The sequence below is a fragment of the Heptranchias perlo genome, chromosome 24 (assembly GCF_035084215.1).
Source record: "Heptranchias perlo isolate sHepPer1 chromosome 24, sHepPer1.hap1, whole genome shotgun sequence".
In the NCBI taxonomy this organism is placed as follows: domain Eukaryota; kingdom Metazoa; phylum Chordata; class Chondrichthyes; order Hexanchiformes; family Hexanchidae; genus Heptranchias; species Heptranchias perlo.
The window spans coordinates 5500839-5618581 of NC_090348.1; the positions used below are offsets into that span (position 1 = coordinate 5500839).

At 43.9% G+C, this 117743-nt stretch overlaps 2 protein-coding genes and 2 long non-coding RNA genes across 4 annotated transcripts; 2 read left to right on the forward strand and 2 right to left on the reverse strand.

Annotated features, from left to right (window-relative positions):
* Positions 1-34365: 34365 nt before the first annotated feature.
* LOC137341527 (uncharacterized) lies at positions 34366-48094 on the reverse strand. The gene is made up of 3 exons (XR_010967047.1): positions 47878-48094; positions 35747-35799; positions 34366-34799 (listed from the first exon to the last, which is right to left on the reverse strand). It is a non-coding gene; the product is annotated as an uncharacterized lncRNA (long non-coding RNA).
* Positions 38740-53541, forward strand: mrpl42 (mitochondrial ribosomal protein L42). Its single transcript, XM_068004662.1, has 5 exons — positions 38740-38868; positions 50646-50709; positions 50795-50879; positions 52164-52327; positions 53228-53541. Exons 1-5 carry the CDS (start codon positions 38754-38756, stop codon positions 53271-53273), a joined length of 474 nt encoding a protein of 157 aa, XP_067860763.1. The 5' UTR covers positions 38740-38753; the 3' UTR covers positions 53274-53541.
* On the reverse strand, positions 51389-91688 carry LOC137341528 (uncharacterized). Its single transcript, XR_010967048.1, has 4 exons — positions 91365-91688; positions 72197-72320; positions 60458-60570; positions 51389-54892 (listed from the first exon to the last, which is right to left on the reverse strand). It is a non-coding gene; the product is annotated as an uncharacterized lncRNA (long non-coding RNA).
* LOC137341526 (ubiquitin-conjugating enzyme E2 N) lies at positions 91162-108048 on the forward strand. The gene is made up of 4 exons (XM_068004663.1): positions 91162-91312; positions 104685-104931; positions 105056-105196; positions 107054-108048. The coding sequence occupies exons 1-4, from the start codon at positions 91280-91282 to the stop codon at positions 107101-107103; spliced, it is 471 nt and encodes a 156-aa protein (XP_067860764.1). The 5' UTR covers positions 91162-91279; the 3' UTR covers positions 107104-108048.
* The last annotated feature ends 9695 nt before the right edge of the window (positions 108049-117743 follow it).

Consider the following 117743-nt stretch of genomic DNA (forward strand, 5'->3'; position numbering starts at 1 on the left):
CCAAATCACATTTATAATCAGGGCAATGCGGATTGTGTGGGATAGGTGGGAAGTGTTTGATCTCAGACTGATGAGAATCTGGGCACTTGATAGGAACAAACGCGAAATAAATATTGAAATAATGGATTTAGAAAATACAGATCGCTTATTACATTTGAAGGAGAACGTTCTTTCATCACAAACTGTTCAACTGCTTTAAGAGTTCAATTATTATTTTCAGTGTCATTTTCCCCAGAGTAAGTTCGTTCTTTTTTAAAAAACTTAAAATCATTTTCCCCCTTTGCTATTTATAAATCGGTCTGAGGAATGGCTCTAAATTCGGGCACTTTTGCCATAGACATTCAGCCTTTGCAATGCTCTGTAAAAAGTCAGGGACATTTTGAGGCGTCGTTTTGTACGAGCTGTGTCTGTTAATTGTTTCGAAATGCTTAGTTTCGTTTGGGTAAAGTGAGTGATTTCAAGAAACGGGACTTTATGAGCTTTGATTATACAACAGTAACGGTTTTTTGTACATTCGTGTAGTTCCTTGTGTTATACTAAAGTGTTTGAACACGTCTGAATCACATTTATATAACGTTGGTATAAAGAGGGAGAGGAAATGGCTGTACTCGATTAGGAAGGATATGCAGGGATGTGAATACATCTATTCCTATTGCACATTCGGTCAATCTGAATATTCACGAGCCCATTCAGCATTTTATTAGATTTAATGTTGCTGGATTAAGAGCTTTTGTTAAACATTATACCGGGGGTTTGGACGTTACTGACTTTTTACAAAGTCACTTCCGTGGCAAAGTGTTACTGTGGTGATCCTGATTTAGATCAGCTATGTTATATCGCTGATTAGCATTTTACAGTGCTATTCGAATACTCATTTCTCAGAGGCCCCTAGAAGTAATTATGAAGATTACAGATTGTAGCTAGATTAAGTCAATAGTAATAATTAAATTAAATGAAATGCGTTCAAAAGTTCAGAATTATAAAGGAGAACTGATTAGAGCTGCACTTTCTTAAAATATAATGTAAGCTGGAAACTTAATGGTTTTACATATTTCTTTTTACACATATATATGTGTACATACACACACACATAACATATATGTTTAAAGATCAGTGGCAAAAAATGAAATGGTATATTTTATACTAAAATAAACCCTTTCTTGTCACTGGCAGCCTGGTAGTTTAAGTGGTGGAAAATTGAACTCTAAGCAGAGAGTTGTAATTTTGTGTCCAAGCTTCAGTTGACTTTGGGCACCAGATATTAGCAGCTTTTGATCAAACTACTGGATGGTACCTTGTTCTACAGGGGGACAAGGACTGGCCAAAGGTGACTGGCCTAGGGAAGAAGCAATGGGCAACTTAAGAAGGGAGAAACATTAACAAGTTTGTATATACCCTTCAGATAAGATAGTAAACCATAGAATCATAGAAGGGTTACAGCATGGAAGGAGGCCATTTGGCCCATCGAGTCCATGCCAGCTCTATGCAAGGGCAATCCAGCTAGTCCCACTCTCCTGCCCTATCCCCGTAGCCCTGCAAATTTTTTCCTTTCAAGTACTTATCCAGTTCCCTTTTGAAAGCCATGATTGAATCTGCCTCCACCACCCCCTCGGGCAGTGCATTCCAGATCATAACCACTCGCTGTGTAAAAAGTTATTCATCATGTCACCTTTGGTTCTTTTGCCAATCACCGTAAATCTATGTCCTCTGGTCTTTGACCCTTCCGCCAATGGGAACAGTTTCTCTCTATCTACTCTGTCTAGACCCTTCATGATTTTGAATACTTCTATCAAATCTCCTCGCAACCTTCTCTATTCCAAGGAGAACAACCCCAGCTTCTCCAGTCTATCCACGTAACTAAAGTCCCTCATCCCTGGAATCATTCTAATAAATCTCTTCTGCACCCTCACGAAGACCTTCACATCTTTCCTAAAGTGCGGTGCCCAGAACTGGACACAATACTCCAGTTGTGGCCAAATCAGTGTTTTATAAAGGTTCATCATGACTTCCATACTTTTGTATTCTATGCCTCTATTTATAAAGCCCAGGATCCTGTATGCTTTTTTAACCGCTTTCTCAACCTGCTTTGCCACCTTCAACGATTTGAGCACATATACCCACCGATCTCTCTGTTCCTGTACCCCTTTTAGAGTTGTGCCTCTAGTTTATATTGCCTCTCCTCGTTCTTTCTACCAAAATGTATCACTTCGCATTTTTCTGTGTTAAATTTCATCTGCCACATGTCCCCCCATGCCACCAGCCTGTCTATATCCTCTTGAAGTCTATCACTATCCTCCTCACTGTTCATTACCCTTCCAAGTTTTGTGTCATCTGCAAATTTTGAAATTGTGTCCAGTACACCCAAGTCCAAGTCATTAATATATATCAAGAAAAGCAGTGGTCCCAGCACCGACCCCTGGGGAACAACACTGTACACCTCCATCCAGTCTGAAAAATAACTGTTCACCACTACTCTCTGTTTCCTGTCACTTAGCCAATTCTGTATCCATGTTGCTACTGCCCCTTTATTCCATGGGCTGCAATCTTCATGATAAGCCTACCGTGCGGCACTTTATCAAACGCCTTTTGAAAGTCCACATACACCACATCAACTGAAGTGCCCTCATCTACCCTCTCTGTTACCGCATCAAAAAAATCTATCAGGTTAGTTAAACACGATTTGCCTTTAACAAATCCATGCTGGCTTTCCCCAATCAATTTATACTCATCCAAGTGACTGTTAATTCTGTCCCGGATTATCGTTTCTAAAAGTTTCCCCACCACTGAGGTTAAACAGACTGGTCTATAGTTGCTGGGTTTATCCTTACACCTTTTTTTGAACAAGGGTATAACATTTGCCATTCTCCAGTCCTCTGGCACCATCCCCATATCTACGGATGTTTGGAAGATTATGACCAGTACCTCCGCAATTTCCACCCTTACTTCCCTCAGCAACCTCGGATGCATCCCATCCGGACTGGGTGACTTATCTACTTTAAGTACAGCCAGCCTTTCTAGTGCCTCTTCTTTATCAATTTTTAGCCCATCCAGTATCTCAACTACATCTTCCTTTACTGAGACTCTGGCAATATCTGCTTCCTTGGTAAAGACAGATGTAAAGTATTCATTTAGTATCTCGGCCATCCCCTCTGCCTCCATGAGTAGGTTTCCTTTATGGTCCCTAATTGGCCCCACCCCTCCTCTTACTACCCGTTCACTGTTTACATGCCTGTAGAAGACTTTTGGATTCCCTTTTATGTTGGCCGCCAGTCTATTCTCATACTCTCTCTGTGTCCCTCTTATTTCCTTTCTCACTTCCCCTCTGAACTTTCTATATTCAACCTGATTCTCACTTGTGTTATCAACCTGACATCTGTCATACGCCCCATTTTTCCATTTCATCTTACTCACTATCTGTTTGTCATCCAGGGAGCTCTGGCTTTAGTTACCCTACCTTTCTGCCTCGTGGGAATGTGCCTCGACTGTACCTGAACCATCTCCTCTTTAAAGGCCGCCCGTTGTTCAATTACAGTTTTGCCTGCCAATCTTTGATTCCAATTTACCAAGTCACTTCCATGGCAAAGTGTTACTGTGGTGATCCTGATTTAGATCAGCTATGTTATATCGCTGTTTAGCATTGTACAGTGCTATTCGAATACTCATTTCTCAGAGGCCCCTGGGAATTATGAAGATTACAGATTGTAGCTAGATTAAGTCAATAGTAATAATTAAATTAAATGAAAAGGGTTCAAAAGTTCAGAATTATAAAGGAGAACTGATTAGAGCTGCACTTTCTTAAAATATAATCTTAGCACATCACCAAAAGCCAATATTCATAAGAATTAAAAAATATATGGAATGAGAAAAAGACATACAGTGACCAGACCTGTTCACATGCAGGAAACTAGTGCTGTAACTAATCATCATTGCTATCCTCTCATTTCTCAGATCTGTTCTCATCCCATTGAAATTGGTCCTCCTCCAATTGAGTATTTTTACTTTAGAGTGGTCCGTGTCCTTTTCCATAGCTATTCTAAACCTTATGATACTATGATTGCTGCTCTCTAAATGCTCCCCCACTGACACCTGCTCTGCTTGGCCCGCCTCATTCCCTAGAACCAAGTCCAGCAATGCCTCCTTCCTCGTTGGGCCAGAAACAGACAGGTTCAGAAAGTTATCCTGAACACATTTTAAAAATTCTTCCCCCACTTTTCCCCTTATATTATTGAAGTCCCCAGTTATCACTGCTCTATAGGTTTGTCTGCCTGTTCTAGTGGTATAGGTGGATGAAAAGACTATTGGAAGAAATGGCCAAATGCTTCCCTCAACCAACACTACCAAAAATAGATGAACCGTTTGTTCATCTCATTGTTGCATTTATATAGCATCTTTCACAACCTAAGGACATCCCAAAGTACTTTACAGCCAATCACAGAATCAAAGAATCATAGAAAGTTACAGCACATTGGGAGGTTATGTTAGAACTGAATAAAACATTGGTTAGGCCACAGCTTGAGTACTGTGTACAATTCAGGTCACCACATTACAGGAAAGATGTGATTGCACTAGAGAGGGTACAGAGGAGATTTACGAGGATGTTGCCAGGGCTGGAGAATTTTAGCCATGAGAAAAGATTGGATAGGCTGGGGTTATTTTCTTTGGAACAAAGGAGGCTGAGGGGAGATTTAATTGAGGTGTATAAAATTATGACGGGACTAGATAGAGTGGATAGGGAGGACCTATTTTCCTTAGCAGAGGGGTCAGTGACCAGGGGGCATAGATTTAAAGTAATTGGTAGAAGGATTAGACGGATGCTGAGGAAAAATGTTTTCACCCAGAGGATGGTGGGGGTCTGGAACTTACTGCCTGAAAGGGTGATAGAGGCAGAAACCCTCAACTCATTTAAAAAGTACTTGGATGTGCACTTGAGGTGCAATAACCTACAGGGCCACGGACCAAGTGCTGGAAAGTGGGATTAAGCTGGATAGCTCTTTTTCGGCCGATGGGCTGAATGGCCTCCTTCAGTGCCAATTAAGTACTTTTGAAGTGTAGTCACTGTTGTAATGTAGGAAACGCGGCAGCCAATTTGCACACAACAAGGTCCCACAAACAGCAATGAGATAATGACCAAATAATCTGTTTTTAGTGGTGTCGGTTGAGGGATAAATATTGGCCAGAACACCGGGGAGAATTCCCCTGCTCTTCTTCCAATAGTGCTATGAGATATTTTATGTCTACCTGAGCAGGCAGACAGGACTTTAGTTTAATGTCTCATCCGAAAGATGGCACCTCCAACAATGCAGCACTCCCTCAGTACTGCACTGAAGTATCAGTCTAGATTATGTGCTCAAGTCTCTGGAGTGGGGCTTGAACCCACGATCTTCTGGTTCAGAAGTGAGACTGTTGCCACTGAGCCAAGGAGGATACTGTAAGAATGCACGTGTGCAATATATTTAACACAAAAACCTGCTGTGGTGTCCCTTTACTCATTATGAACTAGTACAGCATGTTCTTTCTCATATACTATTGGTTACTGAAGGCCTAATGGAAGGAGTAGGCGTGGAGGACTCCTAATGGGACTCCAGAGGCCCTAATTATGATTCCACTGGTTGCCTTTCTCTCTGTGTTGCAGACCCAGAAGGCAATGCCTGTGTGCTAAGAATAACCTGTCCCTTTCTGGCTATGGGAGCCTTCAAGCTTTGGGGTGCTTGTCCTGTCACTTCCCCAGAGGTCCATGCTGGCAAGGGACTCAAGCAGGCTTCAGAAACATTTGCCATGTTCCAGCGCATCTGCAAAACATGCCACTACTGGAGGTTAAGTCTGTTTGTGTTCACGGATCACTCTGTGGACTGCTCCGAGGTCCCTGAATCCCTCCTTCGTGATCATGCTTCCAAAATCAGCCTTCATCCTGTCTTGGACAATGGTCAACCATGCCTCATCGTCAGTGGCAGGAACATTCCTGAGACGTGCTCTAACTGTGCTTGTCACCTGTCTGCCCACTGATGCTGCATGCTATGCGACGACAGTCCGCAGAGTAGACAGCTCTGACTGCCCAACATGGCCCAACTGGATGGTGAGATCTGCAAATCTACCCAGACCGTCGTTCATAATCTCATGCAAACTAGGTGGCCGGCTCACTTGTTGGTGCCCATGGTGGCAATGGGGGGGGTCGGAATCACAAAGTGGCTCAGTAGGTCGCCATGTAGCAGCAGCCAATCCTTCTGTGCTCACCATGTTTGCCTATCACCCACCTGTGATCAGTGGGTTGTTGCCTCATCAAACTCACCAATACCCTCTTAGGTATGTGCCTGCTCCAAATGATGCGGACAACACATTTTGCTGAGTCCTGCAGTTCTTCCTTCAGAATTTACAGTCTTTCTATAAAAAGAAAAGATGCATGGGATTGTCATCCATATTGTTATTGCAACAACAGTGCAGTACATGGTGCTTCACAAACACTGCTTTGAGTCTGATGATAATCAGTAGCACAGTGAATGCATGGAATTATGATTGCATAAACTAGGAGCATTGCATTCATAAACTTTACTATTGCACCAATATCATTGTATTGCCGTAATTATCACATCACAAAAATGTTGATCCTGACTACATAATTATTCACAAACAGAGTTCACATTTTAACAGAATTTTGACTCATCACAAAAATCCACAAGTAATCAATGAATTACATAGAATTTACAGCACAGAAACAGGCCATTCAGCCCAACTGGTCCATGCTGGTGTTTATGCTCCACACGAGCCTCCTCCCTCCCTCTTCATCTCACCCTATCAGCATATCCATCTTTTCCTTTCTCCCTCATGTGTTTATCTAGAAAGTGTGAATTGCATTGAATCCTCATTCAACGCTGATTTCCAATGCAGATCGCAGGTAAGTCCTCAGGCCTGACGAAATTCTTGTCCTACCTGCACAGGGGCCATTGGGCGCGGGATAATAGCGGATCACGCTACCTCCGCCCAATAACAGGCCCTATACAATTTTTCCCCCATCCTATTTGGAAAATAAGAGTCTAAATGGGGTAGAGCAGCAGAGGGATCTGGGGATGCAGATACACAAATCACTAAAGTAGCTTCCCCTTAGATGCATCTATGTTATTCGCCTCAACTACTCCTTGTGGTAGCGAGTTCCACATTCTAACCACTCTTTGGATAAAGTAATTTCTCCTGAATTCCCTATTTAATTTATTGGTGACTATATTATGTTTATGGCCCCTAGTTTTGGTCTCCCCTACAAGTGGAAATATTTTCTCTACGTCTACCCTATCAAACCCCTTCATAATTTTAAAGACCTCTATCAGGTCATGCCTCAGCCTTCTCTTTTCTAGAGGTAAAAGCTTCAGCCTGGTTCAGCCTTTCCTGATAAGTATAACCTGGTATCATCCTTGTAAATCTTTTTGCACCTTCTCCAGTGCCTCTATAACCATTTTATAATATGGAGACCAGAACTGTGCATAATACTTTCAGTGTGGTCTAACCAAGGTTCAATGCAAGTTTAACATAACTTCTCTACTTTTCAATTCGATCGCTCTAGAAATGAACCCCAGTGCTTGGTTTGCTTTTTTTTATGTCCTTATTAACCTGCCTCGCTACTTTAGTGATTTGTGTATCTGCATCCCCAGATCCCTCTGCTGCTCTACCCCATTTAGACTCTTATTTTCCATATAGGATGGGGGAAAAATTGTATAGGGCCTGTTATTGGGCGGAGGTAGCGTGATCCGCTATTATCCCGCGCCCAATGGCTCCTGCGCAGGTAGGACAAGAATTTCGTCAGGCCTGAGGACTTACCTGCAATCTGCGTTGGAAATCAGCGTTGAATGAGGATTCAATGCAATTCACACTTTCCACCAGCAGGGGGAGCCCCAATCTCCTACAGGCAGGCTGTCTCTTAAAAATCTCTTAAAGGTAGCTGGTACCTGTTGCTGAAAATAACAGTCTGCTCTCTGCATGGAGTCTGAACGGAGATCAGACATCGCACACGTAAAACACAGATGCAGTTCCTGTCCCTATGTTTACAAACTGATGAGTTATGTTAAAACATTGAATAAAGGTTGCGAACTACTAAATCCCACATCCTCCAATCTGCATGCCAGACCTCACCAATATGCCGATCTGAGTTGGTACCAGGCCTGCGAGAGTACATGCACCAAGGTTCTCTGCTGATGTACCCAAAAGGCATTGGGAGGCAGCGGGGGACAAAGTCAATGCCAGGCGCAAAGCACCAGGAAGATGGATGCAGTGCAGGAAGAAGTTCAGTGCTTTGACGTAAGTGGTCAAGGTGAGTGAGGTCAAATGTCAAGTGGCGTCTCCTACCAACTGCACCACTAGCCGCATCCACTGCTCCATGCACTACACCCCCCATCACCTTCATACCAACAAACTCTTTCCATCAGTACTCAATTCTTCCAATCGGATGTTTCCTCTCACCCTCCCACATTACCACTGTTGCAATCCGCCCACCCACAGCTCACAGGCCACACACACTGGCAGCTATTCAACCTTGAAAGGCACATCACCCAGACACACATTCCGCTTTCTTGCAGGGGAAGGTGGTGCATATCAGGAGACAGCAAGTGGCAGTGGCATTTAGCCCCTCGAGCCTGTTCCGCCATTCAATGAGATCATGGTGGACCTGTGACCTAACTTCATATACCCGTCTTAGCCCCATATCCCTTAATGCCCTTGGTTCACAGAAATCTATCAAACTCAGACTTAGAATTCACAATTGAGCTAGCATCAACTGCCATTTGCAGAAGAGTGTTCCAATTTTCTCCCACCCTTTGTGTATAGAAGCATTTCCTAACTTCACTCCTGCACGTCCTGGTTCTAAATGTTAGGCTATGTCCCCGCATCAAAGTATTCAAGTATAGAAGACCTCCAAAAACAGTTACAAATGTCTCGGCAGCCAGAAGCAATAATCCAGCCACTGACCTGTAAATCATGCATGGTCCCTTTAAATAGCGCTGGTGAGGGTCCTCCAGACACTCTAACACATGTTCAGATGGTTGGGGTTAAGACTGTTATTGAGTTGAACATTAAGTCCCAAAATGGTGTCTATCACTTTAAATCGGTGTTGCACACTGATTGTATCCATTTTCTCCTTACTTGACATGCTTCTGGCATTTGTTATCTGCGCCTGCTCTAACTCCTACATCAAGATGGCGTCCAGCGCACATCACACTGGAAACATGCGTGCACAGCCAGGACACCATCTTAGCACTTCGGGAGGCCGCATTGTGCCGAAACAACGGGTGCTACATGGCCCAATTTAGTACTCTATGTGCCTCCTTATTCCGCCTACCAAAATGTAACACCTCACACTTATCTATATTCAGATTCATTTGGCTTGACTGGCTGGTAGGAACATAGGAATTGTTAAATTATGAAAGACCAAGGTCCATCTAGTTCGCCTTGTACCATCCTGGTAGTCACATAATACAATGATAATGGAGTTGGTGACTAATCATAGCAATCAATCTTTATCAATGAGTCTACAACAGACCCAGACATGAGGTGAGAAAAACCCCAGTGGTGGAGAGCTTTGGGAACCATAGGCCCAAAGCCACCTGTTCCTCCCGAGCATGTTACACTTACCACACATCATGTCTCAAATTATTCATTTACTGTATCCGAAAATATTATTTTCTGAAAGAATACTACCTAATTTGCATATGAATGAATCAACACTATCTGCTTCCACCGTCTCCCCAGGGAGCCTGTTCCGTGGATTGACCACTCACTCACTGAAATACTGTTTCAGCAGATTAATTTAGAAATCTTGGAGCACAGGTCAGTGTGTGAAAACTTTCCTCTTGCTGGGCGTAGTGAAATCATAAACCCGTTCTTTATAAATACATTTACGATTTTATAAGCCCAAGGGTAAATTTTACCAGCCAAGGCTCCCTGCGAGGACCCTTGCTCACAAGCATCGCAGATCTGAGAATGGCGCTCCCAATTTTCCGGACTTTCTCACCATCAGCTCCATAAATCAAAAAATCTATTCTAATTTAAACTCACTAATTTAAAACTCTTTATCAAGGGTGGCATGTTGGTGCAATGATTTGTGCATTAATGAACAAATAAAATTCAGGTAAAGGGAATGTTTTTCTTTGCGCATAGTGGAAAATTTAAAAGCTCTTTTCACTTTTTGTGGGGTCAATTTTGACTGCCTTCCCTTGGGGTTAACAGTGGTGGGGGGGTAACCCCCCTATTAACACCAGCGATGGGGGCTGGCTCCATTTTGAAAGGGGCCAACCGCCAGGTGTCCATAGCGAGCTTGTTTCAGGCAATGGGCCCCTTTTAATATGGAAATAGGGGTCTAATGACATAAATAGGACCCTGATCGCTATTTTAGGGTGGAACTGGTCGGAGCCTGCGTGTACTCACACCGACCAGTTCCACGGGCAATGGAACCGCAGAGGCCGCTAAAGGTAAGTGTCAAATTATATTTGTGGGCCCCAAGGGGAACAGGAGTGAATCTCCAGGGCCCACAAAAATAATCTGGGCCGCTGCCGTCCAGGGACCCCACCCTCCATGATCATGACCCTGTTGGCCAGGGGCTGCAGAAGTAACCTGAGATTCCGAGCTGCTGACACACAGCTTGAAGAGATAAGATTCGGAATAAAAATGAAGAATCTGGGGCGTGGAGCCAGAGCGAAGACTCTGGAGACCAACCATCGCGGAAGTGGAAGAACCTACGTCAGGAACGTAGAGACGACGTCGAGAGAGAGAGAGAGAACGGAACGCCTGGCCAGCGTCAGCTCTCCTTTTTGGGTATTATCCTTTATATTCTGTGACCACTCAGGGACTGTCAGAGAAACCTAGTGGGTGCGCGTTTAGATCCTAATTTGGGGTATAAAACTGTATAACCTGGTGCAAACTGCATGTCTACATCTAACCAGACGTATAAGCTATATGTATATGATCTAACGGCGTGAAAAAGCGAATTGAGAGTTAAGAGAGAATTGACTCTTCTCCTCTTTGTACTAAGCCAATAACCGTAACCGGTGACCTCCGGTCAACAACCCCCTCCCCCCACCACCCTCAGCAACTTATCTTGCTGGCGGCCATTCCGGCCCGATTTCAAGGCCACAATCCGGTGAGCTGTATCAGGACGCCTGTCAAATTTAAATGAGGCCGGGGCCTCAAAATCGCAGGAGGCCCCTTCACTGGTGGAATGGGCAGCCAACCAGCCCACTCCGTTGTTCGGTCTCCCCAAAATCAAAATGGGCCCCAGTGAGTCAACGAGCTGAATAATTTTAAGTTAGCTCCACGACCTACTGCTAACAGTGTCAGCATTTGAACTCCAAATGGTTTGGGGATTTTAATAGTCAGAACACCATTGAGACAATGGCACTTTCATGAATTTTTTTCATGTTCCTGGAAAATTATAATACATCACATTCTAATTACAGGAACGATTTTTCTTTGAAAATGTATTTGGAGACAGCGTTCAAAGTACAAATATACTGAACCCACATCACACGACACCGGACTGATTCACACTCATGCTGCATCCTGCTGCTGGAAGGGCCAAGCCACAAAGGAATATAGCAAGCATATTAAAGAGAAGTGAGCATCACATAATTCACGAAATGTTGTACTCAACAGTGTATGTCCATGCAGCGGAGTGTCTCACTCATGCAGTATATTTGTGTTGTCAAATCGTTAGTTAAAGGCTGCCTAGAAGCAGACCTCCATGTATAATAAATATACAAAGTTTTGCATCTACCATGCATCTGAATCTGGATGTCACACTTCAATGTGTTACATTTTGTCACAGATGCTCAATAAAAAAGATTTTTTAAAAAGGAAGAAAGAAAACTAGTACTTTCAAGATGGGTTCTTCTGACCTGGAGCCAGAAATTTACAAGCAGCTACAATTACCTTGATTTGCCAATTTTGGGTCACTCTCCTACAGTGAATGGCTGAGAGAGGACTTAAGGGACAGGTCAGCTAAACACAACAACTGTCCTCAAGTCCCGAGGTTACCCATGTGCAACGCAACGGGACATCTGCTAGTTTTTGTGCAGAATTACAGCACAGGGCATCAAGACTGGGGACTACTGCCCCAGTCGTTCACTAGAATGGAACTCCACGGCATAGATCAGAGATACCAAGAATAGAAGTCCATGACAGCACAATACAATGGGAAGTAAATATTAGGCTGGGGAGAAACAAAGGACCTGATATTCGTGTATGAATGCAAAGGAGGGCCACAAGATTAATTCCCAGTCTGAAGCATCTTAGTTACCAAGATTGGCTCAAAGAGTCTGCATTTTAGAGAAGCATAGACTTAGGGATGATTTGATCGAGGTTTATAAGATGATGAAAGGAATAGGTTGTGTTTGAGTAGACAGTTTGTTTCAACTAAATAGGTTAGGGAGGAACAGGGATCACAATCTCAAGTTATGTGAGGCCAGATCGAGGTTAGATGTCAGGAGGTGGTTCTTTTCCCAGGGAATAGTGGGCCTGTAGAACACGCTGCAGGCTCGTATGGTGGACGCCGATTCGCTGAATTCCTTCAAGCGAGAGCTGGACCTGTTTCTGGCTGGGGCAGAGATCACCTCGTACAAAAGGGTAGGTAATGTATAACATTGATCAGGGCCAAAGTGATCTCCTGGACTAGCTTCGATCACCTAAAGAGATTAGGGAGGAATTTTCCAGGATTTTTTTTTCCCTCATTGGCCTGGGTTTTTATCTGTTTTTTGCCTCTCCCAGGCAATCACATGGCTTCCGGGTGGAGTGGGGTGCATATATATTGTGATGCACAAGGCATCGCAGTTGTGTGGGACAGGCTGGATGGACCAGTGGGTCTTATCCTGTCCGTCATTGTTTGTATATTCGTAACGGGAGGTCATTTTCACCTTCACTGCTTGACGAAGCGGGTGGCCCACCCATTATGGAGCCTGCCAATGTTGATTCCTATTGCAATCAATGGGATGTAAATCGGATGGGTGCTACACCGGGTGAGCAATCCACTCCGCCAGCTTACCCAACAGGCAGCAACGGTGAAAATTACCCCCAATCTGCTCGTCTAAACATCCTTCCTCCGTTATTTCAGTGGGGCATTCATTTAAGAGAAACGGGTTAATGGCTCATTAAAATTCCACAGGAAGGAATTTCAGACGAATGGATTAAGCCGTGCTATAATCCACAGCGTAATTTCAGGGACAAAGACTAATTCAAACTGGCTGAAATGTACATGATACTTACCTCTGGAAATAGCTGGAGAAGCTCATTTGACCTCTGAAATAGGTATTCATTAGCCAATTGGGAACTAAGGGGAAAAAATTGTTTTGGTGAAAAATGGGAGAATACTTGGTTTCCCTGTAATGAAATTGGGGAGTGGGCCACTTTGTAACTTGATTTTTGAGAAAGCAATTTTGTTGGCACTGTGTTAATTACGAAGAAAAACAGAAAATCGCCCTTTCCATTAAAGGAGAAATTTCTCCAAGGGAATTTCATCAGTTTGGCGAGGACTGCAATCAGATAAAGACAGAGGTGGGGGGGGGGGGGGGGGGGGGATAAATTAATCTTGGGCCATAGGCGATAACCAATCAGCTGCCCATTTTGCACTCTGCCCCGATTTCTTTTTCTGTCAATTTAGATGAAAATCGGGTGGAGTGTAAAGCGAGCTGCTGATTGGCTATCACCCGTTTTGCGCTACGATGATTTCTACTCCATGGGGTTTTACGATTCAGTGCTTGACACTTCCTGCCCAATATTCTACCCATTATAATGACTGGGAAGAGAATCATGGGCTGGCAAGCACAGATGTAGAAAACCCCATCCATAGTTGTGCAGTTCACATTGAAGCTAAGGAGCGATCAAAAGCTGCTGTGGATGACTGGAGAATTTCTGGAAATTCTGGAAAAGCAGTGGGGAGAGGGGTGGAATGACCAAGAGCAAAGGAAGGCATGTTATCAACCATATTGCTATAATTTAATTGACAGTTTACACCACAACCTGAGGTATGAATCCCGATGCAGCCCTAGCTCATTTTCTTATCTTCTCCAGTCCTGAGCTGGAGACAAATGTAGTCAGCAGATGTAATGATGTGATATTGTGCATTTGGCAAAATGTCTGATCTGAAAAACCACTGAACAAGAAACATATAGCCTGATTAATCTAAGTGGCCAAAAATGTTATCGTTTATGAAACTTAGTATCTTTCTGATTTCAGTTTGATTTTAAGAAAGAAAGAACTTGCATTTATGCAGCACCATTCATCACCCAAAGTGCTTCACAGCCAATTAAGTACTTTTGCAATGTAGTCACTGTTGTAGTTTCAAAGATGTAGGAAACACAGCAGCCAATTCAAGCACAGCAAGGTCCCACAGACAGCAATCAAATAAATGGCCACATCATCTGTTTTTAGGTGTTGGTTACATCGACTTAGATCGAAACTACAGAACAGAAACAGGCCATTCGGCCCAATTGGTCCATGCCGGCGTTTATGCTCCACAGAACCTCCTCCCTCCCTACTTCATCTAACCCTATAAGCATGTCCTTCTATTCTTTCTCACTCATTTGTTCACCTAGCTTCCCTTTAAATGCATTTATGCTATTCGCCTCAACTACTTCTTGTAGTAGCACATTTCACATTTTTACCACTCTTTGGGTAAAGAAGTTTCTCCTGAATTCCCTATTGGATTTATTAGCGACTATCTTATATTGATGACCACTAGTTTTGGACTCCCCCACAAGTGGAAACATTTTCTCTACATCTACCATATCAAACTCTTTCATTATCTTAAAGACCTCTTTCAGGTCAGCCTTCTCTTTTCTAGAGTAAAGAGCCCCAGCCTCTTTACTCTTTCCTGATAAGTATATCAACAACAACAACTTGCATTTATATAGTGCCTTTAACGTAATAAAACATCCCAAGGCACTTCACAGGAGCGTTATCAAACTATATTTGACACTGAGCCACATAGGGAGATGTTAGGACAGCTGACCAAAAGCTTAATCAAAGAGCTAGGTTTTAAGGAGCGTCTTAAAGGAGGAGAGTTAGCGAGGCCAAGTTTGGGGGGGAAATCCAGAGCTTAGGACCCAGGCACCTGAAGGCATGCCCACCAATGGTAGAGCGATTAAAATCGGGGATGCGCAAGAGGCAAGATTGGGAGGAGCACAGAGACCTCGGAGAGTTGTAGGGCTGGGCGAAGTAACAGAGATAGGGAGGGGTGAGGCCATGGAGGGATTTGAAAACAAGGATGAGAATTTTAAAATCCAGGCGTTCCCGGACTGGGAGCCAATGTAGGTCAGTGGGCACAGGGGTGATGGGAGAATGGGGCTTGGTGCGAGTTAGGAATTCGGCAGCAGAGATTTGGATGAGCTCAAGTTTATGGAGGGTGGAAAATAGGAAGCCAGCCAGGAGAGCATTGGAATAGTCGAGTCTAGAGGTAACCCTCTTAGTTCTGATATCATCCTTGTGAATCTTTTTTGGACCTTCTCCAATGCCTCTATATCTTTTTTATAAAATGGAGATCAGAACCGTGCACAGTATTCCAAGTGTGGTCTAACCAAGGTTCTATACAAGTTTAACATAACTTCTCTGCTTTTCAATTCTATCCCTCTAGAAATGAACCCCAGTTTGCCTTTTTTATGGCTGTATTAACCTGCATCGCTACTTTTAGTGATTTGTGTTTCTGTACCCCGAGATCCCTTTGTTCCTCTACCCCATTTAGACTCTTATTATCCAAGCAATATGTGGCCTTGTTATTCTTCCTACCAAAATGCACCGCCTCATACTTATCTATATTGAAATTCATTTGCCAATTACACGCCCATTCTACAAGTTTATTAAAGTCTTCTTGCATTTTGACGCATTCTTCCTTTGTATTAACTACACAACCCAATTTTGTGTTGTCTGCAATTTTTGAAATTGTACTTCTGATTCCTGAGTCCAAATAGTTAATGTAAATTGTGAACAGTGGTCCCAGCACCGATCCCTGTGGAACACCACTTCCTACTTTTGCCAGTCTGAGTAGCTACCCTTTACCCCTACTCTCTGTTTTCTGTTTTGTAGCCAGCTTGCTATCCATTCTGCTACCTGTCCCCTGACTCCACATGCTCTGACCTTAGTCATCAGTCTACTATGCGGTACCTTATTGAAGGCTTTATGAAAATCCAAATATATTACATTTACTGCACTGCCCTTGTCTACTCTTTCTGTTACTTCTTCAAAGAATTCAATAAGGTTGGGGAAGCATGACTTTCCCTTCCGAAATCCGTGCTGATTATTCTTTATTATATTTTCATTTTCTAGATGTTTTTCAATTACATCTTTGAGTAAAGATTCTATTATCTTTCTTATAACCGACATTAAGCTAACTGGTCTATAGTTCCCTGGACTGGTTCTATCTCCCTTTTTAAATATAGGAATGACAATAGCTGCCTGCCAGTCCTCTGGCACTATTCCCTTTTATAATGAATTTTTATATGCATGTAATAATGCCTCTGCTATCTCTTCCCTAACTTCTTTTAATATGCGTGGATGCAATCCAGGGGTTTTATCCTCTCTAAGTTTGATTAGTTTATGAATCATCTCCCCCCTTTCTATCTTAAATGCCTTTATATCTTTTTTGATCTCTTCTTCTAATGTCATTCCCACCTTGATAGTCTCCCTGATAAATACTGAGGCAAAGTAACTATTCAATATTTCTGCCATTTCGCTATCATTACCTGTGAGTTTATCTCATGCATCCTTTAGTGGCCCTATCCCTATCCTGATTTTTCTTTTGATATTTATATGTCTGCAGTATACTTTACTATTTCTTTTCATATTCCTTGATAACTTAATTTTGTAGTTCGTCTTTGCCTTCCTAATTGTTTTTTTGACATCCTTCCTAACCTCTTCGTATTCCCCTTTGTCAACCTCACCTTTATTGTCTATGTACTTAGTGTATGCTTTTTTCTTTAGCTTCAATTTTACCCTTATCTCTTTATTCATCCATGGTGTTTCATTATTGGCTAGTTCTTGTTTTTTAGTGGAAAATATTTCTCCAGAACTCTATTGATCACTGTTTTAAATATTTCCCACTGCTGTTCTATCTCTTTGACTGTCACATTTTTTTTTCCAGTTTACCTTTCCGAGTTCCACTCTCAACTCCTCAAAATCAGCTTTTTTCCAATCTATTACTTTGGTCTTTGTCTTACTTAAGTCTTTCTCAATCATTATTTAACACCGTATTATGTTATGATCACTATTGCCTAGATGTTCCCCTACTCATACTTAGCTTATCTGCTCTGGTTCATTTCCCATCATTAGATCCAGCAGTGATTCCTCTCTTGTTGGGCTTCACATACTGGGTAAGAAAGGAGCCATGTTCACACTGTAAAGCTCCATTCCCCTTTCCCTACCTCTTTTTGCCATTTTATTTGGAGGTAGTTGAAATCACTCATGATTATTATTAAATTTTTTAAACTTATTTTGTAGATTTGTCTACGTATTTCTCACTCCACTTCCCTTCCACAATTCGGTGGTCTGTAGAACATTAATGTGATCGATCCCTTCCTATCCTTCGTCTCAATCCATATGATTCTGTTTCTATCTTAATATTACTTATGTCCCTTTTTTCTATGCCATTATGTTGTCTCTAATTAGTACAGCTACTCCACCCCCCTTCTTCCTTCCCTATCATTTCTAAATACGTTATATCCTGCAATATTTAACTGCCAGTCCTGTTTTTTATGTAGCCATGTTTCAGTTATTCCTACTACATCTGGCTCCTCGCTACGAATTATTGTCTCCGGTTCCCCCGTTTTGTTTCAGGTGTTGTGCACATTGCTGCACAGGCAATTTAATTTGTTTTTAGTGACAGAGGGAAGAAAAGGAAGGCGGTCGTGCTGAGGAATATCAGAAGTTAGGAACAAAATTAAAAAACAGGACCTCATGGGTGGTAATCTCAGGATTACTACCCAAGCAACGTGCTAATGTCATTGTTCCCCTCACTTTATTTTTAACAGTCATTTTGTACTAATGGTCTATAACTGTATTTGTTCCCTGCCTGTTTATGTTCCCCTTATTCCTAACCTTGGTCTGATCTTTACTCTCATTTCCTATTTCTTTTATCTTCAGACTTATGTTATTTTCCCCAGATCCCTCCACCCGTCTTACTAGTTTAAAGTCCTAGCCACAGCCCTATTTATCCTTTCCGCTAGGACTCTGGTCCCATTCCGGTTCAGGTGGAGCTCGTCCCAGTGGTACAGCTCCTTCGTGTCCCAGTACTGGTGCCAGTGTCCCATGAAATGGAACCCCTCCTTCCCACACCAGTCTTTCAGCCATGCATTCACCTTCCTGATCTGTTTATCCCTATGCCAATTAGCACATGGCTCAGGTAGTAATCCCGAGATTACCACCCGTGAGGTCCTGTTTTTTAATTTCGTTCATAACTTCTGATATTCTCTTAGCAGGACCTCCTCCCTTTTCTTCCCTATGTCATTGGTCCCAACATGGACCACGACAACTGGATCTTCCCCCTCCCTTTTCAAGTTCCTCTCCAGTTGTTCTGAGATATCCTTTACCTTTGCACCAGGTAGGCAACACACCATTCTGGACTCTCAGTCGCAACTGCAGAGGATGCTATCTATCCCCCTAATTATCGAATCCCCTATGACTACAACCTTTCTATTCTGCTCTTCCTTCCCCCTTGGACTGCCTCCTGCTCCACGGTGTCCTGCCTGGTTAGCATTCTGGCTGTCCACCCTACAGCCTACATTCTTATCCTCACAGGTAGCAAGTACATTGTACATGTTGGACAGGACCAGTGTCTGCGGGACCTCCTTCTCTACCCCCCCGCCCCCAACCCTCTCCTTGGTTCCTCTTACCCTGCTGACTAACAGTCACACACTCCCCTTTCTGTACCTGTGCTTTCCTCTGAGGTGTGACTGTACTCTGGAGAAAACTATCCAAAAATTCCTCCCCCTCCCTTAAATGTCGGAGTGACTTTAACTCACTCCAGCTCAAGGACTGTGTTGCCCTTAAACACAATCACCCTGCCTATTTGATACCCTGCATGTTTTGAATTTTGTCTGCTTATCCCTAATGCTACTCTTTACATTTCCACTTAACCACATTGACCTCTGATGTGCTTTGAATTGGCTTTAATGAATTTTGATTCTACACTCACCAACATTTCCTTGAATACTTCCCACTTTTCTATTGTACATCTGCCAACCATTATTGGATTTCAATTAACCTTTCAACTCATTTTGCATTCCCTTAAAGTCTCCTCTCTATGACTATGTTTTCCTCCATTTATTAATATTAGTGAGAAAATAGATGTGAGAACAGAACTTTAAACTTGTCTATTTTTTCATTTATATTGGTGAGCAGAGGAAAACATACTCTTAAATCCAATTCTTTTGTGACTCTGTCCTTTTTTCATACCTTATGAGCACTTAAGTTCTAATGATATTATGGTCACTTGATCCTGGATGATCTCCACTTCAGTTTTCTGCACCATACCAGGATCATTACCAAAGATTAGAGGTCCAACATTCTTGGTCAGACCCCATCTGGAGTACTGAGTTCAGCTTCGGGCACCGCACCTCAGGAAGAATATGTTGGCCTTGGAAGGGGTGCTGCGCAGAACGATACCGGGGCTTAAAGGGTTAAATTATGAGGACAGGTTGCATAAACTTGGCTTGTAATCCCTTGATTATAGAAGGGTGAGGGCCGATCTAATCGAGGTGTTTAAGATGATGAAAGGATTCGATAGGGTAGATACAGAGAAGCTATTTCCTCTGGTGGGCGAATCCAGAACAAGAGGGCTTAAACTTAAAATTAGAGCCAGGCCATTCAGGAGTGAAATCAGGAAGCACTTTTCCACACAAAGGGTAGTGGAAATCTAGAACTCTCTCCCCTACAAGGTTGTGTATGCTGGGTCAATTGAAACTTTCAAGACTGAGACCAATAGATTTTTGTTAGGTAAGGATATCAAGGGAAATGGAGTTGAGATACAGATCAGCCATGACCTAATTGAATGGTGGAACAGGTTTGAGGGACTGAATCCTATGTTTCCTATGAAATGATTTTGGGAGATCTACCTGCCCAACAGTTCTTTTTATTACTTATTCTCAGGAAGTGGGCAACACAGGCAAGGCCATATTTATTGCCTGATCCCTAATTGCTCTGAGAAGGTGATGATTGGCCTTCACGTTCAACCACTGCAGACCCTGTGGAGCTCCTTATTACTAAATTTCACAACTGAGTGGCTTCTAGGCCATTCCAGAGGGCATTAAGAGTCAACCATGTAGTGTGGGACTGGAGTCACATGTAGGCCAGACTGGGTAGGGGTAGTAAGCTCCCTTCTCTGAAGGGCATTAGTGGTTTCCAGATTTATTAAATTCAATTTCAAAATTTGGGATTTAAACTCATGGGGCTCAATTTTAGGGGGCAATTGTGGGGCGAGGGGGGGCACCGAAAATCCCAGAAATCCCATTTGGGTTTGGAAGCCGGCTCCAACCCGCCAACTTCCGAGTTTCCCAGGGACCCACCTGTGTGTGCTCGGGCGACCCGAAACCAGAAGTCCCGCCAGCAATTTAAGCCGGCAGGATGACAGTTAAAGAGCCAAATGTACCTCATTGAGGTACTTAAGGCACTTCACCTGTGACAGAGTAAGTGATTGTAACGATTTTTAACTTACCTGGGCGGCTTGCCCACCACTTCTGATTCACACCTGGTGAAACCAGGTGTGAAGGGCTGGATCAGGGAAAAAGAAACTAAATAAATTAAATAAAAAACCATGGAAAGAAGTTAAAACACAAAATGAACCTACCTTTGCACCCTGCTCCAACGTCCAATGTCTCCCTGTCCGATGTTCCCCTCTTCACCCCTCTGATGTCCTCCCGATATCCCCCTCTTCACCCCCGATCTTCCACTCCCCCCGATCTTCTCCTCTCCCCCCCGATCTTCTCTTCTCCCCCCGCAATCAACTCCTCTCCCCCTCTGATCTCCTCCTCCTCCCCTGATCGCCCCCTCTCCCTCCCCCCGATCTCCCCTTCTCCCTCCCCCCGATCTTCCCCTCTCCCCCCCCCTGATCTACCCTTCTCTCCCCCCCTGATCTTCCACTCCCCCCCCGCCCCGATCTTCCATTCCAGCGCCGGATGATGTCTCGCTCTCTCTCTTTCTCTCCCCCACACCGCCCCCCCCCCACCCTCGTTGCAGCTCCTGATGGCAGCCAGCCTGTCAAACCCGGAGAGGACGTTAATCATCAGCAATCACCATGCGCTCGCATCGGAAACAGTAAGTTTTGTTTATGCGTGTTTGCCACGCGCACCTTCACTCCCCCCCCACCCCCGCTGCCAACCTGCCACCATTTCAAAAGCAACCTCTGGGTTGTTAGTCCAGCAACATAATCACTAGGATACCCTACCCCAATGTTTGGAAAAGTATGACCTTTTTAATTCATTCTTGGGATGTGGGTGTCACTTGCAAGGCCGGCATTTATTGCTGCCCTGAGAAAACAGTGGTGTGCCTTTTTCTTGAACCGTTGCAGTCCCTGTGTTATTCTTTGTAACAGTTTCATAGAACTGAGTGGCTTGCTAGACTACTTCAGAGGGCAGTTAAGAGTCAACCACGTTGGTGTGGGACTGAAGTTACATGTAGGCCCAGACCGGGTAAGGACGGCAGGTCTCCTTCCCTAAAGAGACATTAGTGAACCAGTTGGGTTTTTACGACAATCTGACAGCTTCATGGTCACTTTTATTGATACCAGCTTTTTATTTCTAGATTTTTTTTTCAATGGAATTCAAATTCTCAAACTGCCGTGGTGAGATTTGAACTCACTTTCCCTGGATTATTAGTCCAGGCCTCTAGATTACTAGTCCTTCTAAGGACAGCTGGCATATATGCAAGATAAAAGTGTAATACATTATCTGGGTCAGCCCATGAAGCAGACAGTATAAGTGGCTTCAAAAGGTAGTTGAGGTGCACCTATACTGTAGGGGGACAGATGCTAAATTTACAGTGTTAATCCAGAGTCTGGGTCATACCTGCTCCAGGGTGATGCACAGTAAGAGTCCCTGGAGAAGGGTGCGTGGGTTTGACACTGCATGGAGTGTACATCAGGAGTGGGGTCTGAGCTGCTCCAGAATGAAACGGAGTGAGAATTTCATGCTGCTTGGGTATAACACTGCCTGGAATGCAAATCCAGTGACGTGTCAAACCGGCTTTAGAATTTTTAAACGCACTGTCGTACAAGATGGAGGGAGGGATCTGGTAGCAATAACAAAAGCTTAAAGATAAAAGAAACAGGAGATAACTGTAAAGATCAGATCAGAGTAAGGAATAAAGATAACATAAACGGTCAAGGAACAAATACAGTTATAAAACAGAAGTATCAAAGGACTGTTAAAAATAAAGTAAAAGGAACAACTATTAAAGATGAATAAAAATTTCTGTACAGCAATGTACACAACATCCGAAATAAAACAAAGGAACTGGAGGCAAAAATCCATTGTGAGGAACCAGATGTAGTAGGAATAACTGAAACGTGGCTACATAAAGAACAGGACTGGCAACTAAATATTGCAGGCTATAACATAATCAGAAAGGATAGGGAAGATGGCGGGGGGTGGGGGGGTAGAGTAGCTGTACGAATTAGAGGTAACTTAATGGCAGTAGAAAAAAGGGACATAACTAACAGAAGGATAGAAACAGAATCCATATTGATTGAAATAAAAAATAAGAAGGGATCGATCACGTTAATAGGGATATACTACAGACCACCTAATAGTGGAAAGGAGGTGGAGGAAGAAATATATAAGCAAATATGTGAAATGAGTAAAGAACATAGAATAATAATCATCGGAGATTTTAACTATCCCCAAATAAACTGGCAAGAAGAGGCAGGTAAAGGGGTACAGGGAATAGTTTTTACAATGTGTGCAGGACTCCTTTCTTACCAAGTATGTAAAAAGCCCAACAAGAGAGGAAGCACTGCTGGATCTAGTAATGGGAAATGAACCAGAACTGATAAGAGAAGTAAGGAGAGGGAACATCTAGGCAATAGTGATCACAACATAATGTTTAAGATAAAGATTGAGAAGGAAATAAGTGAGAAAAAGACTAAAGTAATAAATTGGAAAGAAGCTGATTTTCAGGGGATGAGAGTGAAAAATTAAGTGATAAACAAAGATATAGAACAGCAGTGAGAAACATTTAAAATGGTGATCAATAGAGTCCAGGAGAAATATATCCCACTAAAAAGCAAGAACAAACTAGCCAGTAATGACACACCATGGATGAACAAAGAAATAAAGGAAAATTGAAACTAAAGAAAAAGGCATTCACTAAGTACACAGACAACAAAGGAGAGGATGACAAAAGGGAATACGACAAGGTTAGGAAAGAAGTTTAAAAAAAACAATTAGGAAGGCAAAGAGAAACTATGAAATTAAATTATCAAGGAATATAAAAAGAAATAGTAAAGTATTCTACAGACACATAAATAACAAAAGAAAAATCAGGATAGGGATAGGGTCACTCAGGGATACACACGATAAACTCACAGGTAATGACAGCGAAATGGCAGAAACATTAAATCATTACTTTGCCTCAGTATTTTCCGGGGAGACTAACTTGGTGGGCATGGCATTAGAAGAAGAGATCAAAAGTTAGGGAGGAGATAGCAGAGGCAGAGGCACTATTACATATTTATAAAATTTCACTACAAAAGGGAATAGTGCCAGAGGACTGGCACACAGCTAATATGATTCCTATATTTAAAAAGGGAGATAGAACCAGTCCAGGGAACTGTAGACCAATTAACTTAATTCCGTTGATAATGGAATCTTTACTCAAAGATGTAATAGAAAAACATCTAGAAAATGAAAATATAATAAAGAGTAGTCAGCACAGATTTCAAAAGGGATGGATATGCTTGATCAGCCTTACGAATTCTTTGAAGAAGAAACAGAAAGAGTATACATGGGTAATACTCTAGATGTAATATATTTGGATTTTCAAAAAGCCTTCGATAAGGTACCATATAGTAGACTCAAGACGAAGGTCAGAGCACTAGGAGTCAGGGGACAAGTAGCAGAATGGATAGCAAGCTGGCTACAAAAAAGAAAACAGAGGTGTTAAAGGTAGTTACTCAGACTGGCAAAAGGTGGGACGTGGTGTTCCACAGGGATCGGTGCTGGAACCACCGTTGTTCACCATTTACATGAATAATTTGGACTCGGGAATCGGAAGCACAATTTCAAAATTTGGGGATGACACCAAATTGGGGGGTGTAGTTAATACCAAGGAGGACCGCGACAAAATACAGGAAGACATTAATAAACTTGCAGAATGGGCGTGTAATTGGCAAATGAATTTCAATGTAGATAAGCGTGAGGCATTACATTTTGAGAGGAAGACTAAGGGGGCCACATTCTGCTTGGATAATAAGAGTCTAAATGGGGAAGAGGGGTAGAGGAGCAGAGGGATCTGGGGGTATAGATGCACAAATCACCAAAAGTAGCAACGCAGGTTAACATAAAAAAAAGCAAACCAAGCACTGGAGTTCATTTCTAGAAGGATAGAATTGAAAAGCAAAGAAGTTATGTTAAACTTGTATAGGTCCTTGATTGGACCACACTTGGAGTACTGTGAACAGTTTTGGTCTCCATATTATAAAAAGGATATAGAGGCACTGGAGAAGGTACAAAAAAGATTTACGAGGATGATTCCCGAACTGAGATGTTATACCTATCAGGAGCAAGCTGGGGCTCTTTTCTCTAGAAAAGAGAAGTATGAGGGGTGACCTGATAGAGGTCCTTAAGATTATGAAAGGATTCAATAGGGTAGACATAGAGAAGATGTTTCCACTTGCGGGGGAGACCAGAACTAGGAGCATAAGATATTCACTAATAAATCCAATAGGGAATTCAGGAGAAACTTCTTTACCCAGAGAGTGGTTAGAATGTGGAATTCGTTACCACAAGTAGTTGAGGCGACTAGCATAGATGCATTAAAGGGGAAACTAGATGAACACATGAGGGAAAAAAGAATAGAAGGATATGCTGATAGGGTTAGATGAAGTAGGGAGGGAGGAGGCTCGTGTGGAGCACAAACACCATCATGGATTTGTTTGGCTGAATGGCCTGTTTCTGTGCCGTATATTCTATGTAATGACCTTGATTTAAATGTTAAGAAGGCACAGTCATGCCTTCCACAATCTCTAACTGAAAAAAGAAAGAACTTGGAACATAAGAACACAAGAAAAAGGAGCAGGAGTAGGCCATACGGCCCCTCAAGTCTGCTCCACCAATCAATAAGATCATGGCTGATCTTTGGCCTCAACTCTACTTTCCTGCCCAATTCCCATATCCCTTGATTCCACTAGAGTTCAAAAATCTATCTATCTCAGCCTAGAATATACTCAACAGCTCAGCATCCACAGCCCTCTGGGGTAGAGAATTCCAAAGATTCATAACCCTCTGAGTGAAGAAATTCCTCCTCATCTCTGTCTTAAATGGCCGACCCCTCCTAATATCGGGCCCTATGTGTCCTCCTCACAGCTTACTTTCCCGCCTACCTTTGTATTGTCAGCAAACTTGGATACATTACACTCGGTCCCTTCATCTAAGTCATTAATATAGATTGTAAATAACTGAGGCCTAAGTATTGATCCTTGCGGCACCCCACTAGTTACAGCCTGCCAACCTGAAAATGACCTGTTTATCCCTACTCTCTGTTTTCTGTGTGTTAACCAATTAATATAATATATTACCTCCAACCCCACGAGCCCTTATCTTGCATAGCAACCTTTTTTGTGGCACCTTATCGAATGCCTTTTGGAAATCTACATATACTACATCCATTGGTTCCCCTTTATCTACCCTGCTAGTTACATTCTCAAGAAACTCTAATAAATTTGTTAAACACGATTTCCCTTTCATAAAACCATGTTTACTCTGCCTAACCATATTATGATTTTCTAAGTGCTCTGTTACTACTTCCTTAATAATGGATTCCAGCATTTTCCCGACGACTGATGTCAGGCTAACTGGCCTGTAGTTCCCTGTTTTCTCTCTGCCTCCTTTCTTGAATAGCGGGGTTACATTTGCTACCTTCCAATCCACTGGGACCTTTCTAGAAGCTTGCATTTATATAACGCCTTTCATACCCTCAGGATGTTCCAAAGCACTTTACGGCCAAATAATTTCTTAGGAACTGTAGTCATTGTTTTGTAGGCAAATGCAGAAACCAATATGTACAGAGCAAAGTCCCACCATCAGCAATTGAGGTAACTGACCAGATCATCTGTTTTTGGTGATGTCAGATGAGGAATAAATATTAGCCAGGATACTGGGGAGAACTCCCCTGCTCTACTTCGAACAGTGCCATGGAATCTTTCACATCCATCTGAACAGGCAAAAGGGGCCTCTGTTTAACGTCTCATTCAAAAACTGCACCTCCGACAATGCAGCACTCCCTCAGTACTGCACTGGAGTGTCAGCCTAGATTATGGGCTCAAGTCCTGGATTGTTTACATTTAACTGTTGAGAAATAAAGCTGGGTCTCCTAGGTAGGAGGATTAGAGCTCCAGCTAGACAGGAACTGAGCAACACAAACATGGTTCTGCCTGGTTACAACCTGAAACTAATCTCAAACTAGTAACTGTAGTGTAAATGCATACTTTGGTGCAATTCTGGAGGGGGAAGGGATTGAAGGATATGGTGAGGGGGCAGCAGAGTAAGGTGAAGTTCAACTATGGAAAAAAGCTTTTGAGCCTAATGGCCTTTTGTGTGCCTAAAAATTCTTATTTTTAAAAAAGTCATTTTCCTCCCCTTTTGCACAACGAGAGTGGGCATGTGGGTAACTCTTAAACCCATTCTGTGTCTGGACAATAAAAAAAGGGTTCAATGTGACTTCTTTTTTTTTAAACCAAGGCGACAGGCCTTAGCAAATCCATCAAGTTTACTTTGGAGTTGCTGCCAGCTCAGTGATGCCCACACATACCAAGTTGGTAGATCTAAAATGGCACAAAACCCAAGTAAAACCCACGTTAAACCTATATAAGACCCACGTTAAACCCACATAAAACCCATGTAAAACCAGCTCTTTAACACCACAGAAGAAGTACTTGGCCACTGCCCAAAACCTTGTCCAAAGATGCTAACACCTACCTATTTTTTCACCCAGAGGGTGGTGGGGCTCTGGAACTCACAGCCTGAAAGGGTGGTAGAGGCAGAAATCATCAACTCATTTACAAAGTACTTGGACGTGCACTTGAAGTGCCGTAACCTACAGGGCTACGGACCAAGTGCTGGAAAGTGGGATTAAGCTGGATAGCTCTTTCTCGTCTGGCACAGACACGATGGGCCGAATGGCCTCCTTCTGTGCCATAACTTTCTATGATTCTATAACAATGAGGGTGGAGGACAGAATACAGAGGTGTTCACAAAGCCCCTTTTGTTTTTACATCTGGTTATACAGTGAGTAAACAAGGGCCACAGGTTACTACATATTGTACCTTCCAAGCATCTCACGTAAGCATTTGATTCCTTCAGCTTGCTTGTGAAGAATTCTCACTTCCCCTTTTATCTACACTGTTAATTAGTTTTGCAGTGTCTGTTGTTATTGAAGTTGTATTTCCTGTAGGAATGTTAACTCCACGTTGCACCTTTGATGTTTCCACATGGCATGAGATAGCCGAGCCCTAAATAAAATCATGGCTATATCACTCAGTGAGGGAGAGGGAGAGAAACAGAAGCCTAAAACACAGAAAATCTTTAATCAAGAAAAAAAGTTTTTAGCTAAAAACATTTTCATACGTCGTTGATTTTCTGATGCATAGCTTAGTTTAACAGTGAAACACTCACAGGCTCTTAACGGAATCAATTACTGTGCAACCTATGAGGAATAAAGAATGGTGAATTATGATGTACCAGAAGATAAACCATTCTGTAATGCCAGCCAGCCAAATTCACACTGTCAAAGAATTAAAGGGAAATTCAGTCTAGATGTTATTCTGAGTTTTCTAAGATACACCACTGATTTTCTTTTTGTTATTTGTTCATGCCATGTGGGTGACATTGGTAAGGCCACATTTATTGCTGCGAAAAGGTGGGAATGAGATTTCTTTTTGACCCACTGCAGTTCTTGTGGTGATGGTGTTCTCACAATGGTGTTAGGCAGGGAATTCCAGGATATTGACCCAGCAATAAGAAAGAAATGGTGATATGTGTCCAAGTCAGAATGGTGTGAAAGGGAAATCGTGTTTGACAAATCTGTTTTTTGAGAGTGTAATTAGCAGGGTTGATAAAGGGGAACCAGTGGATATAGTATAGTTGGATTTTCAAAAGGCATTCGATAAGGTGCCACACAAGAGCTTGTTACACAAGATTAGGGCCCATGGGATTGGGGGCAATATATTAAGATGGATTGAGGATTGGTTAACGGACAGAAAACAGAGAGTAGGAATAAATGGTTCATTTTCGGGTTGGCAGGTTGTAACTGGTGGGGTGCCACAAGGATCAGTGCTTGAGCAGCAGCTGTTTACAATCTACATCAATGTCTTAGGTGGGGGGACCGAGTGTAACGTATCCAAGTTTGCTGACGATACAAAGCTAGGTGGGAAAGTAAGCTGTGAGGAGGACACAAAGCATCTGCAAAGGGATATAGACAGATTAAGTGAGTGGGCAAGAAGGTGGCAGATGGAGTATAATGTGGGGAAATGTGAAATTATCCACTTTGGTAGGAAGAATAGAAAAGCAGAATATTTTTTAAAAGGTGAGAAACTAAGAAATGTTGGTAGTCAAAGAGATTTGGGTGTCCATTGTACGCAAATCACAGAAAGTTAATATGCAGGTACAGCAAGCGATTAGGAAGTCAAATGCTATGTTAGCCTTTATGGCAAAGGGTTGGAGTATAAGAGTAAGGAGGCCTTGCTGCAATTATATATGGCTCTGGTGAGACCACACCTGGAGTACTGTGTACAGTTTTGGTCTCCTTACCTAAGGAAGGATATATTTGCTTTAGATGGGGTTCACTAGATTGATTCGTGGGATGAGAGGGTTGTCCTATGAAGAGAGATTGAATAGAATGGGCCTATACTCTCTGGAGTTTAGAAGAATGGGAAGTGATCTCATTGAAACATATAAAATGCTTAGAGGATTTGACAGGGTAGATGCTGAGAGGTGGTTTCCCCTGGCTGGAGAGTCTAGAACTAGAGGTCATAGTCTCAAGATAAGGGGTCACCCATTTAGGACCCAGATGAGGAAAAATTTCTTCACTCTGAAGGCTGTGAATCTTTGGAATTCTCTACCCCAGAGGGCTGTGGATGCTCAGTCGTTGAGTATATTCAAGACTGAGATCGATAGATTTATGGACACTAAGGGAATGGGGATAGGGAAAGTGGAGTTGAGGTCGAAGATCAGCCATGATCTTATTGAATGTCGGAGCAGGCTCAAGGAACCGTATGGTCTACTCCTGCTCCTATTTCTTATGTTCTTATGTGTGAGACTTGGAGGAAAACTTGGAGGTGATGGTGTTCCCACGACATTGTTGCTCTTGTCCTTCTCAGTGGTAGAGGTCACTGGTGAGGGAGGTGCTGTTGAAGTAACCTTGGTGTGTTGCTGCAGTGCATCCCATAGATCGGACACACTGCAGCCACGACGGTGGTGAGGGGAGAGGATACTGAGTCCAGTGGCAGGGCGTCAATCAACCAAACTGCACTGTCCTGGATGAATGTCGAGCTTCTTAAATGTTGCTGTAGCTGCACCCATTCAGGCTAGTTATGAGCATTCCATCACACTCCTGACTTGAGCCTTGTAGATGGCGGAGACACTTAAGGCATAATTTTAACATGGCGGCGGGAACTCAGCGGGACGGTGAATAGTCGCGTGGGAAATCCAGAAAAATTTTGCGTGCGTTGGCTCAAGCGATTGCAACTAAATTGAAGGCCCTTAATGTAACTTCCGGGTTTTGCGTCTCCAAGCTGCGCAGTGAGCATACTACACACCCGAATGATGTGCTGTGAACTGGAGTGTTTAAAGGGCCATTGCAACCATGGGTTTTAAGGGAGAAAGGAGGACTGTGCAGAGTTGCAGCATCAAAGGAGTAAGGCAGCACCCTGATTTAACGATTCTTCTCTTGAGTTGCTACTGGCTGGTGTGAGGAGCAGGAGATGCTGTCCCCAGCTGATCGGAGGAAGCGCTCTGCCTCTGCCACTAAGGAGACCTGGCTGGAGCAGGCTCGAGGGGCCGTATGGCCTATTCCTGCTCCTATTTCTTATGTTCTTCACACACAGCATGAATTGATGTAATCAATGATTGACCTGTTGCACACCTCAGTATGCTCATTGCAGACTAACCTCTGTGATGATTGTTAATACTGCTTTATGTTCCCTTCCGGGGCCTTCGAGGATTGATGAGGTGGCACGGGCCATGGAAGAGGAGTTCAGAGGAGTTCAATTCCGTCACATCATATCCAGCCATGCACCAGCGCAGATACTTGCACTTTGGTGGGTCCTGTTAGTTGGGTTGTCACCTGGTGATTCACCGCTCACAAGTGAACACGAGCAGACACTGGTGGCAGGTACAGCTACGGAGAGTCTGTGTCGGGGGGTGCACTCTTTTCCAGGCTCTACTCACAGATGCTGAACCCTGGGGACCATCGTTGAGAATGAGAATGATTAAGGTACAGCTGCACCTTTGTGAGGTACTGGAAAATATGCCACGCAAATTCTCCACAATAGCGGAGAGGATGGAGGAGTCCACCTTCAGCATTAGTGGAATGGTGGCACAGATAAGTGAGGGAATGTCTGCCTCCATTGAGCTTCAAGCACGGCTCACAAATGAGTCCAGTCAGGCCATAACGACGACCGTGCGGACTCTGGATACCAACATGTCTGCTGCCTTAAACAGGCCGTGGCCTTAGAACAAGTCACAGATCTGCTCCAAGCTACTGTCCAGCAGAGTGGTGGGACTGATGTGGCCTTGGCCCAGGAGAGGGATGATGCCGAAAGGGGACATGGAAGTGGGGACACCACTCAATGTGCTCCCACATCTCACCTCTTTCCCCCCCTCTCAACCACTACCCGCAATGCTGCCTCCTCTCTAGGTGGCTGAGTCTGCCCCTGCACAGGTGCAGGTGGAGCAGTTTTTGGGGGTCCCTCACGGGCTCCAAAGCCCTGAGGGAATGGCCAAGAGAATCTCAGCAGTCAGGACAGGGACCTGAGCAACCTGCCACTACCTCTACTGAAGCCATAGGGGATGCACCACATAGAAGTACTAGGAAGAGGAAGGCTAAGGATTTATGATCACCAAGGGTATGCACAAGGGTGTCTGACGGAATGTCATGTTTTTCATTTATATTTATTTTTTGTTAAATGCACATTAAATGTTGTAATTCTCACCACCACTGCCATGTCTTGTCCATTCTTGAGTTCCTTTTGTGAAAATGCTCTTTCATGTGCTTCATCATGAATGCCAAGACTTGATATCATCCATTGGGCGTATTTACAATGGGTGTATGCATGGTTGAAGGACTGTTTTGTGCAAGCGGAGGGAGGGGGCTGGTGTTGGTGGTGGTGGTTGTTTCAGGCGGTCTGAGTAGTTCGCTATCTTCAGTTGGCATCACGAGCAGCTGTACGTCGTTGCTCTGGTGATGGGTTGCCCATCTTCCTCCTCCTTCTCCTCGTCTTCAATGATGCCGGCAGATGAAGAAGCTTCATGATCGCATTTGAACTCCTCCACCTGCAATCCTCTCTACTGAGCAGAGTTGTGCAGGATTCAACACACGACTATTATTCTACACACCCTCAGCGGTGAGTATTGAAGGGCTCCCTCAGATCAATCCAGGTACCTGAAGCACACCGTGGGCTCCCTCAGATCAATCCAGGTACCTGAAGCACACCTTCAGGATTCCTATGACTTGTTCAATGACAAACCTGGTGGTGATGTGACTGTTGTTGTACCGCTGCTGTGCCTCGTTGGTGGGGTTTCTCACAGGTGGCACGACCCACATCTGCAGGGGTTTTCCCTTGTCTCCAAGGAGCCAGCCCTTAAGTCTGTCTTGTGCATTGAAGAAGGCTGGGATGTTGGACTCGCGCAAAATGAAGGAATCATGGCAGCTGCCAGGGAATTTGGCACACACCTGCAGAAACCTCTTCCGGTGGTCGCAAACCAGCTGCGCATTGATGGAGTGATATCCCTTTCTGTTGATGAACAATCCTGGCTCATGTGGAGGTGCTAGGATTACTACGTGTGCAATCAATTGCGCCCTGTACCCGTGGGAAACCAGCCAGAGAGTGGAAACCCACTGACCTCTCACTCTGGCTGATGTCGTTACAGGGGAAGTTGACATAGTCAGATGCCCTGGCAAACAAGCCAACCGTGACCTGTCGTATACACTTATGTAAGGAGCATGATTAAGAAGTTTGCTGATGATACAAAAATTGGCCATGTGGTTGATAGTGAGGAGGAAAGCTGCAGACTGCAGGAAGATATCAATGGACTGGTCAGATGGGCAGAAAAGTTGCAAATGGAATTCAATCAGGAGAAGTGTGAGGTAATGCATTTGGGGAGGGCAAACAAGGCAAGGGAGTACACAATAAATGGGAGGATACTGAGAGGTGCAGAGAACCAGAGGGACATTGGGATGCATGTCCACAGATCCCTGAAGGTAGCAGGACAGATAGATAAGGTGGTTAAAAAGGCATACGGGATCATTTCCTTTATTAGCCGAGGCACATAATATAAGAGCAGGGAGGTTATGCTAAAACTGTATAAAACACTAGTAAGGCCACAGCTTGAGTACTGCGTACAGTTCTGGTCACCAAATCACAGGAAAATATGCAATTGCACTAGAGAGGGTACAGAGGAGATTTACAAGGATGTTGCCAGGACTGGAGAATTTTAGCTATGAGAAAAGATTGGATAGGCTTGGATTGTTTTCTTTGGAACAGAGGGGAGATTTAATTGAGGTGTATAAAATTATGAAGGGATTAGATAGAGTGGATAGGGAGGACCTATTTCCCTTAGCAGAGGGGTCAGTGACCAGGGGGCATAGATTTAAAGTAATTGGTAGACGGATTAGAGGGGAGTCGAGAAGAATTATTTTCACCCAGAGGATGGTGGGGGTCTAGAACTCACTGCCTGAAAGGGTGGTAGAGGCAGAAACCCACAGCTCATTTAAACCTACAGGACTACGGACCAAGTGCTGGAAAGTGGGATTAAGCTGGATAGCTCTTGTTCGGCTGGCATGGACATGATGGGCTGAATGGCCTTCTTCTGTGCCGTAACTTTCTACGATTCAATGATTCTATGTGCAGATGACTGAGAGACCCCCGGCGATGTCACTGGTGGCACCCTGGAAGGAGGCGAATAAATTGAGGGCAGTGGCTACTTTGAGAGCCACCAGGTCCAGCCGGGAGCAGCTCCTCATGAAGGAGCGCGCAGCTGTCTGTGACCACCTGGCGACACAATCTGAGCCTGCATTGGCACTGCTCTTCAGAGAGGTCCAGGAAGCTCAGCCTCTTCCTGTACACCCTGTCATGAGGGTACTGCATCCTATGACCACGGCCTCTCCGTTGGTCCCTTCTTTTCTCTTCTGCAGGTCCTTGTGGCCCACCTCTGTCTTGTGCACCTGCAACTCCCAGAACTGCATGCTGTGCCTGTCGCGGATGGTGATGTGTCTCCTCCTCAGATGTACTGTTGAATAAATCCATTGCGCCCCTCATCCTGATGTTGTCGGTTTGAGGGGCTCCAAAATGTAGGTAAATATGTCTGAACACAAGTATTCTAAGTGCGAACAAAGAAATCTCAGTCTAAACACAAAGAACTCCCAGCTAAAGTTTGTCTGAGAGAACTGATTGCTGCAAAAACTCACCTTTTCTCCACATGTGTCAATCACTGGTTTAAAGGATAAAATGAGGGTCAGCTGCAAATCGCCTCCATTTCCATGCTGTGTTTCAGAGGCCATAGGAGACACGTTCAGGAGAAGTTAAAATGGTTTGTGTAACTCAATACACAAAAAGTTAATCCCTTAAGTGGTTTAAATGCCTAAATTGACCCTTTAAATATCGGCCTGCCAGCTTTAAGTGCCGGTGGGACCTCAGGGTGTCAGAAGCATGCACGCATTGAAAAGCGTCTGGGTCAAACCCGGAAACGGGCGCGTTGGTGCTGGGATGCGGTTCCGCTCCAAAATCTTAGTATTTTCACTGCCCACCCGCCGCAACCCACTCGATCTTGGGGGTTAAAATTATCCCTTTGAGTGGTCAGAAGGTGAGCTACTCATTATAGAGTACCCAGCCCTGAAAAATTAATGCTTCTGCAATTCATCTTGAGTTAAGGCAAAATATTATTGCATTCATTTATTAAAGCTAAATATTTTAGTACATGCGGGAGAGATTGTGCTAACTTTATTCTAAATCAACTTGTAGTTCACCTGTAAATAGTCTGAAACTGCCTTTCTAAAAATAGTTTTTTGTAAAAGGATCCTGCTCTTCTGAAGCACCTTGGGACATTTTACTCCATTAAAGGTGCTATATAAATGCAAGTTGTTGTTGCTGTTGATGATGATGATGATTTATGCTGCTATCATTGATAGGAATTCACATCTTCGACCAAAGACACCTCCCTTCAATGGTGAAAGCTGAATCAGAAGGTAGTCCATTAGTTATTAGCTTACAACAAGAATTTGGAGGACAAATTAAAATATGAATAGCTATAGAGAGAATCCGTGGGAAGAACCTCTTATTCTCTCTTTCATACTGGATTCCTGGTAGAAGAAATCATGGTTTCTTCGAGAGATCAGTTGTGAAGGAGTCAACATTTTAAAATCTATAAAAGAATTAATAAAATAATGGATAAGATATAGGGAATTAAGAAAAAATAAATACTCTTAGATGAGGTCAAAACATCCTCTGTCATGGAGTATTCCTTTAATCACTGATGAATCTAAATGAAGTGCTTTGTGCAAACTATCTAGATAATTAATGTCTTCTGTGAAGTGATTGTTACATTTCTAAAGTGTCTGTAGCACAAAAGATGTCACACTTTTTCATTTGGCTGAAATAAACACGTGATTCACTGCAATGGTCACAGGTACGAAAAGCTGCACTGGTCAAGTTTCTTCCTTGCCCACCTTAGCACATACCTCTACAAATAACATAACAGATTACACATACAAAGCTTATAATAAATATAAAACTTACCAATGTATCCATTACATCTCACCAACTTTTGCCTCTACAGGCCTTCTCTTTCTCTGCAGCCTTCTGTTCCATTCCTGGGACCCGTGTTCTTTCCCCCCCCCCCTTCATTGGTGCTTACACTCTGCTCCTCAATGTTGCTCTTATGACCTCCAAGCATGCAAAATTCCACCCCCCCCCACCCATGTGACCGTTGACTCCTCTGCACGTGTGTGACCTCAGTGTGGCTGACCTGTGTCACCGATGTTGAGAGTGCCTCACCGTCGTCATCTCCAGGAGCAATACCACCTGGTCAGCTGTTTGTCTGATAAGTGTTCAGTGTGTAAACATTCACTGGCCTTACACTGATCCGACGATATTAAGTGGGCTGAGCACTCTAAGTGTGGGTAAGACAGATTATTGTACTAGGTGACTCAATGCTCACATGCAGATAGTAAGTTTTACTGGGATTATAACATGTTAGATATATATGCAAAGGCATATTATTATATTGTGTTCAATATGTCTTGTCTTACTTTGAGACTGATATGGAATGAAAAAAAAACTGAACATGTAGTTTCAGCTTTACAAACTCACTGTGTTTCTGGAGACTCTCTTTGAAAGTTTCTTTTTCCAGTCAGCTGCCTCCCCTAAAGGGGAACAAAAGATAAACTGAAACAAGAATTGAAAATGCTGAAAGGACACAGCAGGACAATCAGCATCTCTATAGAAGTTTCTTTCTGTTTTGTTCCATCTAAATATATCTAAATGATTGCATTAGTTCTGCCTCCTGAATGTATAGGGTGACTTGCCAAATTGTTTTTATTCTGTTGATGACACTACAGCAACCCAGTGTCACTGTTATTAGTCAAACAAAAATAGGCATCTCTAGAGGGATTGAGATAGGTCAACAATTCAGACCATGAGCAGTCTCCTCTACACCGGGGGATAACAAGCATTGATTGCATGTTTGCTGTGACTCAGTGGTAGCACTCTCGCCAGTCAGAAGGTCATGGATTCAAGACCCATTCCAGAAACTTTAGCACATAATCCAGGCTGACACTCCCAGTGCAGTATTGAAGGAGTGCTGCACTGTCAGAGGTGCCCTCTTTCGGATGAGGCGTTAAACCGAGGCTCCGTCTGCCCTCTCAGATGGATGTAAAAGATCCCATGGCACTGTTTCAAAGAAAAGCAGGGGAGTTCTCCCTGATGTCTTGGCCAATATTTATCCCTTAACCAACATCACTAAAACTGATTATCTGGTCATTATCACATTGCTGTTTGTGGGACCTTGCTGTGCGCAGATTGTCTGCCGCGTTTCCTACATTACAACAGTGACTACACTTCAAAGAAGTATTTAATTGGCTGTAAAGCACTTTGGGACGTCCTGAGGCCATGAAAAGCGCGATATAAATACTAGCTTGTTCTTATTAGGAGACCACTTTTGCTGAACACGTCCATTCCATCTGCCAGTGTGACCCTGAGCTCCATTTGGCTCGTCATTTTAACTCTCCCTCCCGTTCCCACTCTGATCTCCCTTCCTTGTCTTTGGCCTCTTACCTGGCTCCAACCAAACTCAATACAAGCTTTAAGAACAATATCTAATCTTCTTCCTGTGTACTCAGAAACCCTCTGGTCTGTGCACTGATTTTAGTAACGTTAGCCTGCAGATAGTAGTTAGTCTGATTCCCAGCATTTCTGTTTTAATCCCAGACTTATGTTTGCTGACTTGCTGTGTTTTCTTCAATTTTCCAACATTTTCTCACCTTCTGCATTGGGTGAGTCTCTCCCTGTTTCAAGCTATTTCCACATTATATTATTTCTTTAACATCTGTCTCTAGCCTGCCTGAGATGATCTTTTATATCATCCAACAATCGCCAGCTTTTTTTCAAGCAGGTTGCAGGCCGCTCGTCCATTAACTCTCGCTCTGTGTTCAAACCCAGGGGAGTGACATCGGGTTTCCTAATGCCACAAAACAACCAATTCCCAACAGGAGAAGCCCACTAAAAAAGCTGGTGCAAACAAACTAAAGACACGTACGATAAGTTAAAATGTGATGTCATTCTCGTTTTTCGATAAAACATGATATATCCTGCACTGCCCTCCGTTCATGACTCCTTTCCCTTTCTTCCTTTCCCATCCCCCCTCCTCAACCGCTTCTCCTATTTCTTCCCTTTTTCCAACCCTCCCTCTCCCTGTCCAACCCCCTCCCACTCCCCTCTATCCCCCCCATTCTCCCCTCTCCTTCATTTTCCCTGTCTTCTACCCTCCCAAGCCTCTTCTAACCCCTTTCCCCTCTCCCCTCCACCCCATCCCCCTAACCTCCCTTTTTAATAATTCTATTAAAATGTTTTTTTAATCTTGCAATCTTCATTTCTGAAACGATTCCTGAGCTGAGTTTCCGACCCCATAACCTCTCCAGGACCAAGACCGCCTACTTCGACCTCCATCCATGCCTTTGTTACCTCTAGACTTGTCTACTCCAAATCTCTCCTGACCGGCCTCCCATTTTGCATCCTCCGTAAACTTGAGTTCATCCAAAACTCTGCTGCCCGTATCCTAACTTGAACCAAGTCCCGTTCTGCCATGGCCACTGTGCTCGCTGTCCTACATTGGCTCTCGGTCTGGCAAGGCTTAGATTTTTAAATTCTCATCCTTGTTTTCAAATTCCTCCATGGCCTCGCCCCTCCCTATCTCTAACCTCCTCCAGCCCTACAACCCTCCAACATCTCTGTGCTCCTCCAAATTCTGGCCTCTTGCGCATCCACGATTTTCATCGCTCCATCATTGGTGGCCGCGCCTTCAGCTACCTAGGTTCTAAGATCTGGAATTCCCTCCCTAAACCTCTACGTCTTTCTCTCCTCCTTTAAGACGCTGCTTAAAACCTACCTACCTCTTTGACCAAGCTTTTGATCACCCGTTCTAATATCTCCTTCTGTGGCTTGGTGTCAAATTTTGTTTGATAACACTCCTGTGAAGCATCTTGGAACGTTTTACCACGTTAAAGGCGCTATATAAATGCAAACATTAACCAACTATTTTCCTTCTACAGGTGCTGACCTGTTGGGTGTTTTTTGCATTTTCTGTTCTCTGGTAAAAGGGGAAATGGTTTGTTTGACAAAATGACAGCAACCTCTTACCAAAGTTCTCAACATTGGGGGGTGGGGGTGGGATTGATGATTTTTAAAAGAGTGAGATTGATTCTATGTTTATTTTTAAGTGAGATTTGTAAATATTTTTAAGCCAAAGTAAGTGAGGCTCTCTCTAAACGCTGCGTCTGACGCTCAAGTTACAACCTTCAGCCACTCCCAATCCAATTTCGCCCACACCAGTTTTCTTTAATCCAGTTTGTGTTTTTATTGAATAAGAACACTTTGACTTTTGGGTCAGTCATTGTGATTTTGTGCCGTGCTAAAATGTGACAATATTTAATATAGAAGCACCACTTTGGCATGAAGCTTCCTAGCCCGCTCCTTTTCGTTACCAGCACCGTGAACTCTTGAGGGGGACACAAAGCAGCGCCGGTGCCTCCGGTTGTCGCTGCACTCAGGCTGGGTGTGGAACCTGTGCTACGGATGAGGTTGCCACTCGGACCGCTTTGCGATGGGACTTGGCCGACTTCCGGCAGGTGGCAGCATGGCGCTTGCTGGGGGACGAGTGCTGGTGAATTCCACTCTCGGCCGGTTGGTTACTCGGGGCGGAGCGGCGGCTGTGAGAGGTACCGAGCGCTGCGGGGAATGCCGGGATCTGGGCGGTAGTTCACCAAGTGGCGGGAAGAGGAGCCCCCCCCCCCCCCCCCCCCCTGGGACAACCTGAAACTCGGGAGTCGGACACCGACCGGACCCGGGGTCAAACAGCATCTGTACACGGGGAGTAAACACCGACCAGTACACGGGGGGGGTTGGTAAACACCGACCAGTACACGGGGGGGGGGTTGGTAAACACCGACCAGTACACGGGGGGGGGGGGTTGGTAAACACCGACCAGTACACGGGGGGGGGGTTGGTAAACACCGACCAGTACACGGGGGGGGGGGGTTGGTAAACACCGACCAGTACACGGGGGGGGGGGGTTGGTAAACACCGACCAGTACACGGGGGGGGGGGTTGGTAAACACCGACCAGTACACGGGGGGGGGGGGGGGGTTGGTAAACACCGACCAGTACACGGGGGGGGGGGGGGGTTGGTAAACACCGACCAGTACACGGGGGGGGGGGGGGTTGGTAAACACCGACCAGTACACGGGGGGGGGGGGTTGGTAAACACCGACCAGTACACGGGGGGGGGGTTGGTAAACACCGACCAGTACACGGGGGGGGGGGGGGGGGTTGGTAAACACCGACCAGTACACGGGGGGGGGGGGGGGGGGGGTTGGTAAACACCGACCAGTACACGGGGGGGGGGGGGGGGGTTGGTAAACACCGACCAGTACACGGGGGGGGGGGGGGGGGGTTGGTAAACACCGACCAGTACACGGGGGGGGGGGGGGGTTGGTAAACACCGACCAGTACACGGGGGGGGGGGTTGGTAAACACCGACCAGTACACGGGGGGGGTTGGTAAACACCGACCAGTACACGGGGGGTGGGGGTTGGTAAACACCGACCAGTACACGGGGGGGGTTGGTAAACACCGACCAGTACACGGGGGGGGGGGGGGGGGGTTGGTAAACACCGACCAGTACACGGGGGGTGGGGGTTGGTAAACACCGACCAGTACACGGGGGGGGGGGGGTTGGTAAACACCGACCAGTACACGGGGGGTGGGGGTTGGTGAACACCGACCAGTACACGGGGGGGGGGGGTTGGTAAACACCGACCAGTACACGGGGGGGGGGGGGGGTTGGTAAACACCGACCAGTACACGGGGGGTGGGGGTTGGTAAACACCGACCAGTACACGGGGGGGGTGGGGGTTGGTAAACACCGACCAGTACACGGGGGGTGGGGGTTGGTAAACACCGACCAGTACACGGGGGGTGGGGGTTGGTAAACACCGACCAGTACACGGGGGGTGGGGGTTGGTAAACACCGACCAGTACACGGGGGGTGGGGGTTGGTTGGTAAACACCGACCTGTACGGGGGGGGGGGGGTTGGTAAACACCGACCTGGGCGGGGGCGGGGGGGGGGTGGGGTTGGTAAACACCGACCTGTGGGGGGGGGGGGGTTGGTTGGTTGGTAAAAGCCGACCTGTACGGGGGGGGTTGGTTGGTAAACACCGACCTGTACGGGGGGGGTTGGTTGGTAAACACCGACCTGTACGGGGGGGGGTTGGTTGGTTGGTAAACACCGACCTGTACGGGGCGGGGTGGGGGGGGGGTTGGTAAACACCGACCTGTACGGGGGGGTGGGGGGTGGTTGGTAAACATCGACCTGTACGGGGGGGGTTGGTTGGTTGGTAAACACCGACCTGTACGGGGGGGGGTTGGTTGGTTGGTAAACACCGACCTGTACGGGGGAGTGGGGGGTGGTTGGTAAACACCGACCTGTGGGGGGGGGGGGGGGGGGGGTGGTTGGTAAACACCGACCTGTACGGGGGGGTGGGGGGTGGTTGGTAAACACCGACCTGTACGGGGGAGTGGGGGGTGGTTGGTAAACACCGACCTGTACGGGGGGGGTTGGTTGGTTGGTAAACACCGACCTGTACGGGGCGGGGGGTGGTTGGTAAACACCGACCTGTACGGGGCGGGGGGTGGTTGGTAAACACCGACCTGTACGGGGGAGTGGGGGGTGGTTGGTAAACACCGACCTGTACGGGGGGGGTTGGTTGGTTGGTAAACACCGACCTGTACGGGGCGGGGGGGTGTTGGTTGGTCAACACCGACCTGTACGGGGGAGTGGGGGTTGGTTGGTCAACACCGACCTGTGGGGGGTGGTTGGTAAACACCGACCTGTACGGGGGAGTGGGGGTTGGTTGGTCAACACCGACCTGTGGGGGGTGGTTGGTCAACACCGACCTGTGGGGGGTGGTTGGTCAACACCGACCTGTGGGGGGTGGTTGGTAAACACCGACCTGTGGGGGGTGGTTGGTAAACACCGACCTGTGGGGGGTGGTTGGTCAACACCGACCTGTACGGGGGGGTGGTTGGTCAACACCGACCTGTGGGGGGTGGTTGGTCAACACCGACCTGTGGGGGGTGGTTGGTAAACACCGACCTGTACGGGGGGGTGGTTGGTCAACACCGACCTGTGGGGGTTGGTTGGTCAACACCGACCTGTGGGGGGTGGTTGGTCAACACCGACCTGTGGGGGGTGGTTGGTAAACACCGACCTGTGGGGGGTGGTTGGTAAACACCGACCTGTGGGGGGTGGTTGGTCAACACCGACCTGTACGGGGGGGTGGTTGGTCAACACCGACCTGTGGGGGTTGGTTGGTCAACACCGACCTGTGGGGGGTGGTTGGTCAACACCGACCTGTGGGGGGTGGTTGGTAAACACCGACCTGTGGGGGGTGGTTGGTCAACACCGACCTGTACGGGGGGGTGGGGGGTGGTTGGTAAACACCGACCTGTACGGGGGGGGTGGGGGGTGGTTGGTAAACACCGACCTGTACGGGGGGGTGGGGGGTGGTTGGTAAACACCGACCTGTACGGGGGGGTGGGGTAAACACTGACCTGTACGGGGGGGTGGGGGGTGGTTGGTAAACACCGACCTGTACGGGGGGGGTGGGGGGTGGTTGGTAAACACCGACCTGTACGGGGGGGTGGGGTAAACACTGACCTGTACGGGGGGGGTGGGGGGTGGTTGGTAAACACCGACCTGTACGGGGGGGGTGGGGGGTGGTTGGTAAACACCGACCTGTACGGGGGGGTGGGGGGTGGTTGGTAAACACCGACCTGTACGGGGGGGGGGGGGGTAAACACTGACCTGTACCTGTATGGAGGGGGTTCCCTGCTGCCCTGACATTTCACTTATACTCACGAGGTGTCAGTAAAATTCCCCATTTGTGGGAAAAAATGTCTCTCTTTTAGTAATAGAGACATAGATTTTAAGAGTAAATAATTAGTTAGAAATTTATATAAAACATCAGTTAAGCCACAGTTAAATATTGCGTGCAGTTTTGGCCGCCCCATTATTGGAAGGACATTAAAGCTGTAGAGAGCGTACAGGATAGATTCATCAGGATGAGGCCAAGAGTTGAGAATCTGGGACTATTTTCACTGGGGACAGGAGGTTGAGAGATTTAATAGATTTTTTTACAATTATGAAAGGTTTTGATAGCATGACTAGGGAAATATTGTTTCCTCTAGTTGGGGAATCAGTGACGATAGGTCGTCAATTTGACAACTAAGGAATGGGAAGTGAAGATAGAAATTTCTCTACACATCAAATTGTTGAAGCATGGGACTAGTCGAGGCAGAGATCACTGCATCTTTTAAGGGAGAATTAGAAAAATATTTGAAGCAGAGAAAGGTACAGGGTGATGAGAGTATGGCAGTAAATTTGTTTTGGATTGTTCCAGCAAAGAGCGGCACAGACAATGGTAATCTTCGATTCGTTGGGTATCTTTCCCGCACCCCCCCCCCTGGCTATTTTGAATCAACAATTTTTCAACAAAAGGTCTGATCCTGTTCATCGTGGAAAAGAAAATTGTCACTCCTTAATTACCCTCAGCAGCAGGTTTGCATTAGCTTGGTTTGAATCAAGTTTGTTAACTTCAATTGATTTTGAAATAGAACTTTTCTTCTGAAGATAACTTTGAAATGTTTCATTCAGTCCTAAATCAATTTTATCACCGTGGATGTGCTGCATCCCACCATGGGGAAGTTCCTTCTGTGACTAAGTCATAAACCTAATCTTTATTACTGGGCTTACAATCTCGTTACACATAGTGGGGGGAGTGAATCTTCTCCAATGTTCGAGTTGACGTTCAAATGCCCCAATAACAGTAAAATTCTGAGCAAAACCATCCTTCCCTTAAAACTAAACTAAATGCGATTCACTTGAGTTCAAATCCCGCCGCAGCAAGTTGTGAAATCGAGTTTAATAAATCTGGTCATTTGTGGGCTAGCAACAAAAAGAATGACCAGGAAAGCTGCTGGATTGTTGTTAAAAATTGGGTTAGAGGTGCTCAGTCTTTTGAGTGTGCCACAAAGGATCAATTCGGTTTCAATCTCTCATCGCGAGGTATCACTTCTACTCCTAATAAGTCATTAGGCAACAGATAAGTGCAGGTTTGAGCCCTCACTGGTGGGACAGCAGGTACCAGGGGCTCCTCACAGCATGACTCGCCATAACATGTTTGAGTGAATGCCCCCATCCTCCTGCCCACAGCATAAGCACACATCATACCACCATTGGAAATGTGAGACAAAAATGTTCGAAGCAGGTCAGTCAGCATCAGTGGAGAGAACATTTCAGGTGTGATGCTTTATTAGAATGTGGGGGGAAAAAATGAGATCAACAGCATTTAAAAAGCAGAGCAAAGGGAAGAGGCAGGAGGAGATAAATATATATACACACACAAGGGAGGAAAGTGCTTAAAAGGGAAATAAGACATGGTTAAATAGCTAAAGTGATATTAACATGATATGATGGGAAAAACCATAATAAAAGAAACAAAAGGCATTTATGAGACACAGAATGTGTGAATAGCTGAGGACAGAGGGGGATGAGGCAGGTCTGAAATAGAAACCGGAAGGGCTGGCAGATCAGATCAGATCAGAGTCCAGCAGCCTGAGAAGGGGGAACAACTAAGGGGGTTGGCCTGCCTTTTTTCTTCTCCGGCTGCTTTACCAGCCCTCCTTTGCTTTACAGTTATCTTAATAGTGTGCTGCTTAGTAAATGAGCCGGCTCTAGCTTCGTAAGAAATAGGAGCAGGAGTAGGCCATACGGCCCCTCGAGCCTGCTCTACCATTCAATCAGATCATGGCTGAACTTCCACCTCAACTCCAATTTCCTGCCCTATCCCCACATCCCTTGATTTTCTCAGAGTCCAAAAATCTATCGATCTCAGCCTTGAATATACTCAACGACTGAGTATCCACAGCCCTTTGTAGTAGAGAATTCCAAAGATTCACAACCCTCTGAGCGAAGAAATTTCTCCTCATCTTAGTCCTAAATGGCCAACCCTTTATCCTGAGACCATGCCCCCTAGTTCTAGACTATCCATCCAGGGGAAACAGCCTCTCAGCATCTGCCCTCTCAGAATCTTGTGTTTCATTGAGATCACCTCTCATTCTTCTAAACTCTATAGAGTATAGGCTCAGTCTCTCCTCATAGAACAACCCTCTCATCCAAGGAATCAATCTAGTTAACCTTCGTTGCACCGCCACTAAGGCAGATATCGCCTTCCTTAGGTAAGGAGACTAAAACTGTACACAGTACACCAGGTGTGGTCTCACCAAAGCCCTGTACAATTGCAGCAAAACTTCAACCCCCTTGCAGTAAGATACCATTTGCCTTACTAATTGCTTGCTGTACCTGCATGTTAACTTTGTGTTTTGTGTACAAGGACACCCAAATCCCTCTGAGCACCAACATTTAATACTTTCTCATCATTTAAAAATATTGTTTTTCTATGTTCTTTCTACCAAAGTGAATAACCTCACATTTCCCCACATTATACCCCATCTGCCACCTTCTTGCCCACTCACTTAACCTGTCTATATCCCTTTGCAGACCCTGTATCCTCCTCACAGCTTACTTTCCCACCTAGCTTTGTATCGTCAGCAAACTTTACATTACATTCAGTCCCTTCATCTAAGTCATTAATATCGATTGTAAATAGCTGAGGCCCAAGCACCGATCCTTGCGGCACCCCACTAGTTACAGCCTGCCAACCTGAGAATGACCCGTTTATTCCTACTCTTTGTTTTCTCTATCCCTGCTAATATATTACCCCCAACCCCATGAGCCCTTATCTTGGGGAACAACCTTTTGTGTGGCAGTTTATCGAATGCCTTTTGAAAATACAAATATACTACATCTGCTGGTTTCCCTTTATCAACCCTGCTTGTTACGTCCTCAAAAAACTCTAATAAATTTGTCAATCATAATTTCCCTCTCATAAAACCATGCTGACTCTGCCTAATCATATTATGATTTTCTAAGTGCCCTGTTACCACTTCCTTAATAATAGACTCCAACATTTCCCGACTACTGACGTCAGGCTAACTGGCCTGTAGTTCTCTGTTTTCTCTCTCCCTCCTTTCTTGAATAGCAGTGTTACATTTGCTAACTTCCAATCCACGGGGACTGTTCTAGAATCTAGGGAATCTTGGAAGATCACAACCAATGCATCTACTATCTCTGCAGCCGCCTCTTTTAGAACCTTAGGCCGTAGGCCATCAGGTCCAGGGGATTTGTTGGCTTTTAGTCCCATTAATTTCTCCAGTACCTTTTCTTTACTAATATTAATTACTTTAAGTTGCCCACTCTCATTAGACCCTTGGTTCCCCATTATTTCCGGTATGTTTTTTGTGTCTTCTGCTGTGAAGACGGATACAAAATATTTGTTTAACGTCTTAGCCCATTTCCTTATTCTACATTATAATTTCACCTGTCTCAGCTTCTAAGAGACCCACGTTTACTTTTGCTACTCTTCCTTTTTACATACTTATAGAAGCTCTTACAATCTGTTTTTATATTTCTTGCTAGTTTACTTCCATATTCTATTTTCTCCCTTTTTATCAATTTTTTGGTCATCCTTTGCTGGTTTCTAAAACTCTCCCAATTCTCAGGCTTACTACTCTTGGCAACATTATAGGCCTCTTCTTTTAATCTAATACTATCCTTAACTTCTTTAGTTCGCCATGGATGGATCACTTTTCCTGTGGAGTTTTTATTCCTCAATGGAATATATATCCGTTGAGAATGATGAAATATTTCTTTAAATGTTTGCTAATGCTTATCTACCGTCATATCTTTTAATCTAATTTCCCAATCAACCTTAGCCAACTCGCCCCTCACACCTATGTAATTGGCTTTGTTTAAGACTCTAGCTTCAGATTTAAGTACATCGCTCTCGAACTCAATATGAAATTCGATCATTATGATCACACTACCCCAGAGGATCCCTTACTATGAGATTACTAATTAACCCTGTCTCATTACACAGTACATCTAAAATAGCCTGTTCCCTGGTTGGTTCCACGATGTATTGTTCTAGGAAACTGTCTCGAATGCGTTCCATGAACTCGTCCTCCAAACTACTTTTGCCAATTTGATTTGCCCGGTCTATATGAAGATTAAAGTCCCCCACGATTATTGCATTACCCTTGTTACAAGCTCCTCTTATTTCTTGATTAATACTCTGTCCAATAGTATAACTACTGTTAGGGATGATGTGGAGATGCCGGTGATGGACTGGGGTTGACAATTGTAAACAATTTTACAACACCAAGTTATAGTCCAAGAAATTTATTTTAAATTCCACAAGCTTTCGGAGGCTTCCTCCTTCCTCAGGTTCCACACCGTTCACCTGAGGAAGGAGGAAGCCTCCGAAAGCTTGTGGAATTTAAAATAAATTTGTTGGACTATAACTTGGTGTTGTAAAATTGTTTACTACTGTTAGGGAAGTAGTTTATAGGCTACTCCCACCAGTGTTTTCTGCCCCTTGTTATTTCTTGTCTCCACCCATACTGATTCTACTTCCTGATCATCCCAGCCAAGATCCTTTCTCACTCCTGTCTTTATCTCATCCTTTATCAGGGCTTCCTCCCCCCGTCCCACCCCCTTTTCCATTTTGTCTGTTTTTTCAAAAAGTCAAGTACCCTGGAATATTTAGTTTCCAACCTTGGTCACCTTGTAACCATATCTCAGTAATGGCTACTAGATCAAACCCATTTATCTCTATTTGTGCCATTAATTCATCTACCTTGTTACGAATGCTTCGTGCATTTAGTTAAAGCACCTCTAATTTTAACTTTTTTTACTATTTTTCCCTGATTTGACCTTATTCACTGATGCACTATTATCATTAAACTCTGTGCCTTCCTGACACACTCTGCTTATCTTTACCCAAATCGCTACACTGCTCTATGGCGTTGACTTTTCTGTTTAGATTTATAAATTTACCCTTACCTGAGTCCTCTTTTCCCCCCCCCCCCCTTTTAGTTTAAAGCCCTATTTACCGCCCTAATTATTCGATTCACCAGGACACTGGTCCCAGCCCGGTTTAGGTGGAGCCCGTCCCAATGGAACAGCTCCCTCTTTTCCCAGTACTGGTGCCAGTGCGCCATGAATTGAGACCTGTCTCCCAAACCACTCTTTGAGCCACGCATTTAACTCTCTGATCTGTTTGACCCTATGCCAGTTTGCACGAGGCTTAGGTAGCAATCCACAGATTATTACCTTTTGAGGTTCTGCTTATTAATTTGGACCCTAGCTCCTCAAATTTGCTCAGCAGAACCTCATTCCTAGTTCTATCTTTGTCATTGGTTCCTATGTGGACCACGACAACTGGATCCTCCCCCTCGTGCTTCAAGTTCTTCTCCAGCCACAAGGAGATATCCTTAACCCTGACACTGGGCAGGCAACACAGCCTTCGGGACTCCAGCTGCAGAGAACAGTATCTATCCCCCTGACTATACTATCCCCTACCATTACCACAATCGTTTTTACTCCCCCCCCCCACTTGAATGGCCTCCCGTACCACAGTGCCATGGTCAAATTGCCCATCCTCCCTGCAGTCTTTGTTCTCATCCACATAGGTAGCAAGTACGTTGTACCTGTTGGACAGGGTCAAAAGTTGAGGCTCCTTCATCACTGCATCCTGGATGCCCATACCTGCCTGACTCGCAGTCACATCCTCCTGTAGCCCTAACTTCCACTGCAGCTAGGTGCTGGTCACTGATCAGAGCTGTGCTCATTTTGTATCTTGCTCCATGGCGCTTCAACGACTTGGGTGATGGGTCATTGGCACATGTTTCCTGTAAGGCGAGGAGAAACAAAAAGTCCAATCTCAGATTTACCAGCCAAGGAGTTGGTCTTCTCAATGCAGAGGAGACTGAATCATAAGCATTGAATGCACTGTAATTAGATTGGAGGCATGTGGGGCCCTGGATGATTGGGGGGGGGAAGGGGGTGGGAAATAAATATGCAGGTATTGTAGTTGCTATGATTACCCGAATAAGTGCCAGGGATAAGGCAGCCAGCAGTGATGGAAGAGAGAATGAGGGTATTGTGGAGGGAACGACCACTCTGGGAAGCAGAGGAAGAGTCGTTTGGTGGTCACATCAAATTATAGGCGGTGGAAGATGATCTGGCAGGAGTTAGTGGGATAGAAGCTGAGGACAAAACGGACACGATTGTGAGAAGAGGAATGGAGGTAAAGGAAGAGTTTGAGATGGACCATGAAACGTATGGAGCAGGTGGGATGGGTAGTCAGTGAAATTCTCCAACTGAAGAAGAGCAGGAAGCAGCACCAAAACAATATAATAGGAGAAGAGATCAGGGAGCGGGACTGAGTAAGATTGGAAGTAGAAGAGGTTGGCGATGGGTGGGAGTTGGTCGGGGTGCTGCTCAAGTCCGCGGATCATCCTGGTGAGTGATCGAGGTGTGGAAGGACTGGTCATTCTTGACGAAGTGGAGACAATTGGGGCTCGATAGTCAAAGCAATAACTTGACATTGTCTAATCGGTGCCCTGCCACTGGGGTGAAGTGACTTCTAAATAGATGATTGTTCAGTCACGTGCATGTGAAAATCAATGTTCTGTCCTTGGTCCCCATGAGAATTTAAAATTCTCATCCTTGTGTTTAAATCCTTCATGGCCCAGTCTGATTTCCCACTCCCCTTCCTCTCCTTGGTCCCTGCCACTTATAGTCCCCCTCCCTGATCCATGTCCAGAACAATTAATTTCCTTTGCTCCTCCCTGTTGTACTTCTGTTCTGCTGCCATTCCAGGCTTTTCTCTTCTCTTAGGCTTACAGCTGCCCTATGCTACAGCCTGGACATCTTCAACAATGTCTAGTGCAGTACATGGCACTAGCTGTCTCTGAGCAGTCAAATATATGAGCAAGGGACGCTTAGAGCACAGCCCTCATTTCTTTCAGCACCCTCAGGTGAATGTCATCAGGGCCAGCAGCCTGATCTGTTTTAAGATCCCTTGTTTTAGCCAGGACTATATCCGCATCTACTCTGACAATTTCGATTACAGCATCAGCCCTATGATGTATTCTTGGTACTCAGAGTGAAGACCGATGCAAAGTAGCCAATTAAAACGTCTGCCATCTCCTGGGAGTCCGCCCAAATCTGCCTTTCAACAGCCTCATACAGTCCTTTAATGGCCCTGACTCCTAACATAGGTTAAAAAGACCATGCTATTATTTACACAGCTAGCTCAAGTCCTCTTCTCCAACACCATTTTGGCTGCTCTGATGAGCTTTTTCTCTTCCATGTCACGGAAGCCCTGCCTCGTAACGTTCCCAGTCAACCTTGTTCAAATCAATCTTTTATCTTTGCAAAAAAAAAATGTATTATTCATTCTCGGGACGTGGCAGGGCCGGTATTTATTGCCCATCTGTAGTTGTCCTGAGATAATGGTGGGCCTTCTTGAACCACTGGTAACTGTTTGATACAACTGAGTAAGCCACTTAGAGTCAACCACGTTGTCACATGTAGGCCAAACTGGGTAAGGACAGCAGGTTTCAGGACATTAGTGAACCAGTTGGATTTTTACGACAAACCGACAGCTTCATGGTCACTTTTACATCAGTATCAACCAGCTTTATTAAAACTGAATTCAAATTCTCAAATTGCCATGGTGGGGCTTGAACTTGCGTTCTCTGGATTACTAGTCGAGGAACATAACCACTACACCACCGTATCCCATTTAGCCCTCTTAAATCTGGTATTGGTATTGATGGTGGGGGAGGGGGACTACTTGAACCACTGCAATCTTTGTGATAATGGTACTAGGTAGTGAATCCAATAATTATTATCAAGGTGCCTCGTAGCGATTTTTTTTTTACAACTGACTACTTAAGAGGGCGGTAAGAGTTAACCACGTAGTGTGAGATTGGAGTCATGTGTAGGTCAAACCGGGTAAGGGTTTCAAAATCTCTTCCTTGAAGGACACTAGTGAAGCAGTTGGTCATTTTCCTCCTGGTGCTAGCCCATAAATTACCAGGTTTATTAAGTTCAATTTTACAATTGTAGTTGTAGTGGGATTTGAACTCTCAACCTCTGGGTTGCTATTTGCAGTATCATAATCGGTACACTACAGTACTTTCATTACCCTCGTACGTATGATCAGTTTAGTATATGAGCTACATTCATTTTAAATTACAGCTTTAGCTTTTTTAAAAAATTCTAGGAAATGAATGTTTTTTTGGACTGCAAAGTATAGCGGGATAGAAATGTTGTCGTTATATTACCCTGATACTTTGTTGTGTTCACATCCAAATATTAATAAGTAACTGGAATAGATGCATATAAAGCTTTTTTTTAAAATCTGGCATCTAAAAATCTTTGCGGTCGTGCCTTTTTCCAATGGTAAGATGACCGAATGAAGATGTTTCCGTTGATAATGGTATGAGCTGTGTTATCTTATGCAGGTGGCGATAGGGGGTACATTTGTCACAAGTCTACATACGCTGCTCTTCCCGACAACTACAACTGGTGAGTAACTGCATTCCTGATTGTTCACATCTATGTACACCAGCCTTTGGATTCTAATACTGAAACAGCTTTCATCTCTTGACAGCAAAGTTGACCTTGCTATGACATCAGATGGGCGGACAATAGTTTGTTACCACCCGTCAGTGGACATCCCGTACGAACACACCAAGGTAGAACTGAGCGTTCTGTGGATGCTACTTTGAGGGGCTTTGTGGAAGTCTGGTTTGCAGTATTCATGTTCCAATTATGTACATTTTTAATGCACTTTGTAGGCTTGGTATTACTTGGCGCTCGCTGCTGACTCCTGACGAGATGAGTTTGAATTGTGATGACATACTGTTCACGTTTACCACAACGAATCAAACCCATAATAATCCTCCAATTGTTTTTCTCCCATTGTTGTAATCACAGTCCCTGTAACGTTTGCAGGAGATAGCTCCCACCCTTTTTCACTTCTGGTGGACTGGAGTACTAACACCTTGTACTAGACACTGGGAGAATGCAAGTTATGCACTTGTGCTCGATTCCTGACCTCGGCTGCAGGGAGCTATGGGTGAGCATGTCATTGGTGGCATGCTTTCGGGGGACCAGCCAAAGAGGCTGTAGTGGATGTCTGAACACAGTCAGTCTGCCTGGTGCCTTTTATGGGGCACAAACATGAGATACAAACAACACTGGGGAGAAAACAGGTTATTGGCCATCGTTAGGGGGTATAAACACTGAATAAACAGCATTACAAACTTTTTGGTTAGCAGAGTGACGGTTCAGATTCATTTATCTGGAGAAAAATAAATGACAATTTATCATATTTCTAACTTTCCCTGCATTGAAGTGTGCAATAGTTTGTTTCTTTCGGTGTTTAGTTTCTGAATTGCTTAATAAGGGCGGAGCTTCAAAATTCAAAGACCACCCCTATCTCAGTACCATAATTCCCCACATGGTGAATTCTGTTGTCAGCTGTTCTGCTGGGAAAAGGCAGAATAGGGACGCTTACTGTCATCGGGACAGAGGGAAAAAATAGGCAACCAGCCTAAGCTGTTGTTGTGCAAGTGCTGATAACTTTACAGAGCAACAATAACAACTTGCATTTATATCGCACCTTTAGTGTAGAAAAATATCCTACAGCCCTTTACAGAAGCATAATCAGACAAGAATGGATGCTGAGCCAAAGGGTTGACCAGAAGCTTAGTCAAAGAGGTAAGTTTAAAGGAGGAGAGGGAGAGGCAAGGTGGAGGAGTTTAGGGAGGGAATTCCAGAGTGGGGCTAGGCAGCTGAAGGTACAGCATCAACAGAGGCCCGAGTGTAGTTTGTGTGGTGATATTCGCTATTTTCTTTTGTGTTCGCTTTATATAAAAAAGGTTCTTGAAAACAATTTGTAAGTTACCATTATCGGTCGAATGGTGAAACTAAATCGATGGCCCTGTCCCAGATTTGATTTGTACTATGTTTCACAGCCCATTCCACGACCCTCCCCTGTGGAGAACAGAGAGGAGACTCACGACCAGGTACTAAAGGCCAGGTTAGAAAAAGAAGTGCTGCGTGATAAACAGGCCCCGACAATTGAAGAACTCAGCAAAATGTTCTACACAACAAAGCACCGCTGGTATCCATTTGGGCAGTAAGTACTATTTGTGCAGTTCAGTGAAATATTCACGTAACACAACTGTATTGGTTGTCAGTATTTACAAGAGATGTTCAATGAAGCCATGTTTACTGCATCTTAAAAACTGTATTCACTTATAGAAAATCAATCCTCAAACCCAATCCTTGCAGGCAGTATCGTGGTAGAATATTTTGCAGCACCAATATGAGTGTGGCAGGATTAAGTTCACGTATTTGTGATGCCTTCCTCTTCTCGCTCCTAATGTTGGTTGTGTTGTATGGGGAAACTCTGATTAGCTTTCCATTGTTGTCAGTTTATCAGCTCCACGCATTTGAACTACATTGTGCTACTCTTCTTTTGATCTTTTAGTGACCATTGATCTATGTTAAATAATCCATGTATTGTTTTCTGTTAATGGAAGTTATTTAGTATTTGTTTATTATAAGAATCATTAATAGAATCATACAGCCCAGAAGGAGGCCATTCGGCCCATTGAGCCTGTACTGGCATTTGAAAGAGCTATTGAAGTAAAGGGAATTAGGGGTTATGGGGAGCGGGCAGGAAATTGGACATGAAGCTGAGTTCGGATCGGTCAATGCCCTGTGGGTGGCGGAGAGGGCCCAGGGGCTATGTGGCCGGGTCCTGCTCCGACTTCTTGTGTTCTTTAGATTTGTGGTTGGGATCAGATCAGCCATGATCTTATTGAATGGCGGAGCAGGCTCGAGGGGCCGATTGGCCTACTCCTGCTCCAATTTCTTATGTTCTTATGAACTCGTCCCACTCCCCTGCATTTTCCTTATAACCCTGCAAATGTTGAGAAGCTTTAACTATGGTAGCACTAGAACATGGTATGTGTACATACATTTTTATTGTCGATCCATGGTGGAGGAATGAAAATGTCTCCTTTTATTTAAGGTACCACAGGCGGAGGATTAACCCCAATCCCTCGAAAGACAGATGATGCACTTTAATCTCTGGAATTGGCCTCTGCTACTGGTATCTTGGTGCATCCTACTGATCAGGAAAGAACTTCGGCACTTACTCCAGGAGTTTATGGTTTCCATTTTATGTGGTACTTTCATGTTTGAACTCTGTTTAGAAAGCAATCTTGCATCCAAAAGTGAAGTCCTTCATAAGCCGTGGACTGTTATGAGCCTGTTTGGCAGATGATGGTTAATTGTCTTCAGTTCGCTATGTATTGGATAACAAAATAAAATGTTAAAATTGGATTTTCTTATTTCCATTATTGTCAACTTTCAGGCAGACTTTTAAACAATTTGAACCAAACTGTTGCTGTCTCATTCTGCCAGTTTAAGGTACGTGTCCTTCTGATTGACATAAGACCTTAAGTAGACTGTCTCACTCCTGGGGCTTCATTCTGTGTGTGTTTTTTTTGGGTTACAGAACAATAGAGTGCAGCTGGAGACGACTGTATCAAGGGCAGATGTTTCTCAAAATTGACCCTGATGATTATTTGGAATATAAACAAATTGACAAGGACCCATTTCCAGTGTCTAGTATAATATCACATTGTGACTGAGATATTACAGCCATTACTCATTTGTGCTGGTTGCCATGTTTTGATATAATTGGCAGTAGGCAAGTTGCTTCATAGGTCCTGTGGTTTGACTTGAGGTCCTTCAATGGTTTGACTTGCGGTCCTTCAATGGTTTATAGATCACCTGTGATCTAATTGAATGGTGGAACAGGCTTGAGGGGCTGAATGGCTTACTCCTGTTCCTATGCTCTTGTGGATTCCCAAGATGGTTCCTTCTTTCCAGTTGGAAAAGACAACAAAGGGCTGACTGGCAGTTATGTAAAAAAATTGTAGTAACAGGTCCTCAGTTCCTTTTTGGTTTATTTTAACTCCACCTTTCTGCCTTCTCACCATTCACACGTATAAGACGTGTCCATGCAGCACTTTGTGGTTTTGAACTTATGGGCGTGTAATGAAAGGTTCCTTAACCCTGTGAGCAAGATTTAAGATCAAGCTTTGGATTTCTGGCAAAAAAAAATGCAGGGTGAAAGAACTCACTCAGCACCCTGGAGGGGCTCGCCACGACCATGTGTCTCAAAGCCGCTCTACGAGGGCTTGGTTTTAGCAGCCGGTAATGAGTAAGCCTGGTACGTGAACTTGGACGTCTATAACATCTGGGTGACTGCCGCATTGTAAACTGTCTTGTGTAGGACTTTACAGCATGTGGAAGGCAGATGTACATTGTATAACTCGTGAGGAAAGTCTGAGGCTGGGAATGGCAGCTGCTGCCTTTACCGTGATTGGATTGCAGGCTGATGAGCAGTTCCTGCTGAAGTTCTATATCTCCAACTGGTGAACAGAAACGTAGCCACACATACTTATCTTATGCAAATCTGTACACTTCCCATCCCCTGGGCAGCAATCAGCAGGTTCATGCTCCATCTGTTGACCTGCTGCCCCGAGGAATCTGCTCCTTTATGATCTTCTCACTGGTGGTCCCAGTACCGGTTGTACTGGATATCAATTCTGCACTTCAGCTGCAAATAGCAATTCCAGGACCTGGGATAAATCTCGAATTCCCGCCTGCAGCACAGAGTCCTCTCCTGGAGAAAAGCAGTAACGATAAGTAGGAATTCCAGCCAGCATCAGCAGTGAAAAATGAGACTGCCTATGAATTGAAGGCGGTGTGGGGGGGGTAAGGTGCATCTGAACTGGAGGTGGCGGAGGAGTAAAATGCCTCTGAACTGGGGGGCGGAGCAATATTCACTAGGATATAGGCTGTGCCTATGCTGAGCCTATGCTGATGGTGGTAATGTGCTCACAAATTTTATGTTAAGCTGTGCTGCTTTTAAAAAAAAATAAAATCAATCTCGGGATGTGGGTGGTGCTGGCAAGGCCGGCATTTATTGCCTGTGCCTACTTGCCCTCAGAAGCTTGTGGTGGGCCACCTTCTTGAACCACTTGACTACCATCATCATGTATAAGCTATGCCCCTAGTTCTTGAACCATTTTATCATTGTCAACATTGTCAATCCTAACTGTAATTTTGAAACTCCTATTCAGTCACCTCAGTCTTTCAGTGAGATTAAGCCCAACTCCTGAACCTTTTCATAATTTAGATTCCTGAATCTGGCATTGGTTTTGTCGCTCTACACTGCACCCTCGCAAGGCCACATTACCCTTTCTATGGAATGCTGACCAGCCTTACATACAGAACTCTAGTTGGTAACAATGCTATGCCTTTTGATCTGTGTTTTATTGCTCTGCTTATGTCACTTGATTCTCTTTCTACTGCAGCCATTCACAGGTCAGTATCATAGGAGCTACAGTTACAGGAGGCGGCCATTCGGCCCATCGTGCGGTGCCAGCTCTTTGAAAGAGCTATAAAAATTAGTCCCATTCCCTTGCTCTTTCCCCATAGCCCTGTAAATTTTTTCCCTTCAAGTATTTATCCAATTCACTTTTGAAAGTTACTATTGAATCTGCTTCCATCACCCTTTCAGGCAGTGTGTTCCAGATCATTACAACTCACTGCATAAAGAAATGTTTCCTCATGTTGCCTCTGATTCTTTGCCAATCATCGTAAATCTGTAGCCTCTGGTTACCGACCCTTCTACCACTGGAAACAGTTTGCCTAATATTATCACTGTTCCCCAAATGCTCCCCTACTGAAACATGCTCCTCTTGCCCCATTTCATTCCCCAGAACTAGATCCAGCACTTTCCTTCCTCGTTTGGCTGGAAACACACTGTTCCAGAAAGTTCTCTGGATAATGAGACTGAGATAGATAGATAGATTTTTGGACTCTAAGGGAATCAAGGGATATGGGGATCGGGCGGGAAAGTGGAGTCGAGGTCAAAGATTAGCCATGATCTTATTGAATGGCGGAGCATACGAGGGGTATGACCTACTCCTGCTCGTTTTATGGGGTAGAATTTCCTCAAAGGTTCCCCAATCTCCCGCCATAAGTTTGGCGGAAAATCAGCAGAAGCTGCCATTTCTCCAGGATTTCCGTTGAAGCTATGGTGGGTCACCGGGTACCCCCACGGAAATTCTACCCCTATATTTCTTTGAACATATAACAGTATTGTGCGTATCTTTTTACTACAAACTATTGGAAAATGCTAGCCATAATCACTTTTGTATTTTGATTTAAAACCTAAATACTGGACTTAAGATAAATTTTGTACATTTTATAATCTCTGCTAGACCACGTTTAAAGTTGGTGATGTTTCTTCAGCGTGGTGCTGTGATTCTCTCTTGGAAACCATCTACTGGCTGGGAGTTTGGTGAATATTAAGGTACAAGTTCAAGTGAGCTGAATCTGGGTCTGCAAAGGAGGTGATATTGGAACTATTGGGCTCAATAATTTTCATCCTGGTTTGGGACTTCATGATGCACTTAATGTGCCACAAACAGCAATCAAAAAACAAATGTTCCTTCTGTAAATAGGGCCTGTATAATAATTGTACTCCATGAATGGGAAAGCTAAGTGTGAAGTTGAGAGATCTCGGGGTGTTAGTGGATTTGGCGCTTAACATGGAGCAGCACTGTGGAGCAGCAATTAACCAAACAAATACAACACTGCATTAGATCACAAAATCAGTAGAATACAAGTGCTGTGATGAGATCACATCTTGGACACCAGAAACACTCAGCAAGTCAGGCAGCATCTGTGAAGAGAGAAATAGAGTTAATGTTTCAGGTCGATGACCTTTCATCAGAACTGGAAGAAGTTAGAGATTTAATAGTTTATAAGCAAGTATAGATCCAGGGAAAAGGGAACAACGAAAGGGAAGGTCTGTGATAGGGTGGAGGGCAGGAGTGATTAAATGACAAAGGGGATGATGGTGCAAGGCAAAAGGAGAATGGAAATGGGACAATAAAGAAACAAAAGATGGGTCCAGAGGAGATATAAATACCAATAGCAGAACCATTACCAGCATCTGCTGTCTGAGAAAATGGGACCGGTGGTTATGATCTGAAGTTGTTGAAATCAGTGTTGAAGATGGAAGGTTATAAAGTGCCTAATTGAAAGATGAGATGCTGTTACTTGAGCTTCATTGGAACAGTGTAGGAGGGGGAGTGGGACAGAGAATTAAAATGGCAAGCGACCGGAAGCTCAGACACACTTGCGGACTGAACGGAGGTGTTCAGCAAAGTGATCACCCAATCTGTGTTTGGCCTCTCCAATGTAGAGGAGACCACATCGTGAACAGTGAATACAGTATATTAAATTGAAAGAAGTACAAGTAAATCGCTGTTTCACCTGGAAGGAGTGTTTGGGGCCCTGGACGGTGGGACAGGAGGAGGTGAAAAGGCAGGTGTTGCATCTCCTGTATTTGCATGGAAAGGGAAGTGGGGGTTGGGAGTGATGGAAGAGTGAACCCTGGTCTCTTCGGAATGCTGAGGGGAAGATGTGTTTGGTGGTGGTATTGCGCTGGAAATGGCTCCGTTGAATGTGGAGGCTGGTGGTGTGGAAGGTGAAGACCAGGGGGACTCTATAGTAGATTTGGGAGGGAGGGGAAGGCGTGAAGGCAGAAGTGTGGGAAATGGGACGGACAGGGTTGAGGCCCTGTCAACTACAGTAGCGGGGAATCCGCGGCTGAGGAATTAAACCATTACATTAGACTAGAGCACTAGTTCAATCTGGTACAAGACAAATATAGAGTTGTACCAGGAAATTCTTCAGAGTGATTGACTCATGGAATGACCTTCTAGTAGGATAGCGGAAGCAAAAACCTTGGATTCATTTAAGAGTGGGTGCTGTGTTGGGGGGACTAGGTTTTTCTGGATGGATGAGCTTGAATAAGTAAATAGATACAGACAGTTTCTGGTGATTGAGGGGTTAGAACAAGATTAGCTATAAGATTAAATGCAAGAGATTTGGGAAATCATAGAGGTGATGTGAGAGTGACTGCCCTTGACATCAAGGCAGCATTTGACCGAGTGTGGCACTAAGGAGCCCTGGTAAAAGTGAAGTCAATGGGAATCAAGAGAAAAGCTCTCCAGTGACTGGAGTCATACCTAGCACAAAGGAAGATGATAGTGGCTGTTGGAGGCCAATCATCTCAGCCCCAGGACATTGCTGCAGGAGTTCCTCAGGGCAGTGTCTTAGGCCCAACCATCTTCAGCTGCTTCATCAGTGACCTTCCCTCCATCATAAGGTCAGAAATGGGGATGTTCGCTGACTATTGCACAGTGTTCAGTTCCATTTGCAATCCCTCAGATAATGAAGCAGTACGTGCCCGCGTGCAGCAAGACCTTGACAACATCCAGGCTTGGACTGATAAGTGGCAAGTAACATTCGTGCCAGGCAAGGACCATCTCCAACAAGAGAGAGAGTCTAACCACCTCCCCTTGACGTTCAATAGCATTACCATCGCCAAATCCCCACCATCAACAGCCTGGGGGTCACTATTGACCAGAAACTTAACGACCAGCCACATAAAATACTGTTGCTACAAGAGCAGGTATTCTGCGGCGAGTGGCTCATCTCCTGCCTCCCCAAAGCCTTTCCACCATCTACAAGGCACAAGTCAGGAGTGTGATGGAATACTCTCCACTTGTCTGGATAAATGCAACTCCAACAACACTCAAGAAGCTTGACAGCATCCAGGACAAAGAAACCCGTTTGATTGGCACCCCATCCACCACCCTAAACATTCACTCCCTTCACTGGCCACTGTGGCTGCAGTGTGTACCATCTACAGAATGCACTGCAGCACTTCCCAAACCTGCCACCTCTACCACCTAGAAGCCAAGGGCAGCAGGCACATGAGAACACCATCACCTGCACGTTCCCCTCCAAGTCACACACCATCCCGACCTGGAAATATATTGCTGTTCCTTCATCGTCGCTGGGTCAAAATCCTGGAACTCCCTACCTAACAGCACTCTAGGAGAACCTTCACCACACGGACTGCAGCGGTTCAAGAAGGCAGCTCACCACCACCTTCTCAAGGGCAATAAGGGACGGGCAATAAATGCTGGCCTTGCCAGCGACGCCCACATCCCATGAATGAATTTTTAAAAATCTTATAGCACAGAAGTAAGCCATTTGGCCTATCGTGCCTGTGCCGGCTCTTTGAAAGAGCAATCCAATTAGTCCCACTCTCCTGCTCTTTCCCCATAGCCTGACACTTTTCTCCCCTTCAAGTATTTATCCACTTCCCTTTTGAAAGTTACTATTGAATCTGCTTCCACCATCCTTTCAGGCAGTGCATTCCAGATCATAATAACTCACTGCATAAAAAAAATTCTAATCTTACCTCTGCCTCTTTTGCCAATAACGTTAAATCTGTGTTCTCTGGGTACCGACCCTTCTGCCAGTGCAAACAATTTCTTCTTATTTACTCTCAAAATTCTTGACACCTCTTTTAAATCTCCCCTTATCCTTCTCTGCTCCAAGAACAACAATCCCAGCTTCTCTATTCTCTCCACATAACTGAAGTTCCTCATTCCTGCTACCATTCTGGTAAATCTCCTCGGCACCCTCTCCAAGGCCTTGACATCCTTCCGAAAGTGTGGTGCCCAGAATTGGACACACTACTCCTGCTGAGGCCTAATCAGTGATTTATAAAGATTTAACATAACTTCCTTGCTTTTGTACTCTATGCCTGTTTGTAAAGCGAAGGATCCCATATGCTTTTTTTTAAAAAAAACTGCCATATCAACTTGTCCTGCCACCTTCAAAGATCTCTGTACGCAAACCCCCAGGTCTCTCTATTCCAGGAGAAACTTTTCTTTCCACAATGCTTGTGAGGCTGTGGAATGCACGACCAAAGTTAGTGATTGAAGCAGCGTCCAGGTCAACATTTAAGAATAGGTTAGGTAGGCGGTTGAAGGAAAGGAAGATAAAGGGTGGGCACATGGGATTTGGATATTGCTCAGGTGGAGGATAAACACCAACACGGACTGGTTAGGCCGAATGGCCTGTTTCCATGTTGTAATATGTGTATCTTGTGGGGTTTAACCGCCACTGAAGACTCAAATTTCCCATTTTAATTAGGAAATTTTTCTGTGGCATAGGAAGAGTTAAGCAGTTTATGCATTGTATCACTGTTCTAAAGAGACTATTGTCCAGAATAATGTGTTTCAAGCCATTAATTGTATCTGAATGCTCAGATGGGGTCTGTGTTTAAAATTTAATAAGATGGGCAGCTTACCAAAAGTTGCCTATTAAAGCGTGTCTCGGGAAATTCTTTTCAAACATTTTCAGCAGAGTTCAAAGTTCACAATCATGTTCTGTTTTACTAATGTTGTTGACATCTTGTAGCTCCTGTAAGTCATACAGTTGGGAACTGGAGTCAGATGAGTTTGCTCCATCAGTGAACACAATGCATAGTTATGGAGCTTGATCTCTACTTTATACATTTATGAAATGCAATGTTTTTTGCCTTTATGTGCAAAAAATATATTTAAGAATCAAAATTGGCAAAACTAGTTGTGGGACACTGGAACTAATCTCCAATTTTACCACCTGATTGGTGACCTAGCAGAGCGGATTGCAAACTGTTGAACCCGTCGGATTTTTGTTCCATTGAAATCGAAGGAACGAAAATTGGGCGGGTTCAGCATGGGCGGGCAATCCGCTCCGCCAGAGCACCAACTGGGGGTGAAGTTGGAAACTACCCCACTGCCATTTAAAATAGTTACTACAATCTAGAAAAAAGGTACGTGTGCATCCATTTTGTCCATCATGCTTACATACCACATTTTGTATAAAGTTTGCACCTCAGCATTTCCTATTCATAAAACAGTGACAAATCACAATTAACCAGGTAAGCAAAGTACCAATCAACAAGTTGCAGGCAGCAATTAAAGTCACCAACTGCAAAGTTCAAAGAACTCAATCAAAAAATGAGCGAAAAGAAAATTAACCAAATCACACAAACTATTTTTTGACCACCTTCTTGGTTGCCATCTTGGACTCTCATTAACTGGAAGTTACAAGAGGAAATAAGGTTTTTAACATAATAAATTTACAAGAAAATTAAAATTACCTATACAATAACATTTTCTGAATTTAAAATGTGTATGATAATGACCTTCATTGGAGGCTTCTAAGAAGCCATGGGATTGAGTTCACAATCCCAGAGCCAGCACTGGCAGCTGAAGGAGCTTAACCTCAACAACTCATCTGTCCCAACAATTCCCAACATGCCACCGTCTGTGCACTGGGAGAAAACATTCCAGCATGCATCAGTATTCTGCACTATAAGCGAAGCTTCAGATGGCAAGTAGTCAATGAGTTTGTTTTTCCTAAAACTTTTAAAGCAACGTAAAGCATCTTTTCACATCTTTAGGGCATCTCAAAGTGCTCCACAACCAGTAAATTACAAATTGAAGTGCAGTCGCTGTTATGTAGGCAAATGCATCAGCTAACTGCATAGAAAGATCCCACAGTCAGCAAATGAGACAAATGGCCAGTGATTTTTTTTAAAAGCAGTACATTTTAACAACATAAAACCAAAAAATTATTTACTTCATTAAAAATTTGACTACAGAATTGTCTTTTATGTCTTTTAACATCTTCACTCATGTTTTTGTTTGGAGTCTAGTTCATATCTGAGAAGCCTGAGGGCACTGTTTGAGCCTGTGTTTTTTTTTTGCAGATCATTATTGTGAGTTTTCCAGCCCATTTTTCCCTCCCTTCATTTCTAGCGTGGACTTTGATCAATTCATTATGCATGAAGAGTGATTTTTGTTTGTCTTCCTAGTGCACCTGATCAGGCAAACACACCAATGTCCCCACATACTGTGCGTTCACCCATGACCCCTGTGCTCGCTGACCAACATTGACTCCCAGTCCGGCAACACATCAATTTTAAAATTCTCATCCTTGTTTTCAAATCCCTCCATGGCCTCGCCCTCCCTATCTCTGTAACCTCCTCCAGCCCTACAACCCTCCAAGATCTCTGCACTCCTCCAATTCTGGCCTCTTGCGCATCCCCGATTTGCATCGTTTCCACCATTGACGGCCACGCCTTCAGCTACATAGGCCCTGAGCTCTGGAATTCCCTCCGTAAACCTCTCCGCCTCTATCCTCTAAGACGCTCATTAAAACCTACCTCTTTGACCAAGTTTTTGGTCACCTGACCTAATATCTCCTTATGTGGCTCAGTTTCAAATTTGTTTGATAACGCAAGTGTGAAGCACCTTGGGATATTTTACTACGTTAAAGACGCTATATAAATGCAAGCTGTTGTTGTGTGCGATCAAGATACAGTATAAGGTGGAGCCCATTTTTATTTTGGTTTTGTATCTATAATTTATTTAATTGCATCATACGTGTGTGAAGACTGATTTATTTTTGCAGCACGTAATTGCACGCGATGGCCATTTATTTTGTTTCCAGATAGTTTTTTGGTGTTACTTTGTGTTATTTTAAGGTTTGTGGCAGTTCTTCAGTTTTTATTTGACTCAGTTTTGATTTTTTTTTGCATCATTTTTTTAAAAATTAACTGAGTCACAAGTCAGGTGTGGCCCTCTCCAGGGATCTATATATTGCAGCCCAGGGGAGACATTTCCTTTTATTTCTGATTTTATAGCACAATACATCATGATTCACCTGGAATAATCGTACTGCTCTCCAACTCTACATGAACAATACAATACAATAGTTTGTGCATGTATATATATTTTCTACACATTTATATATAGAAAGTATGAAATTATAGCTTTAAAACAACTGGGAGACCCAGTAAATAGAGACACAGCAGTGGTTGTAAGTTTCATGTTACATTAAAAAAAATAAAAACAAATTTAAAATTTCCAGAAGACTTGCACCATTGTAATGGCGTATCTACATTGTAGGACCAGGTTTATGGCGCAAAAGAAACAGGAAAATAGACACCATAATTTCCTGGGTCTTTCACACCACTCTGCCATTCCCCTTGCTGAAACAGTAGCTAAAAGTTAATGACCATAGCTCCGCTCCCCTTAAAATCAATAGCAAATGCAAATTCCCTGGATTAACACCAGTTTTCACGTCGCTGCCACTTAGTCTGAAAAATACTGGCGCTGGTGACCTGGCAGGAGTGGGATTTATTGCCCCAAGATCAGTTTCCTTTCAACATTGTTTTCCAGTTTGCCTGAGCTTGTTTGCTTAGCTTCCAGTAATTTACAAAGAGTCTGATTTACTTCAAAGCATTCATTTGATATTAACTACGACAAATTGTTTTGTGTCATCATCCACTTATTAAATCAAACGAGAGATTTATTTATCAATCCGAATGTAATGATCCCGATTGGATTAGCATCTTTATGGCAACAATATAGCTCGAACAGAGGCAGGTGGGGAGGAATCCGGCGTGGATGTGAAACAGGATTGAATACGACTGTGACCTAAGACGGGTTTATTTCCACGGGTTAACGTGAGGAGCCTGGAGTTCCTTTCATTATTCCTGAACTGCAGTTACAATATCTGCAGCAAGATAATGGGACGGGCGATCTGTCAGAGTTGCCCCGATGCCACTATCATCTTCATGATGTGGAGATGCCGGTGATGGACTGGGGTTGACAATTGTAAACAATTTTACAACACCAAGTTATAGTCCAACAATTTTATTTTAAATTCACAAGCTTTCGGAGGCTTCCTCCTTCCTCAGGTAAATGAGGAAGGAGGAAGCCTCCGAAAGCTTGTGAATTTAAAATAAAATTGCTGGACTATAACTTGGTGTTGTAAAATTGTTTACAACTATCATCTTCAGAGAAGGAGCTCAGATGGGAATTAACTTGCGTCAATTTCAGTTCCAATACAGCCGGTGGAACTGCTCTGCAGTAGGGTAAAAGAAAGAACTTGAATTTATATAGCGCCTTTCGCCACCTCAGGACGTCCCAAAGCACTTCACAGCCAATGAAGCTCCCGCAAACAGCAATGTGATAATGACCAGATAATTTTTTTTTTAGTGATATTGGTTGGAGAATAAATATTGGCCAGGGCACCGGGAGAACTGCCCTGCTCTTCTTCAAAATAATGCCATGGGATTTTTATGCCCACCTGAGAGGGCAGACGAGGTCTTGGTTTAACATCTCATCCGAAAGACGGCAGCTCCGACAGTGCTGTACTCCCTCAGTACTGCACTGAAGTGTTAGCGTAGAATTTCTGTTCAAGTCTCTGGAGTGGGACTTGAACCCACAACCTTTTGACTCAGAGAGGAGAGTCACAATGCTAAATACATAATCACCGCATAGCAGAAAACTTTGTGCCAAATATACAGCTGACATAAAGCTATAGTATAGGACTCTATTCCCCTCTCCCAGTTTCTCCATCTCCGTTGCATCTGTTCTGACGATGCCACCTTCCGTACCAGCGCTTCTGATATGTCTTCCTTTTTCCTCAACCAAGGATTCCCCTCCACTGTGGTTGAAAGAGCCCTCGCCCGTGTCCGTCCTATTTTCCGCATTTCTTCCCTCACCCCTTCCCCTCCCTCCCAGAACCATGATAGGGTCCCCCTTGTCCTCACCTTCCACCCCACCAGCCTCCATTCAACGTATCATCCGCCACCATTTCCACCATCTCCAGCGCGATCCCACCACCAAACACATCTTCCCCTCCCCTCCCAGCATTCCGAAGGGACCGCTCCCTCCACGACACCCTGGTCCACTTTTCCATCACCTGCTCTCCTCCCCACTGCACCTTCCCGTGCGAGCGCAGGAGATGCAACACCTGCCCTTTCATCTCCTCCCTTCCCACCGTCCAGGGCCTTAAACACTCCTTCCAGGTGAAACAGCAATTTGTACTTTTTTCAATTTAGTATACTGTATTCACTGCTCACAATGCAGTCTCCTCTACATTGGGGAGACCAAACGTAGATTGGGTGATCTTTTTGCTGAACACCTCCGCTCAGTCCACAAGCGTGAACCTGACCTTCCGGATGCTTGCCATTTTAATTCTCTGTTCTATTCCTGCTCTGACCTCTCTGTCCAATGAAGCTCAAGGAACAGCACCTCATTTTTCGCTTAGGCACTTTACAACTTCTGGACTCAACACTGATTTCAATAACTTCAGATCATAACCACTCCTCCCATTTTGTCAGACAGTAAGTGCTGGTAATGGTTCTGATGTTGCCATTTACAGCTCTTCCAGATCATCTTTTGTTTCTTAACCTGTCCCATTACCACCCCCCTTGCCTTGCATCATCATCCCTTTTGTCATTTAATCACTCCTGTCCTCCACCCTATCAGAGACCTTTTTTGTTCTTTCCTCCCCTCCCCTTCCTCTCCCCTTTGCCTGGCTTTGTAATTGCTTAAAAACTGGTTAATCTTCAACTTCTTCCAGTTCTAATGAAGGGTCACCGACCTGAAACGTTAACTCTGTTTCTTTCTCCACAGATGCTGCCTCACTTGCTGAGTATTTCCAGCATTTTCTGTTATATTTCAGATTTCCAGCATCCGCAGTATTTTGCTTTTGAGTTCCCTTCTCCCAGTTTCTCCGTCTCCGTCGCATCTGTTCTGACGATGTGACCTTACACACCAGCGCTTCCGCTATGTCTTCCTTTTTCCTCAACCGAGGAGTCCCCTCCACTGTAGTTGACAGGACCAACGTCCTATTTCCCGCATTTCTGCCCTCACCTCTTGTTTGGTCAATTTCTGGTTAATTTCACATTTCAGTGAAGCCAGGTCCATGATCAGGTCCTGATTCTTGTCCCCGCTGGTTTACCACATGCTCGACCACTTGGCTTTAGGCGAGAATGGTTTAAATAGAGTAAATAAGTAGAAATTGTTTCCAGTGACAGAATGGGCAGTAACCAGAGGGACATAAGGTAATTGGCAAAAGAACAAGAGGCAAGATGATGAGAAAATTTTTTACGCAGCGAGTTGTTATGATCTGGAATGCACTGCCTGAAATGGTAGTCAAAGCAGATTTAATAACTTTCAAAGGGGAATTGGATAAATACTTGAAGGGGAAAAATTTGCAGGGCTATAAGGAAAGGGCAGGGGAATGGGACTAATTGGATAGCACTTTCAAAGAGCCAGCACAGGCACAATGGGCCAAATGGCCCCCTGTGCTGTATCATTCCGTGAGAGTTCCAAGGTTTTGAAAGTTTCGGCCGTTAAGCAGAAGGGGTTCCTGGAGTTAAGGTGGCATTGCAGGAACTTCTGGAGATCTTTATTAATAGGCAGATTTGAGTTTGCTGGGGGCCGGCTTGTACTCTCTGATTATTACTGCTTCTCTTCTGAGAGGAAGATATTTGTGAGAACACGGAGCTAGACTGTTGGTGTTGGTTTCAGCGAATCCTGTGATGATTCCCACTGTGGTGTTCAGCTGCACGTCACAAGCTTTGTATGTGCACTTCCTGCCCGTGTCTGTGTGCAATCTTCAGCTACTGTGAAAATAAGGGCCAAGGTCACTGTCTGCAGGGTATGTGAGCATCTGCTCCCCAGCTGGTCCCAGCTAATTTGAGGATTAAGTTGATCTTAGTCTTTATCTTGGCTGCAGTTTTCATCAGATGTTGAATGACTCCACGGTAGTTTGGGAAATCCTCATGCCCGAGTTCAGTTCCACAGAAGGGAGCACTCAGGTGCTTCTTTGCATGCCGATTGCTCAAATGAAATGCAGAGAGAAACGTTTTGTAAGGATTGGACTAAGCCGCCACAACTTATAATAGCCCTCAAGTGTTTTTACATACATACCCCTAAAGAGCAAAAGTTCCATTTGCGCAGTCAAGCAACCATGGTCAACAAATCAGATAAGACACAGTATTAAGCTAAAGGAAATACCTTATACAAATGCTGAGAAAAGTGGAAATCCAGTAAACTGGGAGAAGTCTAGAGAGCAACAAAGGGACACAAAGAAAATACTAAGATCTGCAAAAACAGGAATATGAAAAAAAAACTTGCAAGTAATATAAAGGCTAATAGTAAAAGTTTTTATAAATATATTAAGAGTAAAAGAGTGGCTAAGGAAGATGTGGGCCCATTAAAGCCACACGCAGGTGATACTGAAATAGACAACAAGGTAATGGCAGATTTATTATTGTCTTTGTTTTCACAATAGAGGAAGAGGATAGAAGGGAAAGTAATAATAAATCATGGGGAGGAACTTATTGGTTTCAATACAAGTAAAAAAGAATGGTAATGGAGAAAATAATAGGACTTAGAATAGATAAAGCTCCAGAACATGACGGTTTCCACCTCAGGGTATTAAAAGAAATAGGTGAGGAAATTGCAAAAGCATTAGTCATAATTTTTCAAAGCTCTCTGGATTCGGGAATTGTGCTGTTAGATTGGAAATTTGCTAATTTCACTCCATTATTTAAGAAAGGTGGGAGAGAGACCAGGTAGCTGCAGGTCTGTCAGTTTAACAGCAGTTGTGAGGAAGCTACTGGAATCTGTCACTAGGGATAGAGTGACTGAGCACTGGAATAAATATAAACTCATCAGAGACAGCCAGCATAGCTTTGTTAAAGGTAAGTCAAGTCTGACTCATAGAATCATACAGACAGAAGGAGGCAACTTGGCCCATCGTGCCTATGCCGGCTCTTTGAAAGAACTATCCAATTAGTCCCATTCCCCTGCTCTTTCCCCATAGCCCTGCATTTTTTCCCCTTCAAATATTTATCCAATTCCTTTTTGAAAGTTACTCTGGAATCTGCTTCCACCACCCTTTCAGGCACTACATTCCAGATCCTAGAAACTCGCTATGTAAAAAAAATTCCCCTCATCATGGTTCTTTTGCCAATTACCTTAAATCTGTGTTCTCTGGTTATCGTCCCTCCTGCCAGTGGAAACAGTTTCCCCCTATTTACTCTATGAAAACCCCATATAAATTTTGAACACCTCTATTAAATCTCCCCTTAACTTTCTCTGCTCGAAGAAGAACAATCCTAGCTTCTCTAGTCTCTCCACATGACTGAAGCCCCTCATCCCTGGTACCATTCTAGTAAATCATAAAATTAGAAAAATAACGCAGAAAATGCTGGAAATACGCAGCAGGCCAGTCAACATGTGAAGGGAAAGGCCAGTTTATGAAGTTTTGGGTGCATATCCATCTAGTTGAAATTTTTGAGGTCACTAGTAAGGTAGTGTCTATGGATGTTATCTATATGGACTTCCAGAAGGCATTCTATAAGGTTCCACATAAGAGATTATTAGCAAAAATAAGAGCACATGAAATTGGAGGTAGCTTGTTGACTGTGGTTGGTAGTTGGGAGATAGAGTGGGGATAAAGGACATGCACTCTCTCACACAAAAGGTAGTGGAAATCTGGAACTGTCTCCCCAAAAGGCTGTGGATGCTGGGGGTCAATTGGAGTTCTTAAGACTGAATTAGATAGATTTTTGTTAGGTAAGGATATCAAGGCAGGTAAACGGAGTTGAGGTACAGATAAACTATGATCTAATTGAATGGTGGAGCAGGCGCGTAGAGCTGCAAGGCCGACTCCTGTTCCTATTTTCAAATTTTCTGCAAGCCTGCGTTCTGTCTGGGCAGGCGTTGCCATAACCATCCAGGTGAGAAGGTCATCTGCATATCCAAAATTGTAGACCGGGGCGGCAGGATATCACTGATGTAAATATTGAAAAGTGATGGTGCCAGGACTGTGCCCTGCGGAAGCCTGTTATTCAGTGGTTGAGGTCTGTTAATCTACTCCATGAGATGTACACGCAGCTTGCAGTTAGTGAGTATGGCTCTTATTAGGAGCAATATTGGTTTGCAGCGTCCATTCTAGACACTTTCAGCAGTTGACCATCTCTCCATTTGCTGCAGACAAGTCCACAAAGGCCACTGCTGTTTTGAGCCCACGCTGATAACCAGCTTCGATGTGGGCTGTGAATCACCTGGTCACAGGTGTTCAGACCAGGTCTAAACCCATATTGCTCCTTAGAGATGTAATCCTCAAAGAGTGGCATGAGCCTTTGGAGTAGCATCCTTTGCAGGAGTTTGTACATAACACACAGCAATGATATTGGCTGATGGTTTTTTTGGATCATTGGCTGCACTCCCTGGTTTTATGAATGGCGATGACCTTTGCATGTTGCCATAACTTGGGCATCTGGCCAGAGGCGGCACATGGTCAAGAGGCACACCAGCCATTTGCAGGCACACCGACCTAGATTCTGTAGCCTGAGCCTGTGGTTTTGCCAGATTTGATGAGTGCCAGAGCTTGTCCACTTCTTCTCTGGTGAATGGCCTTGACAAATGTGATGTTGATGGGCAGTTGGAAAGGGAGTGAAGCAGCTCTTTCTTTTAAAAATTTCTTTTTTGATGGCAATCTGCATGGATCTTGGAATGGAGGAGTATTTGGGTGGCGATGACGTCAGCTGGGATGGGATGGAGGGGCACTAAGTTGGGACAATTTGGCAAGATTACTAAAGGAATCACACTTCAAAAGTAATTCATTGGTTGTGAAGCGCTTTGGGGTGTCTTGAAGACGTGAAAGGAGCTAAATAAAATGAGAGTTCTTTCTTTACATTGAAATGTGGGATATTTATCTTTTGGTTTATATAACTTTGTACAGCAGCAAATTAAATCATAGAATCGTAAAATCATACATCACTGAAGGAGGCCATTTGGCTCATCGTGCCTGTGCCAGCTCTTTGAAAGAGCTATCCAATTAGTCCCACTACCCTGCTCTTTCCCCTTGGCCTACAATTTTTTCCCCTTCAAGTATTTATCCAATTCCCTTTTGAAAGTTACTATTGAATCTGCTTCCACCACCCTTTCAGGCAGTACATTCCAGATCATTACAACTCATTGCGTAAAAAAAATTCTCCTCATCTCCCCTCTGGTTCTTTTGCTAATTACCGTAAATCTGTGTCCTCTGGTTACCGACCCTCCAGCCAGTGGAAACAGTTTCTCCTTATTTACTTTTATCAAAACCCATCGTAATTTTGAACACCTCTATTAAATCTCCCCTGCTCTAAGAAGAATAATCGTAGCTTCTCTAATCTTTCCACATAACTGAAGTGCCGCATTCCTGGTACCATTCTAGTAAATCATAAAATTAAAAAAACACAAAGTGCTGGAAAGGACAGTTTATGAAGTTTCAGGTGCCTATCCTTTATCAGAACCCGGATGAAGGGGACATACCTGAAACGTTGACAGACTTGCTGTGTTTTTCTAGCATTTTTATATTTCAAATCATGCTGCATGAAGTAATACTCCAAAAAATGATCCTACCACACTTGGAGTACTGTGCAAAGTTCTGGTCTTCATATTATAAAAAGGATATTGAGGCATCGGAAAAGGTGCAAAAAAGATTCACAAGGATGATATCAGAACTGAGAGGATATCCTTATCATGAAAGGCTGAACAGGCTGGGGCTCTTTTCTCTAGAAAAGAGAAGGCTGAGGGGTGATCTGATAGAGGTCTTTAGGATAATAAAAGGGTTTGATAGGATAGATGTAGAGAAGATGTTTCCACTTGTCCCCATGAGTGGTCCAAAACTAGAGGTCATCAATATAAAATAGTCACTAATAAATCCAATAGGGAACTCGGGAGAAACTTCTTTACCCAAAGAGTGGAGAGAATGTGGAACGCGCTACCACAAGGAGTAGCTGCGGAAAATAGAATAGATGCATTTAAGGGGATGCTAGGTAAGCACACAAGGGAGAAAGGAATAGGAGGGTATGCCGATAGGGTTAGATGAAGTAGGAAGGGAGGAAGCGCGTGTGGAGCATAAACGCCGGCTTTGACCAGTTAGGCCGAGTGGCCTGTTTCTATGCTGTAGACTTGATGTAACTCGAGGTAATATCTGAATTTCAGTGTTTTGTAACGTTGGTGGAAACCTTGAGAAGAGTTTGAAGGAAGGAATTGACTATCTGTAATTGCTCCATTGCCTTGGTGTTAAAGGACATTTTCAGTCACTATTTCTATCTCCTCGTCTGTTGAAACATGGCAATGGAACTCTAACAGTGAATAGTAAGGCAAGCTACCTTACAATGTGGAACACCACCGTTTAACGTAAACCACTAAATTTACTGAAAAACCACAAAGAAAAATCACTATTAAAGATTTGGTGTTTATGTTACACTTTGAAAAGTTTATATTAAAATGTACAAACATCAAATAATGGACCACTTTGACAGCACTGGAACCTTAAAAAGAATCCTGCATAGTCTATTACATTTCAGGGAAGATGACCTAGTTGCATCATGTCGAATATATGCTGAACACCAATCAATCACTAACACTACATTGTTCTTTCTCCAGATTAACTGATTAAATTAGATTATTTGAGGGAATTATCTTTTGGGTAATCGGCTAGGAAAATAAAGGTGCTTGTTGCTTGAATACAGCGTGTAGAAGTGCCATTACAGCTAAATGTTTTTTGGTAATTTTTCATTGGTGAAATGAAAAACTGTTGCCAACTCTGGCTGGACATATTCCTGGAGGTTTCATCACACGACCTCCCGCCTCCAACTGCCTCGCCCAATCAAATGGCCTTTTTCCCCATCTCCAATATTTTCATAACTAACAAATGAAAGTGTTCAAGGCAAAACAAACACAATTTTTTTTTTAATACCCCAATGATTTTTTTCCCCAGGTTGCTCACAGCTATGCCCAGAAGATTAATCTCAAATTCCTGGAGACTCCAGGACAATCCTGGAGGGTTGGCAACTTTAAGCCAGACCAAAGACAAACTTTAAGCACCTCATACCAATATAATACTTTAAATAAATGGTCTCTTCACCTTGCTATTTGCATGCTTACAACCTGTTTTGTTACTTCTGAACCTGTATGGAAATGGAAATTAACTTTTGGTTCCATAATGCATTACTTTGCAAAGTTGCTTTTGTTATCAAGCCAATTTATTTAGGCCTAACACTGTAAAGTAAAAATTAAACATTTAAACTCAAGTGCCATCAGCCATTGATGCAAACCATATTTTTCAAGCAAGAGAAAAATACTAGAGTTAACATTTAAACTGTGCCTGTTGAAAGACAGCAGCAGCTACTCACATCATGTGATTAATCCCACCAGCTTTCAATAAATCCCTTTGGCTGCGAGCACTGCCAGTAATTCTGAGTTCCTTGCTTCACATATGTTGCGGCATTCTTCTCCATCAAACCTCAGCTGCACCAGCTGTAAGTTCAGATGAATTGCAGATTTATACATATTCCTGTCTAAAGCACACCAGCTAAACGTGCATTAACTCGCTTCAGTGTCTGTGCAAAAACACAACAGCTAACTTTTCACACAGCCATAAATTTGAGATTCAGCTCCCCATCTACCCCCACCCATGGCACAGACTGCCACAGATGTCCGATGTGTAAATTGATATCCAACAACTAGCTTGGTTGAAGGCCAGGGTGTAAATAATAACCCAACTGAGACTAACAGTGCAAATTAAGTCTGATCAATAATGGATGAGGAGGCTTTAAAAGAAACTACAGATTTTTTTTTAAAAAGGAAGGATGCATATCTAATGACTGATGTGGAGATGCCGGTGATGGACTGGGGTGGACAAATGTAAGGAATCTTACAACACCAGGTTATAGTCCAACAGTTTTATTTGAAAATCACAAGCTTTCGGAGATTATCTCCTTTGTCAGGTGAATGAGTCACTCACCTGACGAAGGAGATAATCTCCGAAAGCTTGTGATTTTCAAATAAAACTGTTGGACTATAACCTGGTGTTGTAAGATTCCTTACATTTATCTAATGACTGGTATTAGTTTTTAAAGCAACAGGTCTCCTAGATATTAAAGTCACTACATATTTGGAATTAAATTTTAAGGGTAATTTATTGTTTGTTCACTAAGTCAGCTGCTTCATTACTTTAAAAAAAATGCCTCTTTCAGTGCTATGATCCGTGATGATTACTGGAAGTTAGATTTGTTGTAAATTCAGACTGTTTTTACATTATACAGAACTGCTTCCAAAAGTCATGTTGCAACGCCACCTGCAGCTCCAGCTGGAAAAGCTGCCGGACTTAAATATTGTGGTCGTTTCTATCTTACTGTTTGGAGAGATGATGTATTTGCATGTCCTTAGGAGGACAGAGTTTTATTTTAAAATTTGTTCTCAAGGTGTGGTTGCTGCTGGCAAGGCCACATTTATTGCCCATCTCTAGTTGCCCTGAGAAGGTGAGGTTGATGGGCCTTTCTTCTTGATGAGGGAGTGGGTTATTTACATCATCATCCATATAATGTAACCCTGATATCCCACCTGCAGACCTAGAAGGAGGTTTCAAGTCCTGCAACGATAAGGGTATCAATGGGCTCTCATATTGATTAATAGAGCAATTACATCCTTTGGTGTCCTTGAACTCCATCTGAACAATACCTAACTGTACTTGCAAATGAATCAATCCCTAGGCCAGAATCACATGTCCACTTTCATAGAATCATAGAAAGGTTACATTACGGAAGGAGGCCATTCGACCCATTGAGTCCGCGCCGGCGCTATGCAAGAGCAATCCAGCTAGTCCCCCCCCCCCCCCAACCTATCCCCGTAGCCCTGCAAATTTTTCCCTTTCAAGTACTTATCCAGTTCCCTTTTGAAGGTCATGATTGAATCTGCCTCCACCACCGCCTCGGGCAGTGTATTCCAGATCCTAACCACTTGCTGTGTAAAAAAGTTTTTCCTTATGTCACCTTTGGTTCTTTTGCCAATATGTCCTCTGGTTCTTGACCCTTCCGCCAATAGGAACAGTTTCTCTCTATCTATTTTGTTTAGATGTGGAGATGCCGGTGATGGACTGGGGTAGACAAATGTAAGGAGTTGCACAACACCAGGTTATAGTCCAACAGCTTTATTTGAAATCACAAGCTTTCGGAGCTTTGCTCCTTCGTCAGGTGAGTGAAGGGTTCCATAAAGGCACAGCATATATAGTCAGAGAACAATGCCTGGTGATTACAAATAATCTTTCTAACTGCCCTTTATCACACCTCGGCAGAGAGATAATCACAGCAATCAAAGGAGTGGATGGTGTTCAGACAGGTTAGTCAGGGAAACATTACATCCTCCTCACTGTTTACTTCCAAGTTTTGTGTCATCTACAAATTTTGAAATTGTGCCCTGTACACCCAAGTCCAAGTCATTAATATATATCAAGAAAAGCAGTGGTCCCAGCACTGACCCCTGGAGAACAACACTGTACAGCTCCCTCCAGTCCGAAAAACAACCGTTCACCACTACTCTCTATTTCCTGTCCCTTAGCCAATTCTGTATCCATGTTGCTACTGCCCCCTTTATTCCACGAGCCGCAATCGTGATGATAAGCCTACCGTGCGGCACTTTATCAAACGCCTTTTGAAAGTCCATATACACCACATCAACTACATTGCCCTCATCTAACCTCTCTGTTACCTCATAAAAAAAACTATCAGATTAGTTAAACACGATTTTCCTTTATCAAATCCGTGCTGGCTTTCTCTAATCAATCCACTGTTGTGGACTGTTAATTCTGTCCCAGATTATCGTTTCTAAACGTTTCCCCACCACTGAGGTTAAACTAACTGGCCTTTAGTTGCTGGGTATATCCTTACAACCTTTTTTGAACAAGAGTGTAACATTTGCAATTCTCCAGTCCTCTGGCACCATCTCCAGGTGTTTGGAAGATAATGGCCAGTACCTCTGCAATTTCCACCCTTACTTCCCTCAGCAACCTAGGATGCACCCATCCGGACCGGGTGACTTATCTACTTTAAGTACAGTTAGCCTTTCAAGTACCTCTTCATCAATTTTTAGCCCATCCAGTATCTCAACTATATCTTCCTTTACTGAGACTCTGGCAGTATCTTCTTCCTTGGTAAAGATAGATGCAAAGTACTCATTTAGTACCTCAGCCATGCCCTCTGCCTCCAGGAGTAGATCTCCTTTATGGTCCCTAATCGGCCCCACCCCTCCTCTTACTACCTGTTTACATGCCTGTAGAATACTTCTGGATTCTCTTTTATGTTGGCCGCCAGTCTATTCTCATGCTCTCTCTTTGCCCCTCTTATTTCCTTTTTAACTTCCCCTCTGAACTTTCTATATTCTGCCTGGTTCTCACTTGTGTTATCAACCTGACATCTGTCATACGCCCCTTTTTCCATTTCATCTTACTCACTATCTCTTTTGTCATCCAGGGAGCTCTGACTTTAATTGCCCTACCTTTCTGCCTCATGGGAATGTGCCTAGACTGTACCCGAACCTCTCCTCCTTAAAGGCCGTCCACTGTTCAATTACAGTTGTGCCTGCCAATCTTTGATTCCAATTTACATTTACAAAAGGCATCAAGGGGTAGGGGGAGAGAGCGGAAATATGGTATTGAGATAGAGGATCAGCCATGATCATACTGAATGGCGGAGCAGGCTCGAAGGGCCGAATGGCCTACTCCTGCTCCTATATTCTATCTTTCTGTGTTTACCCGGGCCAGATCTGTTCTCATTCCATTGAAATTGGCCCTCCTCCTAATGAGTATTTTTACTTTAAGAGTGGTCTGTGTCCTTTTCCATAGCTATTCTAAACCTTATGCTTCCTAAATGCACCCCCACTGACACTTGCTCCACTTGGCCCACCTCATTCCCTAGAACCAAGTGCAGCAATGCCTCCTTCCTGCCACTTTACAGCCCAAAAAACCAACTTCCCATCCAACAAAGACACAGTGACATTAATTTTGAGGGGATAGAGAATCATTGAAAATACAAATTAACTCTGCTTCACTTCACCCAGAAAATACAAGCACAGCAAAAATGGCTCAGAGGTCTGGAGTGAACCCTGTCCAACAACTGGGACTCCCTCACAATTAAGCAGCCAAATTAATATTCACCTTAGGACATACCCTCTCCTTGGCTGTCTGCGTGGATAGAACCTGAAGACCCCTTAGAATGCAGCAGAGGCTGCGATGGGGAGGGTAGAATTCTTCAGATCTTCTAGTTATATCAAAGATCCAGCCTGACTGGAAATAGTGCTGCGTGACATCCAGATCACCACCAACCATACAATCAGAACAGATCTGCTACAGTGCCTCTAATAATACCACACCCCCCCCATCCCAAAATAGGCAAACTGCTGGGTTTCATCCTAACCGCAAACTGCTGATATATACCGCTGAGGTGTCGGCAGGTAATCGTCCAGTCAATGTACATTGAGGCAGTATGGCAAATATCCCAGTCTGTCAAAAGCACGCATTCCCTGAGGTTGAACCAGGAAGTCCCAGTTCCAGCCCACTGCCAGCAGCCAGTCATCATGTTGACAACACTTCCCATATAAGCATGTACACCAAGTATCTTCAATGTACTCCATCCAAATACAGTGACTTCTGTTGGCAGAACCTAAGCACCAACTCGGTGAGTAAGCACAGCACACATCACTGTCATCTCCTAGAACCAGCCTACAGGGTCATCCAAAAGCCCAACCACGCAGTAAATGTCATTCGCTACCACAATGTGCCATACCATGTATGCTGTATTCTATGAATGCAATGTATGACAATGAGTTGTAACCAAAAAATATAAATAAAGAAATGATTTTTCTCAGGGGCACAACCTTCTCCAATGGCTGGGGTGGATCCATGCAGGCCAGCAGGAATTAAACTGCATTGCTGCCCTTTGCAAGTTGGGTTTGAGTGCTTCAGCCGCTCGCTCTGCTGTGACTGAAATAAATGGTGGTTCCCTCTGACCCAAATGTGTCGGTATTAGGACCACTTTGTTCACTTTACTGTTGAGTTCATGGCTACCACAGCAAAATGAGAAAGCAAATAGGGCGTAAAACCTTCCGAGTTAACCCTATGGTTCCCTGCCGTTGATACCCCTTCTGGTTTTTTTGTTGTAACAATTCCTTTATACCCAGTTGATAAAACTTTCTTTCCTGTTCGTTCATCCTCAAGGTGCTAACTCATGTCAGGTTACCAATTCATTGGCACCTGCAGTCCTCTAGTACTTTGTCCAAGTGTCCATTTTTCATGTACAATCCTAGGACAATGGGCTTTAGCAGGCTGTTTGATAGCTGATCCTGCCCACATCAGTGTCCACAAATGTACACTGAAGTAGGAACTCCGGTTGATTCCCTCCCCACTAGTCCATGGCTGTGTCCCTAGAATTGCCCAAACTGAGATCATAGTATCATAGAGCACAGAAGCAGGCCATTCGGCCCATCATGCCTGTGCCGGCTCTTTGAAAGAGCTACCCAATTAGTCCCACTCCCCTGCTCTTTCCCCATAGCCCTGTAAATTACTTCCCTTCAAGTATTTATCCAGTTCCTTTTTGAAAGTTACTACTGAATCTGATTCCACCACCTTTCAAGCAGTGCATTCCAGATCATAACAACTTGATGCATTAAAAAAAAATGTTTCCTCATGTCGCCTCTGACTCTTTTGCCGATCACCTTAAATCTGTGTCCTCTGGTTACTGACCCTTGTGCCACTGGAAACAGTTTCTCCTTATTTATCCTGTCAAAACCATTTATGATTTTGAACACCTCAATCAAATTTCCTCTTAACCTTCTCTGCTCTAGGGAGGACAACCCCAGCTTCTCCAGCCTCTGCACGTAACTGAAGACCCTCGTCCCCGGTACCATTCTAGTAAATGTCTTCTGCACCCTCTCTAAGGCCTTAACAACCTTCCTAAAGTGTGGTGCCCAGAATTGAACGCAATACTCCAGCTGAGGCCTAACCAGTGTTTTATAAAGGTTTAGCATAACTTCCTTGCTTTTGCACTCTATTCCTCTATTAATAAAGCTAAGGATCCTATATACTTTTTTAACAGCCTTCTCAACTTATCCTGCCACCTTCAGAGATTTGTGTACATACACCCAGGTCTTTCTGTTCCTGCACCCCCTTTAAAATTGTACCATTTAGTTTATATTGCCTCTCCTCATTCTTCCTATCAAAATGTATCACTTCACACTTCTGCGTTAAATTTCATCTGCTATGTGTCTGCCCAGTTCACCAGTCTGTCTATGTCCTCCTGAAGTCTGTTACTATCCTCCACATTGTTTACCACATTTCCGAGTTTTGTGTCATCTGCAAACTTTGAAATTATACCATGTATACCCAAGTCCAAGACATTAATATATGTCAAAAAGATAATCTAACTCGGCACAGTCCAGGGATCAAGTCTGGCACCTTCCTCATTTTAATGGCTCAGTAACTTACTACGTGCTGCATATACCCACTGAGCCATCAGAGGACCCCGCTTGATTACCCTTTCATTTATATTTTAATTCCCCCCTTTTGTGTTTTTTTCCTGCAGAAGTGCATTAATACTGTTGCTAATGCTGTATGGGTATAATTGACAGCAGTGTGAGAAACTGATCTTGTACAGAGTAGTTTGGAAACTGAATAGTTGTTATTATTTAAATGTACAGATTATGTTATGATAAAAATATTTTACTTCCCTATTTAGTTAAATGTGTACCTGGATCAGTGATAATTTTTGCCATCACTCACTACATAGTGGAACAATCTATTTCTCTACACTGTTTTCCTACCTTAATGACACATTTTATGCACACAGCATAAAATATCAAAATTTATGTTACAATGAACATCACTAACTTTCAACAGATGGTCCACTGCAGTAGCACATCTCCTGGCATCTCAGCAATTTAATGCGGGTCTGCTATGCAATGCAGGGATATAATTAAAACGTATATCCCACCCCTTTATACATTCCACTAACGACGGCAATGTGAGATGAGGGTGATGCTCATGCTGCTGTAGACTTTGATAGAGAAGGAGATGACTTACATCAGCCTCTGCCTCCCCTGTTGACGATGGAATTGCCCAACAATCTAATGTAATGTGGACTTAATAGTAAAATGGACCTAAACCATAACACTCAAACAGATATTCTGAAACCATCACTAGGTCAAATCAAGCTTCAGTAGCAGGCAAATCTCAGAAGGAGCTCTGCCTTAGGTACTGCAATGCTATACTTAGAATGCCACAGCTCAGTCGGTAATTTGTTACTTCTACTGGGACATACTCCACAGCTGTACCAGTCAGTGCAGCTGTTTGTTGTTATTCCCATTAAAATGTTATATTTAATAAAATGATAATATTCAACTTTGCATATATTTGAGTAAAACTGCATTGATTTCATAGGGAAATTCACTTAAATTCATTCTTTGCAGGGGAGAAAAGTCAAAGGGAGGTACTTACATATTCTTTCTATGTTACGGCTATGCATGGTAACTTCTTTATGGCCCTACTATGTGATTCACAGTGGTGTAATACTTTTATTCTATTTATTGTGACTCCATGTTCTATTTCCTTCTCCTGTTTGTAAATTGGGAGTGAGACACCCCATTTCTAAAAGTATTTTCTCTCCTTGATTATTGGGGTCTCACGTTTGTTGAGAAGGTGGCAAGGTGATTTGCTCCCCCTCTATTCTGTTCTGAAACCGAGCAATGGGAAATGTACAGGACCAGCCTGGGAATTCACTGCTGCCCTTCATTTTCCATCCTAGTGGCTCGACGGAGATCAGTGTCTTAATGTATGGGAATTGTGGACACGAAGTTGTGTCCCACCACCCTATGGCAGGCCATGTTATCAACAGGGTGCCCTAATTAAACATTTTTTAAGACATAAGGCATAAGAAAAAGGAGCAGGTGTAGGCCATAAGGCCCCCCCCAACTATGCTGGGCTGTGGTCCCACCACGCAACCTACAGTACCTTACCCAATTGGCCATTCTTCATTAGACAGTGAAGAGCAGGCTATTTGACCATGGGGAGCAACACAGCCAAGCCTGATCCTCTTCTGCCATGATGCACTTTTCATCAGGGGTCACTGAATAACAATCAGATGTGAACCGAGTTGATTTTTCCCCCTCCCTCGCTCACAAGTCAATTGCAGCACCCCTACTGCTGAGATCAGCTCAGAGTGGTAATCATTTTCAAATTAAAAACACATAAAATAACATTTTTGAGAGCTCTGTTAGAAATTATTAAGCTGGCAAAGGCACTGTTGAGTGTTCAACTTAATCATACAGAACAGAACGGTAACAGGCTTAATCCCAGTCTAGCTGATTTTACGCGGGGCAGTGATTGGGATTGACAATTGGTGCCTGTGCCCCGGACTAGACAAAGAGTGGGTGGGGGAAGGACTTGCTGGGTTTCCTCATTATCCGGGGGCCCTTACAGGAAAGTGCATGCAAATGGATGTCAGGTAATGATAGGATTGCACTGGGGTGTGATGCTCCCTGTGGGCAAATAATTTGTCGATACGGACTGTCTAAGTTCACAAATGAAAAAGAGCCAATTGAGTGAGGTTCTGGATGCTGGTCGGTGACCGGAGAACTACCAGTATGAGTCAGTGCCTTCAGGTTGGTTGGGGGAGGGGGGGGCGGAGGAATTGTAATTAAGAAGGCTGTATGAAAATATAAATATTCTATGCTGGTGACTACATTATGTATTCATTGAGTCATTGCTGTGCCAAGAGAAGCAGCTTTTTTTGCCAAGGCATTAAAGCAAAAGGTAGCATTTTCTCCTGTAACTACAGTACTGTTACTTCCTCTGTCGCCACATCCAAAAAGCTTGAAAGGTTACATTGCTGCTACTGTTGCACTGATCTACATTTTTCTATCAAAAAAAAACATCAGCAAATTCCAGATTAGTGCTTGATGCAATAGTTTCTTTACATGGTTGTTGGAACATGGAATGCTTTGCTACAGGAAGTGGATGAGGCAGAGACCATTGTAACTTTTAAAGGTAATTGGATAAACATTTGAAGCAGAGAACATAGGGCTATGGGGAGAGAGCAGGGCAGTGGGATTAGTTTTGGATTACTTCAGCAGATAGTTGGCGCACACGATGGGCTGAATGGCCTCCTTCTATGCTATAAACCTCTATAGTTCTTTGGTTCTAAGAGCTGATGTTATTGCACTACATGACCTGCTCTACAGTTAGATCTGCTGTCTCATTCCCTGCTATCCATATCCTTCTTGGATTGTAGGATGGAAGCACAGCTCAGATAGTCTGAATGCTACCTTATTATTCAACCACGAGACATAATTTAGCAAAATTGAAATGGATGCCTCAAGCCAAGCCTTCCTCCTTCCTCTACACTATGCAGCCAAGGTCAGGAAACTCTCGGAGATATCAGAATCTGAACAATTGTCAAGGCTAGAATTTAAACTTAGGTTGCCTAACAGAGTTCAAATCTGGCCTCATCACATTACAGCACTCACTCACTATCATTCTACAATGATGCACTAATTCCTGAGGTCAGAATGCCTTCTGGGCATTTTTGTACTGTGAGTCAAATTAGTGCAGGTCAGGAAGTCTCAAGAACGCAGCTCTCAAGATGGAGATGATTATTTCTGTGTGTCAACTGAAGTATAATTCTTCAACAAACAGAAGATCAAATGGAAATCTTCCAGTGCTAAAGTTGCAAATTATCATCATCCCCAGCATCTACATGTGCGCTTCCAGCTGGGATCATTGCACAGTGATCAGTAGGAAACACCGGCTGTTTACCCCTCTATCCTGGGGACATTAAAGTCATTTATCGTATCCCCAGGACTACCCTAGTAGATATTAGCTAAAAAAAGTATCTCCTCTGGAAATAAGTATTTGCCGATATATTGGGCTGGAATTTGCTGCCGTTATAAATGTGCAAATCGGCCAGCAACTTGTGGCGAGAAAGAGCTACCTGTGAATAGTGAATCGCCACATGTTGCTGGACGATTTGTGCCACTCCGCCAGTAGTTTTGCAAAAACGGCATCTCGTACTTAACCTCCTCGTGATTTTCATGAAGTTGCTGCATTAATTGTCCATTAAACTCACCACAGAATGTTAAGTTTAGTAATTAACAGCATAAGTACCCTTGTTAATGACTGCCAATTAACCTCTCTGGCCTAGAAAGTGAACAATTAAAAGTATGGAGTCTCATTCCTTCAGGTAATGAATTGTTGGAGATTTTAAAAATGACAAATTTTAAATTTAAATTTTAAAAAATTTACGTTTCCTTTCTGTCTTTTTCTTCTCTCGCTCTTAATCCAATCTTTCTTTCCCTCTCTTTATTTCTCTTTCTGTATTTGATTTGACATTGAATTCACCCACTCCAATTCACCCTCCTTCCTCTCTTTATTTCTCAATCCTTTAACCTCATTGGTTGGTCCCGTCGTTCACCAAGGTCCCAGATGCCCCCTTTCTCTCGCTGCACTGTTATCAGCTCGCACTTCCACCAACTTACAGGGCAAAAACATGTTGAGCTCAAGTGTGCAGGAAAGAGTCTCAAACTAACCGGGCATGCCATGAGATGCCCCGCTCCAGCAAATTCCGGCCTATTATGTACGATATATCGAGAGTTTCCCAGTCCATTTCACACTAAACAATTCTCTGTTATGCCTACGTTCGTCACACCTGGATATTACTTTTCATAGAATCATATGAAAGGAGGCCATTCGGCCCATCGAGTCCGTGCCAGCTCCATACAAGAACAGTCCAGCTAGTCCCACTCTCCCGCCTTATCCCCGTCGCCCTGCAAATTTTTTCCTTTCAAGTACTTATCCAGTTCCCTTTTGAAGACCATTATTGAATCTGCCTCCACCACCCCCTTGGGCAGTGCATTCCAGATCCTAACCATTTGCTGTGTAAAAAGGTTTTCCTCATGTCACCTTTGGTTCTTTTGCCTATCACCTTAAATCTATGTTCTTTGGTTCTTGACCCTTCTGCCAATGGGATCAGTTTCTCTCTATCTACTCTGTCTAGACCCTTCATGGTTTTGAATACCTCTATCAAATCTTCTCACAACTGTCTCTATTCCAAGGAGAACAACCCCAGCTTCTCCAGTCCATCCACATAACTAAAGTCCCTCATCCCTGGAATCATTCTAGTAAATCTCTTCTGCACCCTCTCTAAGGCCTTCACATCTTTCTTAAAGTGCAGTGCCCAGAACTGGACACAATACTCCAGTTGTAGCCAAACCAGTGTTTTATAAAGGTTCATCATGATTTCCATACTTTTGTACTCTATGCCTCTATTTATAAAGCCCAGGATCCCATACTTTTAATCCAAACAGACTTCCTAACACTAAGTACCGCTACTGCTCCTCCAAGCTCTGTCTTCCAGTTCCATTATTCTTGATAGTGGTGCAAGTAAGCTTGAGTTTCATTTCACTTGCTTGTATTCATTTCCCGTTCGCCCTCAGGCTATCAGGTAAGTTTTACCTATAATTGATTTTACTTTTATTTGCTGCCTCCTGTGTCTTGGCCCTTGCCTCCTGCCAAATTGATAGATTTATTTTTTTCTTCCTGCATCTGTCTTTTACTTTTATTCGCATCTTGGGCTCCCACCGCCTATCACTCCTGAGCCTGCTTCCTGCCACCTGTGAGCCACCTGTGGACTACATCCCCCAGCCTGCTCCACAATATCCCCAGGCCTGGATCCAATTTACTGGTTCCTGTCTGTCCTAGCCGTCATGTCAAGTGTGCTTTCTGCACCACCCGGGCCAGAACCTGGCACCTCCTTCTTTCCTGCTCTGGCTTGCCTGCCACTGCCCCAGCCCTGCTGCCGGATCATCACTGGTTTTCCCAGCCCTGAGCTGGAAAATGTGGACTTCAGTTTTGATTGTGCTTACAATATATTCACTAACATGATAGGCGCAGTGAGTGCTTTCAAAACTAAACTGATTGTTGCCTAGCTCAGTGCTGGAAAACTGGTGAAGGTGAGGCAATAGGCCTGGTGGCAGCTGCAAAAAGCATTGTGGTATGGGTGAGGGGCAAGGAAGGGGCAAATTAAGTTGGGGGCAAGAGTGCGAAAGTGAAGAAAGAAGGATAAGGGGATTGGCAGGAAGATGTATGGGGAAGGGTGAAGAGGGAAGTGGGTTAAGGTAAAGTTGGGGATTATAGGGCAATAGATGCAGACAAACTCAGCAACCAATTTGCACACATGAAGATCCTTCAAACAGCAGTGAGATGAACGACCAGTTCATCTAATTTTGGTGGTGTTAGTTGAGGAAGTACCAGGCCACTGCGAAAATTCCCTGCTCTTCAAATAGCGCAATAAGATCTTTAAACTCCGATTTAGCCATTGGAAGAAGCAGGCTGGCCAAAACCTTTGTGTATTATTCTGTTTTTTTAAAAAAGAGAATGATGCCCTGGTACATTGGCAAAATAACTGATGTAGGTTCTCAGGAGATGGTTACTGCAAGGTCAGGCACAGAGGGCAGCTGTCTACTATGGGTTTGGACAGGATGGGAGCTGGCTACTGCAAGTCCAGATGAGGTGGAAGCCGACTACTACAGGGTTGAGATGGGTGGAAACTGACTACAGGGCTAGTTCGGGCAGGGTGGGGTCTGGTTACTACAGAGCGGGGTGGAGGATGTGGCGGAAGCTGGCTACTACAGATGCTGGGAGCTGCCTCCTGCTGAGTTGGACAGGGCAGGAGCCGACTACTACATGGGCCAGGTGGGACAGAAACTGGTTACTACAAGGGCAGGTGGGGCAGTGTGGGAGCCAGACACTAGAGGGTGGTGAAGGGCAGGAGTTGGTTAATACAGGGTCAGGTCAAGCAAGGTTGGGACATGAGCATTGCTGGGTTGGGCAGGATGTGAGCTGGCCAGTACAGGGATGGACAGGAGCTGGTTAGTACAGGCCAAGGAGGGTGGACAAGGTCAGATAATGCAAACTTTGGACAATGCAGAATAACCCACTGCTCACGGTTTGCATTAAATTAAAGTTGGACAATCTAGTTTGTTTAAAAACTCAAGGGTCTTCAAAATTATGGAGTTTCTTTATCCAACTGTTAAATCACAACAGAGTGGTGCACATATTTACTGTTCTGTGGGGAAAAACCTTGGTGATACTTTGCCTTTCAACGGCAATCCACAAGGAAAAGTTTAGAGCAGTTATGGAAAAGGACAAGGAACAATCAAATGTGAAAATACTCAACTGGAGGAGGGCTAATTTCAGTGTGTTGAAACGGGATCTGGTCCAGGTGGATTGGAATCAAAGCTTGGCAGGTAAAACTGTAAATGAGCAATGAAAGACCTTGAAAAGAGGAGATAGTTCAGGTACAGACTAAACATATTCCCATAAGTGGGAAAGGAAGGGCATCCAAAGCTAGAGCTACCTGGATAACTGAAGATATAGAGGTTAAAATGAAATAGAAAAAGGAAGTTTATGATAAATGTCAGGCTCATAACACAGTAGCGAACCAAGCTGAATACAGAGAAGAACTGAGAAAGGAAATAAAGGGGCAAAGAGAAAGTATGAGAATAGATTAGCAGGAAACATAAAAGGGGACCCATAAATCTTTTGTAAACATATAAATAGTAGAAGGGTTGGGCCAATTAGGGACCAAAAAGGAGATCTTCTTGCGGAGGCAGAGGGAATGGCTGAGGTACTAAATGAGTACTTTGCATCTGTCTTCACTAAAGAATTGTAAACAATTTTACAACACCAAGTTATAGTCCAACAATTTTATTTGAAAATCACAAGCTTTCGGAGGCTTCCTCCTTCCTCAGGTGAATGTGGAAAATTTTTCCACATTCACCTGAGGAAGGAGGAAGCCTCCGAAAGTTTGTGATTTTCAAATAAAATTGTTGGACTATAACTTGGTGTTGTAAAATTGTTTACAATTGTCAACCCCAGTCCATCACCGGCATCTCCACATCTTCACTAAAGAAGAGGATGCTGCCAGTGTCACAATAAAGGAGGAGGTAGTAGAGAAATTGGATAGGATAAAAATAGATAAAGAGGAGGTACTTAAAAGGTTGGCAGCTCAAAGCAGAAAAGTCAACTGGTCCGGATGGGATGCTGAGGCAAGTAAGGGTGGAAATAGCAGAGGCTTTGGCCACAATCTTCCAATCCTTCTTAGGTATGGGGACGGTGCCAGAGGATTGAAGGGTTGCAAATGTTACACCCCTGTTCAAAAAAGGAGGGATAAACCCGGCAACTACAGGTCAGTCAGCCTAAAGTCAGTGGTGGGGAAACTTTTAGAGTCCATAATCCAGGACAAAATTAATTGTCGCTTAGAAAATTACAGCCAACACAGATTTGTTAAAGGAATATCGTGTTTGACTAACTTGATTGAGTTCTTTGATGAAGTAATGGAGAGGGTTGATGAAGGTTGATGTTGTGTATATGAACTTTCAAAAGGCGCTTGATAAAGTACCACGTAATAGACTTGTAAACAAAATTGAAGCTAATGGGATAAAAGGGGCAGTGGCAACATGAATACAAAATTAGCTAGGAGACAGAAAGCAGAGAGTAGTGGTGAACAATTTTTTTTTCAGACTGGAGGGAAGTATACAGTGGCGTTGCCCAGGAGTTGGTATTAGGACCACTGCTCCTTTTGATAAATATATTAATGACCTGGAGTTGGGTATACAGGGCGTAATTTCAAAGTTTACAGATGACATGAAACTCGGAAATGTAGTAAACAACGTGGAGGATAGTAACAGACTTCAGGCGGATATAGACAGACTGGAGAAACGTGCAGATGCAATTTAACACAGAGAATTGCGAAGTGATGCATTTTGGTAGGAAGAATGAGGAGCGGCAATATAAACTAAATGGTACAATTTTAAAGGGGGTTTAGGAACAGTGAGATCTGGGAGTGTACATACAAAAATCTTTGAAGGTGGCAGGACAAGTTAAGAAGGCTGTTAAAAAAAAAGCACCCTTGGCTTTATAAACAGAGGCATAGAGTACAATAGCAAGGAAGTTATGCTAAACCTTTATAAATCATTGGTTAGGCCCCAGCTGGAGTATTGTGTCCAATTCTGGCCACCATACTTTAGGAAGGATGTCAAGGCCATAGAGAGGGTGCAGAGGAGATATACTAGAGTGGTACCAGGGATGAGGGACTTCAGTATGTGGAGAGATTGGAGAAGCTGGAATTGTTCTCCTGAGAGCAAAGAAGATTAAGGGGAGATTTAATAGAGTTGTTCAAAATCATGAAGCGTTTTGATAAAGTAAATAAGGAGAAACTGTTTCCAGTGGCAGAAGGGTCAGTAACCAGAGGACACAGATTTAAGGTAATTGGCAAAAGAACCAGAGATAAGGAGAATTTTTTTTTTAAACACAGTGAGTTATTATGATCTGGAATGCACTGCCTGAAAGGGTGGTGGAAGTAGATTCAATAATAACTTTCAAAAGGGAATTGGATAAATACTTGGAAGGGGAAAGATTTGCAGGGCTATGGGGAAAGGACAGGGGAATGACTAAATGGATAGCTGTTTCAAAGAGCAGGGCACAATGGGCCGAATGACATCCTTCTTTGCTGTATCACTCTATGACAGTATGAAAGCTGGTTGCAGGTTTTAATAAAAGGTCAGTTACGTGGATAGACTGGAGAAGCTGGGGTTGTTCTCCCTAGAGCAGAAAAGGTTGAGAGATTTGATAGAGGTGTTCAAAATCATGAGGTGTCTAGACAAACTAGATAGAGAGAAGCTGTTCCCATTGACGGAAGGGTCAAGAACCAGAGGACACAGATTTTAGGAGATTGGCAAAAGAACCAAAGGCGACATGAGGAACAACTTTTTTACTCAGCGAGTGGTTATAGAATCATAGAAAATTTATGGCACAGAAGGAGGCCATTCGGCCCATCGTGTCTGCGCCGGCTGAGAAACGAGCCACCCAGCCTAATCCCACTTTCCTGCATTTGGTCCGTAGCCCTGCAGGTCACAGCTCTTCAGGTGAACATCCAGGTACTTTTTTTAAATGAGTTGAGGGTTTCTGCCTCTACCACCCTCTCAGGCAGTGAGTTCCAGACACCCACCACCCTCTGGGTGAAAAATGTTTTCCTAATTTCCACTCTAATCCTTCTACCAATCACTGTTGGGTCAATTTTAGGATGGCCGAGCAGGTGCATTGGGGGCTTGTAAAATCGGGGAATCCCGGAGCGGGTCAGGAGCCCGGCTCCAACCCGCCCACTTCCGGGTTCCCCAGTGACGCATTTGGGTGCGCGCGCAATTTAAATACTTACTTACCTAGTTGAGGTCCTTGACAGACCTCATTGACAAGAGATTTTGGCAGGGGTGGAACTTTCAAGTCTTCTCATCATGTTTCCTGTGCTGTGGGAAACACTCCCTGTTTAAGCAGAAGTGTTTCAGCCAGCATCCAGTGGGAGATGCAAAGGATTTTTTGACAGTTGGGGGGAATATCTCATTTATTGCAGCAGGGCACTCTGTCACTTCAGACAAAGTTTTGGCTGCAACACCTTTGTCTTTACACTCAAAATTATTAATTTATACCCTAAAATTTGCTGTGCAAACGCACTTACCTACTTTGCGGACCTCCTCAAACTCACACCGTCAGGTTCGGGGGGGGCGCCATGGCTGCATTCATCACTTCATCCTAGGACGAGCAACATCACCAGCCTCGCCAGGCACGCCGTCCACCTCCGACACGTGGAGCTCCACAACACAGTGCTGCGCCACAGGCACCCGCACAAAATAGTCGTGCAACTACACATACACCTACTGTGGGATGACCCAATGGGTGGCATCAAGTGTGGGTGTTCATGGAGAACCTCATGAAAGGGACTTATTGCACAAGCCAGTCAAGAATGGCCAAGATGTGGCAGTAGTGGTGACAATATAATATTTAATGTGAGTTGAACCAAAATCAAATATAAATAAAACACATGACAAACCGTCAAACACCCTTGTACATCCCCTCACAAAACCTTTGCCTTACGCTTCCTACTAATCATACGTGATGCATCCCCTGTGGCTGCAGCAGAGGTAGAGGCAGGTTGGGTGAGGGTGACCGTGAAAGAGTTGCATCAGAGGATGAGTATGAGACAGAGCCATGAGATTGTATGAGGATTGGGTTGAGTGGTAGTGGTGGGATGAGTACCGGGGAGGTGAGTAAGTGCAGGTAAGTAGAGGATGAGGTTTGAGTAGGTGTGAGGAGTGATGTGACAGAGTAGTGTTGGCAGTGCAGAAGGAGTTGTGGGGTGGGGGCGGTGATGTGGAAGACGGAGTGTAGGAGAATAAGTGTGCTCACTTTGGCTGACCTAGTTAGGTCATTGAAGCGCTTCCTGCACTGTATCCAGGTGCGGGATATGTGCTGGTGCTGCTTACCTCCTCTGCCACCTCGATCCAGGCCTTCTTGGTGGCAGAGGCAGGCCACTTCCTCCCGTCTGCCAGGTAGAAGCTCTCCCTCCTCCTCCTCCTCCTCCTCCTCACCCCATCCAGTAAGAACTGGAGTGAGGCATCATTAAACCTGGGAGCAGCCTTTCCCCTGGGCTGCTCCATGCTGTAATTTTGGCTGTTTGCTGCAGGAGCAGCATTGGAGGACTGCCCCTTTCAATAGGACTCCACCAGCTAACAGCCTGTGATGCTGGTGCGCAGTCCGCCCACTGCGCAGGTTTCCAACGGGAAACCCGGAAGCCAAGGTAAGTGGCTTCAATTTACTTGCGATCGCGTGGGGATCCTACCGATTTTACTGGGCGGGTTACCCACGCGCCCAGTCGACCCCCCGCCGCCAACCCGCCTCCCTGGTAATATCAGGGCCTCTAAATCTATGCCCCCTGGTTATTGACCCCTCCGCTAAGGGAAATAGGTCCTTCCTATCCACTCTATCTAGGCCCCGCATAATTTTGTACACCTCAATCAAATCACCCCTCAGCCTCCTCTGTTCCAAGGAAAACAATGCTAACCTATCCAACCTGTCATAGCTAAAATTCTCCAGTCCTGGCAACATTCTTGTAAATCTCCTCTGCACCCTCTCTAGTGCAATTACATCTTTCCTGTAATGTGGTGACCAGAACTGTACGCAGTACTCAAGCTGTGGCATAACTAGTGTTTTATACAGTTCCAGCATAACATCCCTGCCTTTATATTCTATGCCTCGGCTAATAAAGGAAAGCATTCCATATGCCTTCTTAACCACCTTATCTACCTGTCCTGCTACCTTCAGGGATCTGTGGACATGCACTCCAAGGTCCCTCACTTCCTCTATACCTCTCAGTATCCTCCCATTTATTATATATTACTTTGCCTTGTTTGCTCTCCCCAAATGCATTACCTCACACTTCTCCGGATTGAAGTCTATTTGCCACTCTTCCGATCTGTGTGTCATCCGTAAATTTCTTAATCATGCCCCCTACGTTTAAGTCCAAATCGTTAACGTATATCACAAAAAGCAAAGGACCTAGTACCGAGCCCTGCGACACCCACTGGAAACAGCCTTCCAGTCGCAAAAACACCCGACCATTACCCTTTGCTTCCTGCCACTGAGCCCATTTTGGATCCAATTTGCCACATTCCCTTGGATCCCATGGGCCTTTACTTTTTTGACCAATCTGCCACATGGCACCTTGTCAAAAGCCTTGCTAAAATCCATGTAGACTACATCAATTGCGCTACCTTCATTGACCCTCCTGGCTATGATCTGGAATGCACTGCCTGAGGGAGTGGAGGCAGATTCAATCGTGGCTTTCAAAAGGGAATTGGATAAGTACTTGAAGGGAAAAAAAATTGCAGCACTACGGGGAAGGGAGGGGCGGGGAAGTGGGACTAGCTGGATTGCTCTTGCAGAGTGCAGGCACGGGCTCAGTGGGCTGAATAGCCTCCTTCTGTGCTATAACCATTCTGTGATTCTAAGTTGAGGTGATTAGCATAGAGGAAGTCAGATAAGTACATGAGGGAGAAAGGAAAAGAAGGATATTCTGATAGAGTTAGATGAAGTAGGGTGGGAAGAGGCTCATGTGGAGCATTAACACCAGCACAGACTTGTTGGGCCAAATGTGCTGTAAATTCTATGTAATGCCATGAAATGCTAACTTTTTTTTTTCCTTTCTCCATTTTGCTTTGCACTTTCTGACAGGCACCACACTCACTTTCAGTTCCGAACAGAACGCGCGCACACCAAAGAAAATAGCAACCGTCTACGCTTTTGGTTGGAGGAAGCCTGCGAGGGCCGCGCTGCACCTCGGGACTTGTAGTTCTGCCGTGCGGGCAGCCGAGGGAGCGGCCGGCGCCGGCGGACCACATTACCCAGGAGTCGGCGCGCGCGTCACGCACACGGCGGCGGCGGCGGCGCGGCGGGGGGGGGGGAGGAAAAAAAGAAGAGAAACGACAGGCTCCTGCTCCTCCCGCAGTTTTGTGGGAAGAGAGAAACAGAGGGGAGAGAATCGCCGCGTAAAGATCGAGCGACAATGGCAAGCGGGCTTCCCAGGCGTATCACTAAGGTACGGGACCCGAAAAGCAATTAATAATATGAATATATATATTCTAAATTACCTGTTTTGAGGCGGTCGGGGGTTTTTTTTTTCCCCCCCCCCCTCTCTCTTGCGAAACCACTTCCGCTTTCAGCGAGTAAAGCCTCAAAAAAAAAAGCCTCATGGCATCAATATGGCGGCGGGCCGTGCTTTCAGGATTTTGGGGGGTGGTGGAGAAGAAGGAGAGGGGGGGAGAGAGAGAGAGAAAGACGATAAGCGAGTCCGGGGCCTGAGCCGGCCACTCGATCGCTGCGCGGTACGAGGCCTACAGGCCCAAGCGAGGCGTTGGGAAACGAGTAAGGCCGTCGCCAAAACCGGGTTGCGTCACAGACGGAGAGAGCTTGGTGACGCCCGGTGGGTGGGAGGAGGAGGAGGAGAGGGGGGGGGGGACGCTGCGGTGGAGTCGGGGCCTATGCCGCTGCCGCCGCCTGCTCCCGGTTCATTATCCCAAACGATAGCTGTTGTTTGCGGGCGGCGGGGCGGGCGTAGGCTCCCCTCTTATTTTATGTGGGCTGGAGCCGTCTGATGGATGAATGAGATGGGTGGGTGGGGTGGGGGGGGGGAAGCGGGTGACTAGTGGTCGCGCGAGTGGAACGTTCATCCTGTTCGAAAGGACGCTCGCGCTGCCCGTCAACGGACTAAACCCCCCCCCCGATCTCGCGCCAGCAGCTCCGTGACCCCCCCCCCCCCCGCCAGGTGCAGCCGGGTTTGGGTGGGTGGGGTGGGGTGGGGGAAGAGTCGGAGGTGCTTTGGCTTCTCCGGGCGGAATCCCCGGGGGTCCGCTTTCGGCTGATTGATTGATTGATTGATTGATTGTGCCGTCTCTCGCCGAGGCAGATTGTAGAGGCCCGCCTCTTGAGAGGAGGAAACTGCAAGTCAGAGCTGTCAACGGCAAAAAGCGCGAGGGGTTCCAACTTGCTCAGACATGTTGCGGCGGCGGCGGCGGCGCATTCACGGCCCGGGAGTGGATTTCAGAGACTTAGCTGCCATTTTAAAACTAGAATGAATGACATTTAACCGTTGCTGGCTGCTACTTCGTAGTGTTTCAGTTTTAGCTGCAGTTGAACCTTCCAGAAGTTTACCCCCCCCGCCCGCCCCAGACTTGGCCGTGCCTTTTGGGGAAGGTACCTGGTTTAAGTTTTCTGGCGTCCTGGTCCTTTTTCTGCTTGGCTACATTATTTTCCTTTTGTAAAGTAGATTTTTTTTTCTTTAAAGTGAGGATACTATGTAAATGCATATTGTAAAGGTCCAAACTGAAACCAAATAAGAGTCTCAGCCCAGTTTTTTGAGGGAGAGGTAGAGTCCATATAACAACATGCTGACATCGGAATTGTTGCATATGGTCATGGTATTGCACAGTAAGGAAGTATTTTGTTATGCAGTTTGACTGCTTGGGTGAATAAACTGCTCAGTTCACCAGCACTGCTGTCTTTTATGCCCAAGCACAAACATCTCCTGGACTGAAGTTAATTTTGTACATCATTCCACAACTGAGTGTTTTATATGTTTTTGGGTCGATAAATAAAATGGGAGCCACAGAATGAATTAATCTGGACAGAAGTCCCGAATGGTGGGGGAAAAAAATCCAAGCCAATACAAGGGGTGTGCTACAGACCACCAGGTCAACACAAGAAAGACACTTGCTCAATGAAGAGACAGGGGTATCTAAGGATAGGCAAGATATTTAAGATATCAGTCAACCACATATACATTAGGAAAGACCCATGTACAGTCAGAGTTGGCAAATGTAAAGCATGACTGATTCATGACTCGTGTGCCTCTTTTGGTGAGCCTGTAAGGAGACACTGACTCTGTATGTAAGGGATGTCACAATGGGCAGTGCTCATTGTGACTTGTTACTCTTAAATGATTCAGACAATGTACAGAAAATGGAAGTCTTATTACCCTTGGTGGAGAGCAACCACTGGGTTCAATGTGATCGGTGATTTAGAAATACCAAAGACCATGATCATGCAGGGCAAGTACATACCTAAGATCAGCAAGCTCAGACTAAACAATAGTTACCCTAAATGGATTAATTAAATTACAAGGGAAATAGAGGAAAAATTGCCTCCATTAATCATGCAAGGGGGAAGGGGTTCCCTGGGACGAATATAGGAATATGCAGAAACACACAAAAAATGTGATCAGAGGGACAAATAAAAGCAGTTTCTCTAGAGACCTAGGGGAAAAAAAGCACACTCGCAGAGGCCAACCACGGCAGGGGGGAAAAAGTCAGTATTGCAACAAATAGTAGGTGGGTTGTTGGATGCAGATGAGCTTGAAACTGAGGATAAACATGAAATAGTAAACATTAGAATGATTACTTCCTCAAAGTATTCACCTGGGATGATGCCATTCTCTCAACAAAAAAAAGTACCAAGGCAAAAAAGTGTAGGGGCTTAAAATGGACACCCCCAGGGTTAGGTGCTATTTATCTCAGGGTGCTGAGAGTGACTAGGGAGATTATGAGGAGATAAAGGACACTGGGGAAGTATCAGTTGATTTGAAACGGGAATGTGATGTTCGTCTTCAAAAAGGGTGACAAAAGAGAAACTAGCATCGACAGACTTATTTGTTTTAATATTCTATGTAAGCTACATCAGGAGCAAACCTGGGGATTAATATGTACAACCTAATAAACAGCAGTCAGCGTGGCTTTAGAAGGGGAAGATCCTATCTGACCAATTTCTGAGTTCTTTGAGGAAGTGACAACCCAAGAAAATCCCTTGATGTTGTGTACTTAGACTTCCAAAAGGCATTTTATAAAGTTCGGCATGAAAGGCTACTGGGGAGTTCAGAGTAAGACTTAGGAATGGATAAGAAATTGCTGAAGGGTAGGAATAATGGGTACTGGTTAGATAAGTAATATCGGGGGAAGTAGACTGGGGGCTTGGTGTTCATAGAATCATACAGCTCAGAAGGCGGCCATTCAGCCCATTGTGATTGTGCCAGCTTTTTGAAGATCCAATTAGTCCCACTCACCTGTTCTTTCCCCATAGCCCTGCACATTTCTCCTTTTCAAGTATATATCCAGTTCCCCATTGAAAATTGCCATTAAATCTACTTCCACCACTCTTTCAGGCACTGCATTCCTGATCATAACTTGCTGCATAAAAAAAAATCTCCTCATCTCCCCCTGACTTTTTTGTGTTGAGGCCACTGCTGTTTCTAGTTTACATCAAGAATTTGGATTCAGAACCTAATTGCAAATTGCTTAAATTTGCAGACAATACCAACTGGGAAGGGCAGAAATTACAGATTGAATTAAACAAAATACGAGAGTGGACTGAACAATGGCAAATAAAATTTAAAGCAAAGTTATGCACATAGAATGGGAAAAAATGGGTGATATATGTACTCCATGAATTATGCTGATATAGGTACGGATGAAGTTGAAAGTTGAATAGGGTAGATGGAGAGAAGCTTTTTCTTCTGGTGGGTACGTCCAGAGCAAGGGGGCTTCCTCATCACCTAAGCTAGGCTGTTCAGGGTTGATGTCAGGAAGTACTTTTTCACACAAAGGGTAGTGGAAATCTGGAACACTCTCCCTCAAAGATGTTGAGGCTGGGGGTCAATTGAAAATTTCAAAACTGAGATTGATAGATTTTTGTTAGGTGAGGGTATCAAGGGGATGTGGAACGAAGGCAGGTTAATGGAGTTAAGATACAGATTAGCCATGATCTAATTGAATGGCGGAACAGGCTTGAAGGGGCTGAATGGCCTACTCCTGTTCCTATATTTCTAGACATACGAGTCTTGGATTCAACCAGTGCAGAGCAGCAACCAACGAAGCCAGCACAGTAGAATACATGCCAGAAGAAGTCGTGATCAAACTGTACAGTGCTCTGGTCAGGCTGCATCTTAAGTAGCATGTCCAGTTCTGGTTGCCAAGAAACAAGGGAGATAGTTAAGTGCTGAATTTGGTGTCAGATGTCAGTACCTTGATAGTAAATGGCAGTATATCCTGTTTGGATACATTTTTCAAAAAAGTTGGGAAGACAAAAACAGCTTGAGAAATTGGTTGCATATAATTTTAGACATTAGCCTGTCTTAGTTGGTAGTTAGCTGCTCTGTTCAGTTTTATACCATGTGTTTTTGTTTGGATAGGGCAGTTTCCACTACAATATCAGTATGAAAAATCCCAGATCTGACACAGCACGGATTAAATACACAGCATTGAGCTGCTTTGTTGCTAAATGTCTTGACTCAACCTCAGGAACACAACCTACTTTTGTATCAATGTGATACTAACACTTTCTGGTGAATTTAGAGCTGGATAACAGGGCTGTATGCTCTGGGATCTGCAGCCGTTAATACTCAATTGTCCCAACACAAACTGGCGTTATTTAAAGTTCTTAGAAAACTTAACATTCTGAGCCAGCACTGAGTGCAAGTCAGTTCAGTTAATAAAATGCAGGTGCTGGAAACACTCAGCAAGTCAGTCAGCATCTGTGGGGAGAACGGACAAGTTAACATTTCAGGTGTAGACCTGTCCTCAAATTTCCAGTATTTTCTTCCTTTGTGCCACCTTGGTTTTTTTTGAAGCGTTTTGCTTTGTTACATGATGACTTGCTAAATAAGGTAAGTGTTGAGCCTGCTATCAGTCTGATCTTTCTCCCTCCTACCTTGCTTAACATCATTCATTCAATATGGTCTATCTTTTTTTTCCTTCCAGCATGTAAGACCGTTATCTTTATCAGAGTTCTTCTGCTAGAGTTCTGTTCACTTATAAATTTTGTCCAAGTCTTTCTGTTGTTCCTTAGCTACTTCATCAGACTCAACAGCCTTAAACTAAACTTAATTTAGTTCCATCTGCCAGCATGCATTATATTTATGAATCCCGATCATTTATGTAGATTAGTGAGGACATCACACTCTGATCCCTTAGGTGTTCTACTCTGCACCGTTCCAACCCAGCATCATTCCCATAACCAGTACCCCCCAAGGTGCACTATTCAGTGCATCTACTAACATCACTTCTAAAACTAGTGCTGTATTTCAACCAATTCCTTACCTATCCAAGTTTTAGTTTGGATACTCACTGCCTGGACATCCAGGAACACAACTGGGATATGCAGTTGGGGTGTAGCTTCAAAAAAGTCAGTTGTTGGTCAGTCAGTCAGGATCTCCCTCTTCTGTATCCATATTGGCTGCCCTTTGCTGTATTGATGCAAGACTTAATGGGTCTAATAGTTACTTGGGTTTGCTTTGTCACCCTTTTTGAAAATAGGGTGCTGTGGGGACCTATTTCCAATCCATCCTCCTATATTCATTGTCTTTACCATAACGACTGTTAGTACTTTTGTAGGTTTCACTTCTGATCTCACTTGACACCCGTGGCGATATATCATCCCTCCCTGAGGACTTGCTGGTTTTGAACCTGCCTGCAACCTCTTTGCCCGTGATGTCAAAATTATTAAGTTTAGTTGTACAATGTTCATTCACTGGTTTGTCTTTAGTTGTAACCTCTGATGGATTAGTTTGCTAGTAGTGTCTTCTCTGGTGCATGCTCCAAGTAGTAATCCTTTAATACATTAATTATTTTTAGTTTATCCTCCTGTTTAACTCTGTTTCCAGTTTTAGGGGATCTCAATTCTCTTTTGATCCTCTTGCTGTTACAAACTGGAATTATTGTTTGACTTCTAGACATATGAGTACTTCCAGTTCCCTCTCTGTCCTTCTCTTTTTTGATGGCACTCTATTTTTCCCAGTAGTTTCCTCCCCTTTTTCCCTACAGGCTCTCTAATTTTGTTTTATTTATTTCCAAGGGTTTGGAAGAACATGGGTGGGGGTCCTGAAGTTTGACAGGGGTTTGGCAGCTAGAGGGGAATCATTAGGTATCACTGTGGTGGGATAACCTGGAATTTGACTGAACTATGGAAAATGAACAGTTGGGGTGGTTGTGATGTTTGTCTCACTGGTTATTCCTGGTGCCTCAGCTTGGGCCTGATAGCACTGGATGTAGGGGCATCCCATGTCTCACTGCACTGGATTATGACTTCAGCAGGATCTCTGTAGAGGTTTGGTGTTTTGTCATTGGTTCTTATTTGCAAAAGTGTTAACACTAATTACTGTAAACAAAATACAGGTAATCAGAGGGTTTCTATCTAGTTTCAAAGTTAACTCATTTGTTTCTAGGATGAGAAAGTATCTCCCCCCCCACCCCCGAATAACTTTATTCTTCATTTATTTACATTTTATTTAGATACAGATTTGCGCTATTTACTTATATTGCATGTAAATTACTTGATTTCTCTTCTCTTCTCTTCTTCCATCCTCCCACTGTTGCCCTTTTTCTCAACTAATTGCACGATTGTAAAAAAAATAACTTTTCTCCCCCTCTCCCCCTTCTTTATCAAAGTAAGTTTGTTGAAGCTGTTGGTGGGCCACGGCCCAGAGGGGTTTTTCCCATTGTTGGGTTTCCAGTGATCAGCACCTAAACAGGTTAATCCCCATGGTCCAGATCTGGATGGCCGATACTGTATCTGAGGTCAACATCAAAGCCCCTTGTAAATATCCCTCTCGGACTCAGGCAAGAACATCAGTCCATCTCAGTGACACCAAAAAAGTAGCTCAGAATTTTCATGTAATGATTTAAACTGTATAAAAGTTTCCCCCTACCAGTATCCCAGTTAAGTTTTCTTTCTGGTTGTCACAGTACATTGGGTATTGTCGTTCCACATGATGAAAACTATAACTCCCTTGTTGCACCATCTCTCATGCACAGAATTTGTACCAAGTAGATGAAAACTCCAGCTCAAGCCCCAAACCTATAGTGGCAACCTTCTTAGAGGAATTTCTAGCATTAAAAAGCCAATTTTATGGGTAATTTTGTAGGTTTTTTAAAATTGTGAAGTATTACATGAACAATTTACTAACTTAAGTTACTTCCCGTTTAAGATTATTTGAGCCAGTCACTTTTTTGCCCTATATACATGGCAGCTTTGCGGCCATACTCTGCTTCTGTGTGCTGGAAATATGACTCCTAATTATGTAGACTAATGTGACATAGCTTAGTTTAATTTTGATTATAATTTCTTGATGCAGTTTTGTGATGGCTTTATGTACAGTTTGACAGACTAAATTGTAGTATTATGTAATACTGCACCTGATGTATCTGACCACACCTCCAACGCCTCTCATCCATTGTGCAGCTCATTGGGACTGCACTCGCTTGGCTGTACTCTTGCCTATCTAATCGTAGCCAGAACATCTCCAGCAAATGGATTCTCTTCCCACCCCCACACCATTACCTCAGGAGTTCCCAAAGGATCTATCTTTGGTACTCTTCTCCTCCTCCTCCTCGTCTACATATTGTTCTTCGTTGATATCATCCAAAGGCATGACGTCCGGTGCCACGTGTACGCTGACAACACCGAGCTCTACTGCCTCTGTGTTGTCAGCCTGCTTGTCCGACATCCTGTCCTGGGTGAGCCGCAGTTTCTTTCAATTAAATACTGAGAGGACTGAAGCTATCACTTTTGGCACCACCACAAACTCCATATCCTTGCCTCTGATTCCCTTCTCTTCGACCACAGTCTCAGGTTCAAGCCGACTGTTCGCAACAGCAGCATCCTATTTGAACCTGAGCTTCCAACCCCATATCTCCTCCATGACAGAAATTGCCTACTTTGACCACTGTAACATTGCACATCTCCGCCCTTGCCGAAGTCTATCTGCTGCCGAAACTCTTATCCATGCCATTGTCACCTTTAAACTCGCAGTTCAATGTTTTCCTGGCTGGCCTTCCATCCTCTGCCGTCCATAAACTTTAGCTCATCCAAAACTTGTATGCTAACCTGCAGCGAGTCCCACTCGCCCATCATCCCTGTCCTAGCTGACATACATTGGGGGTCCAGTCTCCATACGTCTCAAATGTAAAATTCTCATCCTCGTATTTAAATCCCTCCCGGGCCTCGCCCCTCCCTATCTATAACAGCCTCCAGCCCTACAACCCTCCAAGATCTGTGCATCCCTCCACTCCCTTCGCCCCACCATTGGTGGCTGTGCCTTCAGCCACCTAGGACATAAGCTCTGGAACGCCCTCCCTAAACCTCTCTGCCTCTCCACCTCTCTCTTAATACTCACCTATGGCCAAGCTTTTGTCACCCATGCCAATATCTCCATTGGCTTAGTGTCAATTTTTGTCTGAATCTGCTTCTGTGAAGCGCCTTGCGACAATTTCTTATGTTAAAGACGATATATAAATGCAAGTTGTTTGTGAAATTGGGCATTAGAAATTTGGATAAATTGAAGGGTTTTTTTTGTTTTTGAAAGCCGCAAGTTTGCAGTGCAACTTTTGTCGTAATGGCTTATTGATTAAGGATGCTGCCTAGCTGACAGTGGGATTCAAAGGTAATAACTCTGTTAATTCAAATGTGAAACTGCAGCTCTCGGTTGGCCATCTCAATCACAATACTAGCCGCTTAGTCCTTTCCAACCAGATAGTTTTTTTGGTAACTTCTAACTTTTACTAAAACGCCACAGAATCTTGCCGTATATTAGGTTAATTTCTCCACATAATAGTTTGAAATAGTGCTACATACCTTCTGTGTTTTCCATAGAATTCCTGACCCCAGTCAATGAAAAGTAGACTCAAACTTTATTGATAGGTACCTTTGTTGTGGTCTGTCCTGCTCTGATCTATGACTAAACAATGTCATGTTCTTACTGCTTTACTAGTTACAAATGTTATTGCCAGTTTTCCTGGTCTTCTGTGTTACTGTAGGATATTTGGCATTTAGCTTGAAATGCCTCTTGTCTGCGTTCAGGTTTGGCAGACCGAGAATGTCTAGATCTGCAGTAGTTGTCTTCGATTTATGTATGGTGTCAATGCTGCTTATAGTCTAGAGCTCTAAATATCTTATGTAATCTGCGCAGTTTGTTTGGTGATGAATTAAAGTCCACCCCTGTCCCCTCTTAAAAACCTATGTATAGATTCTCCATTGTCTGGGTTTTGTTCACTTTTCTTATTTCATCTTGCTTCAACTCTGCTCAATAATTCCTGCAAGCCCTCTGAATTATTCCCAAACCTGTTACAAATTATGGTTTGTCCGTGCGCAAGGTCACTGGTTTGTAGCTTTCACAAAAAAAACTAATGGAATCGTTGAATGCAATCCCAAAACATTTAGATAGTGCCTTATTTTGCAGCCTCCCAGCTGCTCGTTATTATTTACTGTGAGTGCAATTTGCAGCCATTTTGCTTTCAGCAAAATCCCACGGAAAGCAATGACCAATTTATCTGAATGCATATAATTTTTTCACTTACAGTGCAGCGTCTTTTTCAGACATTCACGTTCACCGTAACAACACTACAACATTGTTCAATCAGGATGTTGATATAATTCCTCATTTTACCTTCCTAGCATTGTCAGGAATTTCCCAGACTGTTCGCATCCTTGACGTCCTATTTGACCCTGAGATGAGCTTCCGTCCACATATCTGCTCCGTATACCAAGACCACCTACTTCCACCTCCGAAACATTGCCCGCCTCCATCCCTGCCTCGGCTCATCTGCTGCTGAAACCCTCGTCCATGCCTTTGTTACCTCTAGACTCGACTATTCCAATGCTTTCCTGGCCGACCTCCCATCTTCCACCCTGCATAAATGAGCTTATCCAAAACGCTGCTGCTGAATTCCTAACTCGCACCAAGTCCTGTTCACCCATCACCCCTGTACTCGCTGACCTATACTAGCTCCCAGTCCGGGAATGCCTCGATTTAAAAATTCTCATCCTTGTTTTCAAAATCCTCCATGGCCTTGCCCCTCCCTATCTCTGTAACCTCCTCAAACCCTATAATCATATGAGATCTCTGTGCTTCTCCAATTCTTGCCTCTTGCGCATCCCTGATTTTAATTGCTCCACCATTGGCGGTAATGCCTTCAGCTGCCTAGGCCCTTATCTCTGGAATTCCCTCCCTGAACCTCTCTACCTCTCTCTCCTCCTTTAAGACATTCCTTATAACCTATCTCTCTGACCAAACTTTTGGTCACCTGCCCTAATATCTCCTTATGTGGCTCGGTGTCAGATTTTGTTTGACGCTCCTGTGAAGCGCCTTGGGATGTTTTACTGTGTTAAAGGCGCTGTATCAATGCAAGTTGCTGTCATTTTGAAGTCGCCATCCCAGCGAGTGTCTAGTACAGTACCACACTAATCTCTCCAAAAGCCTCATGAAATTGTAGAAAAATTTGTTTTTGCCACTGGGTTAAAAAATAAGCATTCCAGTGAAGCTGTTTACTGTTTGAAAAGCCTTGGGCTTTACTTTAGATGGAATGTGTATCTGTTTTTATTAGAGATGGAAAATGTCTAGTGTACTTGTTGTCTGTCACACATTGCCTAATGCAAATTTGCCACTTTTTTTTAGAAAAAGAAAGGGTTATATAATTTGGAATGTACACACAAACTCTCCAGGACCTGACAGTCCCAGCCACTTAATTAACCTTCCTGCAAACTGGCTTTTTTTTGTGGGTCCTGATCTCTAGTTTGATTAATAAGTAACCTTTGAATTAAACTTTATCGCTTTAAAGGGACATAGCGTTATCTTGGGAACAAAATATACATTGTACTTGGTTAGATTCTCCTCCTTACAAAACATGACATCGTTTCAACTTACCATGAGAGTGTCGCAGGAGATCTGATGGTATAAAGCATGAAGCGGGAGACTTGTATAGTTTTTTTGCAGAAAATTGTTTTCTCCCCTGAAGGAATCATCTATCTCTTACCAGCTAACACTGGCTTTGAGCTGTAAAGGCTAGCAGATTGATGAAATACTGTCAGAGCAACCATGTATTTGATGAGTTGGCTGAACTTCAAATCCGGCTGTTGTTTCTTTAGAACTTTAACGACTTGAAAGGTCTAGCTTTGTCCCTGCCACTTTGCTCTATAGATCGACCGACACTAGTCCAGGATTAGCCTAAACAGCGTCAATAAAAATTGAATGTGCCTTACTCGCTGGAAATCAATGGCCCACTAATTAATGGAAAAAAATTCCAATGACATAAAAACGTTTCAAAGTGGGAGGGATGCTGAAGATAAAAGTATCTGTTGAAGCCCCCATATCCTCTGCATATCAAACCTGTGGATATTTTTTCCCTTGGAAAAGTAAAATGCTGACCGAGGGGCTTTTTGATACCTGCAAGAAAGCCTGAATGTAATGAGAGCGGAAAATGATGTTGGTTCACACTGACTGAAAACATTCAGGCCCCCTACGTTTTTTGGAGATGTGTCTGATCATATTGTAGTACTAGTTTCTGCCACAAGAGCCTCCCAATGAGTTGCATAAATAATAAAGCTGACTAGTGTATTTGCAGAAAATGTGCTGTGGAATTTTGGTTCCTCAGCTCAAGCAGGCTCTATTCCATTGTTTAGCGGAATCTTTGGATTAATAGATTTAAAGCTTAACGGACAACAAAAGCAAATAAATTTATCTTGAATTATTGAATATGAAGTGGAAGTTATGCTAAAGTTATATAAAGCTCTGGTTAGGCTCCATCTTGAGTACTTTGTTCAGTTCCAGGCACCGCACCTTAGGAAGGATAGAGAAGTGCAGCACAGATTCAGCAGAATGATACCTGGGCTAAAAGGGTTAAATTATGAGGACAGATTGCATAGACTAGGCTTGTATTTCCTTGAGTATAGAATATTAAGAGGTATTAAGATGATTAAAGGATTTGATAGGGTAGATGGAGAGAAACTATTTCCTCTGATGGATCCAGAACAAGAGGGCATAACCTTAAAATTAGAGCTGGACTGTTCAGGGGTGATGTCAGGAAGCATTTCTTCACACATGGGGTAGTGGAAATCTGGAATACTCTTCCCCCTGAAAGCTGCTGAGGTTAGGTCAATTGAAAATGTCAAAACTGAGATTGATAGATTTTTGTTAGGCAAGGATATTATAGGTTACGGAACCAAGGTGTGTAGATAGAGTTAAGATACAGATCAGCCGTATCTAATTGAATGGCAGAACAGGCGTGAGGGGCTAAACGGCCTGCTCCTGTTCCTAGACCATTAAAGCGAATAAATGGCTAGCTACATAACGCCATCTTAGGGCCACACTTGATGCAGGGGGCGTGGGGAGGGAGAGGCAATTGATTATCTTTCGGCAAATACAGTGTTGGAGGTGAGATGATTGCTACCCTTTGGTATATATTTTAAAATAGTTTATCTATACGCTAACGCTTTTCCAACATAGTTTCTTTAAATTGGGGTCTCCAGATCTTAACGTATCTACAGGGTCGTCAGATTTTTAACTACCTATTAAGTATCTTACCAGCACATTTCCATCGCTGTATACTCCGCTGTTCAGTGTTTGCAGTGGTCTCTGCAGAAAACCACTGCCTTGCTCAATGTAGAAAATATTTTTATTGAACACATTTGTCTTCATATCCAACAACCTTTCTGACTAAAATGGTAATATTAAGGCACTCCAACTGGCTTGATGAATGGAACTTTCAAATATTTAAAGTGCAGAAATCATGGACCCTAATTTATTTATTTGCTTTGGATTTTGTTCAGGCATGTGGCTTGAAATGAAACCCAGCCTGCACTTTTACTATGTAGCTGTTGAACTTCTAATTTTGTTGGGCATAAGAATTGAGAAAAGAAGAAAGAACTTGCATTTCTAAAGTGCCTTTCATGACCTATGGGCATCCCAAAGCTTTTTAGAACCAAGTCATTTTGAAGTGTAGTCACTGTTGTAATATAGGCAGGCAACGTGGCAGCAAATTTGCACACAGCAGTGCCACAAACAGCAGTGAGATAAATGACCAGATGATCTGTTTTTTTAGTGTTGTTGGTTGAGTGATAAATATTGCCCAGAACATCGGGAGAACTCTCCTGGTCGTCATCAAAATAGTGCCATGGGATTTATCACCATTTAACGTCTTATCCGACAGACGGCATCTCCGACAGTGCAGCACTTCCTCAGTACTGCACTGGAAGTGTCAGCCTGGATTGCGTTCTTAAGTCTTTGGAGTGGGATTTGAACCCACAATCTTCTGACACAGGCGAGAGTGCTACCCACTGAGCCACGGCTGACACTTTTAAGAAGTGCTGGCAGTGTGGTTTGTTTTGAATGAGTTGGAGAAGTGTTCGTGAGTGGACTTCACATTATGTAATAAATGATGTTGATTAAATCTGTTGTGAAGCAGTAAACATGGTACTGTAATTCAATATGTAATATTCAAAACCACAAATGCTTATGGCTCCCTTGATTTAGAATCAGTGATAAGGGAGACACGTAACACAGTTGCTAATGTGTAGAATATTCATTTAGAAATGTAACTTCAGGTGTTATTTGGATGTGTGCATTACTAACAGTTGTCCTTTATCATTTTCAGGAAACCCAGCGTTTGCAGGCAGAGCCAGTGCCTGGTATAAAGGCAGAAGCAGATGAATTCAATGCACGCTACTTTCATGTTGTTATAGCTGGTCCACAGGACTCCCCATTTGAGGGTGGAACTTTTAAACTTGAACTATTTCTTCCAGAAGAATATCCTATGGCAGCTCCAAAAGTTCGCTTCATGACCAAAATATATCACCCAAATGTAGACAAGCTGGGCAGAATCTGTTTAGATATTCTGAAAGGTAATCACTGCTTTCAATTTCTGCACCTTAATTTTATTCAATGTACTGTTGTGACAAATGCAGCCTTTGTGCAGTTTTTAACTAGAGCACTAATGTCATGACTTGTACTGTTTTGATTCCACAGATAAGTGGTCCCCAGCTTTGCAGATTCGGACAGTACTGCTATCAATCCAGGCATTGTTAAGTGCTCCAAATCCAGATGACCCATTAGCAAATGATGTAGCTGAACAGTGGAAGAGCAATGAAGCCCAAGCCATAGAAACAGGTACATGTGATTATTTGAATATCTGCTTGTTGAATAAAGGAAATAGAAATTAAAGGGGCGGCTCCAGCTACATATTGGACATGTATCTTTAATTCTTAAACAGCTCTTGTACAGCAGCAGTAACCCCAGGTAAGGTCCTGTTGACACTTTCACTGTGATAGGATGCGCTTGTCCTGTGCTGTATGAAATACCTCACTGGCTGGTGAGTGACAATTTTTATTGTTCTCTCTTCCTCTCCTCTCACCAGTGACTGGCAGTGAGGCACTCCCTGTTATTTCCATTGGTGAAGATCTCCGTCTCCATGATCTGTTTTAAACTTGTCCTTAATATGTTTGTCCCATGTTGATTTAGAGAAAATTTAATGCATGCCTCGTATCAGTGAGTTTCAAACGTTCTGCTGTATATATTTGAATCGACGCCATGACCAGTGTTTCCAACACCTAGTCTTCAAGTATTATGCTTGCAAGATCTTTGGCTTTCACTTTACACCTGCTGGGACCAACCCCAATGGTGTGTTGTCATCTTTTGGGAATGTATTTCCAGCATGAGTGAACTTAATAGCATCAAGACCATCAGGTTTGAGGGCTTGTTCTCTGATTCTGTTGCCCTGTGCAGGTTGTGGTATCAGTAACAAATGTCAGTTGCCACTGACTGAAGGTCTAGCTTGCTTTTGTTGGGATGGTCATGAAACAAACAATTCCTGAGAGGTTTAACTGTCCAAATTCATGTCAGAAAAGTCTACATGTGTCAACTTGTAAATGCCAAGAAGTTGGCAAATCCTATGATTTGGGGTAAGGGGTTTCAAACCGTATGCTGTCTCGATACACTAAACATTGAGATCTGTGATGTTTTTTGTTCGATTTTGGGAAGTGCCATGACATTTTGATGGCAGACATATTATTTCAGGTTGGCACTGAGCTGCAGGGAATTTGGTTCTAGTAGGGTATAGTGGTGTAGTAGTTATGTTACTGGACTAGTAATCTAGAGGCCTAGGCTAATGATCCAGAGAATGTGAGTTCAAATCCCACCCAGTCTGGCCTATATGTGACTCCAGTCCCACACCATTGTTTTGATTCTTAACTGCCCTCAAGTGGCTGAACAAGCCACTCAGTTATTTCAAATGGCTATATAGATATACCTAACAGCATTGGAGGAGTACCTTCACGGACTGCAGTGGTTCAAGAAGGCAACCCAGCACCACCAGCTAGGGCTGGGCAATAAATGCCGGACTTGCCAGAATGAATTATGAGAAATCTTGGCAGCATCTCACCAATACCACAAAGTAGGTGCCGATTGAAGCTCTCCTTTCTCTCCAGCCACCACCCAACTACCCTACTCCCTTTCCTGGGACTTTCTTAGCCAACCCTCTAATGCTGTCTTCAGCAAAGCTGTAGCCAGTTTTGTGAAAGTGATTGTTGCCACTTTGGTCCGGGCAGGACCAGCCCACACAGCCAGCAATGAGCACTGGAGTTTTCCGTGTGTGTATATAGATGTGTTGCAGGTGCAGTTCTAACTTTATACTGGATGATACTAACTGTCTCTGGGAGTATCACTTTACACAGTCGCACTTTGGATGGTATTTTAGGTATAAATATCCCAGTCAGCTGCAAACTGGACTGCTGACTGCAAGTGTGGGAGGAAAACATGACTTTGGATGTGATCATTTTGATTATTACTCTTATAAAAGGATTGTTTGTTTTCAAGGGCGTGTGATCGGAATTGGCTAAATGGACAACTTGTTGCTACTAATTTTGTTCCTGTTGAAAAATTATGCACAGCTGTGCAAAAATAATGAAATATGTTTGAAACCAGTTTCCGCATGAGAACTGTGTGCTTAAAAATGTCTTTATCTTGCAGCCAGAACATGGACTAGGCTATATGCCAGTGGGAACAGCCATTCAAGATGAAGTTGAATGCACATCACAACTCCTCTTGTTCTGCCAAGATCTCTTTCCTTGCATTCAAAGAACACAGTCTTAGAAAACTGCAGAATAAACCCAGACAAATAAAATTCTTGGTGTTTAAATGCACATTAGAGACTATTTGTCATGTTCCGATTCACCATTAAAGCATGAGCAGAGTCTATACCACTTTGCTTTTTCTATTTTCTTCCCCCGACCCCCCCCCAAATTAATTTGAAAGCAGTGATGCACCTCTGCTTTATTTACAATGACTGGTGTTTTTTTTTCTTAGCACTGTGAATGAAAATCGGCTTAGTTAGCTTATTGTAAGTTTTTACTTTTTGGGTTTTGTTTTTTTGTGATGTTAAAAGCATTTTGAAAGCAGCTAACTTGTACACAGTAGATCACGCCCTTTGCCAAGCCTAGTAACTTTTCTTTTTAGGTGCAATAGATTAAGCAGCTTTGCTGGTTATTAGTTCGTCCAGTCAGTAAGGAGAGAAAGGAAAAAAGCAGCGCATCAATATTGTGACTCTCAAATGTAGATCCTGAAAAAGCTTGTGACTTTGTATGGCTTGTCTGGGGGAAAAAAGATTTCTGTAAAACTTTAGTTTTAGTAAACTTTTTTGTTCCATTTGGCCGTTGTACTGTGTTAATCTTTCCAGGAAACGCAATGCGGTAAATTAATCTTTGAGGTTTTAGTGATTGGTTTCATGCTCATTAATGAAAATATCTACATACGGTTCTTTTGAAAAGACAAATGACGGCGTGTTTCATTTCAAAGTCTATAGCATCGTGTTCAGATCTTGCATGCAGTCCCAGTGAACTGAATAGGAAGTTTTAAAAACAACTGTCTTGGAGCACTGCATAACATTTGTAACTGCACCTGTAACTTGCATTTATACTTCTGATTGGGATTTATTAAAGAGGGATCCAGTGGTTCTTTCCTGTAAATTCGACGTTCTCTTTATTTGGACCTGTGCTCTGTCAGCAGAGCACATTAATGTGTGTTGTCTATTTCAGCTTTGTCACGTGCAAGCAGAAAAGGAAAGTCCAGAGCATACCAAAAATAAAAATTGGGATTTTAGAAAGATAGCTGTTTGAAATTGTACATTTATATGTGAAAGAATATGCTGAGTAATGTATAATATACACACACGGTGGTCTGAGAACAGTTCTCAGAAATGAGGTTCATGTGTGCAAATAGGCTGCCTCGTTTCCTACATTACAACTGCGACTATATTTCAAAAGTACTTTGGCTGTAAAGGGCTTTGGGATGTCCTGAGATCATGGAAGGCACTATATAAATGAAAGTTCTTTAGCTCGATAGCACGTTTCAGGAGGTGGTCACCCCGCAGCTTAAGAAAGTGCAGGCAGAGAGGGACTGGGTGACCGCCAGACACAGAAGGAGGACCAGGCAGGTAGTGCAGAAGTCCCCGGAGTACAAGTACATCTCGCTCTCTAACCAGTTCAGAATACTGGTGGGGGAGAGGGTTCCTCTGGGGAGTGCAGCTAGAGCCAAGTCCACAGCACCCTCTGGCTTAGCTGTACCGGGGTGGGTGGAGGAAGAGAAAGGTCAGGGGATTCTATAGTTAGGGGAGCAGACAGGCGTTTCTGCGGCCACAGACGTGATTCCAGGATGATGTGTTGCCTCCTGGTGCCAGGGTCAAGGGTGTCACTGAGTGGCTGCAGAACATTCTGGGGGGGAGGGAGGGTGAACAGCCAGATGTCATGGTCCATATCAGGACCAACGACATAAGTAGAAAGAGGGATGAGGTCCTGCAGGCAGATTTTAAGGAGTTAGAAAAGAGATTAAGAAGCAGGACCTCAAAGGTAGTAACCTCCGGATTACTCCTGATGCCACGCGCTAGTGAGTGTAGAAATAGGAGGATAGAGCAGATGAATGCTTGGCTGGAGAGATAGTGCAGGAGGGAGGGCTTTAGATTCCAGGGGCATTGGGATCAGTTCTGGGGAAGGTGGGGCCTGTACAGGCAGGACGGGTTGCACCTCAATGGAGCGGGGAGGTTCGCTAGTGCTGTTGGTGGTGGGGGGGCGGGGGTTTAAACTAATTTGGTAGGGGGATGGTCACCAGGATGTAGCAATGGAAAGGAGAAATGAGGGGCAGAAAGGATCAGGGGAGAAAGCACGAGAGCAAGTATTAGGTGGGATCAGACTGAGAGTACAAGAAAGTCTAAGACTGGTTTGCAGTGCATGTGTATAAATGCACGGTATGGTAAACAAGGTTGGTTGTGCTGCAGGTGCAAAGAGCCACATGGGATTGCGATGTGGCAATAACGGAGACCTAGCTCAATAAAGGGAAGGATTGGGTACTAAATATTCCTGGATACAAGGTGTTCAGGAAAGAAAGGAGGGGTGGGGGTGGCAGTATTTATTAAGGAGAATATTGCAGTACTGGAGAGAGGATGCCCTGAAAGGGTCCAGGACAGAATCTATTTGGTTAGTTAAGAAATAAGAGGTGTCATTACACTACTGGGTATATTCTATAGGCCACCAACAAGTGGGAAGGAGATAGAGCAAATTTGCAGGGAAGTTAAAGAGGTGCAAAAGCTTGAGTAGTGATAACTAGGGACTTCAACTATCCTAATATAGACTGGGATAACAATAATAATGTAAGGGGTATAGAGGGGGAGGAATTTTTGAAATGTGTTCAGGATAGCTTTCTTAACCAGTACGTTTCCAGCCCAACGAGGAAGGAGGCAGTGCTGGACTTGGTTCCAAGGAATGAGGTGGGCCAAGTGGAGCAAGTGTCAGTAGGGGAGCCTTTAGGGAGCTGCGATCATAGTATCATAAGACTAGCTATGGAATAGGACATGGACCACTCTAAAGTAAAAATACTCAATTGGAGGAGGGCCAATTTCAGTGGGATGAGAACAGATCTGGACCGGGTAAATTGGAATGAAAGACTGGCAGGCAAAACTATAATTGAACAGTGGGTGGCGTTTGAGGAGGAGATGGTTCGGGTACAGTCTAGGCATAGTCCCACAAGGCAGAAAGGTAGGGCAACTAAAGCCAGAGCTCCCTGGATGATGAGAGGATAGTAAGATGAAATGGAAAAAAGGGGCTTATGACGTGTCAGGTTGATAACATAAGTGAGAACCAGGGAGAATATAGAAAGTTCAGAGGGGAAGTTAAAAAGGAAATAAGAGGGGCAAAGAGAGAGTATGAGAATAGACTGGTGGCTGAACAGTAAAAGGGTAGTAAGAGGAGGGGTGGGGCCAATTAGGGACCATAAAGGAGATCTACTCATGGAGGCAGAGAGCAAAGCCGAGGTACTAAATGAGTACTTTGCATCAGTCTTTACCAAGGAAGAAGATGCTGCCTGTCACAGTAAAGGAAGATATAGTTGAGATACTGGATGGGCTAAAAATTGATAAAGAAGAGGTACTTGAAAGGCTAACTGTACTTAAGGTAGGTAAGTCACCTGGTCCAGATGGGATGCATCCTAGGTTGCTGAGGGAAGTAAGGGTGGAAATTGCAGAGGTACTGGCCATAATCTTCCAAACATTTGTAGATATGGGGCTGGTGCCTGAGCACTGGAGAATTGCAAATGTTACACCCTTGTTCAAAAAAGGGTGTAAGGATAAACCCAGCAACTATGGGCCAGTCAGTTTAACATCGGTGGGGAAAATTTTAGAAACGATAATCCAGGACAGAATTAAGTCACTTGGACGATTGTGGATTGATTAGAGAAAGCCAGCACGGATTTGTTAAAGGCAAATCGTGTTTAACTAACCTGATAGAGTTTTTTGATGAGGTAATAGAGAGGGTCATTGAGGGCAATGCGGTTGATGTGTATATGGACTTTCAAAAGGTGTTTGATAAAGTGCCGAACGGTAGGCGTATCAAGATTGCGGCCCATGGAATAAAGGGGGCAATAGCAACATGGATACAGAATTGGCTAAGTGACAGGAAACAGAGCGTAGTGATGAACGGTTGTTTTTCGAACTGGAGGGAGGTGCAGAGTGGTGTTCCCCAGTGGTCGGTGCTGGGACCACTGCTTTTCTTGATATATGTTAATGACTTGGACTTGGGTGTACAGGGCATAATTTCAAAATTTGCAGATGACAAAACTTGGAAGGGTAGTAAACAGTGAGGAGGATAGTGATAGACTTCAAGAGGATATAGACAGGCTGGTGGCATAGGTGGACACGTGGCAGATGAAATTTAACACAGAAAAATGCGAAGTGATACATTTTGATAGGAAGAATGAGAGGCAACATAAACTAGAGGGCACAACTCTAAAAGGGGTAAAGGGACAGAGATCTGGGGGTTTATATGCACAAATCATTGAAGGTGGCAGTGCAGGTTAGGAAAGCGGTTAAAAAAGCATACGGGATCCTGGGCTTTGTAAATAGAGGCATAGAGTACAAAAGTATGCAAGTCAAGATGAACCTTTATAAAACATTGGTTGGACCATAACTGGAGTATTGTGTCCAGTTCTGGGCTCGGCACTTTAGGAAAGATGTGAAGGCCTTAGAGAGGGTGCAGAAGAGATTTACCAGAATGATTCCAGGGACGAGGGACTTTAATTACGTAGATAGACTATAGAAGCCAGGGTTGTTCTCCTTGGGACAGAGACGGTTGCGAGGAGATTTGATAGAGGTATTCAAAATCATGAAGGGTCTAGATAGAGAGAAACTGTTCCTATTGGCAGAAGGGTCAAGAACCAGAGGACATAGATTTAAGGTGATTGGCAAAAGAACCAAAGGTGACATGAGGAAAAACTTTTTTACACAGCGAGTGGTTAGGATCTGGAATGCACTGCCCGAGGGGGTGGTGGAGGCAGATTCAATCATGGCCTTCAAAAGGGAACTGGATAAGTACTTGAAAGGAAAAAAATTGCAGGGATAAGGCAGGCGAGTGGGACTAGCTGGATTGCTCTTTCATGGAGCCAGCGTGGACTCGATGGGCCGAGTGGCCTCCTTCTGTGCTGTAACCTTTCTATGATTCTTGTCAACTGTCCCAGTCAACAGTAAACTTGCTTCTATATGTGTTACACCTGAACCTTGGAACTGTCTGCTCAGCATAGTAAGTTGGTGGTTCTGGTCAGACTGGGTCAGAATTTTCCACTAACTTGAATTTTACCTGCCATCTGATCAAATACAGGTAACTGACCCTAGCTGGATCAAGTGATGGGCAGGCCAGGGAGCTGAGCATATCCGAGTCTGCGTTACTGTGCTATTTCCTCGAAAGCACTATCTAAATATATTAAAATCAGTGGTTTCAAATCTTCTTTAAACTCATCCCAACCTTTAGGTTTCTAACCTTGTGGGTAATTGCAATCACTAAGAAGTCGAATTGGTATCTGGAACCTGCAGCTCTGTTGGATTGGAAGAAATTAGTAAGCTCTTATCTGTAACTTATAAAAATTGCTGATGCTGTCCAAAATAAAGGTGCCAGCCATAGCTCAGTGAGTAGCCTTCTCACCTCTGAGTCAATAGGTCATGGGTTCAAGTCCCACTCCAGAGATTTGAGCACATAATCCAGGCCGACAATTCAGAGCAGTACTGAGGGAGTGCTGCACTATCGGAGGTGCTGTCTTTTTCTTCTTTCTTTAAGATAATTGGCAAAAGAACCACAGGGAAGATAAGGAGAATTTTTTTAAGCAGGAAGTTATGATCTGGCATGCACTGCCTGAAAAGGTAACTTTCAAAAGGGAGTTGGATATACACTTGAAAAGGAAAAATTTGCAGGGCTATGGGGAAAGATCAGGGGAGTGGGACTAATTGCATAGCTCTTTCAAAGAGCTGGTACAGGCACAATGGGCAGAACAGCCTCCTGTGCTGTGATAAATGGTTAAATTGGTACATTGTAAATGTATTAGTGTACGTGAGTTCACTTTACTGTTAATGGCAGCATACTGCAACTGTCTATCCCTCACTGAAATATAATTCGTCACTTTTATTTGTCAAAAAGAAAAAAAGTTCTTGCCCGTTGCTGTCCTGTCCATTTGCCTGTGTTTCTGTCACTTATACTGCCTGACTTAAAAATATCCACGTTTGTCAATTTGCAGTTAAATTTTTGTGCGTGAATGAGACGATCTAGTGTTGGGGAAACTGAATTTACCAAACTTTAATTGATCTATTCCGAGATACAATTGACTTTACACCTGGAATTATCTCTGGATGAGGGGAGACTTCTCCCATTCCGTAAGTTTGGTGGAGACCCCTCCCCCCCAAATGACAACGAGGGAATGCAAGACACCCTGGGGTAATGACCCCTTCCCCTCCTTCCAAAATAAACCCCACTAAATGGGGTGGGAGGGGAGCATAAACACCGGCATAGACAAGTTGGGCCGAATGGCCTGTTTCTGTGCTGTAGACTCTATGTAATTACGGTTAGTACACTTTTTATTTCCTTGTTTTTAAAATAACAATGTGTCCCTTACGATTTGAAATTTTTCTACATAACACATTGGATGAAATACTAGGAATTAGAAGGAGTCTTGTTTCTGAAGCAATTAATAGGATTTAACAGTGATGCCTTAATTTAGTGTTTGTGCCCAAAATACAAATATATTGGAAAGTTGTCAGCTAAAAATATATATGTATATATACACACACACAATTGTATCCATTTATATCAACTACACATTAAAGATACTGAGGTAGAGTTTTTTTGGTCGCAATCGGGAAATTGTGCTGGTTAGGTTACAGATCAAGTTTCTGCGAAAATTAATTTGTATAATCACAAACGTAAAATTTTCCACGAACCAGCGCAATCGGGCAGCGTAATAGAATGTAACCGTTTCTCTTTTTCCATTAAAATGTATTCCTTGACGTATTAAAGAGTGGTAACCTGGCGCAGATTTATTAATACAGCTGAAAATGGGTTTATCACTAAATATAAGCATTTTTAATAAGTGTGCTCTCTCCTCTTTCGTGTGCTCTCACCGTAACTCCTTCAGCCTCCAAACATTTCTGAGTTTGCAACAGGATTTTTTTACCTGTTATTTTAGTTCATAATATTCTTCTCCACAGCTGTGTTGATTAGCTGGTCTGGTTCCTGTATCCTGCTCTGCTTTTCTATTGGTTTTCCTCAACCACATTTCAAAAAATAATGACACAAACGTCAGGAATCCAGCTGCAACATAATCCCAACTTGAATTTTCTTCAGTGACTAACCTGAAGCAGATGCAAAATCCAGTTTGGCTGCCTTTTTTTTGTGTGGGGGTGCGGTGGCGGGGAGGGGTGGTGATTGGTCCACGCTTACTACAAGCTGCCACACATCAGTCAGTTGTGTTGGCATATGTTTGTTCCACAAGGTTAGTGTTTATGTAAAGTGGTGTTTGCTTCGCACAGATGCTAAGTTTCTGTAGTGTAAACCAGGTGCAACTCCCTCCACCAGAGAGTCTTGTGCTGCATTGCTGCACTATCGGGTTGGGTTCTGACACCAGGTTCAGGCTGTATTTACACTAACCGCAGTGAAGTGACTAAGAACACAAGAAATAGGAGCAGGAGTAGGCCATACGGCCCCTTGAGCCTGCTCCGCCATTCAATCAGATCATGGCTGATCTTCGACCTCAACTCCACTTTCCCGCCCGATTCCCGTAATTGATTGATTTCCCCTAGAGTCCAAAAATCTATCAGCCTTGAATATACTCATCGACTCAGCATCCACAGCTCTCTGGGGCAGAGAATTCCAAAGATTCACAACCCTCTGAGTGAAGAAATTCCTCCTCATTTCAGTCAATGGCCTATCCCTTATCCTGAGACTATGCCCCCTAGTTCTAGACTCTCCAGCCAGGGGAAACAGCCTCTCAGCATCTACCCTGTCAAGAATCTTATGTTTCAATGAGATCACCTCTCATTCTTCTAAACTCCAGAGAGTATAGGCCCACTTAACTCAATCTCTCCTCATAGGACAACCCTCTCATCCCAGGAATCAATCTAGTGAACCTTCGTTGCACCCCCTTTAAGGCAAGTATATCCTTCCTTAGATAAGGAGACCAAAACTGTACACAGTACTCCAGGTATGGGCTCACCAAAGCCCTGTACAATTGTAGCAAGACTGCTACCTACCAATGCTTATAGCTGTATGAATGCATCCTTCGAGACTCACTTTGCAATACTGTAATGTAAAGGGCAATCACCCAATTTTTAATATTGAAAACAAACCATTCCAGGAAGATGAACAGTCTCTTGTATTGTAAAATAAATAGATTCTCGCACCAAGTCCCGGTCATCCATAACCCCTATGCTCACTGACCTACGTTGGCTCCCAGTCCAGCAACGCCTCGATTTTCAAATTCTCATCCTTGTTTTCAAATCGTTCCATGGCCTCACCCTTCCCTATCTCTCTAACCTCCTCCAGCCCTATAATCCCCCAAAATCTCTGTGCTCCTCCGATTTTGACATCTTGCGTATTCCCAATTTCTATCACCCCACCATTGGCGGCCATGCTTTCAGCTGTCTAGGCCCTATACTCTAGAATTCTCTCCCCAAAACCGCTCTTGCTTTTAAGACGCTGCTGAAAACCTACCTCTTTGACCAAGCTTTGTCACCTGTCCTAATACCTCCTTATGTGGCTTGGTGTCAAATTTTGTTTGCTAACACTCCTGTGAAGCGCCCTGGGACGATTTACTACAATAAAGGTGCTATATAAATGCAAGTTGTCAGTATTTGTATTTGATTTTCTTTTGCTGAAGTGTACAACTTTTCTCTAAAAACTGCTGGAATAGAAGAACTGCAAAACTGCAACATTTTCACTGCAAATTGACAAGTGTAAGGGATTAAATCCTAATGCAGTAATAAAATCGTATTCAGCGATTAGAAGAATGGCCCTTTATAATGATGGTTTTGAGGCTGAATACTGTGTGTTTATTCTAATTCAGGTCTGTACCTACTAGGTTACCCTTAACTGGCACCAGGGTTAAAACTCCCCCAGTCTTCTGTGTTTAATGTGATGTAATTATGATTGAAAGAGAAGCAGAGACACAGTTGCAGGAGGAGAGAGATATTAATACCCCGCACTTTTTATTGACAAAACCAAACCGATAATTATGGGAATTGGGTTGTTTGTCTTCTGATGATTAGGAGATTTATTCTGAAGAAAAAAATTAATGTAATCTTTCCTCTTCCCCTCACCCCCTTTACATGACACGTGAGGGATTAACTCCATTCGTAGAACGATGAACACATTTGCATTTATAGAGTGCCTTTCATATCCTCAGGGTGTCTCAAAGTGCTTTACAGTTAGTGACTTTTGAAGTGTAGTCACTTGTTTTGTTGGCAAACAGCAATGAGATGAATCTGCTTTTGATGGTGTTGGTTGAGGGATAAATATTGGCCAGGACATTGGGAGAACTCCAATGCTAATCTTTGAGTAGTGCCATGGGATCTTTTACATCCACCTGAAGGGGCAGACGGGGCCTCAGTTTACCATCTCATTCAAAAGATGGCACCTCCGAAAGTGCAACACTCCCTCCATACACCACTGAAGTGGGAAGGTGTGTGTGTGGGGGGGTGATGCTGCGAGTGGTGGCGACTGTATCTCTGAAAATGCGACACTCCCTCAATTCTGCTCTTAAGTGTCAGCCTAGATTGAGCTCAAGTCATGGAATGGGGCTTGAACGTTTACTCGGGTGAGCCAAGCGGATGAAAGGTGGGGTTACCAAGATAGACCTATTCTCTTTACTGGACAATCACCATTCTTTTTACAGACCACTCACACTTCTGCATGGAGCCCAGACATCCTCTTGTTTTGGTGGAATAGTTTATACAGTGGTGTTCTCCTACATTGATCAATCTTTCTTACTGTTGTCTCTTCCATTTTGAATACTTGGGTCCTGCCATCATACATAGGGCAATGTAAATGACCCCCCATAAAAGATGTTCAGACCAATTACAGCAGTGAATCCAAATTGGTACTCAGGACTCTAATTTTACTCGGTTTGTCATCTGAATTTCACCGCTCCCACGACCCCCGGATATTCTGTCTCAAAGGAGCTGCATTCTGCATCACCACCTAGGTGGTGGGAGATTGCGAGGTGACCTGGGAGGTCCCATGCCTGAAACCAGTCCCAACTGACAGGACCATACAGAGCTGTGACATGGACCGTACATTTATCATACACTAGTTGATCTTATGTGATGATGCAAAGGGTGAGTAAAGGGCAAGTGTAGTCTTCAAGGAATGGTGGGGGGGTCAAATTAAAGGCTAATGGATAATTCGACCAGACATAATTCAATCTCCATTTTACAGTTATTTTCCATTATAAATTCCTGTCTACATTTACAATGGAAACTGCTCAAACTTCATTGTAATTACACCTAACCCCCTGAGGTGGTGCTGCAGTGTAATTACAGCCTGATAAGTTTACATAGGCAGTTTCCATAATAAACGTGGAGCAAAGCTCTTTCAGCTATTCTGTCCAAGAGGGTACAGATTCGCAAGTTTTCCTGCTTCCTACTCTGAGGGTCTAACAAAGTAATAACCAAAGGATGCTGAGCAACAGCATGATTACCTATCTTTTAGGGTCTTACTCAACATTTAAATGATTATATGCTTCAAATACCACACTCCCTCCACCCCATTCCCCACAGGCCTGGCAAGCCTGTACACCCTTTATAATCACTTGTTGACTTGTCATATGTGCATAGTTTGGTTTATCCACACCAGCTCTTCCC

Coding starts and splice junctions, on each gene's coding strand:
- mrpl42 (XM_068004662.1), top strand. CDS start 38,754: ATGGGACTTGGCCGACTTCCGGCAGGTGGCAGCATGGCGCTTGCTGGG. Junction 38,869..50,645: donor CGGAGCGGCGGCTGTGAGAG/GTACCGAGCGCT, acceptor TATCTTATGCAG/GTGGCGATAGGGGGTACATT. Junction 52,328..53,227: donor CGCTGGTATCCATTTGGGCA/GTAAGTACTATT, acceptor CTTTTATTTAAG/GTACCACAGGCGGAGGATTA.
- LOC137341526 (XM_068004663.1), top strand. CDS start 91,280: ATGGCAAGCGGGCTTCCCAGGCGTATCACTAAG. Junction 91,313..104,684: donor TTCCCAGGCGTATCACTAAG/GTACGGGACCCG, acceptor TATCATTTTCAG/GAAACCCAGCGTTTGCAGGC. Junction 105,197..107,053: donor AGCCCAAGCCATAGAAACAG/GTACATGTGATT, acceptor TTTATCTTGCAG/CCAGAACATGGACTAGGCTA.